General features: G+C 37.3%; 2 protein-coding genes across 2 annotated transcripts in view; one reads left to right on the forward strand and one right to left on the reverse strand.

Moving 5' to 3' along the window:
* Window positions 1-29,679, reverse strand: part of HACD1 (3-hydroxyacyl-CoA dehydratase 1) — a 36,760-nt gene extending 7,081 nt beyond the window's left edge. Inside the window, exons 1-6 of the mRNA XM_027847916.1 lie at window positions 29,420-29,679; window positions 14,907-15,024; window positions 14,688-14,706; window positions 14,347-14,435; window positions 9,253-9,374; window positions 4,033-4,211 (exon numbers count right to left, since the gene is read on the reverse strand). Coding sequence (XP_027703717.1) covers window positions 4,033-4,211; window positions 9,253-9,374; window positions 14,347-14,435; window positions 14,688-14,706; window positions 14,907-15,024; window positions 29,420-29,556 — 664 coding nt within the window. The 5' untranslated portion in view covers window positions 29,557-29,679. The remainder of the gene's footprint in view (window positions 1-4,032; window positions 4,212-9,252; window positions 9,375-14,346; window positions 14,436-14,687; window positions 14,707-14,906; window positions 15,025-29,419) is intronic.
* A 9,929-nt stretch (window positions 29,680-39,608) lies between these two features.
* Window positions 39,609-96,091, forward strand: STAM (signal transducing adaptor molecule). The gene is made up of 14 exons (XM_027847981.1): window positions 39,609-39,718; window positions 49,971-50,055; window positions 68,682-68,757; window positions 68,841-68,936; window positions 71,307-71,453; window positions 77,107-77,197; window positions 81,755-81,947; window positions 83,064-83,158; window positions 85,635-85,723; window positions 88,335-88,422; window positions 89,000-89,054; window positions 89,867-90,020; window positions 91,569-91,744; window positions 94,885-96,091. Exons 1-14 carry the CDS (start codon window positions 39,679-39,681, stop codon window positions 95,111-95,113), a joined length of 1,614 nt encoding a protein of 537 aa, XP_027703782.1. The 5' UTR covers window positions 39,609-39,678; the 3' UTR covers window positions 95,114-96,091.
* The last annotated feature ends 21,705 nt before the right edge of the window (window positions 96,092-117,796 follow it).

The following is a 117,796-nucleotide window of genomic DNA, read 5'->3' on the forward strand; positions in this document are numbered from 1 at the left end:
TAAAGGCCAGGAAATAAGCAAACACCATGAGCAAAAAGAAACGTACAATAGATTCTTATTATGGGAAGAGTGAAGATCAAGACAGAAATTCTGAAAAGGACAACATTGTCAACAAACCCACATCTAGAACCTCAAAAGGGAATATGAACTGGTATGAAGCCCAAAAAGCCTTCTTAGAAGAGGTCAAGAAGGATTTTAAAAGTCAAATGAGAGAGGTAGAACTAAAAATGGGAAAAGAAATGAGAGGTATGCAAGAGAGAGTCAATAGCTTGGAAAAAGAAGGACAAAAATTAACTGTAGAAAGCAAGTCCTTAAAAAATACAATAGACCAACTGGAAAAAAAGTACACTGAAGAAAACAAGTCCCTAAAAAATACAATAGGCCAATGGGAAAAAAAGTACACTGAAGAAAACAAGTCCCTAAAAAATACAATTGGCCAAATGGGGAAGGAGGTACAAAATCTAATAGAAGAAAACAATTTGTTAAAAATTAGAATTGAGCAAATGGAAGCTAATGACTCTATCAGAGAGCAAGAATTAGTCAAACAAAAACAAAAGATGAAAGAATGGATGAAAACATAAAATACCTCATTGGTAAAACAACTGATCTAGAAAATAGATCCAGGAAAGACAATTTAAAAATTATTGGTCTACCTGAAAATCATGATGAAAAAAAGAGCCTGGACAGTATCTTTCGGGAAATCATAAAGAAAAACTGCCCTGAGGTCCTAGAACCAGAGGGTAAAATAGCCATAGAAAGAATTCACCAATCACCTCCTGAAAGAAATCCTAAATTGAAAATACCAAGGAATATAGTAGCCAAATTCCAAAATTACCAGGTTAAAGAGAAAATACTGCAAGCAGCCAGAAAGAAATAATTTAAATATCATGGAACCATAGTCAGAATTACACAGGACCCAACAGCTTCTACATTAAAAGAACATAGGGCATGGAATATGATATTCTGTAAGGCAAAGGAGTTTGGATTACAACCAAGGATCAACTAACCAGAGAAAATGAGCATGATCTTTCGGGGGAGGAGATGGATATTCAGTGAAATAGGGGACTTCCATACCTTCCTGATAAAAAGACCAGAGCTCAACAGAAAATTTGATCTTCAAATATAAGACTCAAGAGAGACATAAAAAGGTGAACAGGACAGAAAGAAACAACATGTTATTAATAAGGGCAAACTGTTTACATACCTACAAGGGAAGATGACACTTGTAAATCTTGAGAACTGCATTGTTATTGCACCATGTTAAAAGGGTATACATAAAGGGGTGGGTATAAATTGACTTTGATGTAATGATGAAAAAAATCTAATCAAGTGGGTTAAATGGATCTAAGTAAGTGAATTAATCTGATCTAACTAAGAAAATGAACTGATAAAAGGAAAGGAGGAGGCAGACAAGGGTAAATTACATCACAGGAAAAGGCACAAAAACCTATTGCAGCAGAGGGAAAGAAGGGAGGGAGATGAGCATTGTTTGAACCTTACTCTCATTAGATTTGTCTCAAGAAGGGAATAACATAATTAATTAGGTATAGAAATCTAACATGCCCTACAGGCAGTAGGAGGGAAAAGGGGAAAGAAAAGGGATGTGGCTAATAGAAGGGAGGTGGGACTGAGGGAGGTGGTGGTCAAAAGCAAAACATTAGTGAGGAGGGAAAAGGAGAAAGGAGAAAGAAAAGCATAAACAGTGGGGGAAGAAGATGGAGAGAAAGACACAGATAGTAATCATAATTGTGAATGTGATATATGAATGTAATGGAATACTATTGTGCTATAAGAAATGATGAACAGGCAGACTTCAGATAAACCTGGAAAGACATGTATGGTTTTATGCTGAGTGAAGTGAGCAGAACCAGGAGAATGTTGTACACAGTAACAGCCACATTGAATGATGACTGACTTTGATAGACTTAACCCCTCTCAGCAATACAAGGATCTAAGACATCTCTAAAAGCCTCATGATGGAAAATGCTATCCACATCCAAAGAAAGAACTATGGAGTTTGAATGCAGATTGAAGCATACTACTTGCTATTTTTTTCTTCTGTTGTATTTTGTTTCCTCTTTCTGGTGATTCCTCCTATTAGTTCTAATTCTTACTTACAACATCACTAATGTGAAAATATGTTTAATAGGAATGTATATGTATAGCCTATATTAGATTGTGTGCTGTCTTGGGAAGAGAGGTAGGCAGGGAGAAGGAGAAAAATTTAAAACTCAAAAGCTTATGGAAATGATTGTTGATAAATTAAAATAAATTAATAATAAAATGAGGGGGTTGGACTAGATCATCTTCGACATTCCTTCCAGCTCTAGTTTCTCTGACCTTAAACATCATCAAGAACACATACGAAGAGAGAAATAAAGTGGATAAGCAAGTTATTCAGTTGTTTCAGTCATGTCTAATTCTTCACAACCCCATTTGGTGTTTCCTTGGCAGAGATACTAGAGTGGTTTGCCATTTCCTTCTCTGGTGCATTTACAGATGAGGAAACTGAGACAAACAGGGTTAAGTGACTTGCCCAGAGTCACACAGCTAGTAAGTATCTACTATGTGCCAGGCAGGAGGCAGCTAGATGGCATAGTGAATAGAGCACTGGACTTGGAATCAGGAAGGCTTATCTTCCCGACTTCAGATCTGGCCTCAGAGGTTTACTACCTGTGTGACCCTGGGCAAATCACTTAACCCTGCTTGCTTCGATTTCCTTACCTGTAAATTGAGCTGGATAAGGAAATGAATGGCAAACCACTCCAGTATCTTTGCCAAGAAAAAACCCCAAATGGGGTCATGAAGAGTTGGACACGACTAAAATGACTGAACAGCAAACAACAACGAATATACTGGTTGGTGGTTCTGACAGTCTGAATTCTCCATAAATTAAGATTGTTTAGGGGTATTTCAAAAATCTCAAGTACTTAATAAATGTTTATTGGATTATTTGGGTAAACTGACCCCAACCTATGGGCAGCTAGGTGGCACAGTGGATAGAGTGCCAGGCCTGAAGTCAGGAAGACTCATCTTCCTGAGTTCAAATCTGGCCTCAGATACTTGTGTGACCCTGAGCAAGTCACTTAACCCTATTTGCCTCAGTTTCCTCATCTGTAAAGTGAGCTGGAGAAGGAAAAGGCAAATCACTCCAATATGTTTTCCAAGAAAACCCCAAATGGGGTCACAAAGAGTTGGACCTGACTAAAAAACAACATGTGCCAGGCACTGTGCTAAACTTTACAAATAAAGGCCAAAAACAAAAATAAAAACAAAATCCCAGTCTCCACCCTCAGGGAGCTCACAGTTTAATGGAGGAAGTAACATATGAACAACAATGTACAAACATGCAGATGGGATTGGGATCTGGACCCCAGCAAGAAAAAACCCTGGACTTGGCCTGAGGCTATAACCCCATCAAATGGCCTTTCATTGTGGCTACACCCAATCTCCCCTCCATTGTTTTACCTCCTAATGGCCCCTGGCCATTTCTCACCCTTAATCCTAGCTAGGCTCCATTCTCCCCAGGCCAAGTGGTCCAGGTCCCTGGAATTCTGTTCACCCTAGTTTACTGGCCGCTCCCATCCAGATCTCCTCAGACCCCTCCTCCAGTCACCCCAAACTAGCCACTCCTAGATCCCTCCCACAGTTTTCTGTATATAAGGTCCATCTTGTCTCCATTAAGGTTCTTAGATTCTTAAAATCTAGCCACTGCTTACTAATGTTCAGACTCCTTAAGAGTCTTCCCAATGTGACGGATGTTCTAATAAACCTTGTCTTTGGCTGAAAGAAGGCTTGGGTTGAATTCTTTCGGGCAGGACCAGTGTGTTTTGATTTTGGGGTCCCGGCACCCCTAAACCTCATCAATGCCACATACACCATTTAAAAAGAGAGTTTTACTGTAGTTAGCTGTAAATATCTATTTCATTCCTTCACCTATTGAACTAGATTATTGTAACAATGCCAAAAATTAAACTATTATAGAAAAAAATCCCCAATTCTAAATCAAAGTAGTAGAGAACACATACTTACATGGTATGTAGGAGGCCATAGTTATAAGAAGAAAGTAATAATAGTCAAAGGAAACATTGTACTTGTTAGGAAGTCTTAGTGAAAACATTCCTGTCTTCTTTACGTAGGGTAAGGCTGCATAAATAGTCAGAAGTTCACCAACAACTCCAACAGGATACAAGATGATAAAAAAATTATATCTGCAGGAAAAAAAAAAGACCAGAGAATTATTCTCTAACAAATCACTCAAATCTAATTTCTTTGATTTCTTGTAGTTGCGGAGCTACTTAAAACATTTCTCCCTCTGCCAATACTTATAAATTACAAACATCTTAGAACAGATTTCCAGCTAGTAAATTAAGGTCTCTTAATAGGATAATAACAATTCAAATTTACATAGTGTTTTTAGGTTTGCAATGCTCTTTTCTAACAACAACTCTGTGAGCTAGGTAATTCAAGTATTCCTATCACTATTTTCCTAATGAGAAAACTTAAGGTTTAGAGAATTAAGTAACTTACATGTCCTCACATTATAAGCAAGTGTAGGGAGAAGTGGGGAGGAGGAGGAGAAGGATTTGATCTAGTGATTCCAAATCTGTCTAGTACTTTTCCCTCTGGCTCTTGCATAATGAGTACTATTAGTGTATAATTGGTTCTTCTACATTTACATTATTCAAATGATTTAAAAAAACAAAAAACCACCCCCACATTGGAACAGCACCTGTCAGAGGTTCTAACATGTAATGGAGAGACAGTCTTTGAACTTGGTGCTATGTGAAAGTCTTACTCATAACTGAAGATAAGTTTTTATGACTCCACGCTTGGAACTTTATCCACCATGTCACCTCGCTGCCCATATACAAACCTAGAAATTACCAAAATTATGAAGCTTTTATTTAAAAAGAGAATTTTTAAACATAAATCTTTGTTACTTATACATTTATATGCTAACTTGTTTTTGCAAAAACTTATTTTACTACTTAAAGGAACAGCAATGGGAGTTATTAAATTGAAATCAGAAAATTAATCTATGTGACATTTCCAGCTACTTAGTTGTGCTACAGTAATGTCGCAGCCAAAGTGTGGTGCAAATTAAACTAGGGTAAGGAAAAAGGGTTACTTATGACAATTTCATTTCCTTCCTGGTGCCTATTAGGTGTCTCTCCCCTTGCTACTAAAGCCTAGAGAAAAATTTTTAAATGATCTAACTCTTTAGCAGGAATATCTTTAAAGGCCACAAGATGGAGTGAAAACCATTTTTCCATGATACAACCCCTATTTGATACTGACTGTAACAGAATTAAGTTTAACATCCTGGTGGAAGAGACAACAAATACATTCATCTCTTATTTTATTCAGTTTTAGAAAGGAAAACGTCCTAAATCAGGGAAAAGTTGAAAAGGTAAAAGTTTAAAGGATTTCCTGGCTTCCTGTAAGTTCCTGACTTTTTAAAAAACACTTTATCTGAAACTTAAGTGAATGTGTGCCTAGAAAGAAAAAAAAATGTGCTAGAGATGAAAATACCCCTCTTCCCCACAATTAGCATAGCTGGCTGACTGGCAAAGTAAAAAAAAAAAAAATTGCAGAGAAAAAAAGAATTATTCAAAAAATAGAAAGCCCAAATGGAATGAATTTGGAAGTTCAGAAAGCACGTGAAGGTCAGATAAAAACTAGAAATTAGGTGGACACTTTGAAAGCATTTGAATTGATCAAATTAGGATTATGGGGAACAAGGCTAAGATTGGATGGAAGATTTTGGCCTTGATATCTACTTCCCCCTTCTCTCCTCTGAACCTAAGCTCATAAGTCTGGAAAAGATATTTTCCTAGATGACTTTTCCTTTTTTTTGTCTTAAAAGTCTCTTTCCTCTTTAAAATGCTGTAATACAAAATGGAAATATACATTTCCCTAAATGAGATGCATGTCTCTAAAATGAGATCTGTTCAAAAGGAATCTATATGTATGATAATACTTATATACATATATATTGTTATTTTTACCTGTGCTTTAGTTCAGATATGATTTTTATTTATCATTGATCTTTACTAGAATAAAGTTCCCTACCCTTTGTTGTTCAATAATTTCAGATCTGTTCAACCCTTGGTAACCCCATTTGGTGGTTTGCCATTTTCTTCAGCAGTAGATTTAGTGGATCCATTTTGTCAGGCAGTCAGAGGTTAAATGACTTGCCCCGGGGTCACAGAGATAGGAAGTGCCTGAGGCTGGATTTGAACTCAGGTCTTCCCTACTAGACTCCTAGCCCAGTGTGATAACCACTGAACCATCAGCTATCTCCCTACCCTTAGAAATATATTAAATCCTTGGAGTCAGTAAGCATTCCAAACGAAATGAGAATAAACTGTGTGACTTATTTTTAAGTACACATTTTTAATAGAATGTGTAGAAGGACTATTCATTAAATAAACTTCTTACAGGGCCTCAATAGCAAAATTAACTGATCACCACCTACACTTGCACTGAAAAAGGCATAATGTTTCCTGACAGGATGTGAGAATTCTTAAGTGTGATTGCTATTATGTGTTGAGATCAAAAGGTTTTTTTTAGAGGAAACACATATTTGAAAATAAAATGGAAGCCAGAGAAAAAATGTGATTCATTATACAAACATTTATTTTACTTACTTATTCATAACAGTAACTAATAGGCAAAATTAAGTTATGCAAGTATAATATCACAGCAGTCCTTATGTTTTATGCATAAGAAATATTTTTCATGAATTTAGGAGATTCCAAAGCAAATTATCGCTAAAAGGAAGGTCCAATATTTTGAATAGATATAGACTTGTAAATATAATCTCAGGTTATTTATAGGATTGACAGATGTATTTAGAAATGAATGCGAATCTTAATGCCCACCAACAACCAATGCATGCAACATCTTCATGCAGCACTCGCAGGCTTTATTAAACACAGACCTGAATAACATAAATAGATGAAATGAACATATGGGATTTGAAATAGTATAAACCCAGAATATATCATTTAATAGTAAGGCAAGCAATGCAAAATGTTTTTAAAATATCACATCCAACATGGAAATTAAGTAATGGCAGTATTTTGAAAATGTTTTCAAAAACTTAGTCAAGGCATGCAGAAGCAATTAATTACTCACTAAAAGGCAGCATGGCAAAGCATTGAAAGCTAGATCAAGAGCCTGAAAGAAATGTACAATGAACATTCCTTAACCTAGCTAGATATTTGGTTTTTGGTTTTAAGCACTGAAATAGAAAACTTTTTTTATGAACAGATAGGTAAATGAAGGTGTAAAAGTTGAGATCAAACTTGAAAAACAATTGATAACATAAATGATATTCATAAATGATGAAAATATCCAAAAAAGAATTGATCACATAACTTACTAATGAAACCTAATTGCATTTTTAAAAAACAGCCCACTGTAAAGAAACAGGTTGATTATTTAAAAGGCCCCAAAGCTGCAAATGAATGCAAAACATGTGTGGGGAAAGAAAATGCCACCTCCAACATACATATAAGATGGTAGTGGTCTTCAAATGAAAGATATTAGAACTTCAGGATCAAAGTATAAAATTTCAGAAGTACATCTGCACACAAGCTGCGAATATCTAATATTTTCTTCTACAATTCAACTAGCTGTATTTTTCCCTTGTACATAGCGGGCATTTAACAAATATTTGTTCAATTGAATTTATTACTATCTTAGATGGGCTAATTCAATATTTAAATGTCAATACTTTTAAGATATTTAATTATTTAGAAGGATAAGCTCTTAAAGTACATTTGGCTCTAAAACATGCCCAATTCAATCAAAGAATGATCCCAAGACCAAAGTTTAGGAACATCATGTGAGTTTGAAATTTGAAACATCATAAGAGGAGATCATAAACATCTCATTTTATTTTGGAAATAATGTAAGAACCAGGGAGAAATGTATAAAGTAAAAACCCATCTCAGCTATTTGACTCTATTATCCTTTAATAGTGGAATGAATAAATCTCTGGATATGATTTACTCTCAAAAGTGCAATAAGACATATAGCTTATTTACCCTTTGTTTTACATGGTAAATTTATGATGTATTAAGTCAGCAAAAGAATTTAGCTAGAACAGCTCAGTCTCGTATCTTAAAAAATTATATACAGTTATCCCTTCCACATTGTGGGAATTAAGGGCATGGCATCCCCATGATGTGGAAAATCTGTGTAAAATTTTTTGGTCTTCCCTTTGTATTAGAGAAAAAGTAAGAATTTTTTTCTTTTTCTTCTATGGGGTGTTTATAGTACATTATTGTAAAATTTGAGTTGATATTATACAATACTATACATATATTTTATGCATTTTTGAGTTTCTAAACTTTTTCTGTGTCACCTGTTGGCCTTTGCCTGTTGTCTGTGGCTTCCGCAAAACTTCCAAAAAAATTCCCATTTAATTTCTTATACTAACCTATGACATATCAAAACCATGACGGGAAAGGTCACAATGTGAAAGGGAAAACTATATAGTATGACTATACCTAACTAGACAAAATCCTATTTAAAGAACCACTTAAGTGGTGATTTACTGTGATGGATTTCTTAAGTAATTATGGTTTACCTACAGATAGAACAAATAACACACAAATAGATTTTGACTTTTTAAATGGCTCTAGTATCTTACTAATAGTAAATAACACTATTATTGTGAATAAAGGATAAAAGATATTGAACAGATTTATGCGAATGCCAATTTTTCAAGTAAAAGATATTCTATACACTACTAGAATTTAAGCTGTGAATTTTATGCCATTTCATACAAAATTCTTTGTATTTCTGAAATAGTTTTGATGGACTTAAAAATTTTATATTGGGCTTTAACATAAAAAGGAGAGACTGAAGTTTTATTTTGGGTCAGTAAAACACAAATTCAAAACATGCTGGAAATATAAAGGAGCTTAGAGATAATTTAGTCTGACTTCCTCATTTTATAGATGAGGAATTTCTTAAATCCAGAAGAGATGAAATGTCTTGTCCAAGGTTATATAATGTTTTTAATATTCCTAGTCTGAACAATTTGAATTTCGAAATGTTAAAATAATTTACACTATTAATTTAAGTTGCACAGTTTTTAGAATGCAAATTGTAACATTTCTAAAATCTAGAATGACAGTATCCTATTGACATGTGGCCAAAACTTAAAATCTGTTCTTTAATGTTAAGCTCAGCATTCATGAAATAAACATGCACAAAACTACAAGACATCTCCACCTGGCCCATTTAATGAAGTATGGCAAGTGGTTCAGAAGATTGAATGTGTAGAAGGAATATCGAGTGATCTCTGTCACAGTCCACGCCACCAGAAAAAGTACCACACTGTCCTCATTCTGGATCTGCAGAATTATAAAGAATCAATAGCATCTTCGGTGGAAAAACTGCATTTTTAGTTTCAAATTATTCATTTACAGAAACTTTGAGGACACAGATTTAATGCCTTATTAGAAAAAGTGTACTTTATACAAATCAATATTGGGTTATAAACATCTTACCTACACACTCGCCAATTGCAGTCTCCTATTCCATTTAACCCCATCACATTTACCAAATCATTCTAGACAACAACCAAGCTGTCATGGAACAATGGCGCCACCTTTTGGTCAGCATAGAAAGGTCTGAACCTCTGACATAATGTCTTTCATATACTACTTCTTTTCTCCACTCTCATGAAAACTATACTTAAGAAAATTAAGTAACAAAAAGATTGTTATCTAGGGCAAAACATGTGCAGGATTGTTTTTGTTTTATTATTGCCCATTATTTGCTCCCAGTTTTCTTCTTTCACCATTCATATCTATTAATTTCACCTCAGTAAAAGATTTTTTGTATGTATTCCTTTTAACCATCTTATTCTCTCTTTCATCTCTCACCTGGTTCTTTCAGGAAAATCTCTCTCCTTTTCCCAAGCTTAATTTATTCTGGTAGTTAAATGATAACCTGAATCATGACTAAGTGTAACAGGAATGTTACTGATACACCTGAATTAAGGGAAAAGAAACCAGAAGTTTTGAATTGAAATTAAGACATAATATCAGTGCCGCCAAAAAAAAATTAAAAGTGTTCAGAAATTCCACTTAGAATTTCTACAAAAATCTTGAACTCGTCTCCTTTTCCTCTAAAGCATTGGTTTTGAAGATTTTTCTTTTCAAAGAGAGAGGATTTGTTTCTTATTTAATTGATGGCAGGGGGATTTAAGGAAGAAGGAGCTAATAGTAATAGAAGTTCCTGATAGTAATGGAATGAAAGTCTTTGAGAGCAGGGATTTTTTTTTTTGTCTTTATATTTCCAGTGCCTGGCACAGTAAATATTTAATAAATTCTTATTAACTCATTGATACAACAGAATTGTTCTTTTTACTTTTTCAATGTTAACATATACTATTTCTACTATATTGTAAGCTAAATAGACTTTGTGGCCCAATCTAGAAAGCAAACAAAAAGGTATATAATTTTTTTTCTTCTTTTAAAAAAAAAAAAAGAAAAGTATTCTGAATTCCAAGCAAACAGGCTTCATATTAATTTTTGGAAAAATAATCTATTCATAAGGTACTAAGATCTATTTTGAGGAAAACATTAGGTGATGAAATACAAAGTACACTTAAAGCCTCATTTCACTAATTGAGCATTTGAAATTAACTAAATAGGTACAAATTTACTTTTAGAAAGCACTTTCTTCATAAATAATGCAGGCAAAGAAGAAGTGTATAACTTTAAGAGAACAAATTTTTAAAGAACTTTAGCACATTATTTGTAGGAAAGCTAATATTAATAACAAATAAGTATCAACTATTCATTAAAAACTATCCTTCACCTTATTCCTGGTCTTAGAACTGCTGAGGTTCCAAGGATTATTTTTAGTTATTCCAGCCACTGGTCAATTTTCAGTGATTCCGTGATGGCAAATGGCCAGGCTGGCAATAGGCTGAGTCACTTCAAGTGGATAATAAATGGTTTCTTCCTAAATCTATTCCTTTAAGTAGACTTTTAAAATAGGTTTTAACAATGGCATTAAAAAATGGGGAAATAGGTATTCCAAATGAGTAGGGCTATTTTTTGTATTAAAAGTCAACAAGCACTTATTAAGCACACACTAAGTGCCAGGTGCTATGTAAGGCACTGGAGATACAAAGAAAGGTAAAATATGGTCCCTGCCCTCAAGGAGCTTACATTCTAATAGGATAAACAATATGCAATCAACTATGTCCATATAAGATACACACACATACAGACACATGGGTATATATGTGTGTGTATATAGGTATATATGTATGTATGTATTGGAAGTAATTTCAGAGGGAAGGCTCTCCATTTATGGAGAAGAGGAAAGGACTCCTGTAGAAGGTGAGATCTGAGTGGAGATTTAAAGGAAGCCATTGAAACTAGAAAGCAAAGACAAAGAGGGAGAGCATTCCAGACCTGGGGGACAGTTAATGAAAATGCAAGGAATCAGGAAGGAGGAGAACAAGGAAGTTGGACCCATTTGGACTAGTTGGAGCCTGGAAGGAAGTAAAGTACTTGGCCCTATTGATCAATTTGAAGCCCAGTGGGAAGAGTTAGGAGAAGATGAGACACTAGGGCATTGAGCCAAGTTTGCCCTCCTCTGGGTGTTTCTGTGAGGGAAGAGGAGTGAGGTCACAACTTTTGGGAACAAAGTTATATAGGAATATATGAAGTCATTAGTTGGGAAGAATTCGTAATATTATGGTAATACTCCTCAAGAGGATAAAAGGAGATGATAGGTAGGAATCAATGCTTTTGCCTCTTTGTCACTAAATGATGAGGATGGGGTCTGAACCCCTAAAAGGAAGGGAAACATGTCTTTGGGATCTGGACCCTCAGGAGGAGAGGCCCTGGACTTCTGGTCTCTGGCATTTGCCTGAGTCTATGGTCCTATCGACTGGCCTTTCCTTATTGCCTACACACAATCTCCCAATTCTTTGTTACCCTTAATTGAGTCTAGCCCTCTATTACCTCCCCACGGCTCCCCACCTTGACCCTATCTAGACCTCATTCTTGACCTCTCAGTCACTCCCATCAAGATCCTCCCTAGATCCTTCTTCCAATCACCCCAGCCTACTGGCCACACCCATCAATATCCTACCTAGATCCCTCCCACCGTCTTTTTGTATATAAGGTCCATCTTGTCTCCATTAAGGTGCTCAGATTCTTTAAGAGTGTAGTCAAGGGCTCAGATACTTATAATCTAGCCAATAGCTCACAAATGTTCAAATTCCTTAGAGTCTGGCCACTATGGCGGATCTTTAATAAACCTTGTCTTTGGCTGAAAGAAGGCTTGGGTCAAATTCATTTGGGCAGGGCCCGCGTGTCATGATTTTGGAGTCCCAGCACCCCTGAACCTCTAAACCTCAACATATGGTTCTCTTACCTGGAAACACTGCCTAATCCCAAATTCTTCTCCAGCCAAGACTGGAAGGTACATAAACCTCCCCCCTCCCTAATCCCTTTCTTGCCCTGCAGGTGGGGTAGATTTCCAAGCACCTAGGAAGGCTTGGCTTGAAAGTGCTTTAAAGGTTTGCTTGTATTGCACCCCCAGGGCTTAGCACAAGGCCTGACCCATAGTTAGCAGATGATAAATGCTTTATTTATATATCTTTTATTAGAAAAACTGAGTTAAGGAAAGGTTTACCCCCACACCCAGTATGTACAAGATGTTACCTATGTGGTGGTGACTGGTCAAAGAACTAAATCAGTCAGGCTGACCAAAAGACACCAGTAGACCAGTTGAAGGTATTGAATGATAGAAAGGTCTACAAGGAATAGATCCAATGGACCTCTTCCAAAGTAGACTAGAAGTCAGGGTCTCTTCCCAGTGACAAAGAAAAAAAAAACACAACAGTTCATCTTCTGGCCGAGAACTTGTTAAAATTCGAAAGAATGGATGAAAAGTCAGAGAGGTATATCCCCATGTGGACAGGAGATCAGGGATCTGTGTGGAGTGGAAAGAGAACCAGAGATCTGTTTCCAAGTACTTGGGAGGCCTGGAAGTCTGCCCAGAAGGTCAGGAGTGAGCTGTACTGGGAATGGGTGGGTAGAGAGGACAAAAAATGTTCCTATTCTTGGCCAAAGCAAGCTCTTGGCACAGTAAATCAAGAATTGGCCATAGCAGTGTGCTTAGGCCACCAAGTTCAGTTCTGTCCTCAAGCCCATGAATATTTTGTTCCAACTGAGGATATTCTCCTAGTTTTTTTGTTTCTGTTTTTCAAATAAAGCCAAGTTAACAAACATTTATTAAGCACCTACTATGTGCCAAGCATTGTGCTAAGCTCTGAGGATACAAAGAAAGTAAAAAAACAGCACCCCACCCCCTTCCCAAAGTGCTCACAGTTTAAGAGAATCTTCTCATTTTCACTCCCTCCCTTTTTTTCTTGTTTCCTGATCCCAAATCTTTCTCCTTTTTAGTTAAATCTCTTCTAACAGCTCAGTCCTTTGACTGGTCAATCACATTTTCTTTTTATGTCGAGAAATACTGTGTGCTAAATTACTAAAAGTGAAAGCGCTTTAATCTAAGTTACAAATTCAAAGACACTATAATTTCTTAACCATTCTTATTAGTCCTGGGCATCACACTGTAGAAAGGACTTTGTTATGTTGGGTGGTGTCCCAGAGAAGAGCAGCCAAAATGGAGAAAGAGCCTAGAACCCATGCCATTTTGGGATCAACCAACACAACTGGGAATGTTTGACCTAGAGGAGGAAAGACTCCTATAAGACTTTATGGCTGTCTTTAAGAGCTTGAGAATCTGGCAGAGGGATTAGACTAGAGTCCTAGGGGTGGGGAACCCTTTGAGGGCCGCACTTGAGGACCTAGAGGGCCACATGTGGCCTTCTGGCTGAAGGTTCCCCACCCCTAGTTCACTAGACTCACTGTGTTTGGCCCATGAACAAAGAGCTAAAACCAATGGGTAGAAATAGCAAAGAGGTCTTTTTTTTGTTTTTTAAAACAATTAACACCATACGAAGGTGGAATTTGTCTTGGGAGGTGGCATGTTGCCCCTTACTAGAGATATTCAAGCAAAGGATAGAGGACCAGTTCTAGGATTTATAATCATATGGATTATTTTATAGAGATGGTTTGGACTACGTAGCTGCTGAGGTCTCTTCCAACTTTGTAACTTGGTGAACGTTGTTACGTAATATTAAATCAATATTCAGGAGTTCAGTTACAGTCTCTAACAGCACCTAAAATCCTGATTCAGTCTGTGTCAAGCAATAGTATTTTTGAAAATATACTAACATTTCCTATCATAAATCCTCCTATAGATTACTACAGAACAAATTCACACACTTACTGGTTTTATACTGTGGGTGATGAGCCACACCATAAAGATTCTTGAACTCACTTGGACCCCAGTCACGATTACAGATGTAGGTACAATTCCTGCAAGAGAAAAAAGAAGTCAACAATGTCCCTTAATGAAACATTTAATTGACCAGTGCTGGCTCCAGCAGCAGAGGGCCTAAGCTCAAATCCTAGTTTTAGCACTTACTGCCTGACTGATTGTGGGCAAGGCATTTAACCTCTCTAGGTTTCCATTTTCTCATGGATGAAATAAAGGGATAGGATAGGATGACCTTTAAGGGCCCTTCTGACTCTAAGTCTAAGAAAGTACAAATAAAAGCAGAAACTCACCAATTATACAGTGGACTATCTGTAAAGACATGGAGAAAAAATGCAATTACATAAGTTGAAATTTGTTTTGAATCTGCAACATAAAAAGTAAAGAAAGCTACACTAAAAATGATAGGCTGGGTTTTAACAGCATAATAAGATCTGGTTTTCTAATCAAACAAATTTTCATATAAATAAAACAAAGAGAAATCAAGCAAGATGTAGAGATGAAAAGTTTACCTCCAGCAATGCAAATGTCTGGAAAAATTTCAGCGTCTTCTGAATACTTTTGTATAAACCCTTGTGTGTTCCTTTCTCCATATAAAATCGCACCATGGCAACAGCTAGTACCAGCCACCTAGATTAAGTAAAATGTATTATGAGGAATAGTAAAATTGACACAACTAAATTTTCTCTAGCAATGACAACACATGAATGTCTAAATGCTTAATGCTTATGTGGCCGCAAACATGAGACAACCTGATTTGTGCAGTCAAAGGAATATCAGTATGTAGTCAGGCAAAATCTGAATCCCACTTTTGGCACTTTACTTTTATGGGCCTCAGTTTCTTTATCTGTAAAATGGGGATAATATCAGGGAAAGTATTTTGGGAAAACTTTAAAAGTTCTATAACAACTCACTTTTCTTTTATTATTTAGAGTTAGAGCATTTTGTTCAAATGAAATGACATGCAAAGTACTTAATTCATTTTTAAAAATTATTTTAAAAAAATTTAAAAATTATTTAGAGTTGGAGCATTTTGTTCAAATGAGATGACATGTTAAGCACTTAAAAATTATTTAGAGCTGGAGCATTTTGTTCAAATGAAATAAGACATGCGAAATACTTTGCAAAACCTTAGAGATCTAGGAACGCGAATTACCATCATTGGTTATTTTTGCTATGCTTTTGGTCCTCTTTAAAAACTTCTGCTGGGAATATGGATTGTTGGTACATTTTTCAGACTCTCAGTGAGTTGAATAGAATACATAAAAGAACAATCAATAAGCATTGATTACATACCTACTGCCTATATACTAGGCACTGCTGGGAATACAAAGACAGGCTAATGACATGTAAATAATTTATTAGATAACTTATTTACATAAGATAATTCAAACTATATACAAAGTAAAAATCATGTAATTGGGGGGAGAGAGACATGGGCAGCTGCAGGGAATCAAGAGAGATCTGATGGAGAAGTGGCAGCTGAATTGAGCTTTCAGGGAAGCTAGAGATTCTGTCAGGTAGTGATGAAGAGAAAGTGCTTTCTGTGCATGGGGGCTGGGGGGAAGAGGGGGTTTGAGATGGGGGAAGGGGAGGAGAGGGAAGTTATGGAGATATAGAGGAAGATATTAGACATAAAAGGAAGAACAAGTATGCCAGTTTGGTTGAAGCAAAATAATGTATAATAAGCTCTGAATAATGTAGTTTGGAGCTGATTGTGAAGGACTTTAAATGCTAAAGAAACAGAAGAGTTTGCATTTCAGCCTAGAGACAATAAGAAGATCTTGATGCTTTTTGAGCCCGGGACTAACAAGGGCCAAGGCTGGATGTATAGAGCTTGGAGTCATGTGCATCGTGAAATGATAACTGAACTCATGGTAACCGATAAGATTTCCAAAAGAAAGTGCAGCTCTCTCTTTCACATTGCAATTTCCCCCATGGAGGTTTTGATATATTTCAGGTCCGCATAAGAAATTAAATAGGAATTTTGTAGGGAGCTTTGGGGAAGCTGCAGATGACACAGAAAAAAGTTTAGAAACTAAGAAATGCAAAAAATATATGTATAGTATTGTATAATAAAGTCTATGACCAAATACTTAATCCAAATTTTATAATATAAGGTACTGTAAACACTCCATAAAAGAAAAAGAAAAAAATTCAAACTTCTTCTCTGGTAAGAAGATTGGGCCAAAAAAATTTATGTGGATTCTCCAGCTTTCGAGGGCACAGTGTCCCTAACCCCTGAGGTGTGGAATGGATAACTATAGCACAGAGGGCCCTGGACAAGGCCTTGGAGTACACACACATTTAGGAAGCTAAGACATGCATGATGCTACAAAGGAAATCTGAGAAGGAGTGGTCAGAGAGGTAGGAGGAGACCCAAGAAAGAACAGTATCATGAAAACCCATAAAGGACTAACTATTTGGGAGAAGATTGTGATTAACGATGTTAAATACTACATAGAGGTAAAGAATGAGGACAGAGAAAAGGTCGATGGATTTGGCAATTAAGGGTCCCCTGGTGACTTCAGAGAAAGCAGTTTCAGTTGAATAATGTATCTGGAGTCAGAGAGCAGGGAATAAAGAAGTGAATGAGGAGAAGGATAGCCTTTCCTTTATCTTTGTTTTCTTTGGCTCTGTTGCTTTATTACTTGTAAGACCTTGGGTAAGCAATCAATCAATAAACACTTATTAAGTGCCTACTATGTGCCAGGTACTGGGCTGTGCTAGAGACATAATGACAAAAATTCTTTGCATTCAAGAAGTTCATAGGCAATGAAATAGGCAGCTATTCCTCTGGCTGTGAAAAGCAAAGGGCATAGATCATAGCTGGTGAATAGGGCAGAGCTAAACGAAGTTGTTTTGAGAACCTAGGAGACCAGAGGATGTTTTTTGGCAGCAGGGAGAGAGAAAGTAGATCAACTACACCAAAATCAGGTCTATTATTTGATAAACTCAGGAAATAAATTGAGACAACAGGCCTTTAACACATGCATATGATCATTATGTACAAAAACTGTAATGATGAAGAAAAAAGACATGATGATATTGGAAATATGTACAAATACAGTACAAAAGGTAAGGTATTGAATGAAAATAATTAGTTTATATTTTAGTGCTCATTAAAAATCAAATGCTATGCCATGCCTCAGGAAATCTTATCGGCCTTTGCTTTCAAGGACTTCTATTTTAGGAAAAGATAAATTCTTAGAGCAATTTGGAAGGGGCATTTATATTTTTACCATTAAATCAGTTTGTTAATCAGAAAGTTAATTGTCTTTGGAATAAAATTCATAGGCTTATGGCATATTGGGTAGAGAGCCTCAATCCCTGAGCTAAGAAGATCTGGATCCCCCGATACATCCTGGATATGTGACTCAAGGTAAGTTACTTAAATTATCTTGTGCTAGAGTAACTCTAATTGCAAAGGAGGTGCTGATCTGCTTTGGTAAGGGTAGCTAGCTAATGAAATTATAGTTCTAGTTGTAGAAAACCAATTTCTTTCTCTCCCTTCCTTTGTGTCTCCCCACTAGGTGCGTGCCTGGAGTAATTAAGCTCTTAAATGTTCATGAAGAAGGAATGGATTCATTCAGGGGTAATATTAAACTGAAATTGAAACTGTCTTTAATACAATTTCCCTGGTAGCTATATAGTCCTCTCACATTTTCCCAATCGCCTTTGCATCTTCTATCACTCTTCAGCCATATAACATCCAAACGAAGCAGAGAGGAGAATATGAGGCCTGAGGAGATTGTGACTTTCCCACTGCCTCACAGAGCTGGGGTTAGAATTCAGCTATCACTTCCAGTACCCCCTAAGCCTAGTTCTAGGGGAAACCCATGTTTCTTTCAGAAAGTAAGAATTATATTCCAGTAGAACACCCTCCTTGAGGGCAGGGACTGGTATCTCAGGTACCTATCACAGTACCTGACACACATAGATGTTTAAGTAAATGCATATTGAATTGACTTAGCAGTTGGCCACACCTACCACCAATTTCTCATGGTAAGTTTTTTTTGTTAAGTCACCTTTCAGTTTGATTCTATAAGGGATTATCCTATCCTGTGAAACACATTCTTAAAACCATCTTTCTTCACAGGAAAAAAAAAATTTAAAAATTAGGCCAAGGACCTCACAAGTTTTAGCTCAAGAATGGGAATGCTTTTTACTTAGAACAATTATACAAATAATACCCTCCTTTAGGGAGGGTATTAACTTGAACAGGAATCTGAAATTATATTTGCTGTTGCTTTCAGAAAACCAAAAGTAGCAACTGATATTACATTAGGCATAGCCCCAGAATCTAACCTAAATTTAACCAAAGTGTGTTTTTCTGGTGTGATGTTCCAATTACCTCACAGAGGAATGTTATTTACAACCCTAATGAAAGCTTTTGTGCTAGAAGGGCTGAGAATTGGATAACCCACTTGCCCTCAGTGTCTTAAAATGCAATTCTCTATCTTATCCTGCATGCTAACCATTGATGTTGCATTCTTTTATGCGGCACAGGACACAATTTCTGCATTTGCTTTCTTTTTAAGATCTTCTTTGGGCTTGTTGCTTCCTTCCTTAAGCCTCTGTTTCTTCAACTGTAAAATGAAGGCATTGGGGAACAGCTAAGCAAATTACAGCATATGAATGCAATGGCGTAAAAGGATTGATGAATGTGAATTCAGAGAAAATGGGAAAACTCTTCTAAGTGCCAGAAGAAGAAACCAGGGAGGAAAAACCAAATACACTGTGGCTATGTTATAACAATGTAAATAAAGACACTAAAAAGCAGCAAATCTCAGGTCAGATACACTGGGAGATTATCAGAATTAAAGCACACTTCCTTCCCACTGCAAAAGTGGTTTATTGTCATAACTGCAGTATTAAGTGGTTTTTATCTACTTAGAGTGAGCTTTTAGGTGAGTTTTTTGGTGTTTGCTGGACATTTTTGTCAAAACAAAAAATGTATCAATATAAAGAAAAAAAATGAAGGGATTGGGTCAGATTTCCAAAGTCCTTTCCAGCTCTAACATTTTCTGATCTAACCATCTGCTGTCTCCTCTGGTTAATCCACACCTCCCTCCCTCCCCCCACCCCAATCACCAATCTTTTCTTTCTTCTTATTGGTGGCAGCAGAATCTTCTGCACACTCATTTACTTGCTTTCTAGATTAAATTACTTTACTCCCTGTAAGATATCTATTAAGATATCTATTCCCAGACTGCATGCTTCTTATTCCTTTCCCAATTCAGTCTTTGATCCAGAATCGTCCAGCATCCTTAGGTGGCTCAAGAGCTTCAGGTCAATTAAATGTTTCACTTTCCCCCTTCCCTTGGTGTCCTCTGGTTGAGGACTTATCTTTCAAAAATCTTATTCTTTTCCCTGACCCTCACCCCCTTACACACTTTATAATTCTGCAGGTCTAGTTTGGAATTAGGATGCTTAAGTGAGCAGTAAATTGTCATCAATATCCAAAGCTTCAGGCTCTACAACTGTGAGAAATAATGCTCCTTTCTTTCTGTCTTCTTTGCTAGGAGATCTGATGCCTGGCAGATAAAGAATGAAACATTACTTGCATCTTCTCTCTTTTTTTCCCTCCTCACTGCTTGATAGCAATGGTGCTTCATAATTAATCTTTCATGTCTGGCAGCCTATAATGTTTGTGTAGAAATTCACCCACATCTCAGGCATTTACTCAAAGCAGTTATTTATGAAGTCACATGGGATGGCTCCTGAGTCTAAACAGAAAAATGACCTTATCTTAAACGGTGAGATCTCCACCACAGATCACTTGAAAGCTCTCATTCTTGCTGTTCTGCTTCTTAAGGATAGACCATATCTGCTCTCAAATCAGTACAAACTTTTATCTTTTAAATAGAACGTCTCAATTTTTCCTGACAAAGAGGTGATGGAGTAAAAGTACAGAAGAAGATAGACATTTCCATATAGGTCTTTGAAATTACTTGTTTTGCTTGACTATGCAGATCTGTTAGGTAATTTCCCCACCAAGGTGAAGTGTATAGTTTTCCACAGGGACAGTTCAGTTTCTGTGCTATGCATGTGGAAAGCCTCTTGACTGCCCCAGAGAATGCTATCCAGGTGTTGCCAATTACCCCAGTAAACAAGATTGCTAGAGGACCCGTAGATGTAGGATTTGGATTAGGGGCAGTTGAAGACACAAGCCTAAACTTTTGAATGGCCTGTGTGCCCCACTGTCACTCAGCTTCCAGCATTTGCAACCAAAAAGACTGATGAGAATGGAACCCCTCCTGGTAAGATCATTCCCCCTCTTCTGGGCTAAACTAAGGCATTTTATCTCTCTGGGCTGAAACGTTCCTTACTATTGTACTTCTCTGACTTATTATAATTTGTACAACTTCCCTGACTTCTATTAATGGTTTAGTCTGAATAAATGGGTGCAGAGGGGGTAAGCAAATGAGGGTTAGCTTAGACCCTTAAGAACCATCAGGGACAGAGCTTTTCAAGCTGAACCCATTGTACTCCAAGAGTAGAGATATTTGATGAGTGAGAGAAGAATATATTTCTATCCCAATATTCTTCTTAAGAGACTAAAAGAAAGAATGCTCAGCCTCAGTGGTCCTGGAAGGAGCAGCTACTGAGCCCTTCAGCTCACTTAAAATGGTTGGCCAAACTTCAGATAATATCTATGTGTGTTCATATATTTAGACAGACGCAGAATATATATTATCTTATAGTTAAGGGCTTCGTTTTTCTTTCTTTTTTTTTCCTCAGTGGAATGTGGGTGGGAGGAAGAGAGGGACTAGAGAGGGACATTAGCTAAGCAAAAATTAAAAGAAAAAAAGGCTCACAGAACCAGTTTTTTTTTTAAAATAGCACAGAAGAGAACAGAAAGGCCAAAGAAAGAACAACAGAGCAGGACAGATTTAGAAGTTACATATATATTAGAAGTTATTATATATTTAAAAAGAAAAGCATGCTGTATATATTAGACCCTCAGTTTCATGCACAATCCTAACTTTCTGTTCTACAATTTTATATGGAAACGCTGATTTATTTATTAAATTCAGAATTTTTTAAGTGAAAAAATGAGATCTTTAATAACTAGAATGATATACTGTACTTGATATATCTCACAGTGGGACAGCTAGGTGGTACAGTAGATGGAGCGCCAGACATGGAGTCAGGAAGACTCATCTTCCTGAGTTCAAATCCATCCTCAGATGCTTACTAGCTGTGTGACCCTGGGCAAGTCACTTCAACCTGTTTGCTTGTTTCCTCATCTGTAAAATGAGCTGGAGGAGGAAATGGCAAACCACTCCAGTATCTTTGCCAAGAAAACCCCAAATGAGGTCACAGAGTCTGAGGCAACTGAACAACCACAAAGACCAAAAAAAGGTGGGAGGGAAGGAACAGTCCCTGACCTCAGGGAACTTACAGTCTATCCAGAAAAACCACAAGTTCAAATAAATAACTACAAGGTATATAAAAGGCAAATGCAAAGTAATGGGGGGGGGGAGTACCCATAGCTGGGACTATCAAAAAAAGACAACGTATAGGAAGATTGCATTTTAGTTTTGCTTTTCAGGTTCAGGTTGAACCACTCAAGGTCTCCATTTACTCTTTTACTCTACAAACAATTTTAAATTTTGATACCTATTTAGCCAAATGATAGCAGATTATAAGTAGCAAGTTAGAAAGCTTAGAGAGGAGGATGCAGGCATACAATAGCAGCAGAAAGTAACAGTTGACCATTAATCCCGAGGAAGAAGGTAGAAAAAAGAGCAGTTGCTCTAGTGGGTTGCTATAGATCAGCAGTGGGGGACCTGTGGCCTCAAAGCCATATGTGGCCCTCTAGGTCTGCAGGTGCAACAGCTCTTTAACTAAATTCAAACTTCACAGAACAAATCCCCTTAATAAAAGGATTTGTTCTGTAAAACTTGGACTCAGTCACAGTTCTAAGATCCCATATTCATATAAGAAGAAACAAGGTGGGGTGGTGAAGAGAAGGTAGAGAAATGGAGGAAAAGAAAAGCACATATGTAAATCAAGAGAGAACCAAGAGCGTGAAGACAAAGAAACAGAGGTTAAAAATGAGATCATTCAGATAAAAAAAAGGATGGAAAATGAATTTAAGAGAAAAACAAATGCTTTTTCACTAGCATCAGTCTGCACAAAATGTAGAAAACATTTCTCTAGCATGACCACACAAACCTCATCAGTTTTCTAGGCTAGTGAAACTTCCCCTTGCAGAAGAGAATTAGGATGATGTGTAAGGAAGTGAATTGGAGAGACTGGAGGACAGATTAACATTCTGAACCTCGTTCTGATGTTCCCACCAGTGATTGAGAGGAGGTTGGTTTGATTGGCTGTGTAGCTAGAAGAGAAAGTGGCAGCTTCAAAAAGTCTTTTAATGCCACTTCAACTCCTCACCCCGCTTCTCTCTTTGCTCACTCCTTCATTTACCCCATCTGGTGAGAGACCAAGCTACAGGGAGCTACATTTGTTCTTTTTTGTTCTAGGTAAAGGGAATAGAGTCTTCAACCTTATGAGTCTAGAAAGTTCTACAGGTAGCCTCAGTATCTCAGAACTAGAGAAGTCGTAATCTGATCTTTTGAAAGTACTAGTTCAGAGACTCCAATCTCCTTCCCATAAAGGGAAAAGAAAAAAAGCAGAGGGTATGGAACAAGGCCACATAACCTCAGAGGGAAGGAGGCTGTAAGGACTCTTCCCTTCCAGCATGGTCTTTCACCGGACTGGTATTTGAGCAAATGAAGCAAAGAGGTAGTTGAAGCTGAATCAGGTCTTTTGGAAGATTCTTCTCCCTCTTGGTGTCAGCTACACAACCATACACAATGAATCCAAAAAGGCTCCTTGCAAGCAGGTGGTTAAAAGACCAGAACTAGGTATAGAATGTCTATACATGCCCTATAATCTCTCCAAGGCATTTCCCTCACTCTCCCAGAAAAAGATTTCCCAGCTTCTCAGCATAGGAAAGTTGTATCAGCCTAAAGCAGACCCTGGTTAAACTGGTATACAAATGGGAAACAGGTTTACTAATGGCTGTCTTTTTCATGGGCATATTTTATTTCTTTTCAAATTGAATCTTTCATTTAACATATAAAGATTCAACAATAATTAAAAAATATACAAATATATTTTGAGTCATTAATAAATACTTTTAGGATTTTTAGCTGAGTCCAGTCATTATTTTTGATTTAAGAGATCTAAATAAGAATTAACAGATTGAGATAATGTTATTTTTCCTGTTTTATAGATAGTTAACAAGAGGTTAAATAATGCTTCTGGTCAGGTAGTTAATAACTGTCAGAGCCAAACTTTGAACCTTACATAGTCTTCTGAACCCTTCCTAGGTTGGGACATATTCTTTCCACTACACAATGATGCCTTTCAGTATCAATATGCATTAAGCTTTCTTTATACTTTGACCTCAAATAGGAATGAAAAAAAAATCTTGATGGGTAAACATTTAAGTTTTTAAATGGAAAAATGGTATTGGTTTATTATATATACTCTGGCGTAGTGACAAAGTAAACAATGTTAAGCCTTGGAACAAGAAGCTTAAATCTCACTGGATATTGGTCTTAGACTGTTGGTAGAAAGAAATTTATTAATACCTTAAGTTAGCTAGAAAAAACCCATAAGTTACATATATCTTTATTTGAGTCATCTTTAAGTTTTTTTTCTTTTAAAATTTGGCAAAAGTATTCAGTTCAGTCCATCTTTAATGAAAAAAACAAACACATCACCTGATCCACTAATATTTTCTGTCCAAACTCTCTACTAAGGAGCACAGAGTAGAAAGACACAATAGAAGTCACATAGACCAACCTGAAACAATACAAGGAATCTCTTCTATAACATCTTCGCATTATGGTGATTGATTTATGTTGGATGATTTTCCTCAGGAAATGCTAATAGTCTTTGTCAATGTCTATTTTTTTATCCATTTCCCATTTTCCTAAGCTAACTGGTTTAATAGGTTACATTGGAGTTGCCATGGATGCATCCATGCAATATTTTCTCATTTTTATTCTTTTCATTTGTTCATTTTTTATTTTTGTTCTAACAAGTCAGTAGTCTAACTGTATAAATATGACTGATTTTGAAATTATTCTCACATTATTAATCATTAATTTCCTGCCTATTAAAATAAAGTTCACCTGGGGAGTAAGTATATTGTTCATTGTCAAGTCTGGCATCTCCCAGCTCTCTTTTTAAAGAAAGTGATCATTATATGCAGGCACAAAGCTTCTTTATAGTCTATAAGATTAGGTCTCTTTTACTTATTAATCCTGAGGTTTATTTTCCAACATGTTTTTCACCATCCTTCCCTAATGTATTTCACTATATCAAAACAATGGAGGATTTGAGAATGTTTTGATTTAAAATGGGGGTCATTATTGTGTTTTTTTTAAACTAGATTTTCTGTATTTTTTCACCTGTATGCAACAGATATTAGCGATAAAGTGAAAGCATCCCCAACACTATCATTGCACAAGCAGGACGGAGCTCCTGGGCCACAGGGCTATTTTGTAGTGTTGTTTTACGGACAGCTATGACCAAAACATTCATCCCTAAGAGGCAGGTCTACTGGTAATGAGCTTCTCTGTATTTAGCCTCTTTGATCCTTAAGAAGCAAACTGAGGCTTCTGCCAGGACTGTCCTCAAAGCTCGGCAAGCATGATAGAAATTGCCACACCTTGGGCTTTATTGCTATAGCTTTTGAGAACCTAGGGAGCCTTGACTTCACAATGAGGCACCAGTGCAGTGTGGTATTTTTCGTTTTTAGGTTTTATCTTTTTAGATTCAATCCATCATCCTGGATGTCAAGACCTGTTCATGATCTTCCTTTTGCTGCCACTTCCCTTGAACATGAAATCGAACACAGTGATTCAATGAATGAATAAATGGATTAAAATGCATTTATGGAGCTCCTACGATGTGCCAGGCACTGTATTAAGCGCTGGGGATGCAAAAACAAACAAGTAAGGTAATCCGTGCCTTCAAGGAACTAAGATTCTAATGGGGGAAGACAACATGTAATAAGGATGGAAAGGAAGAGGTTAAGGTACGTGTGTAGTGGCATGATTTAAAAACAGTGTGGCGGCCCGGTTCTAGGAAAGATAAGGTTAGAGCTCTTTTTATCAAAGCTCTGGGCTCTAGAGGAAGTTTTCCAAGTTGGAGATGGGAGGAGAAAGACGGCCAGAGTGTCAGCAGAATAGTCGGGAAATGCGTTAAAGTTGAAAGCACACCCTGTGTTCCATTCCTACAGTGTATCCTTGGGCTTCTCATTTTAATTTCTCAAGGGCTTCATTTTCCTCATCTATAAAATGAAGGGTTGGACTAGATGACCTTTTAAGGTCCCTTCCACCTCCAAATGGAATTATTCCTATTGTTTCTAGATGGTGCAATGGATATAGCACTAGACCTGGAGTCAGAAAGACCTGAGTTCAAATTCAGACTCAGAAACTTATTAGACTATGTGACCCTGCCGAGTCACTTAACCTTTTTGCCTTAGTTTCTTCCTCTACTGTAAAATGTGGATAATAATAATATCACCACCCACCTTGAAGGGTTGTTGTGAGGATTGAATGAGATAATATTTGTAAAGAATTTAACATAGTGCCTGACATATAATAGGTTTTATATATATAATGTATATATATATATATATACACACACATATACATGATTACTCCTTTCTCTTTACACTTTCCCTTCCATCCTCCTACAACTGGGCTTCTACTACTATTCTACTGAAAACTTTCTCAAAAGTTAAATTAACTCTACGTCTTGCCAAATCCAATTTTTTTTTCTTTTTTCTCCTCCACCATTCTTTTGTATTACTGGTCTTCCATGTCTTCAAACTGTCTCTCTCCTTCCTTTTTTTTTTTTAAATGATATTGTATTTTCTGGTTCTCCTCTTGCCTTTTTCAACCACTCCTTTTGTTTTTTCTGCTTTCTATTTTTCTCTTTACCCACATTCCCTTACCTACTTTTATGGTTCTACCACCTGTGTTGGACAACTTTTAAATATTTGAAGGCGCTGTTTTATAGAAACAACAGCAGATGTGAGGTCAGAAGATTTGGATTCAAATGCCAACTATGTAATTTACTAGCTGTGACACCAAGTAGATAACATAACCTCCTAAGGCCTCAGTTTCCTTACTTGGAAAATGAGGAGGTTAGACTGCTTCATTTCTAAGGTCACAGAAATGAAGCTTTAGATCTGGAAGGGATCTATAGTTCAAACTTCCTCATTTTACAAATGAAGAAACTGAGGCTTAGGTAGGTTGTAATTGGTTCAAAGTCACAAAGGTTATAAATGGCAGAGCCAGGATTCCAATCCAGGTCCCTTGTCTGCACATTTCCTATTGTTATCCAGCACAGTCACACAGTTAAGTGTCAGGACTGGGATTTGAATTCAGGTCTCTGACTCCAAGTCTCCTGTAGAATTAGAAGATCCAACTAGACGTTGCCTGAAGCTATAGATCTATAATTCTATACAAATATTTTAAAAACTGATATTACCGATTTAAGCTAAATCAATAATCTGAAAAGATTTCTAGAATACTGGTTCGGATTTGCTACCCAAAATTCTCACCTTAGATTTTTTTCTGGTTCTAACATTCTATGATACTATCATGCAATATAATTTTAAACACTGTTAAGTGCCTGTATGACATTTTCACTATGGCCTCCTTCTATCACCATGAATTCAATGCTTGCATAGTAGAAAGAACACTAGACTAGGAGTCAGAAGCCCTGGATTCTGGTCCTAGTCAGCCAGTAACCACTGTCATAACTTTGTACAAGTTACTTAAGCACTTTTGGTGCTCGCTCTCCTCATCTGTAAAATGAGGGAGCTGAATTATAAAGGATATCCCAAAAGTCTTTTAATTTTACCTTATTTAAGACTTAAAACCACATAAGCCTTTTGGGACCCCCTATATAATTTAGATTTTTTTCAATTCAATTTTTAAAGATTATTTGACTTTATGTTGTCTAGTCTACTAGGGTAAGAAGCCTACATTTAAAAATATTTCCTTTTCTTCTTTCTGAAAAGTCAACCTGTCAACAAGTTTCATTTTGTTTCTCATTTTGAAAACGCTTCTCTGATGTCATTTTTCTCACTTACCTCGGCTAACACCTCAGTTCAGGCTCTAATCACTTCACACTTAGATTACACCAGCCTCTCAGCTGTTTTCCTGATTTCTGTCCTCCTGCTCTCTTAATTAATACCACTAATCTTTCTAAAATACAGCTTTAGCTCCTATGGCCTACTACAATAAGTCCAAATTCCTTTGCCTGACATTCAAGACAATTCTAGAACAAGGTCCCCCAACCTCAACTCATCCAAACTTACTTCCCACTATTCTCGGACATACACTGTCCAGTCTAGTCAAGTTGGTTTTTTCACTGCCCCCTAATACATACCATGGTCATTTCCACTTTGAGTCTTTTTCACAAGCTATTCTTCCCACATAGAATGTCATCCTTTCTCGGTTCTTCGTATCTACATCCTACCTTCAAGGTCCAGCTTAAGTCCTATTTCTACCCCTTCCCCATTATTTTAGCCCACACTAACCTCTCGCCTACAGTTCAAGTACGTACCATACAATTTAGCACTTAATTGCTGCAGAACAGTTTCTTTTATTTGTTTTGTTATCCGGTAAATTACCCCAGGGTAGGACACGTCTTTTGTATTCCCTCTGTAAGCGCTCTGGCCCCCAGCAGTCTAGAGCACTATAAACGCTTTTGCTTTGGTTAAATTTTTGCAAATAGTATTTTCTGTAGAGGGCTTAGTAAACTGAATAGTAATAAAATATATAATAAGTATATTACTAATCGTTCACCGATATCACATGCTATACAGAAAGAAACACTGCTGGCTGACAATAATTAAAATAAGCTAAAAAGGCAATGCAGTATGGAAATGGGACAGTATTTCCCTAAATTTTGAAAAGTTCTTTAGTAGGGAAGACTTAAAATTCTGTGAAGAAGGAGCCCTAGTATAAGCTTAAGTAGTAAGACATACCTAACGCCAGAAATAAAAGTCGATGTATTAGTTACAAAGGGAGTGCCCAGAATGCTAGACTAATTAAATGCTCAGAAAACACTGGTCCTAAGTAACCGTGCTTGAATAAACTTTGGGATTGGAAAGAGAATTATTTCTAACACTCGTGAGATAAAAGCAGGTTTTCATTGATTCTTCCCATTTCCAGGTTTTCTGCACTGGATAAGTCAGGGAGGGCTTCTTTTTTCCTTCTGGCTGCTAGAACAAGAATGGACCAGACCGTCTCGGGAGCCAAACGTGGGAAGGAGGATATGGAGGTGACCGGGCAGCAGCAAGAGCCTGCGAGTATTTCTTCAACAGCGGCAGCAGTAAACTGAGCCTCGAGAAGCTGCAGTCCGTCGGTGTGTGTGTGTGTGTGTGTGAGTGAGTGTGAGTGCGTGAGAGTGTCTCACTCCCCCAGTCCCCCTAGGCCGTCCCCCGCATTCCTAACTCAGTCTATACTTAACCTCACCGTCCGCCCGGCAGAGCGCACTGACGCGCCCGCGGCTCCAATGCCCGGCACCGTATTAGGCAATGCCCCGCGAGTCCAGGGACCTTATCTCCCCCCTCCTCGCTTTCATTCAACCGGTCGGCGGCTCCCTCCAGCTCACAGCTCCCCCCCCCCCGGGTCCCCCCCCCCCCCTTGGGCCCCCCCCCCCCGGGGGCCCCCCCCCCCCCCCCGCGGTCCCAGCTGCCACCAGCCTGTTCCCCAGGGGCAGAGGGCCCTCACCCCAGTTGCTCCCTCTGGCCCGCAAGGGCAGCTGCCAGAAGAGGGGCCACCATTCCGCCCCCTGCCCCCCGTCGCCGCCCCATTCAGCCCCTTCTCCGCCCCTCACCCCAGGCGGCCCAGCGCCGAAGTGCCACCGGCCTTGACCTCTCCACTGCCCTCCTCCAGGCTCCTGCAAGGGCTACGGGGAGCTGTCCCGGGAGAGCGCCGGGAGCGCGAGGATGTCTGTCTGCCCGGCCACCACTTACCCGGCGGTCATGGCGATGTTGTAGAACGTGAGCCAGGCGGTGGCCAGGAAGCCCCGTCTCCTCTTCTTGACCGTCTCTTTCTCCTCGCCCGCCTCGGAGGGACCCCCGTTGCCGCCTTCGTCCTCGCTGGACGCCATGGTGGCCGCACACGCCTGCGGGGAAGAGGAAAAGAGGAAGAGGAGGAGGAAGAAGAGAAGAAACGGGGCGGGCAGGGGAGAGCAGAATGGAAGCGGCGCTGACAGCTGGGAAAGCGACCCGGACTCTAGCCCCACGTGTCTGGACAAGGGGGCTCAGCGGCCAGCGGCCAGCGCCTCTCACATGGCGGGGAGGAGGAGCGGAGCTGACGCCCCCAGCTCTGTCTCCTCCCCCCTCGGGAATCTGGCCGCTGCTGCTGGGGCCACAGCTCCGCACCCTTCGGGGGCACACCCCCACCCAGGCCAGCCGCGCTAATGGTGGAGTTGGAGGGCTGAGGGGACGCCGCGCGCTTCGTTTTCTTTGGATTGTGGAATCCAATAGGTTACAGATCTGAGGAAAAAACTTGGCTAGCCAAGGCACAGCTCCCTGGTAATTTATATGGGCACCTTTTGTCCCACCAAAAGATGCTGAGGCTCACCTGTATGGTGCCCTTCATAGGGCAACTTACATTCTCTTGGGGAAGAGGAGATTAATGGTTTGGAATCTTCGTGCCGAATGTCCAGTGGACCATGTGGGTGGATATCTACTTTCAGTAGACTCGAAGCCCCTCGCAGGCTGGGCCTTCTTTTTGCTTTGGAAGTCTGTACCCTTATTACCCAGCACAGTGCCTGATACACAATAGGTATTTTATAAATATTTGATGCTTATCATTACTTAGACTAAAGGTACCAAATCCACCTGAGACCTAGCAAAAGTTGTGTGAAATGAAACTGGTGGGAGTAAATATTCATCCCCGGTTTTTGCTCATTGTCCTGCCCCCCCTTGCCAGAATTTTAACCAAACTGGTTGAAGTATGGAGTGTAGGAGGGAAGGTGGAAAAGAGAGACTGAGAACCCTGGTTTCAGAGATAGAAGTTGACACAGAGATCACCAAGTCAAGGGACAGAATGATTGGAGCGGACTGGCAACCTACAGAATTGATGTAAATACTGGAAACAAAAGAGAAAGGCCAAAAATAACCGCAGGTGTTGAAGAAGCCATTACTGTTAAGAACAGGATTTCAACTAGTTCTCTAAGACACTGCCAACGCCTAGGTTCTGTGCAGCATTTGAGTGGCAAAGGGGGAAGGAAAGACTAAACAGCTGTCTGTGTGAGGATTTAGGAATGCCTACTGCCTGATATTTCTCAGTCAATAAGGCACACTTTGCTTGGGCTTCTGCTTTGCAAAACTATTTTGTGAAATCACCTGAAGGGAGAGAGAGGCCACTTCAAATTAGTCTCCAATTTAGAGCATTACTCTAAGTCCCCTCCTTGCCCACTGGCTGACTCAGCTGTCTTATCAACATCACTCACAACTCAGCCAGACAGTGACATTAGAGGGGAGGTGGGGGTGGGAACAGAGAGAGAGAGGGTAAGGTTTCCTCCTACACTTGTTCCTCAAAATTTTGAGCATAAATTGTTCCGACAAGCCTCATACAAGACAGCTGACAATGGCATTCCACTGTTCTTCACCACACACGCTTTCTCAATTTTTCTTTTAATTCCTATTCCATTTCTGTGGTAGTGTATATCACTTTCATTTCCCTACCCTGGCCTCTCTCTCCTCACCCCAGTGTCTTCCTATGCTAGTGGCAATTTTGTGCACTGTTTGCACCCACATCTGGCACTCAGGGCTAAAGTACCTCCTGTCCTGGTTAGTGAAAGGTCAGTCAAGCCTTCTTTGGGACAATTTTTACGATATAAGATCTTTAAATAGAGCAGCAAGTGCAGAAAGGATTTTTCCACAATAGTATAAGAATGTAAAATCTTCAGAGCAAACTTTCCAAGACACATAGCATTTCCTAAATTATTATTTGACTGCTTATTTTTAGTGAGGCAATTGTGGTTAAGTGACTTGCCCAGAGTCACACAGGTAGTGAGTGTTTTGTGTCTGAGGCCGCTTCTGAACTCAGGTCCTCCTGATTTCAGGGTCAATGGGCTATCCACTGCACCACCTAGCTGCCCCTATTTGACTATTTAGAAAGCTATCTTCATCATCTCTTGCCCTGACTAGTATAATAGCCTTCTAACTGGTCTCCTAGCCTTAAGTTTTTCCTCACTATAATCCATCTTTCAGTCACTTGCCAGTTTGATTTTTCTTAAGCATAGGTCTGTTCATGTCACCTTTCCCTGCTTTTTGATTGAGCTCAAGGATTCCTCTCCAGGATCAAATTTAAATTCTTTTCTTTGGGATTTAAAGCTCTTTATAACCTAACCCATCCCTAACTTTCTAGTCTTCTTATACTTTACTCTCCTCTGTGCATTCTGTAATCCAGCTAAAGCAGAATATTTAATGCTCCTTGCACAGGACACTGTATCTCCTCACTCTATGTTTCTGCACTGGCTTCCTCCCTGTTCCCGGAATGCTCTGCCCTCTTACCTCTGTCTCTTAGTCATGTTGGCTTCCTTCAAGACAAACTCAAATCCCACCTTCCACAGGAGATGGCCTTTCTATTTTCCCCTAGCTGCTAGTGACGTTCCCTTTCAGACTATATTCCCTTTTTTCTGTGTATATATCCTATATATACCTAATTTCTTGTTGTTCAGTTGTGTCTGACTCTTTGTGACCCCATTTGGATTTTCTTGGCAAAGATACTCTAGTGGTTTGTCATTTCCTTCTACAGCTCATTTTACTGATGAGGAACTGAGGCAAGTGGGGTTGTGACTTGCCCAGGGTAATACAGCTAGTAAGTGTCTGAGACCACATTTTAACTCAGGAAGATGAGTCTTCCTGACTCCAGGCCTAGCACTCTATCCACTTGCCATCTAGTTGCCCCATATACCTAATCATTTACATGTAATTTTCCCCCTAGAACATCAACTTCTCGACAGCAGGGCCTATTTTCCCCCCTTTCCTTCCATTCCCAGTGCTTAGCACAATGCTGAGTGCTTGCTGACTACTACTGTTCCTCTTGTTCCATCAGTTATCTTCCACTTTCTCTGCATTTCCATGATATCCATATTTTGCACCATATTTTCTTTTCTGCTTTGCCTATGTTTCCTTTCCCAAACATTCTCCTATCCTACTGATTAATTCTCATCAAGCAAGCAAGGTAACTTCTTTGACTAATTCTTCAAAAACTCATTATTTCTGTGGCAAACTCTCCATTAATGCAGACATTGTCTATTTTAGGCACATTTTCAAAGCTTTGTAGGATGTGTTAGAGCTTATGTTGGGTCTGAGCTCATCATCTTCCTCAGACCCATTCCTCTTCCTGACTTCTCTGTTTCTGTTGAGAGTACTATCAGTCACCCAGGTTTGAAGCCTTAGTTATTCTCCTCACTCTCTTAACTCATATCCAATTGGTTGCCAAATCTCATCCTTTGTAGCTCTTATCTCTTTCTTTCCACTCATAGGCCCACCCCCACCATTTTAGGCCATCAGTTATGTCTACCTAGTACTACACTGGAATTTGCAAAATATGATTTAAGCCTCTTGAGGATAGGGATGGTCTTGCTTTTAAATCCCTATACTAGAATAGTATATATAGATCGAGTAAGTCCTCAATACTTATTGATTGGCATTTAAAGTTCTTTACAATCTCATTCCAATTCACCTTTCCTGGATTATTACATATTTTCCGTTTCAAATACTCATCGTTCTAGTCAAACTGACCTGTTTTTCCTCATAAAAATTACTTCTGCTAAACTTTTTAACAGCACAGACTGTCATGCCTGGAAAACAATTCTTCTGCCACTTATCCCTTTAAAACTCAGTTTAAGTGCCACCCTACACGAAGCCTTTCCTAATCCCCTTAGCTACTGATGTTCCTCCATCCACAATTTAAAATACATACACACGTATATATACATATTACCCACACACAACTTTATATGCACATTTGATACATAGGTACCAACATACTTTGTATCTATGTGTATGTACTGCTTCCTCTGATAGAATATTCATCCTTTGAAATTTAGGAGTTTTATTTTTAACTTTGCATGCCTAGAGTTTAGTACAACGGATGACATACAGTACATACAAAGTAAGTACTTGCTTATTTGTTGTCAAAGTCTTTGAAAACCCAGGTTCACCTATACAATATGATAAAATAGTGGAACATAACTTCAGTGGAAGAAGACAGGTTATATGTCAGCGATATAATGGAATTTTTAAAATGCTATTATAATAAAATCAATACATACAACTTCCCGAGTTCATTCTGAAATGTTAGCATTTATTTTTATGATTAGTTTTGTTCATATTAAAATGAACACTACTTCCCATAAGGTAACTTTTAAAAACACATAAAAATGTAAACATTTATTCAAACACAACATATAAAAATCCTCGTTTCATTCATTCAGTTATTTACTGAGTACTTACTGTGTACATAACACTGCACTAGGCACAAAGGCAGATACAAAGGAGTATAAGTCAAGGTACTCGTTCTCCATGAACTTGCAGTCTAATGAAGAGTTAAATACTGAAACAAAATAAATATATAATTAAGTCCCAAGATGAATGGCATAGAATTAGACAATGAGTGCCGTAGGTCAGAAAACAGAGACATCCATTGTAGTCAGGAAAATACTTTTGAAGGAAGTAAAACCTGTGTGAGGCATTGATAATTGGTAAGATTTAGACAGGCAGAGAAGACAGTGAGAGGTATTCCAGGTCAGAAGGAAAGGAATGAACAAAAGCTTGGAAAAAAGATTGAGTATGTGGTGTTGAGGGTCAGTGAGGAATTCTTGGCTGGTTGGAACAGAGAGCTGGTGTTAAGGAAAAGTAAGATAAAATTGGAGGGGTAAACTAGGGCCAGAGCATGGAGAGTATTTCATCCTAGACTCTGGAGACTGAGCTTTATTTTATCTTAGTTTTTTGAGTAGGAAAATGGTGTAACAAAATCCATATTTTAGAAATTTAATCTAGCATGTAAATGACAGATTTGATTCCATTAAAAAATACAGGATCTACCATAGTATTTTAAATAGTAAATTATCTTGATGCATTTACAAGTTTCACTCATTTAAAAATGAACTTTTACAAACTGTTCTTGAGTACCTCAGGTAAAATGAGGAATGCTTGTATTTTGTAACATAAGGGAAACTTATTACTGCAGTATTTTGCATTTCATATTAAACCTATTTATGTTCACTATGTATTTCATACTTATCAATTTTTATGCTTATAACCCATATTTATATAGCATCTTAATATTTACAAAGCAATTACCTCCCAACAACCCTAAGAAATAGGAAGAACAAACATTTTGTTGTTGGTGCTCCGTCATTTGTTTGAATTTAACTTGTGACCCCCTTTGGAGTTTTCCTGGCAAAGATACTGGAGTGGTTTGTCATTTCCTTCTCCAGCTCATTTTACAGATGAAAAACTAAGGCAAACAGCGTCAAGTGACTTGCCCAGGGTCACACAACTAGTACGTGTCTGAGGCCAGATTTGGACTCAAGAAGATGAGTCTTCCTGATGTCAGGTACTCTATCCATTTCATCACCTAGGATCATTAGCATCATAAACACCTTTTCTCTGTTTCTCCCCTGGGATGGATGTATGGGGTGTTCAGGGAGTACTAGCACCTCTGGTTCCAGGGCTTGCCAGCCCTTTTCAGCACTGCTCATACATCTTTGGTGTCTACCTGTTACTCAGCTCTGCAGACAGGTTAAATCAGGTTGAGGGTATCGGAAGGAACTCTAACCTGTCAGTGAATTAGGGGGGTGTCTACCCCAAGCTTGAGAGACTTCCTCCAAGAGAATGGGCAGATGAGAACAATTTGTTCCAATGGCTACGAAGAGGGTTGAAGCAGGTACTGTACATTGCTTAGAGCTTGGTCAGACATTGAGAATGCCAAGGTCATACACTGCATCCTGGGCCACTGCCAGCTGTCTTGACTTTTGTCTTGCACACTCGATTTCAATGACTCTGGAAGAGAGAGTGAAGTTGAGGACTTTGTGCAACTCTGCCTCACTTAAATCCAATTCACGAGCAAGTCAAGACATAATCCTATGATGTTATTGGTCCTCTTCCTAAACCGAAGGAATAACAACATTTCTCTCCTGAAAGGGCAAGTAGCATTCTTATCTAAAAGAGAAATAATAAACTCTTAATAACCTTAAAGCTTTTCTATATTTATGTTCCTGAACCTTAAAATAACAAAGTATTGTGATACAAGTGTATTTATATGCCTGGTTCTGATTTTCTTAGGGTGGAAAAACCTTTTCTCACTCAGATACAATATAAGGGTAATACATTTTAAATATACAATCTTTTTTTTTTTTTTTTGGTGAGGCAATTGGGGTTAAGTGACTTGTCCACAGAAAACTGAGGCCCAAAGTGGGGATCTGCCCAAAATTATACCAGTAGTTAAGTGACAGTTGAAATTTCCAATATTAGAAAGTGGTTCAAGTACTACAATGAATGTTTATGACAGGTATTGCACATTTTCAGGTTTTGATGTCATTAATATTTTAAGCAAGAACACCTAGGTCATTTTCTGCTTGTTTCCTTTGGTAGAGGTTATTTTAATTTGCGCTATTTCTAAGCAAAATCTCTCAGCTAGTATTATGAGAATGTGGATTTTCACTCTGGTTATGCCTACTCACACAAATTTGAAGCCAGTACAATACTCACATGATACTTTCACATACTCACATATATTCCATGTAGTATTAAAAGGCAATATACTTTTGACTATTGAGAAGGTAGTTAACATGTAACAATAATACATACCACATAGATTTTATCAAATTACCTTTTGGAAATTTAGATGACAAGAATGTTATAATTATTTGTAATTCTCTAGATTTTTGTTCAAATAATTCTGAACTTTATGTGTAGTTCAAAATTATTAATAATAAAATAAATGGTATGTTAACTTTTATAAATAAAATAACCTTCTAGGAAATAGACAATGTTAACAAGATGAATATTCCTTACTGCTTGATTTACACAGCTACCATGTCATACTTAACATATACCCATGATGATCAAGGCTTAAACAATCTGGTCACCAGAACCCTGCTGGCAACTGAAGAGTTTTATCTCATTATTTTGGTATGAAACTCAACCAGATCCTTTTTCCTAAGTGCTTGGCTCTTTCATCAGGCCATTTTGAGAATGTGCTTCAGGCACTGCCCAGGAGCTGGAGCTGGATATACAGCAATTACCTGAGCAATTATAGTAGGTTTCTTTGGAAAGAACTCCCTAATCAGCTTTCAACCCTATTAACTGTAACACTTGTGGAGAATTTTGTGGCTTAGAAAACATGTATGAGACTATGACAGGCAGGGCTGTCATGGTAAGAGGAGCCAGACATTTGTGCTGAATACCCTACATTTTTTCAAGCACTGATAATAGCTGGCTATGTTTCTCTTGCTAAGCTTTATAATGTTTGTGAGCTAAATTTAAAAAAATAATCTTCATTAAATATTTAAGAACCTGGGTAAACAGAATCTGAAATACACAAGGGAGGCAAGAGACAGAAAGCAAAGATAGCTACAGAATGTAAATTTCTTGAGCATGGACTGTTTCATGTTTCTGTGGATACCCCCAGTACCTAGCAGGATACCTAGCACACAGTAAATACTTAATACATATTTGTTGATTAAGAGGTCTTTCACCTCAGAGAATTTACAGTAAAGTGATATATCCTTTTACATATCCTTTGTATTCCTCCAAGAGAATCTAAGTTTCACTACAGCAGACAATTTCAATTTTGATTTTCCATCCCCAATGCTTAATACAGTGCCTTGTCTAAGGGTTCAGTGTTTATTGAAATAAATTAAATAAAACAATCAGATCAGTGTAAAGCACAATATTACATGGAATCAAGGGTCCTGGGTTCAAAATTTCAGTCTCTGCCACTTTACCATCATGACCAACTTAAAGTCACTTAAGCTGTTTAGACTGGTTTCTTATATTTTAATTGAATAAAATTTAAAATAAATTATGGTATATTAATGTATACTACTGTGTTATACTATTGCGTTATATATACTAGCTATACTATTGTGCTACAAGAAATAAAGAGATAGTTTTAAAGAAACCTATGAAGACTGGTATAAACTGATGCTGAGTGAAGCAAGCAGAACCAGAAAAGTTTAAAAAAAAATGAACTCCAAGGCTTCAGAATTCTGATCAATGCAATGGCCAACCATGATTCCAGAGTAATGATGATGGATGAATGCTGCCCATCTCATGACAGCGAGATGAATTAATAGGCAAAATGAGAAACATTTTAAGAACTGGACAGCTTATCTGTGCTTATATAACAAGGGCTCTTTTTTTTTTCTTCCCTCCACTAGGTGAGGGAAGAAATATAACTGATTGCATAATTTGTTTTAAAAATGAGATAAGGTTGGAGTAGATGATTTCTGAGTTATCTCCCAATTCTAAATCTATGCCCCTGTGCACTGAAGAGTCATAAAACAAAGTGATTTGTGAGCTAATGGAGGAAGGGTGTGAGGGAATGTTTTTCATCCATTGAGTGGAGATTTTTCTAGAAGTATGTGAAACTGCATTTTATACTGCTTTTTTCTTTGCTCAAGAACTTCACTGGCTCAATACTAGTTCTACTGTGTGGTGGCATTTTCTTCTGAGGATAACTTTGGTAACTGCCATGGAGTGAAAACTGTGTTTTGTATTGTTCCATTCATTCTAAGGACATTTCGGTGACTTAATTACCAACCCTCCAGATGGGAGCAGTTAACTTCAGATAACAAAAGTGGAGGACATTATCTAGAACTAAGTGACACAGTATTATGCATTTTTCCCTCCCCTGAAAGCCATACCTCCAAACACTGTCTTTTCTGAGATGTGGGGGTGAGGTTTTTCAAGAGCATGGCAGCAAAAACTCCTGTTGTTCTAAGAAATGATTCCCCCCCCAACTCCCTCTAAAAACCACACTGTGTGTGTGTGTGCGTGTGTGTCAAGGGTTCCTTTGGCAGTCTTGTGTGTGTGTGTCATGGGTTCCTTTGGCAGTCTTCTGGAATCTTTGTCAGAATGTTTTTAAACGAATGAAGTACGAAGCCAGGACTACAAAGCCGGTGACTCAGCTGACAAATCATGAGGCTTGGAAGTCAGGAAGTCCTACAACCAGTCCAGTTTTGCCTCTTGGGCACTTCTAATTCCCTCTGGGCAGATCTCTCTCAGCCTCAGTTTCCTCTTTTCTAAAATGGGAATAAAAGCACCTAACTCACAAGGTTTTGAGGATCAACTGAAAGCAACATGCAAAGGGTTTAGCAAGTATCAAAGAGCTACATAAATGCTAATACTCTATTACAATAATACTCTAATAATAATAGCCTTCACAAAGAGCTCCGGTGGGAGGTAGGTGCTATTCTGAGCCCCATTTCACAGATAAGGAAACTGAGGCAGGCAGCGGTAACGTGACGCGCCTAAGGTCACACTGCCAGGAAGTGTCTGGAGCTGGATTTGAATTCTGGTAACTCATTTTCGACGGGTGACAAGCACTTAAAAACCGCGTTGGTGCAGGGGCAGGGCTCCGGGACGAGCCCGCTCTGCCTCCCTCCGGCCCACGGGAACTTGCGCACGCTCCCCGGGCTTGGCAGCGAGGGAACGGGGCTTTTGTCGCCCGGCCGTGCCGTTCCTTCCCAAGCGGGCCGAGAGCTCCCGCACGTGTCCCGGCAAAGGACGCAGGCCCTGAAGCCTGCCCCCTGCCCCGGCCGCCGCGCCGCCGCTTCTCCCGAGCCTCCTCAGCGGGGCCGGGATCTTAACCGAGCGGGCCTGCTGGCCGCAGCGCGCCTGAAGGACCTCGCCCTCCTGGGAGCCGGGTCGCGCCAAGTGCGAGCCGAGACCGAAGAAGAAAATACCAGTTGCGTTCACGGCCAAGGGCGAGTGTTTACAAACAGGCTGAGAACGTGGTCCGGTTGGAATTTTTTCCCGCTGGGGCTGGGAGCAGGCAGTGCGGAGGCAGCCCCGCTTCCCGGCATGCCCCGCAGCCGAGGACCCCTGCTCCTTCCTCCCCTCCTCGCTGGTCCCCGCCCCGCACCTCCCCTCAGGGCCGTCGCTGCCGCCGCCGCGGTCGCCGTCGCCGGGGGAGAGCCGAGGAGGCACTCGCCGTTTCCAGGCGTCTCCGAGGAGACGCCGCCGCCGCCGCCGCCGCGGAGATGCCTCTCTTTGCCACCAACCCCTTCGACCAGGATGTGGGTAAGTGTACCCCAGGCCGCTCCCGGTGGGCCCCGGCCTCCGGCCCCAGCAGCTGTCAGCGGGCCCCGGGCGGGGCGGGGGGCGGCGGCCCATCCTCAGCGCCCCGGGCCTGGCGCGCCCCGGAGCTGCTCCGGGCTGTGGGAAGAACCGCTTCGAGGGTGCCAATGTAGACGGCCCGGGCCCAGGAACAGAGCTAGCGGCTTGGAAGTTGTAATCTGGGGATGGGACGGTGTCCCCGGAAGGTCTGTCCTTTATCGATTATCTCCCTTGGTACTTAGTTTTATCCTGGAGAGCAGGAACTATATCGCTGCCTTTCTTGATATCCTCTATGCTTAGTACAGCGACTGGCATATCATAGGCGCCTAATAAATGCTTATCGACCAGACGTGTTGGGCTCATGGTGCTTCTCAGGCTTGGGAAATCCAATTGGGAAGAGGGGTTGAGGATCCTGACGATATCTATTTAGTATAATCAATCAGTTATTTATTAAGCGCCTACTAGGTGCCCGGCATTGTGCTAAGCACTGGGAATACAAAAGAAGGCAAAAGATAGTCCCCGACTTCGAGGAGCTTATAGTCGATCGGGGGAGACAACATGCAAACAAAGATGTACAAAGCAAACCACGTACAGGATAAATCAGTCAACACACATTTTATTAAACACCTGCTGTATGTTAAGCTCTTTGCTCATCAGTGGAGGGTTCAGAAAGAGGCAGAAGACGGTCCCTGCTCCTAAGGAGCTTGCAGTCTAATGGGGTAGACAACATGCAAACAAATATATGCAAAGTAAGCTATATACAGAATAAATAGGAAATAATTAAAAGAGGGAAGGCACTAGAACTGGAGTTAGGGAAGGTTTCCAGTAGAAGGTGAGATTTTAGTTGGGATTTAAAGGGAGCCAGGGTAGTGAGTAGTCTTAGCAGAGGAAGGGCAGCATTCCAGGCCTGGGGGACAGCCAGAGAAAATATAAACAATATTTAGATGAAAAGCCAGATTAGAGGAAGGAAGATTGGATTTGGGAGTCAGGAATTAGATTGAAAGCTTATTGGGGTAGGGACTATTTTTTGCCTCTTTTTGTATCCCTAGTGCTTTAGCACAGTGCCTGGCACATAGTGGTTGATTAATATGGTTGTAACCTGTCCCAATCACTGTATGTTCCACCGTGGTTAATCACTTAACTTTGCCCGTTTCCTTACCTATCAAATGGAGATACTCTTACAGAGGGTAAGAATTAACATTAAAAAAATGCTTCTTGCAGAAGGTGGGATTTTAACTGGAGCTTCAGGGAAGCCAGAAGGCAGAGAAGAGGAAGAGAGCATTCTTAGCATGGGGAGCCAACTTGTGGAAGGGGTCCTGGAGATAATAATACCTAGCGTTTATATGATGCTCTAAGGTCACAAAACACTTTACAAAAATTATTTCATTTTATCCTCATGACAACTCTAAGCAGGGTAGGGGTTATTACTACCCCCATTTTACAGATGACAAAACTGAGGCATTGAGAGGTTAAATTACTTGGCCTGTGGTCACATAGCTAAGGAATGTCTGAAGAAAGATTAAAACTTAGCATTGTTTTAGGAACAGCGGGGAAATCTGAGTCACTGGATTGTAGAACATGTGGATAGGAGTAAGGTGTAAGAAAACTGGAAAGGTAGGACAGGCCTACGGGATAAAGAGCTTTAAAAGCCAAAGGGAGGATTTTATACGTCACCCTGAAGGCAATAGGGAGGCCACTGGAGTCTTATAAAACAGGGGTGTGATGTCATTAGACCAAGCAAGCACTTTGCAGACTTCAAGTGCCATATAAATGTCAGTTAATTTGTTGTTTTTTTTTTTACCACACAAGATTCCAAATCTGATAGAGAGCCTTTGGAACAAACATAGCAGGAAAAAGGGAGGATAGCTATCAGTTTTGCATTTCAAGCCCAAACCCTGGAAGGAACATGGAAAGATTGCATCTTCTGTAGGGGACCAGATACCTTTGTATTCTTGCCCTTCTAAGGATAGAGACTGAGAAGATCAACAGAGAAGATCTTTATGTTGAGAAGTCTGAAAGGTGCTCTTTTTTGTGTTACTGTGTTGATTGATGTTTCACTGTTAATAGCATCTGAGAGTTCTGCCTAGTTCAGCAAGTTGTTTTTCTGGCCTGAGGGAGGTGGTAATTAAGGGACTTAGGGGCTCTTGGGATGAGAGTTTGGAGTCTGGTATGGGAATGCCTTTGGTAACTGTACTTTGTGAGTAATTTCTCTGAAGGCACAGAAACTATACTAATATAATGACAGCAACTGCATAAGATAGAGTTGGGTATTGTAATACAAAAAGCAGGATGTAAGTGGGAAGTTTGTGGTTCTTTTTTTTTTGTTTGTTTGTTTTGGTTTTTGTTGTATTGGTTAGTCAATGGGGTTAAGTGACTTGCCCAGTGTCACACAGCTAGTAAGTGTCAAGTGTCTAAAGCCTGATTTGAACTCTTCAGTCTCCAGGGCTGGTGCTGTAAGTTTGTGGTTTTTTGATGAAGCTATAAAGTACAGTTATTTTATAAAGGCCTTTGATGTTACTGTACCTCTTTTACCTCTGTAGCTTCCAGGTGTTGAATTTTGTTATTTTAAGTTCCTTATAGCCTTCCATAAAAGGAGGGTCCTATTTTAGATTTTGAAGTAATTTTCTACTCATCTTGATTTTAAAGCAGCTACTTGACTATGTTTAATATTTTCTAGGGGACTGCTTGAGTGCTATTGGTGTGAAAAATACATGACCTAAATTAATAACTTCAAGCTTAATTCTTTAGAGTTGCCAGTACTAGCCTTTGGTGAAAAGTACCTTGAAAGCCTTACCTTTGAAGAGGTTACCAGTCAGTCAAAAAGCATTTATACTATGGTCCAGGCACTGTGCTACACTTTGGAGATATAAAGAAAGGAAAAGACAGTCCCTGCCCTCAAGGAGCTCACCATCTAATGAGTAAAGACCACACCTACAAAGAAGCTGAAAAGCAAAGGGCTGGTGGTGGGCTTGGAGGGCAGCCGGGTGGGAAATGTCTGCCCCCTCTTATGTAGAAGATTTGGGTGAAGCTCTCTATTGTCCACTCTCCAGTCAGAAAGAGAAAAGGGGTATGTACTGAAGAGGTGTAAATTTCTGAGTTGATTTGACTTTGGAGGAGGATGAGTTAATAGACAATTGGAGATGCCTGGAGTTTATTGAGTAGTGAAAGTGTCATGGTCAGGCCCGAGCTTTAGGAAGATTACTGTAATAGTTGAGTGGAGGATTGACTGAGGTGAAGAGAGACATGTGGCAGGGAGACCAACCAGCAGGCTGTTTCAGTGGTCCATGTGGGAAGTAGAAGGCCTGCTTCAGGGTGGTAGCAGTATTGGAGGAGAGAAGGGGGCCTATGGGAAAGATCTTAGGAAGTTAAAATTAACAGGCCTTGGCAACATATTGGATTGGGATTGGGGTGGGGAAGGAGGTGAGGTCTGAAAAGGAGTGAGGAGTCAGAAATAATACCAAGGTTGCCCCTTGCAAGCCTCGGAGAATGGAAGGATGGTGTTCTCAGCAGTAATAGGAAGTTAAGAAGAACAGGGTGGGATTGGAGGAAAAGATAATAGGTTCCATTTTGGATGCATTGAGTTTAAGATGTCCACTGGACAATCTAGTTCTAAATGCCTAATAGGCGGTTGGAGATGTGAGACTGGAGGTCAGGGAAATTGGGGAGATTAGATGAGTAGATTTCATCTGCATAGAGATAATAATTAAATTGATGGGAGCTGATAAGATCACCTAGTGAGATAGAGAAGAGGGCCTGTGGAAAATCCAGGCTTAGCAGGCATGACTTGAATGAAGATCTCAGAGACTGAGAACGAGCTATCAGATCAGTTGGAGGAGGAGAACTAGGAGGGAATAGTGTTAGAAAACTAAGAGAAGAGAGTATCAAGGAAAAGAGGTTGGTCAACAGAATTTAAGTAACCCAGTAAAGGTCCTATAGGCAGAAAGCCTACCTAAGTAGCAGAAGACCCAGGTTCTCTGACTCCGGAAGTAGTAAGTACTTTCTGCTACATCACAAACCATGGTTAATCAACAAGTATTTATTTAATATTTCTCCTTTGTATAGCACTGTTCCAGGTACTGTAGAGTACAACTGAAGTATGAAATACAGTCCCATCTTGTAAAGATTTTATAATATGATAAAAGCTTTTCAGGTAAGTGCTAGGTCATTACTATAGCATAGCCTGATAGATAATAAGGCCCCTTTTTCATAACTGAGTCTCTTTTTTTCTTATTCTCAAAGTGACAATTAATCTCCATGAGAACAGTTTGTAAATTGGGCTGGCCCACAACCCGGTGTCTTCTCCCTGAAGTAAAAAGACAACACAACTTTTTTTATCCATTTGTAATTTTATAGAAGTGTTTTTTACTGTCATGTGGTGACTCTAGTTTTGTTTCAGTTGATACAATTTATTAAAGATATGAAGTTCTTTATAAAATGTTTAAATTTATTAAAGTTGTAAAATTATTTTCTAAATACTAACCTTTGGCTTATATTATTCTTTTCTGGGCCTGTTTTTTTTATCTGTGTAGGGATTTAGTGAAACTCCTGCCAGTGGTGCAAATCTTCATGGAGAACTGAGACATTTAGTGACTTGTTCTTGGTCACATACATAGCTAATATGTGTCTAACTTGACACTGTTCCTGACTCCATGGATAGCATAGGTTAACATGCTGGAAGAGATCATGAGATTAGAGTTCATGCAGAGGTTGGAAACTATAGCACCCCTTCAGGAGCTAAGAATGGTTTTTACATGTTTAAATGCAACAAAGCTTTTTTAAATACGTAAAAGCCATTCTTTGGTTGTCCTCAGGTTGTTTGCTGATCCCTGCATCTAATCTATTTATTCTGCAGCTAGGTACTTGAGTTCTAGGAACGTTAAGAGCCTTTCCAAAGTTATACAAGTAGAAAGTGGCAAAGCGGGTTTCTGAGCCCTGGTCTTCTCCAGATCCAGTACTTTTTACTACACTGTGCCGTTCATACTTTTATGACATTTTTCGTAAATTGAAAGATGTTTTTAAGTTTTGTTGGGATGAAGTTATATTGTGACATTTACTTTCAAGAAGCAATCAAATGGGGGCAGCTAGGTGGTGCAGTGGATACAGCTCCTGCCTTGGAGTCAGGAGGACCTGAGTTCAAATGCGACCTCAGACACTTGACACTTACTAGCTGTGTGACCCTTGGCAAGTCGTTTAACCCCAATTGCCTCAACACCCCCAACCCCCACCAAAAAAAAAGGAAGCAATCAAATGTTTTAGTTTAAGAAAAGTAACATTTTCTAAAACTTCTGTTAAGTTTTTACTGTTTTAATCAAAATATCAAAGGATAGTTTAGACATACTTTAGAATACATATCCAAATAGAACTTAATATTTCGTAGCACATAAGCCAAGTGACCAGCAGCAAGTCATTTGAACTCTGTGTCAGGCAACTCTCTAAGACTCATAAGTTGTGAAACAGTGGCCTTTGTTCTTCTAGATTGCTAGTAGGCATTTCCCGAGAGTTGCCTGCAGTGATGAAGTCACAGGCTAAGAAAGAATTTTGTTTTTGGTTACAGGGCTGCCTTCTCTCCCCTTTCTAACCCAAGAAAGAAAATTGTATCCAATTTAACATTTATTGAATGCCTACTATGTCTCAGGCACTGGGGATTAAAAAAAAAATTAAACATCCCTTGCCCTCAGGGAGCTTGCATACTATTGGGGAGGAACAACAGGCATTTGGAAAATTAATTACATATGTGTGTACAGGTTGTTTTTGGGGGAGGGCAATAGCAACTGTAGAAATTGGCCTCATGTAGAAGGTAGCACTTGAGCTGAGCTTTGAAGGATGCTACAAATTTTCTGAGATTTGAGGAGAGATCAGAGATGGAACGTCATGTCCAGGCGACAGCAGTCAGGCTAGTGTGGCTGTATTGTGGAGCATGTATAGGAGAGGAATGTGGAGCCAGGTTGGGAAGGGCCTTCAGAGTGAGGTTGAAGTGTTGGCCATTCAGCCACCAAAATGGCATTCACACATAGGTAAATCTGCTAAAGAAGCTACATTGATCCCCACCTGCTCCCAGAATAAAATATAAGCACTTCAACCTTGCTTTCATTCAGTTTCTTCTATTGTGGTTGAGAAGGTATCTTAATTTATTTTGATAAAAAAAATCAAGATTTTAGGGTACAATACACGGGTTGGAGTATCACCAGACATAACAGCACAAGACAGAAGCTAGTATAGAGAAGGTAAAGTAAAGCAAAACAAGCAAGCTTTACTGAGAGGAGATATACTCATGATACAAGGGGGAGGAGGAGCAGTCAGGGATGATGGAAACAGGTGAGGTCTGCTGGGAGTCAGTGGAAGGGGATCACCAAAGCCAGTGAATCTTGATGAGTTTTCATAGGGTTCTTATTTGGGTTAAGTAGAACTGGACATTTGGTGGCAAGGAGCCCGGACCATGGGCCTGGCATGCTGGTCAAAGATCTGAGAGTGATGCTGATTCATGCTGATTCACATGGGGAGGAGAGGGGGGAGGGCAGGGGATAACCTGGGGAATTGGCTGTTGATTTTTAGATTCCCTGAAAGGGAGCTTTCAGCCTTACTATAGGTCTTACTCTGGTAGGATGACTTAGGATATTTGGGATTTCCTGGTTTTAGCACTACTGAGGTCCTTCCAGGAGAGTTTAGGCTAGATAACCTCTAAAGGACTGGCTATTTCTAAATCTATGATCTTATGATTCTCTGAGCCAGGTTTTCCAAATATATTATATACATATATCCAGGGATATGAGAAGCTTGTCAAAAGGGATACAGGAAATATCTGGCCAATATTTTATTGTTCTATTGAAATGTTTCAATAAAGTGCCTAGTGTGTGCCAGGTATGTTGCTAAGTGCCTGCTACTCAAAAGTAGCAGTGTAAGTGAAAGCTAATAACTTCTCTGTGAATCAGGATTTGCTGATACTATACAAAGAATTAAATGTATTGAGTTGACAAGAAATAAAATCAAGGGTCTCATTCATTAATTTATTTGACTTTGTTTTGATAAACATTTAACAACTATATGGTACTAGAACATTACGTGTTGAAGTTTTTTTAATTAAAAATTATTATTTTTATTTTGTTTCTGATGTGGATGTGCATGGTAAACTTTAGAACTTATTTCCTTTCATTTTGAATAAAGAACATAGGGAAGGTTTACTGAAAGCCAAGTCAGAAAAAAGTGGAATGAGCAGTTAATGAGTAGTTAGTCAATGGAATATTGCTTACCATGTGCAATATGCTGTTGTATTTTTGACATATTCAAGTCAACATGTTAAGTTCCTGTTGTGTGTATATGTCTTTATTGAGAATGTGAAGTTCATATGAATTGACTGTCCATTAAGATGAACTTTTTCATCTTCCATTTACGTTGACAAAGAATGCTTCTTGAAATGAAGGAATAAATTCAGTTATGTATGGGATATGGTTTTTTTTAATGATAGGAATATATCTCTGAAACAGCACCATAACCTAATGGGAAAATATAGTTTTACATATAAATTTTTGTTTACATGGAGAACATTTAATATGTAAAATTAGGTATGTTGTTTAAACTTTTATGTATGTAGTCAGGGAATTAGAAAAAAATGAAGATTTACTAGGATGTTTAGAATAATTGAAACCATTTCTACTTATCTAGGAACTTTTAATTCAGGACGTTGGTTTTAAACAATTTGAAGGTAGGTTTTTATGGAAAGAAAAGGCTCAATGTTAGAATGGTTGGAGGCACCTCAGAAAATGGTGACCCTTTGTCATCTTTGTATCCTTCGCCTAGCACAATTTTTCCATATAGGTGAGTAATAAATTTTATTGAATTGAATGCTGACATGTTGTGTAGGATGACAGGTTAACTTGATTGAAGTGGAATGTACCACCCAGAGATAGCTAAATATCAAGAGTATTTAGATAAGAAAGTATATTAAAAGCTATAAAAATTGAAAAGTGGAGTAAATTGGGAGTTGCTGGAAGGGTCTGAAAATTCAAAGTGATATGATCAAAATAATTCATGAGAAAAGAGAGGAGAGAATTGAGACAGGGAGTAGTCAGAAGGCTATTATAGTTATGTGGGTACTAGTTAGGGCTCATGTTTGAAAGTGAGCTTGGTAAAATTACAAAGAATCAGAGTTTGGTCGAAGAATGGATTTATGAAGCAAAGAGAAGAGTAGACTTACATGCCTCTGAGGCTGCAAGATGTGGCATTAGGAATATTGTTACTATTGAAAAATGAGCAAATCGAAGAGGGATCTGGTGAAAAAAGATGAACGTTACTCTGCCTTCAACATTGAATGTGAAGAGAGGAATAGAATTGTTAGTTATTAAGCTGATAAATTTGTAATGAAAATAGTCTCATTTTGTTGATAAAAAAGGCACACCCCCAGGTATGGTATTCTGAAATTATAAATTATAATGAGGTGGCCCTTCTCCTTGCTGAGGCAAACCCCTCTCTGTGAACAAATGATCCCACTCCATCCCATCTTCTACAGCAGATTGTACCCTCTAACATCTCCATTCTGTCACATATCTTCAGTCTATTTCAGTCTTCAATTTATCCAAAACTGAACCTATACCTTTTCCTCCAAATCCTCCTCTTCCAAAATTCCCTGTTATTGCTGAGAGGACCACCATCCTTCCAAGGGGCAACCTAGGTGTCATTCTTGACTCTTTGCTGTCCTTTACACAGTTGCCCCCTCCACTCTTCCACCAGCCCCAGTACAGTCTGTTGCCAAGGCCTGTCAGTTTTACCTTCCTAAGATTTCTCTAGTAGGTCCCCTTTTCTTCGATGCTGCCACCACCTTGGAGCAGGTCTTCAACTTTTCCTACCTGGACTATTGCAGTAGCCCGCTGGTTGGTCTCCCTGTCACAGGTCTCTACCTGCCCCAGTTCATCTTCCACTCAGCTATCAGAGTGTTTTCTCAAAGCATAGGCCTGACCGTGGTGTTGTTGTTGTCGTTGTTGTCGTGTGTCTGATTGTTCCATGACCCAGTGGACCCTAACACATGTTGACAAGATACTGCAGTGGTTTGCCATTCCTTCTCCAGTGCCTGACCGTGATATCTGCCTTCAATAAACCCCAGTGGCTATCACTAATTGGATCAAATACAAGACCCTCAGTTTGGCATTAAGAGCCCTTTTTAACTCCCTCCACCTCAACCTTCTTATTCTTTATACCTCCCCATATAATTCTGCATCACATGATGCTGGCCTCCCTGCTGTTCCCCCAACAAAACGCTTCTGACTCCAGGCTTTTTTACTGTCTGTACTTTTTGCCTGGAATGCCCTCATTTCCAACTCCTGGCTTCCTTCAAGTCTCAGCTAAAATTTCATCTTCTATAAGAAGCCTTTATTGATCCCCCTTAATATTAGTGCCTTCCCTCTGTTTATTATCTCCAGTTTATTCTGTACATAGCTTATTTATGTGGTTATTTTTATATTATCTCCCTCATTAGACTTGTAAACTCCTTGCTCAAGTATCCAGGGGTGGGGAACCTGAGGCCTCAAGGCCACAAGGGGCCCTCTAGGTTCTCAAGTGCTGCCCTTTGATTGAATCCAAACTTCACAGAACAAATCCCCTTAATAAAAGGATTTGTTCTGAAAAAGTTGGACTCAGTAAAAAGGTCTCAACCAACGACCTAGAGGGCCACATGGGACTTATAGGCTGCCGGTTTCCCACCCCGGTGTAGACTGTCTTTAGCCTTGTATCCTCAGTCACTTAGTACATAGTAGGCACTCAATAAATGTTTATTGACTGACTCACTTTAACTTTTATTCATTGCTGCTGTTAAACATATTTGAAACATGAAAGGAGTCAAAGAATTATAATCAACAGTAAATTGTGGGCTTCACTATTTAAATAGATGAGGATTTCTAGTCACTTCTTAATTTAGTGAGGATAAGTAAACTGGTATTGCCTGTTCCATTTTGGTAGTAATATTTTTATTTTTTATTTTTTTGTTTTTGTTTTTTTGGCTAAGCAATGGGGTTAAATGACTTGCCCAGGATCACACAGCTAGTGAGTGTCATGTGTCTGAGGCGGCATTTGAACTCAGGTCCTCCTGAATCCAGGGCCAGTACTCTATCCACTGCGCCACCTAGCTGCCCCTGGTAGTAATATTTTTATAACGTGCTTTATGTATTTAACTTGATTACAAAATATTAACTACTAATACATTTATTCTATACTGTTTTTAAATCAACAGAGAAAGCAACCAGTGAGATGAATACTGCTGAAGATTGGGGTCTTATCTTGGATATTTGTGATAAAGTAGGCCAGTCTCGTACTGGGTAAGTATAAACTTTCTGAGAATTTCCATTTTGTTTCCTTCCTACTTAAATATGATTAGATACCATAATATAGCTAGATTAGACACTGTCATTCAATTTTTAAAAAGTCTACTAGGAATTTTTAAAATGTCTGCAAGAAGACTGAAGGATTCCGATTCTAGTCTTTATAAGGGTAGGGATTATTCACCTTTCACCTTGCTTTGCATGGCACCATGATTGTTTTAGTAAATAATATTTGTTGATAATAGGAACACTGGACTAAATGTACAAAGAAGTAATTTTTTTTTTTGAAGCAAGCATTGCTTTCTGGGTTTGCAAGTTAATGTAATCATTTCGTTAACCCCCCTCCCCAATAATTCTTGGGAGACTGTTACTAGTAGAATATTACCAAAAGAATATTAATATTTTAAAAAACATGGGCTTCTGTTTGAGAGTAGAGCTCGAGATCCTTAAAAGCACCATATGGTTCTTCAAATGCAAATAAATTCCTCCACTTCATGCTGTCTTCCTCAACCTATTCATGATCCATCTAAAGTGCCTGTCCGGTAAATTTGTCCTGATGTCAGGTTTATAGGTTGTCTATTCTACTAAATATTATAATCAGGAAAATATGCACTCTTTGTTCCTTTGGTTTTCCTTGTATGGACTCCTTTGTCAGATTCTGGGTCTTATTTAGGAGATCTACAGTGTTCTGGAACTTGATGCACTTAACACAATGACATCCATAAATAGGAGCATCTGGAGGACCTCTCATCATCTTTGAATCCCTCTTCCATTTGGACTCAAAGCTTGGGCATGCTCCACGTCAGCAGTGAACACTTTGTGATGAACATCAGTCTCTCTGCTTAATTTGATATTAATGATCGGAGCGTTGTTGAACAGTGTGCTCTTTGTTGTGACATCATCCAAAGAATGATAGAAAGGGAGACACCTTTTTGGAGGACATCCTTTTGGGTGGTATTTTGTTTTACTGAATCAGATGCTTTTTTTATAGTTGGTAAACAGTAAGTGAGGCAGCTTGGTGGCACAGTGGATAGATTGCCAGGCCTGGAGTCAGCAAGACTCATCTTCCTGAGTTCAGATGTGTCAAAAACTAGCTTTGTGACTCTAGGTAAGTCCCTTAATCCTATGTACCTCAGTTTCCTCCTCTGTAAAATGGGTCAGAGAAGGAAATGGCAAGCCACTCCAATATCTTTGCTAAGAAAACCCCAAATGGGGTCACGAAGAGTCAGACATAACTGAAAAATTACTGAACAACAATAAACAATACACACAGCAGAATCTTGTATTCTTGGCACCTTTCAATTTTTAAAAGAGATTTTTAATTTTAATTTTTTATTACTTTGAACTTCACAAATATCAACAAATAGCATTTCCAGATTTAAAAAAAAACACAGAAAAGATGATTATATATGAAACTGAATCCATTATATTCAACTTGGTTTTAAGTATATATTTAATTCAATATATTCATATTGAACTTCCTTTTCTGTTCTGTCCATATTAAAGAGTGTTTCATTGAAGGTTTTTTCTTCACTCTTCTTGAAGAAAGTATTCATGATATTTGTATGAGGCTTCTGGAAGCCTTTGGCCTCTCTCATTTCTTATTCTTGTACCATGTTTTCTGTCATATTATTTTGCCATCTTCCACTATGCCTATCTTTTGCATTCAAAGTACTGAATAATAGGTTATATACTGAACTAATTTGGAGGATCTTACTAAGTTTATATTTATCTAGTACGCATTTATTAAGCACCTTCCATGGGCCAGGCTTGTGCTTAAGCCCTAAAAAGGTAAGACTTTCAAGTTTATATCCTTCTGGGTGTGTGGTCAAAGCAATATCCTGTCCCCTCACCCCATGCAAGTTAAGCTAGTTTTTCCTCAGTGGGTATTGTGGCTTTCCTTGAGACTTGATTCACAGAGAGACCAAAGGTTCAGACTATTGATGTCACTTCTTCCTTCACTGAGCACAAAGCAGTTCAGAAGAGCTCTAGGGGCCCTCTGATGCTTGACTGGGGGGGGGTGCCTTGGATCAAAATTGGTAACGGAGGCAAGGAAGCTTCTTTACCTAGCTGAATCAGCTTGAAGTGTCTTCAATGCCTGTCTTTGCTGAGTTTCTTTCTGCTATGGCTATGTAAATCTCTTAGTGTTAACTGCCGATTGACCCATAAGTATCTCATTTTAGTCCAGTGCCAAACCTAAACTACCAGGGGACTAGTGTCACTCAGGTCCATCCCAGAACAAGGGGAACAGCATGTATACAGACAAAGAAAAAGAAATAATTTCTTGAGGGAGGAGAAGATCAGGAATTGGAGGGATCAGAATTAGCTTGATGGATATAACACTTAAACCAAGACTTAAAGGAAGCTAGGTATTTTCAGAGGTGAAGGTGAAGGTGAAGTGGCAATACGTTCCAGATGTTTTGTGCAAAGACTTGGAGACAGGTGACCACTAGCACATGTGTAGAACAGCGAGTGGGTTGTACCTATACTAGGCTGAGGTTATCTTCATTGTATTCCATTTATAGGTGTTTAATTTTTATTGAGAGCTTTGTGATATGAATGTCTCTACAAATCTTTTCTGTTGCCTTTGGACACAAGATAAAACCAGATCTTCATTTGCCTCTGCAAGGGAAAAGCTGTGAACTATCTTATTTGGTTGCTGCTTCCTTTTGTCTTCTGGTTTGTCTTATTTATAGCGAGAATGTTCAAATTGATACAATTTAATTCCTTTTGTATTAGCCACTCAGTGGCTACTTAACAAAGATCTCCCACAGTTAAGAGTACCTGCAGCTAATTTAATATTACTAGGTGGTCTAAACCGTGATTCTTAGCAGTTTCTGCCCTTTTTTGTGATCATCTCTGTAAATATGAAAGCCCTTCCCTTTTTGAGAGCCACATTGTATTTTTCTGTTTCCTGGGTTGCCATAACCAAAGAATTTATCACCAAGTGGACAGGTGATGGCTCTTTCTGAACTTAGCTGGGTTAGTTTAAATCTTAAGAAATAGGAAAGAGAGAACGGGGGGAAGGAATAGTTTTTTCTAGTTCCTACTGTGTGGCAGGTGCTGTGCTAAGCTCTTTTATAAATTTGAAATAGATAAGGTCTGTAGCTAGGATCACACTCAAAGTTTTTCCAGTCTGGTAGAACCTGCCAAATATTCAAAAAGACTTAAAAATTCTTTCCCATTTGTAAGATGTACTTTGGTCAGAACCATCTGAATGTTTAACCCTCTTCTGGGATAATAATTGTTAGAGTCTTGTTAAGCTTAGTAAATATATATTCTTTTTGATTTAGGTAGATTACAGATGAATACTCATTTTTCTGTTTTGTCTTAAGTTAACTTTTAAAAGGTTTTTAAGTTAATTTTTTAAGCTTTTAGTATCTGAAATATCCAGTAGTTGTTGGATTTGGGTTTTTTTTTAGGGCCTCAAAGTATTCATGTGATTTTTCATATGTAATTACAGCATATGATAAAAGTTCTCAAAAATGTACAGCTAGTTAAGTCACATGATGGGTTTAAAATTTCAGTTTGCTTCATTGAATTGTAGAACTCAAGAAAACTTCAAAGTGACAGTAACTAATTTAATGTGCATTCATATGCTTTAATGACTGAATGGATCTGTGATCTCATTGATATGGACGTCTTCCTACAGGACAGGCGAGCCAGCTTAGCTGAAGTATCAAGACACCTGAGGGAGCCAGTCAGATCTAAGTAGAGATAGACTAGTAACTCAAGAGCCTTGGGAATAGAAAGGCCCTCTGAACCACCAAAACTGCTTTTGGAGTGGGCTCTATCATTATTGAGGGGAACAGTCACTTTGGAGAAGGGGTCCATTGTCTGCCTTTTCACTCCAAATCCCAATTGCTGACCAACTGCCACTGATGGGTGAGTAAGCCCAAGAGCCCCAGAAACAGCCGCACTTCCAGATCGCCCGTATCTGGCACAGCCCTTGTAGCCATCATCTAAGGAACCAAACCCTGTAGAAATGTGGCCTGGAAACTGCATTTGCAGATGCTATATCTAATATCTACTGACTACTCGGAAAAGAAAGTTCTTGACACTAAAGCTATTGGTGTTTTCAAATATTTTAACATCAGAAAGTGCCATGATTTTATCAGTGAAAGTGACATTAAATAAAATGCATTACTTGTTCTTGCTTTGCTCCTGCACTGTAAGGAATATACAGCCTTTCATCTGACTTACCGCTCAACTCTCCTGTATGGTTTGCCTCCCCCATTAGAATATGACCTCCTTGAGAGCAGAGACTGTTTATCTTTTCTTTTCTATTTGTGTCCCCAGGGCTTTGCACATGATAAGTGCTTAATACATGCTTGCTCAGTCTCTCTCTTTTTTTCCTTTTCCTCTTTTCCCCTCCTCTTTCCCCCTCTCCACTTTTGTAGATGACATCTCATCCTGTGTGACTTTGTCTCTTTTTATAAATCCTATGTATAGGATCCACCCAATTGACTAAAGGCTTTTCTTTTAGATTATTATTTTGTGGATGCCAGCACAACATATGGGCTATCCTTACCTCCCATATACCTAGCTTACACCCTTTTATTCTCATATGTTGTTGATACTGCAGCCTATTTAAACCTACCACTGAAGCTGCTTGGGTTACCTGACATAGAGCTGGGGAGGAGGAGGTCTGCAGGATGGTCAGCTTAAAGTGAGAACTGTCTGTATCTAGAAAGACATGACCTTATGGCTAAAATACATCAACTTACTTTCTGTCATGGGCTGACAGATCCCCATATTTACAAATACATATCCCAAAATAAACAATATAGAAACTGCTACATTATCACAAGCTGAATTGTTTTCCAGAATTGCCAGGCTATAACATTGAACCCTAAAAATTTAAGCACACTTTAAGCTGATGTTGCCCTACTTACTAATCATTCAAAATATAGACATGTAGTGAAAGACATGGGCAGCTAGGTGGTACAGTTTGAGTATGGGGCCTGGAGTCAGGAAGACTCCTCTTCCTGAGTTCAAATCTGACCTCACACTTACTAGCTGTGTGATGCTGGGAAAGTCACATAACCTTGTTTGCCACGGTTTTCTCATCTGTAAAATGAGCTAGCAAAGGAAATGGCAAATCTCTCCAGTATCTCTGCTGAGAAAACCCCCAAATGGGGTCTTGAAGAGTCGGACACAATTAAAAATGACTGAATTTCTTCTAACAATATCTAATATTTAGATAGTTCTTTGTTTTACAAAATCACAATCTCACTTAGTCCTGACAATAACCATGTGACATAGGTGCTTTATCCCCTAACAGATTAGGAAACTGACACTTAGAGAGGTTAAGTGATTTACGTGAAATCACACAGTTAGTAAATGGTCTAAGATGGAATACAAAAACAATCCTTTCTTACTCTGAGTCCAGAAATCTATCCACTATGCCAAATTGCTTTTAAAATCTAGAATTCCTTAGTGTTCTTTCCATTATACCAATTTACCTCCTAAAGTGCTAGTTTGTTTGAACAGCACTTGAAAGTTTGATATGGCGTGAGACTAAGATTTCCGTCTTTCATTATCAGGGCTTATGGTGCTCTCTCACAATTCATTATGTTGTAATGTGTTTTCCGTGACTAAAATATACTTTCATACTTCTGTGCTCCAGGAAACTTAATTTAAGTACTCAGGGGTCATTATTATATATCTTGTCTATTAAACACTCATGTTTAGGTTCATTTTGTCACCAAGCAATAAATTCTATTCATCCCTTCAAATGAATTCTCTCTGGATCATGAACTTGTCCTCTGTATCTTTGCTGTGTATTTGCCTCTATTCATAGTTCATTGATTTCCTGAATACAAAAGTTCAACATTAAATAGTTCGATAGTATTGAACTTCATTCACAGTAACTTATAATATTTCATGTCTTTTTATTTCAGGTATTGATTATAACATATGGTACATGTTCTGTTACATTTGCATTGAGAATGTAGGTGTAAATCAGGATTTTATTACAGAATTTCTTTCCTGTGTTCCATTGTTACTGCTTGAAACTCCAGTCAATGGACCTGAACATTTGAAAGGCATTTGTAATTTATTTAAAATAAATTCTTCTTAGTAAGTATTCTTGAAGTGTTTATATCAGCAATCAGTTTTTAAAAGTCTTAATTTTTTCCTGTTTTTAAGCCCGTGATATATGTTGATTTGATACATACATCTTTAGAATGTCTTTAAAATATACATTATATATATATATTTCTTTGAAATATGGTAGGTAATTGGTTCTAGCCCAATGGCAATACACAGTGCAAATTTGAATAATGTGATGATTTTAGGGATCCATTATTCCCTAGCTGTATATCTGGCTCTTCTGACATTGTCAGATAAAGGTTTCTTTTTTGATTATTTTCAGTAATAACATAATTCTCATTGGCTGGATAGGTCCTGAACACCAAACAAAATAGTGTTGTACATGATGGTGTGTAGGTTCCTCTGCTTTATAGATAGGCGTTTCTCTGTTAACAGGAAGATAAACCCTAGCCAAATTATAGAATCATTTTAGTACCATTCAAATAAAATTAAAGTGTTAGAAAGTCTGAGTCAATCAACAAATATTCATTAAGTGTTTCCTACATGCCAGGTACTGTGCTAAGTGCTAGGGACACACCGGTGAAAATGAAACAGTCACTCCTCTAAAGAAGCATACATTGTTTTGGGAAGGAAATGAGTACTTATCAGAACTTGATAAAAGCACAAGAATTAGGACAGTGAAACCATTAGAAAGTTCTCGTGAGATATGTAGTGTTTGAAAACTTCACTTTGAAAATATTGATAAAATGAGGTATTTATAAAGCTTTGTAAACCTTAAAGCACTATATAATGCTAGCTATTGTATTTGTTACTTAAGGGCTTCCTTTGACAAACTGTGGCAGCTGGATAGAGTACTGGGCCTGTAGTGATGGGCCATTTGAGTTCATATCTGGCCTCAGACACTTGCTGATTATGTGATCCTGGGCAGGTCATTTCACCTTTGCTGTCTCAATTTCCTCAACTATGTAATGGGGATAATAATAGTATCCATCTCCCAGTTTGTTTTGAGGATCAAATGAGGTAATATTTTTTAAGTATTTTGCTAATTTTTTTTTTTTGGCTAACTTTTGCTGTGTGTGGGCCACAGAATTCCAGTCTAACAAAAATCAGAGCTCTGAGTATATTCATTTTATTTGGGATTCCATTAGTCCCTAGTTAATTGGATACAAGACCTTCCTCACTGTCAGAGACCCCTCCCCTTGGGTGCTGGCTATTTTTATATGCTTGGGAGAGCACCAAAAATAGAAGGAGGCATTACAATTTACTGATTGATCAATTCCAGAAGTAGGGAAGTCTTATGGTTGGCTAAAGAAATGTCCATCAATCATAATCACTTTGTCAAGAGGTCTTTCACAGGTCATGACACCTTCCACAGGTCATCAACTCCAGGTCATCTCAGCAAAGGTTTTCCAAAGGTCATAGGACCCTTTCAACAAAATCTCAAGGCCTTCTACAAATCATAAGACCCTAGTGTTTAACTGTCTTAGAGTTCAAGGAAGTTGTGGGTTTGAAGCAAAGGTCACAAGGGCGTGGACAGTAGTGATTCACCAACTACTGTAGTAGTGGACATGCATTCACCAACTACTGAACCTTATTACAACACCATTACTGGGGGTTGAGGGTGTGGGGGTGGTGGTGGTGGTAGTGTAGGAATTACCATTCTTATTACATTTCTGACTAATAACATAAATTTGGCTGATAAATAGAAGTAATATAATCAATAAATGGTAGATTAATCATTCATACCTCTTATACTATTAGATAACTAACCAAAAATTAATTCTATTCTGCTTAATTCACTAATACAATCACTGGTAACCATCAAATCACAATGAACTGAGTAAAAACTGATTAATTTGAGGGTTATCAACATTATCAACACATATAAATGATATAATAATAATAATTATTATATGCAAAGTGCTGAGAAAGTTAACACTAATATCTAAATGTGGTTTGACTGAGATTTAGTAATGTTTTGTTTTTAGTAAATGCTTATCACAGGTGACATTAGCTGCTCATCAGTATAAGTAAAATTCTTTATTTTCATGGTGTTGCAACTAAGTGAAATGAATACATAATATTTTATAAATCATAATAATAACAGCTCACCTTCTATTCAGCTAAGGTTTGCAGAGGATTTTAGCATACATTTTTCATTTGATCCTCAGAAACAGGAAGGTGCTGTTATCATCCTTGTTGGAAGGCAACTACAATTTCCAGCTCCTTACCAGGGCCATAGAGCCTGCAGGGGGCTAAGGCAGAATTGGAACCCAGGGCTCTCTGACTTCAGTTCCAGCACTTGAATGTTATGATGAGACTTCCAGCAAACCTTATTACAGATGCAAAAATGTTTATTTGGAAACTTTAACACATTAGTCTTTTTTTTTAGTTTGTCAAGTATGTGATATATAAAACATTTTGATTTTTTTGTTGTTAAAAAGTATGATGGTTTTAAAAATCAGTTGTTGATTGAATGATTTTTTTTTTAGCAGCATTATAATTTGTAGAAAATATTGTTGAATGCCATACATTGCTTAGGTTTTGAATTGTGCTAATTACATAATGCTTATCTATGCTGGTAATATGGAGTTTATACTGGCAGAAATTTTTACTGGTAGATTTGCATATTTAAAACTCCATTTGTGTACTTCTTTCTGGATGCCATTGAAAAGAAAGTTATTGAATGATTAATTTTCTTCCTTAAAAAGCTGGGATCTTTCAGGGGAAAGCTGCCATTGATCCTACCAAATGTTGTTCTCCCTCTTCTGTGGAATTACTCTGCTGCTTTCCTTTTTTTTTTTCTTCTACTTTTTTTTTTAGTGTCAACTTCTTCGGGCTTGAAAATTAGTGATATGCTTTTATTTTTGCTTTTTATCTCAGGATCAAAGGGTGACTAAAGGCAAATTTTCACTACCTTTCAAGTAAGAATTAGAGGAAAGATTTATCTCATCACCACCTGTAGTTTGAGGGATAGGATTGAGGGAAGAAAGTTGGACCAGGATAGAGAACTAGGAAGAGAAGAGAGACCTCCTTTAAAGCTTTGCATCTTTGAAGCTGATGGCACACACTATAGGAGTAAGGTAAGGTAAAGAGATTAGTTAGTGGCTGAGGAAATTGTGCTGAAGTTTTAATTTAGAAGACAGTCACAGTTGATTCATTAAATCAATAAAATATTTTTTTTTTAAGAAAGGAAATATTTTTATTTTGTAGTTTATTTTTCCTGTTATGTGTAAAAATAATTTTAAACATTTATTTTTAAAACTTTCAGTTCCAAATTCTCTCCCTTCCTCCCTACCCACGTCATTGAGAAGGCAAGCAATTTGATATAGGTTATACATGTATAGTTATGCAAAATATTTTCGTAATAGTCATGTTGTGAAAGAAAACATAGACCAAAAAAAAACCCAAACAGAACCCAAACTCAAGAAAAATAAAGAATGCTTCAATCTGTATTCAGACACCATCAGTTCTTTTTTTGGGGATGGATAACATTTTTCATCAACAGTCCTTCTGAATTGTCTTGGATCATTGTGTTGCTGAGAATGGCTAAGCCATTCACAGCTGATCATCTTACAATATTGCTGTTACTTTGTACACAGTACATTTCACTTTGCATCAGCTCATGTAAGTCTTTTCAGGTTTTTCTGAGAGTATCCTGCTCATCATCTCTTATAGCATAATAGTATTTTGTCATAATCACATACCATGGTTTGTTCAACCGTTCCTCAGTTACTGAGCATCCTCTTAATTTTGAATTCTTTGCCATAAGAAAAGAGCTGCTATAGATGTTTTTGTTCATATAGGTCCTTTTGCTTTTTGTTTTTTATCTCTTTTGGGATACAATCCTAGTAGTAGTATTGCTAGGTCAAAGGGTAGATACATGGTTTTATAGCTCTTTGGCCATAGTTCCAAATTGCTCTATGGAATGGTTGAATCAGTTCACAACTCCACCAACAGTGCATTAATGTCTCATTTTTCCCACTTCCCCTCCACCATTTGTCATTTTTCTTCTCTGTCTTATTAGCTAGTCTAATAGGTGTGAGGTAGCATCTGAGAATTGTTTTAATTTGCATTTTTCCAATCAGTAGTGAATATTTTTTCATATGGTTATAGATAACTGTGATTACTTCATCTGAAAATTTTTTATCTTTTGATCATTTATCAGTTGGGGAGTGGTTCTTATTTTTATAAATTTGACCCCATTCTTTATATGTTTGAGAAATGAAGCCTTTATTAGAGAAACTTGCTTCAAAATTTTTTTCCACAGTTATTGCTGACTGTATTTCCCTCCATCCTATTTCCCTCCTTACCCCTCCATTTATTCTATTCTCTCTCAACTTTCACCCTGTCCCTCTTCAAAAGTATTTTGCTTCTAACCACCCCCTCCCCCAATCTACCCTCCCTTCTATCACCGCCCCTCTGTTTCCCCTTTTCTCTTATCCCCTTTCCCTTCTACTTTCCTATATGGTAAGATAGATTTCTATACCCAATTGTGTGTTATTCCCTCTTTGAACCAATTCTCATGAGAATAAGTTTCACTCGCTCACTCTCCCTCACCTCCCTCCTCTTCCCCTCCATTGTAAAAGGTTTTTCTTGCCCCTTTTCTGTGAGATAATTTATTTGTTCTATCTCTCCCTTTCTTTTTCCCAGTACATTCCTCTCACCCCTTAATTTTATTTTTTTTAGATATCATCGCTTCATATTCAACTCATACCTATGCCCTCTGTCTATATATACTCCTTCTACCTGCCTTAATAATGAGAAAGTTCTTATGAGTTATAAATATCATCTTCTTATGTAGGAATGTAAACAGTTTAACCTTAAGTCCCTTATGATATCCCTTTCCAGTTTACCTTTTTAATGCCTCTCTTGAGTCTTGTATTTGAAAGTCAGATTTTCTGTTCAGCTCTGGTGTTTTCATCAAGAATGCTTGAAAGTTCTCTATTTCATTGAATGTCTGTTTTTTTCCCCCTTAAAGGATTATACCAGTTTTGCTGGATAGGTGATTCTTGGTTGTAATCCTAACTCTTTGGTTCTCCAGAATATCATATTCTAAGCCCTCTGATCCTTTAATGTAGAAGCTGCTAAATCTTGTGTTATCTTGGCTGTGGCTCCACGATCCTTGAATTGTTTCTTTCTAGCTGCTTGCAATATTTTCACCTTGACCTGGGGGCTCTGGAATTTAGCTATTATAATCCTGGGAATTTTCATTCATTTTGGGATCTCTTTCAGGAGGTGATCGGTGGATTCTTTCAATTTCTATTTCACCTGCTGGTTCTAGAATATCAGGACAGTTTTCCTTGATAATTTCTTGAAAGATGTGTAGGCTCTTTTTTTTGATCATGGCTTTCAGGTAGTCCAGTTTTAAATGATCTTTCCTGGATTTATTTTCCAGGTCAGTTGTTTTTCCAATGTGAAATATCTCCTATTTTTTTTTTATTCTTTTGGTTTTGTTTTATTGTTTCTTGATTTCTCATAAAGTCATTAGCTTCCATTTGCTCCATTCTAATTTTTAAGGACTTATTTTTTCCAATGAGCTTTTTTTACCTCCTTTTCCATTTGGCCAGTTCTATTTTTTAAGGAGTTTTTTTACTTCAATGAATTTTTGTGCCTCTTTTTCCATTTGGCCAGTTCTGCTTCTTAAGGCATTCTTCTCCTCATTGGCTTTTTGGGCCTCTTTTACTGTTTGGGCTAGTCTGTTTTTTTTTGGCAATTGGGGTTAAGTGACTTGCCCAGGGTCACACAGCTAGTAAGTGACAGGTGTTTGGTCTGAGGCTGGATTTGAACTCAGGTCCTCCTGACTTCAGGGCTGGTGCTCTATCTACTGTGCCACCTAGCTGCCCCCAGTCTGTTTTCTAAGGTGTTATTTTCCTCAGCATTTTTTTGTGTCTCCTATACCAAGCTATTGACTCATTTTTCATGTTTTCTTGTAACACTCTCATTTCTCTTTCCAGTTGTTCCTGTACCTCTTTCTTGATTTTCAAAATCCTTTTTGAGCTCTTCCATGGCCTGAGACCAATTCGTATTTTCCTTGGAGGCTTTGGACGTAGGAGCTTTTACTTTGTTACCTTCTTCTGAGTGTTCCCTGTCACCACAGTAACTTTCTATAGTCAGAATTTTTCTCTGTTGTTTGCTCATTTTCCCAGCCTATTACTTGATTTTTAACTCGTTGTTAAAGTAGGGCTATGCTTCCAGGGTGAAGGGTGCCCTGTCCTAAGCTTCACGGGTTTTGTGCAGCTGTTTTCAGAGATAATTTTAGGGACCTGTAAGTTTTCAGTTCTTCCAAGATAGTATAATCTAAGGAGAGGTATGTTTACTACTCTCCTGACCCGTGCTGTGGTCTGTGAGTGACCACAAGCTCTCTTTTCTGCCCTGGAACTGTGAAGAGGGTCCCCCCTCCACTGTGGCCTCAAGCTCTGGTGTGCTGGTGTTCTTCTTCGCTGTGGGACTGCCACCCAGGAGTGGGACTTAGATTCGAGTATGGACAAAGCAACAGAGTCCTGCCTCAGTGCTAGCAAAGAGACCCCTGTAATCTCCTTCTGACCAGTTGTTTGACTCCCTTACCGACTGTGGGATGAGACCTCCAGAAGCAACTGCTGCAACTACTGATTCAGTGGCCCTTATGGCTCGCTCCTGGTTTGCTGGGGTTGGATCTGTGCTGGTGTGGCCTGCTCTGGGCTGTGCTCTACTCTCACCCAGGTGCAACAGACCTTTCGTGCCAACCTTCTAGGTTGGTTTTGGTGTCTCTGGGCTGAGAGGTCTGGAAACCACTACTGCTGCCAGTGATTCAGTCGCCCCGAGGCTTGCTCTGGATTTGCTGGGTCCCGGTCTGCGTTGGCTTGGATTGCGTTGGATTGGGCTCCTCTCTCACCTTGGTGCAGCAGACCTTTCCTGCCAAACTTCCAAGTTGTTTTGGCTGGAAAATTGTTTTACTCCACCTTTTTTTAAGTTCTGCTGCTCTAAAATTTGTTTAGAGTCATTATTTAAAGATATTTGAAGGGGTTTGGGGGAGAGCTCAGGCAAGTCCCTGCCTTTACTCTGCCATCTTGGCTATGCTTCTAACAATCCAAATTTCTGAAAATCATGCCCACTAATTGTATTCTTCTACTTAAGACTGTCGAAGTTCAAAGTAGTATCTGAACAACTTAATGTTCATTAAATTGAATTTGCTAAATTGAAAACATGTAGGATGTGCAGGAGGTGCATATTAGCCCCCCTAGTTTCTTCCTTTCTGCATGAATAGTGACTTGCTTATATAGTTATTTAAGATTCACAAAGCACTTTCTCCACAAATGATAATCCTATGAGATAAGTATAGCATCATAGATCTAGAACTGGTAGGTAACTTTAGAGCCTTCTTGTTTATTTGCTCATTGTTGCAAATGAAGATTCTCAGGGCCATAGAGGTAAATTACTGCGCGAGGTCACATAGGTGGTAAGGAACCTGAGAGGACATTTGAAGTAGGTTCTCTGATTCCAGAGCCAGTGTACTTTCCCATGCTTCAAACTGATAAGTCGTGAAGTATCATCCCATTTTTCACAAATGAGGTGAGTGAATGATAGAGAGATTAGGTGACTTGCCCTGGAAGCTAGTGAGTATCAGTGTGATGATGTTAACTAGGTTTTCTTAATCTTGGAGCCAGTATGTCTCCATTATAACATACTTATCCATGCAGTGGTTTTGAGTATGTCCTTGGAATCATTAGGGATAATAGTAGTAAGTCAAATTCATGAAATACCCACCAATTTGATTTTAAGCAAGTCAAATTTATGAGGTATAGTGTGGTCAGGTGGAAAAATAATAGTTTTGGCATCAAAAAGACCTGGGTTCAAATCCCAGATCTGTTACTTACTACCAGAATGACTTGGGGGCAAATCACTTAACCTGCCTGGATTTCAGTTTCTTCACATCTGTCAAATGAAAGGGTTGGACAACTGTTGGAGAGAGAAATCATATCAATGAGAATGTATCCGTTGAAGTATAATCTAAGTCTAATTTTTGGCTCATCATCTATAATAGTGACTGCCCCATGTAACCAGATGTTTTCCCCAAATCAATTTATGAGGTTAGATTGACTTTACCTAACTTCAGGTTCAATTATTCTTCTATCCTGTTCACTTTCTTGTAAAGAAGAATTGAGAAAAACCATGAAATGGCAAAAATGTATGCCTTAGAGAAGAAATAGGATGAGGTAATGTGATAAGCCAACTAATGGCATTTTTGCATAATTGAGGATCAGTGTTTTGGCAAATATAAGTACCAACAGTTTATATACAACTTTCAAAAGAATATTTCAAGTGTATATATGTATATTGCCTTAAAAACTAAATTTAGATTTTTTAGTATGCCATGCTGGGACATAGAATGTTTCCATTCTTACATTTTGGAGCATTCTGATTTGATAAGGACTATTAGGAAGAAAATCATTGTTTTTCAATGCCAAAGTCAACTTCATTTTTATGCCATGCCTTTTGTAGACCAAAGTTCCATCACTGACTAATAAATTGACTAGTAGTCACCACAAGATATTAGTCTCTAAAATATTTTTTCTATAGAATTGAGTCAATTCTAGTTTATTCTTTTTCTTGATTTATATTTTAGTATCTAATTCTGTATAAATTTTTCTTTGACATGAGCATTTTATAATTTTTCTAGGGATACAAATGATTTATTTAATTTTGTTAATAACTTGTTTTTACTTAATTCATTTTCTAATATCCCCCCCAAAAGAAAAAACAATTCAGTAAATTCTGCTGACAACTGTAGTCTGAAAGGGTGTGCAACATTTCAAACCCATAGGCCTCTTTCCATCTCTTTACAGAGAGTAAGGAAAGGGAGTTTTATTTTCTGTTCTCCTAAAGAAAGATAATAAAAAAACATCTTAACAGCTGTAGAAATTAGGATGAGACCACAAGGTCTTTATTCAAAAATAATTTTTTTGTGTAAAAAATAGATAATTTAAATGAAAAATAGAAAATAATGGTAATTATTACCAAGTTACTTATTCAGGCTGTTAATACTTAGAGACATTAGTCACATCTCTGTTGTGATATGTGTGGTGTACACATTTTTTACAAACTAAATGAAATATTTTTTACATGCTAATTTTAAAGCAGGCTAGTCTTATAGATAGTTTTAAAATGGACTATATTATCCTTTTCAGTAAGCTCATTGACTTTTTTAGATAGAAATCATATTTGTCTTTTTGTTTCCTACAAACAGATTTGCTTATGTAGTGCTATGATATTTTACCAGTCTCTCTAGATTGAAAATAATTGTTGGGAGCAGCTAGGTGGCGCAGTGGATAGAGCATTGTCCCTGGAGGCAGGAGGACCTGAGTTTAAATCCAGCCTCAGATACACAACGCTCACTAGCTGTGTGACCCTGGGCAAGTCACTTAGCCCCAATTACCTTGCAAAAAAAAAGAAAGAAAGAAAGAAAATAAGTGTATAATAATTGTACACTTTTGAAAGAATTATCCTCAATTACTTTTCCCCTTGGCATCGGCCAAAATATAATCAGAATGCTCACTTTGTTATTAGATATAATTGGATTGATACAGAGAAAAAATAATGTAGCCCCAATATGAGAATGACATGCAAATTTATGAAACATTCCATATTCCTAATATATATACAATCTGTATTCTGTAGTATATATCCATATGAAATATGTTAACATTCCTTTCAACATGCATATTTATTGTATTCATAGTACAATAACTATCTGATGCATATAAGGAAAATTTTCAGTTTTTATGGTGGTTTCTTGTGGATACTAGTTTTCAATGATTCCTCATCTCTGGATTCTTTTTAATTCTTCCCCTTTCCCTCCTTTGGAGGCAGTAGTGGTTAAGAGACTTGCCCAAGGTCACACAGCTAGTAAGTGTCTGAGGCCAGATTTGAACTCAGGTCTTCTTGACTCCAGGGCTGGTGTGCCACTATGCCACTTAGCTACCCCATTCTTTCTAATTCTTACCTTTTATTCCCCCTTTTAAAAAAATCCGTTTCAGTTTTTTCTTTTCCAGTACCATAGTGATATGTTTTACAGTGGACTTTGTATTCATTCTCATTTGATTCGTGTAGCAGCCCTATGAGAATTTTATTCAAATCATTGAACTTTTTAAAATTTGTTTTAGGTTCATGGATTTAGAACTAAAAGGGACTTCAGAAACCATCCATTCTGATTTCTCTATTTATCTTTTTTTTTTAATGTTATAAGATATCTCCCAACAAATAAGTAAACTATACCTTCAACATAAGAAATATATTCCTTAAAAGGTATGCAAAGCTATTTAAAAATGATTGTGATTAATGCTATGATTCTTAACAGAATGGAGGAATCTATCCTGTGGCTTTAATAATTGGGTACCAGTGTTTTCTATTGAATTTGATAAATTGCTGAGTTTTAAATAATTCAGACATTTTAATGGGATTCACTCTTGTATAGGGATTCTTAATTTTTTTGTGTGTAATGGGCCACTTTGACAGTCTTGTGAAGAAGATAGATCCCTTTTCAGAATGATTTAAGATGTAGTTATCAAAATACTTTTTAAAAACAAGTCCACACACACCTCTTTAAGAATACCTGCCCTACTAGTGCCTCTCATTATTTATCAGTGTATAGAATGGCCTGGAGTGATAAGAGTGTTGAGACAGGGAGACTAGTTAGGCTGTTGTAATAATCTTGGTGAGAAGTGATGAGGAACTGAAATAAGGTGGTGTCTATGTAAGTAGAGAGAAGAGTTTGGATACAAGAGAAGTTGTGAAAGTAGAAATGGCAAGATTTGGCAACTGGTTAGATGTATGGGGTGAGGGAGAGGGAGGAGTTGAGGATAATGCAGAGATTCTGAATCTGAACCTCCAGAAGGATGGTGGATGCTTTCAACAGAAAGAGGAAAGTTTGGAAGAGGAGAGAGTTTAGGAGGGAAATAATGAGGTCATCTGTAGATATGGTGAATTTGAGATATCTCCAGGACTTCCAGTTTGAAATGCTCTCTAGGCTGTTGGCGATATTAAAGTGAAGTTCATGGAAAAGACTAGAGCTGGCAATACAGATCTGGAAGTCATCAATTTTTAGATGCATAGAAGCTGAGGAGAGAGAAGAGAAAGAGGAGAAAGAAGAGGTGTTGAAAAGAGACAGATGAGAGAAGGGGGAAGAAGAGAGAAAGAGAGACTTATGAAGGATTGGTTGGATAGGTAGGAGGCCAAGCAGAAGAGGATAGAGGAGGAAGAGCCGTAGAGGAGAGAGTACCCTGGAGGAGAATGTGATCAGCAGTGTCAAATGGAGCAGTATAGTCCAAGAAGAATTAATATTGAGAAAAGATCATCTTTGCTATTAAGAGGTCATTGCTAACTTTAGAGAGAAGTTTGAGTGATTAAGTCAAAGGGTAAAGGGTTGAAATGTAAGTGTCAGGATAGAAAGTAGGAGGAGGAAGTGACTATAGACAACGTTTTTAAGGAGTTTACCTCAGAATGAGAGAAGTATTGAATGAAAGATAGGTGGAGGTGATGGTAGCGGTGTAGTGAATTTTTTTTTTTTTAAGGATGAAGGATACTTGAGCATGCTTAAAAGACAGTTGGAAAGAACCAGTTTGTTCAGGAGAGAATGAAGATTTGGAAAGGGATGATTGAGGAAGCAATCTGCTGAAGGAAAAAGATTATTGCATATCTGACATTTCAGAGGAGAATTAAATTGCCTTTAGGACTTCATTGGGATTTAGGTCCACTCCTAAGAAGAAAAGGGGCTGGTAGGAGGGAGTGCAAAGGATTACTAATGGACTATTCATGTATTATATTAACACTAATATCTTCAAAATGGTAGAAGAAATTGAGAAAGGCCTCTAGTATATTGGATGGACTCCCTTTATTGAACTTATTGGATAGGCATGAATGGTTTGTAGTCAGCATCATTAGAAGGGAGTACCTACTTCGATGATGTCAGAGAACCATTGGCATATTGAGATTGTGATATTTTATGTTTTTTAGCCATATAGTATTACTGGGAGAATCCTGTTAAATAAGTTTTGGGGGGATGGCAGTGAGGTTTGGTCTCTAAGAATTACACAGTTAATAAACATTTTATAAACATTAACTGTGGGCAATTTAAATGTGAAATCCTTGTCCAGTGTCCAGTGTGTGTTGATAATATTGCTAGAGGGGACATGAACTGCATACATATTGATATTCTTACTATAAATGGAACCAGATGACAAGTTATAACTAAATGGAAGGATAGTTCACAGTTTCTCTTTAAAATAGTAGACTATACTCTACAAAATTCAAAGTTGAACTGATTGCTTGATTAAATCACACATTAAACTGAGGTCTTTAAATAACAATTTGCCCCAAAGCCTGAAAGTACCCAACTTGTCTCTCTTGTTAGCTAAGAGATCCTGACGGTTTTGTTAAACTATTTTAAAGGATTTCTAAAAAAGAGGCTTAAAGTTGAGCATCTCAGATACATCAAATACTAGCTTTTGTGTGGCAAGTTATTGTGTCCTTCTATACTTTAAGAAAGAAAAAGTAAATTAGGGTAACTGAGTGCTACTTCTCTCAATTTTTAGGCCTAAAGACTGTCTTCGGTCTATTATGAAGAGAGTGAATCATAAAGATCCTCATGTAGCAATGCAAGCACTGACTGTGAGTATTTTCTTTCATATCTGTACTACAGATCTGCCTACTAAGATGAAACCTCTTTAAGCTTATGGCTTTTTCTTAATTAGCTTCTAGGAGCATGTGTATCGAATTGTGGCAAAATTTTTCATTTAGAAGTATGTTCAAGAGACTTCGCTAGTGAAGTGAGCAACGTATTAAATAAGGTAAGTACTTATTTCAGTAAAGAAAGTTCTTTTCCATCTTTATTTTTCATATGTGTATTTTATTAATGCTCAGTTTAAAAAACTTTTTTCATGGCATTTTAGATAAATCCTCTTTCCACTAAAAAGTAATTGCTTCATTTTGCTGAAGAAATAGGGTATTATAAATCTTAGTACCAGAGATGTTGCTTTTCTAACTCTTTGTTTTCATTGTTCCTCATCTCAATGGGAAAGAGTGGGGAATTCTATTCATTTTTTACTTAATCAAATAATATTAACTATACAATTCTCATATCTGTAGGAGCAAAAATATTTTCTTAACAAAGAAACTTTTATCTTAAACAGTGCATATTGACAGTACCCATCCATCTTCCTTGTGACTAACAACAACATTTACCTTACTGTACATATTATAGGATATGAATCCTCACAGTGCAGGGCACATTTTTGTTTTTAATGCAGTAAATACAAATAAAAGAACTGAATAGTACTCATCATCTCACTAGATGACATTTTAGATGATGAGTTTTTGTGCATTAGTTTTTAAAGGGATCCTTGAACTGACCTTTTGGAGGGGATTAGTGAATGACAATATTGTGGGACTATCAGTAGGTCCTGTGGGATGGAGTTTGTTTTATGCATTACAAATTATAAATGTGATGATATTTTATATTCAGTGGCAAGAACAGCATAAATAAAGAGTTAGGGTATATATAAAAGTGATAAGGAGACCAGGTTGGTTGTGTGTGTGTGAGTGTGAGTGTGAGTGTGACAGAGACATACACATACACAGTCAAAGACAGACAGAGGGGAAGAGAGGGAAAGATTTGGGAGAGTTCTGTTGGAGAATGATGAGGGAAAATTGGAACCAGTTAATAGAATGCTCCGTTCAAGAATAGAGTGAAGAATTTGGGTAGCTCAGTGGATAGTGTGTTGGACCTGGAGTCAGATAGACTCATCTTCTTGAGTTCAAATCTGGCCTCAGACACTTACTAGCTGTGTGACCCTGGGAAGTCACTTAACCTGGTTTGCCTGAGTTTCCTCATCTGTAAAATGAACTGGAGAAGGAAATGGCAAACCACTCCAGTGTCTGCCAAAAAAACCCTACAGTCTTGAAGAGTAGAACATGACTGAAACGACTGAACAACAACAATAGACGGTATAATCCCAGAAGTTCTTAAACAGTGTAGCGACTTGAAAATTGCATTTTAGGAAGAATAATGTGGCAGCATTGTGCAGGATATATTAAGTTACTGGGAGTGTAAAGGCAGAGATGCTAGCCAAGGGGCTGTTAAAAGTAGTTTTGAGGTAATGAAAGAAAGGTTGGATTACACAATGACTATGGAAACAGGAAGAAAGGGTCAAATTTCAAAAATTCTGGGGAGAATCTGCAGAATAAAGTGATTAACTGAATATGTAGAAGGAAAGGAAAGTGTTTGCACCACAATTTTATACCTGAGCTTCTGGAAGAATGGTGATATTATTGACAGCAATGGAGAAGATTAGAAAGGATGCCATGGAGGGGGGGCGGGGGTGGAAACATGGTAAATCAAGGTTTATATAAATTGAGTTTTAAGTGATAGGACATCTATGTGGAGATATTCTTTAAGTAACTGGAGATGCAAATTTGGTAATTATGGAATAGAGCCCAGTACTTGGAATCATGTAAGAAGATGGAAGAATGACAAAAGAAGACTGGACTAGGGCCCAAAAGAGAAGAATCATCAAAGGAGTCAGAGAAAGTGCCTTCAGAGGGCTAGGAGGCAAGCTAGTAGGATAAAGTGGCATGGAAGTCAAAGGTCCAGAGAGGTATTTTAGGGGGCGGGGCAGGGTGGGGAGAGGAGGGGTAAAGGTGGGATGTTAGTAGTGCCTGATGTACTAGGAAGCCTGAAGAAGAAATCTGAGAACGGATTGAGTTGAAGAGTTCTGTTCAGTTTTAGTTTTAAAGTTTAAATCCATTTCATCATAGTAACTAAAATTTACTAGTTACTAAGAATTAGGTTGCAACTTCAACTTTTTTCATACCCAGTTTATTGTTTCCCTAATAGATTTAATAATAATACCTAGCATTTATATAATCCTTTAAGATTTACAAAGTACCTCACAAATATTATCTCATCTTCATAACCCTAGGAATTAGGTACTCTATTTTATCTCTCTTTTACTGATGAGGAAACTGAGGCAAACAAGGGTTAAGTAACACAGCAAGTAAGTATTTGAGACTGGATGTGAATTTTGGTCTTCTTGATGCCAAGTCTGCCTTGTTGGTCAAAAGAAGTTATAGCTCTCCTTATTGTCTTTACGATGGAAAGCATTTGTATGGAACATCAGTGAGTATTGCTTTTTCATTAAAATGTCTTTTTTCTTTTTTAGGGTCATCCAAAAGTTTGTGAAAAGTTAAAAGCTCTTATGGTGGAATGGACAGATGAATTCAAGAATGATCCACAACTTAGTCTAATATCTGCCATGATAAAAAATCTTAAGGAACAAGGAGTTACATTTCCAGCGATTGGCTCACAGGTATATTAAAAAGCATTGTTTTTGTGTACAGCTCTTTGATTACAACAAATAGCATTTATTTGTTAGCTTAATTTTAATTATGTAGTTAAAACAAAAATAAAATTTCCAGTACTGTTAACAATTTAACATGTGAAAGTGAGTCAAAAGATAATTTGCATTAGAATATCAACCTACTCTTGCCCTCTTCAAAAAAAGTTATTGTAGACATCTGTTCAGGGATAAATAAATTTCAAAGTCTGAAAAATCTTAGTTTTATTATTGTAATTTCTGTCTATATTGCTATATAACAATGGTTTCCATTTAGTGGTTCATAAGTTCTTGGAGTTCCCAATAGTGGTACCCAATAATGGGGCCATTAACAGTAAATAGGCAATCCTCAACATTCATATGTTTAGCTTTTGCAACTCCATTCATTCTTGTGATTTTATTAGCAACCTCATTTTTCACTTTGACATTGGCAACCACTTGCATTTGCAACTGTGTGCAGTAGAGAAAGAAATGAGAAGTGCAGTGTGTGCGAGTTTGCGGAGGGGCTGGTCTCCCTCTGTGTGCTTCACTGGTCTTGTTCATCTTACCATTGTAAAGAGCTCCTTGTGCATTCAGTGTTAGAGGGAGTGTTGGAGGTGATGTTGAGACCACTTTACCCATCTCAGCATCTTCCAACAGCAGCGACCAAAGTAGAGAAGTTTGCAGTAGAATAGTATTGTCTGAAATAATTTTTTTTTTTTTTTTGTAACTGAGATTTTAGCACAAAAGGCCACAGAATTCTAAGGAATTACTAGTGAAAAAATGTTTTGCATGTTGCCAATTTTGTTTTTTATTTTGTGTACTACCTTTTATGGGTTATTTCATGGTTATGGTGTTAGGAAATGCATATTATCAGAATTAATGTTTTGTTATAAAGAATGTATGCAGAAAAATGTATTTTCAACAATCTCTAGCAAAAGATTACAGTTTTGGTGGTTGCAGGGACCTAACCCTCTCTTTCCCATAGGTTCAACATATCAACATTCACATTTTTAACTTTCACTCTGTTTTCTAGGAAATTTACTCCCCATGAAAGTTGAGGATTGACTTCAACTATACATTTTTTGTTGTTTTGGAAACACTGATAGAAAGCAGAAAAAGGGGAAAAAATCTTATATTCCTCTCTTCAGTTTCTCCCACCGTGGCTGTTCTAGGTTTTCTAGAACTCTTATTAGATGCCTATCTCTCCCATTTACTGAGCTTGAGACCATCTGATGTGAGCTCATTTGTTCTTTGATCTCTATAAAACTCTATTGTCATTGATCCTCTCCTCTTTCCCTTTAATTAAATTATTTTTTCCTGAGCTTAAACACACACACCTGATCATTTCTTTATACATAGCAGAATGCAAAAAGACCATCTATGAGCCTCCATTTCATATTTTTTAGAGTATATAATAAATTCCAAACATTACTTTCAAAATTTTCCTTCTTGTCTGTGCTTTCTTCTGAACTTCTGTTCTCTCCTGTCTATATTTTCCTTTGTTTTTCAGTGTCACTATTGCTAATATTCCCTTCTCTCCCCCATTAAAGAACACCTTTGTAACAAAAAGAAAGAAAAAAGTGTTAAACACACGGTTGATTGTCCAAAAGGGTATGTCTTTTTCTGCACTGTGAATCTCTAATCTCTCTTAGGAGATGGGTCATTGCTTCACTCCGGTCTTCTGGAGATGTGGTTAGTCATTGTTTTAATTAGTTTTTGACTTGTGTTTTCTTTACAGTGTTATTGTCATTATATAAATTTCTGTTCTGGTTCTGTTTATTTCACTCTGCATCATCAATTCATACTTCCTAAGATTCTCTAAAATCATCTTCTTCATCATGTCTTACTGGGAAGTAATATTCTATTGTATTAATATTTCATTATTTGTTCAACTGTTACTCAATTGGTAGACATTTCCTTAGATTCCAGTTCTACAACCCTTTGACCTCTTTGATTTATTAATACTGAATCATACATTTTACCATTCTTCCTTTCATTTACTGGAGCACTGAAATCTCTGGTATTGGCATGTTTTGACTTAAAGTCGGAGAATCTTGTCAAGTTCTTCAATCTTTGTAAAAGATGGTGCATAAACTGTAGTTATTGTTATAGTAGTTCCTTTTTCTAGTACAAACACTGAAGTGAGATGACCAAATATCGCATGAAATGATATTTCTGGTTACACAATGAAAAATCCATTTGGAAATCATCCTTATGGAAATCATTATTTAAGATAAAATTAAGGGTTTTGTGTAATCTAAATGCATTCGAAATAAAAATTAAGTAAAATGGAAAATCACTAGCTGGAGTGTTGGTGGAAGGTTGAGGCTAAACAGCTGGAAGTAAGATTTTTATGCGATCCTTTCGAAGTACCGAGTAAATCACAGAGGTAAAACCACTTGGAAACAATGAATGAGCACTGATTCAGTATGTGTAAATTGTTGCCAGCTGGAAGGCTTGTGTATGTTTCTCTGTTACATTTAGCAAAAGATAGATTAAGGGAACTGTACGTGTGGCTGTGTTAGGGAAACTAATTTGATGGGGTTCATAGTGAGGGCAGATAGGGAAGTGGAGAGGAGTTATTTTAATGTATGTATCATAAATAAAGGACAAGATAGAGCAGAATTCCCACTCAGTACTCATCCCTGGTTCTGAAAGGGCAGGATTGTGAGAAATAATGATAAATAATTCAGAGAATCTGATGTTAGTAATATAAAGAATTCAGGGACTGGGATTTAGTTTTGTAATAGGAGATGGCTATATGTAGATATAATCACTTTTCTAAGTTTTAGGGTATAGTTTCGAATTGCTTTCCAGATTTGGCTGGATCAATTAAGAAATCCATCAACAGTGAGTAACATCAGCTTGTTTTCCTGTAGTCTCTCCAACACTTGACATTTTTCAGTCTGAGGGGTGTGAAAGGAAAACTTGCTTGGAGTTATTTGAATGCATTTCTCTAATTACTAGTGATTTGAAGGATTTTTTTATATGGCTTCTGATAGCTTGGTTTTCTTCTTTAGGAAACTGCTGGTTCAAATTGTTTGACCATTTATCAATTGAGAAATAACTGTTATTCTTGTAAGTTTGAATCAGGTACTTATATATAGGACATCAAACCATTATCAGAGAAACTTTGTGTAAAGTTGTTTTTTTTTTCAGTTATGTTTCTCTTTTAATTTTGGCTGCATTGGTTTTGTTCTTGCAAAATCCTTTCAACTTTATGTGATCAAAACCATCCATTTTAGCTTCTGTGATCTCTTCTATCTCTTGATTGATCATGACCTCTTCCCCTATCCAGAAGTCTTAAAGGTAACTTTTTTCTCATTCCTCTTCTATATGATGTCATCCTTTATGTCTAAGCCTTGTAGCCATTTGAATCTTATATACACTATGTAAGATGTTGGCCTATACCTTGTTTATTTAAGGCATACTTTTAAAAGTTAGTGTGTGTTAAAAATGGATATATTGCTGGATTTTGGGTCCAGAAAGACCTGGGTTCAGATCCCTCTTGACATTTACCAGCTTTGTGACCATGTAATACTAAGTAAGTTATTTAGGAAGATGTGTCAGTGGAGGGAATTCCCATACTTAGGATATCACAAGCCCTCACCTATTGACATATAGGTTATTTTTATTAAGCAGTCTTAGGGTATGGTAGTAACGAGGGCCAAATGCTGGGCATTTCACTGGCAGTTTTCACAAGGTGTTCTTTGTTCTTCTCGACAGTGGAGCAATCCTTTGTAACTCTGGTGTGCACTTGGAACCTGATTCCCCAAGTTAGTAGTAATTAACCAGCCAGCTGCACTTACATCCTGCTTCACATGAACTGACAAAATCTAAGAAACCCTAGATTCTGTAGTTTAGCAACTTGCATCTCCATTTGTAATGAAAATTCTAAAAATTTCCAAGTAAATTTAATAGCAAATTTATAGTTATTTTCTGAAGAAATTATGTTAAATTTAATGTGCCAAATAATTTGATGTGCAAATGTTGTAAGTGGTGTTTAAAAAGTTTTTTATGATGAACTTGATAAGCATCAATAAACATAAACATTTTTATGTGCAAAGAACAGAAAACAAGGACTATGTACAAAACTGTGACTTTCATTGTGTATAACTTATTTTTAAAAAGTATACCTGATATTTAACACAAAAGTACCAGAACCACCTTACTTGTCTTTGTCCCCTTTTGAATGTCTTTCTGTGTAATTTTCATGTTTCATTGATACTTTGCTCTGCACTCTCCTCCCCTGCTGCCTCTTCCCTTTGCTTCCCTCTACTTCCCTCACCTCTCCTTCTCTTTTTCTGTGTCCTCTCTTCCCTTTCCTCTCCTCTTTTACTTTTGCATCGCTGTTATTCCCTTCCCACCCCCAATAAAAGTCCTTTCTCGTAACAAAAAACTATGGTAAAACAAAACAAATTCATATACCAGCCATGTCTCTTGCTTTATCTATAGACTACTACCTCTCTTCCCAGATATGGGAAACATAATTCATCATCAGTCTTCTGGAGTCCAGATTGGTTATTACATTTATTGGAGTTCTTGTCTTTCAAAATTATTTTACTTTAGAATGTTGTAGTCATTTTATAAGTGGTTCTTCTGGTTCTACTGTCTTTACTCTGCATTAATTCTTATCAGTTTTTCCAGATTTTTCTGAATCCATTCCTTTCGTAATTTTTTCCTTATTTTTAAAAAGTTTACTTATTTATTTATTATTAGTTTTCAGCATTCACTTTTATAAGATTTTGAGTTCTAAAATTTCCCCTTTTCCCCCTCCCCACGATGGCATGCAATCTAATATAGGCTGTATGTATACAATCATATTAAACATATTTCCATCTTAGTCATGTTGTGATGACTAATGTGATGCTGTGATGACAAAGAAGAATCAGAACAAAAAGGAGAAACTGTCAGAAATAAAAAACAAAAAACAAAAAAAAAGAGAAAATAGTATGCTTCAATCTACATTCAGACTCCATAGTTCTTTCTCTGGATGTGAGTAGCATTTTCCATCTCCTTTTATCATTTTTAAAAATCGTGCAATAATATTCCATTGTACTCCTATTCCAAAATTTGTTCAAACGTTCCTTAGTTGATGGGTATTCCTTGTTATGACAAAAAGTACACATTGATTTATTTGTATGCATATGGGTCTTTTCCTTCTTTCTTTGATCTCTTTAGGTCAAAGAGTTCTTTTTTTTTTTTTTTGGTCAAAGAATTCTATATGGAATATTTTTTTATGCATCTAGTATATCAGAATGACTTGAGATGTGTAATGAGCCCCCAAAATTCTGTTAGGTGTAAAATTTCCATCAGCTTTGTAATATGTGAAAACTAGACTGCAAACTCTTTTCCATCTGAGATGAATGTAAACCAGTTTTAGGTGGCGCTTTTGGCTCAAATCTTCCTCATTCGTGAAGTGTTAGAGAGGCTTCTTCCAGTCTGGAGAGTTATTTCTAGTCTGTTGCCCCCAGCCTTGATCTCCATTTCCTTGCAATGTGGATGTCAGTCATCCTTGGTTTGCCTTTTTGGGAGTATTTTGTTAAGGGTAAGTAGGAAAATCCTGGCAGTCATGAGGGCACTTGAGTATATGAAAAATGTCTTAGAACAATTGTGAAGTATTTTGTTTGTTTCTTTGGATTAGGCTGCAGAACAAGCGAAAGCAAGCCCAGCTCTTGTCGCCAAGGATCCTGGTACTGTGGCTACCAAAAAGGAAGAAGAAGATCTAGCAAAAGGTGAGTGCACTAAGCACCTGCTGGCGGAGAGAGAATGTCATTGTTTCAGAGCGGGACCTTGCATGGTCATGTGAAACTTCAGGGTCAGTGATTACAGTTTAACTTTAAAATCATTAAGCTTTTTGTGGAATTAATGAATACATTTATCTTTTTAAAAATAAACACCACTGCCCCAGATATTACTGGCCATAGAAATACAGTATAATTGCATTATAAGCACATCTGACTTTTATGACTTTAACCACATGTGCTGTGCAGGGAGCAGATGTGCAGACAGACATCAATTTAAGAAGCGTAGACTATTCCTAACCTTTCCCAACCTTTCCACTTGCTGAGAATATACCCTGGAGTGAGCTCAACTATGATAGGTAAATCTACTTTTCTCTCAGTCTGCCTTAGTTTTCACATGCCCCTTGAAGTATGAAGATCTCACTTAAATGAGTGAAATTCTTGAATCTCTCATTCATCTTATCCACAGGCAATCTATTTATTGTGCCTAAACTGGTAGAGCTAATGAGTGTGACAGCTTTAGTTGACTTTCCTAGCATTCTTAGTCATCTAGAACACCCCTGCCATGTTCCCTATAATTCCTTTTATCTGTCTCATGGCAAAGCTGGGGGAAGAAACCGTTATATGCGATACCTTCTACTCTAATTAAGCTGGAGTGTGAAGCACTTTCAAGACTGTTTTTCCCCTGATTTTCAGTTTACCTATTTTTTTTCCTTCTGCCTGAATAGAAACCCTGGTTCCTACCTCCTTTATCATCAGTAACTTAACTGGGTGTCGCAAAAAAAAAATATTTATTGTTTTTGGCTAGGCATTGGGGTTAAGTGACTTGCCTAGGGTCACACAGCTAGTAGGTATCAAGTATCTGAGGTCGAATTTGAACTCAGGTCCTCCTGACTCCAGGGCCGGTTCTCTATCCACTATGCCACCTATCTGCCCCCAAAAAAGAAATTTGCATGCATTCCTTTCCATGGTAACAATCCCAGATCCATCTTCTTCTTCTTCTTCTTCTTCTTCTTCTTTTTTTTTTGGTAAGGCAGTTGGGGTTAAGTGACTTGCCCAAGGTCACACAGCTAGTATGTGTCAAGTGTTTGGTCTGAGGTCGGATTTGAACTCAGGTCCTCCTGACAGTGTATAGTGCTCCATACACTGTGTCACCTAGCTGCCCCCCCTCAGATCCATCTTCTCTTGACTATTAGCTGCTTTCTCTTAAAGAAACCCTTTACCGGTACATCTGTTTAGAAATATACTGATTTAAAGGCTTTTTAAGGGCGATTGTGACCATACTGGTTTTTCCATTACAGGCTGACTTTAGAACCTAACTTCTGAATAGCTTCAACCAACCATGATTGGGGGGGAGGAGGCATGAGGAATATGGGTGTGTGTGTTTGTATGTATGTATATAAATACATACATACACACATACATATATACATATTATATATATGTAATTCTTTGATCTTTAAATTATGTTATTTGGTCAAGGTTCGTGATGTCATGCTGATTATATGCAATGGCCTCGGTGCATGAAATGTGATAGTGGAATCGTCAATTGGAAACAACTGTTTTTTGTTTCTTGATTTGGAATGCTTGGGAAATTATTGAATAGTACTTTTTCTTATGGAGTTGTGGAGGTTTAGAAACTTATTAAGGTATCTCTCTGATCACTACTTGACCACCTACCTCCTCCAAAGTCAGGGGAGGAGAGAGTATATTTTTGACCTACTGAGCTGTAATATATCATTCCTAAAAAACAACATTTTAACTAGTTGTTAAAAGTAGCTAAACTAATACTATTGTTACTGTGCTTTAGGTACATTATGGATTAAATAGGATTCATTGGCTGGCCTGAGAACTCACCACTAAAATGTGTCCCCTTGGGCTACAGGAACTCACTTAGAATATTTGAAACATGGGTCACTTATGTATTGGTGACTCACCTGTATAGTCTAACATTTGGGGGGGGGTGTATCTGTAGTTTTACTTCTTGAAAGAGTATTGTAGAGAACTATTAAGAAAATGGCTTTCCACATTTCTTCACTTTAATTTGCAGTGGTTCTCTTTGATATCCTAAAATTTGTGTAGAAATATAAGATAATACTTGTTATAGTATAATATGCAAGTAAGAACTTTGGTTAACTATGTGATAAGGGAAGAGCTTACTGCTTTGGACATCAGGGAGAACTGGGGCCAAGACATGCCTCTGGTACTTCACCTGAGTTACTTAACCTTTTCACCTTCAATGAGAAAATATATAGATATTGTAGAAATCATGTTGTAGAAAATACATTTCTACAATTTGATTGCCTTTCTGCATTGAAGTTTAAAGCATTGGATTAATTTCAAGAATTAGGGGAAATGTTTACCACATCAGCAAAGACCCAAAATTTACCTTTTCTTTTTCTGTTTAAACTTTTGTCTATGACAAATTTGTAAGCCACAGGTGGGCTTCAAAGGCTTCAAAGGTTTCAGTGAGAGAGCAGCTCCTACCCCAGAAAGGTATGTGGGCAACACAAATTCTTTCCAGATTACACCTTCTCTCACCAGGTTGCTCTGTATCTTAGTGGCCAGAAGTACTACTAAGAAGGCCTCTCTAGACCACCTCACTCTTGCTACTCATGATTCTGTGACTCAGGAGTGTATGGTCCTGAGTCATATACTTCATCTGTCTCTGCTTTTGAGAATCTTATAAGGGTTATCATAAAATCAAAACCATAATATTTCCTCTTTCACTCAGGCACAGCCCCAAGCCAGAAGTGGGAAAGGAAAGAATTCCTTGTCTTCCTTCTGGACAGCCCAGACAGAGAAGTTTCATTCTCTCTCCATCTTTATTTCCATACTTCATGCTATTTACAGGTTTCCTCCATTTTAGTGCCACTGTACACAGTTGAGCAATAGATGAATAGCGTAGGAGTGATGGTTGATCAGTTTTGATGAAAAAATTCAGTAATTACAAATAGCTTGAACTAAAGAAAATCATGTAAGGAATTAACTGCAAATGCAGACACAGAGAAAGAGGAAAGGGGATAGCCTTTCTCAGCTCTCAGAGCTGAGGTCACCACAACTGGTTTTGGTCCTTCTCTCCCCTTGCTAACTATCTTGTGAAGGCAATGCCAAAACAAGCAGCATGGTATAGATTGATAGAATGCTGGACTTCATCCCATTAAATGGATTCGAATTCACATCCCACCTTAGACACTTGCTAGGTGATAATCAGCAGACACTTAACCTCTCAGGTTCAGTTTAGTCATCTCTAAGGTGGAGATCACAATAATTTTATTGTTATAAGGAAAGTATTTTCTAGTCTTTTGTGTAGTCAAAATTACCCTTGAAGGTTCCTGAAATTGACTGGCTTTGAATTCCTTCTCATCAGAAAGTGGTTCATCTTCGTAAAGAGGTTATAGTTCATTGCAGAAACTAAGCACTTTTTCTTGCAAAGTTTATAGTTTGTGTCTTCCTGACAAAAATTTGCTATCTTTTTTGTCTTCACTCTTGCCTTCATCACTGTTAATTAGCCAGAAATACCATTACTTTATTACCCTAGTGGAACCTAACTTAAAGGTAAAATTTCTCTCCTAACACCCAGTGGTCATACTGTGGAGGATGAAGAACTGAGTGAGCAGTTAAACTGTGAGAAAGATTTACTTTCCAATGCTGATTTTTAAATCAATCAGCCTTTGGCCTTTTTGTCCCTTCCCCAGGTATCGCATCACTCCAGGTACATAGTTGAATTTAGTACAATGTGCATATGATTCAGCTCTACTGTAAATGTGAATGTTACGGCAAGGGTATGAGTCCTGTCCCTTAATACCAGTTATCTAGGTGTAGTATTGTTTGTTACAAACTTAAAATACTTTAAATTGCGTCGTCATCATCACTTTAGTTTTGTAGATAGTATTAAAAACTTAGAAGAACTTATTCTTGCAAATAGAGTCTTCTTTTACAAAATGGATCATGTGACTACAGTTTAGATTTCTGAAGCTTGTATTTGTTGAGTAATCCTTCATTACCTGGTCTAGAAAAAATACAAGAAAGAGAGAGTGCTAGGAGAATATTTTTAAATTAAACAATGAGATCAAAAGTTTGATAAGAGAGTTTGACTTTTGATTATGCAAGGTAACTTAATTTATATACTTTTGTAAGCATTAAAAATTGTGTGCCTTTTGTGGATGGCGGTGATTTCTTAGTTATGTAAGTTAAGTAAAATCATGTAACATTGTAAGAACTGATCATGAGGTAATTTAAGCATTGTAGTTGGCTAAGCTTTTTGCTTTTCCTAAAGGGAATAGCCTCATATTGCAAAATTCTTTGTTTTGTATTGAATAGTAGTCCTTATTCTCTTTCTTATTACCTATGTGACACTGGGCAAGTCAAATAACCCCTTTATGTCTTAGTTTATTCTTCTTTGAAAGGAGGAGGCTGGAACTTAGTGATTTACAAGAGTCCTTCAAGCTCTAGATCCCATGTTAACCGTCAAATTCAAATGACCTAGTATGCTTAGGAGTGGAGACTATATAAGCCAAATATTTTTAAAATTTAACTATTTTTCAGCCATTGAGTTGTCATTGAAAGAACAAAGGCAGCAGCCAACCACACTTTCCAATTTGTATCCAAGCACATCAAGCCTCTTAACTAACCACCAACATGAGGGTAGGAAAGTTCGTGCTATCTATGATTTTGAAGCTGCGGAAGATAATGAACTAACATTTAAAGCTGGAGAAATCATTACAGTTCTTGATGACAGGTAACTATCATTTAAGTTTTTATATATACAAAAGAGTGTTTTGGACTTAAATACATTGCATCTTTGTATTGAGAGGCAGAATGGCATGTTAGAACGAGAATAGACATCGGAGTTGAGAAGACGTGGCTTCAAGTCCTGTCTCTGCTGCGCTGGCTGTGTTTCTCTGGGCACTTAATTCACTTAATCTCTCAGTGTCCCTTGGCAGTTATCTCATTCTATAAATTCATCTTCCTCAACCCCTACACTCCGTTTTCTTCCTTTACTCCTTTCTCCATGCTGGAGCCACTCAGAATCATCCATTGATGTAGCATACTTGAATGTTCACGTGGCTTGGGGGAGATGGAAGTCACCACTTTATTCATAAAATGGAGGACCCCTAGGCACAGCTGCCTTTCTTCTGCCATTTAAGGTCCTTCAGACCTTACCACCTGCCCTGCCTCTATGATCTGCAGAATTCCTCTCTCCCTGCACTGTCATCTAAATACTATTGTAACCCAAGGACCCCTCTTAACACCCTTAAACTTTAACTGGATTTTCTAAACACCCTGCAACCCAACTTCCTTTTATCTGTTGTCTGCCCTAATTAGAATGTGAACTCCTTGAGAACAGGGACTGCATAGCCTTTTTTATTTTTATCACTAATGCTTGGCACATAATAACTGCTTTTCATTTGTGTTCATTTTCATACATTTGTTCATTCATACATTTATGTCTTATCCAGTGAAATCATAGGTCTTGACAAATACAAACTTATGTGTACATTTTGTGTGTGTGTATACACACACACATAATCTAATTGAATGTAATTGTCAAACACTACATTTAACGATTTTCATTACTAACTAAATTATTTAACAACAACAGTTTTATCTTAATAGCATCTCACACATAGCCTTGTTCTGCAGTTGGATTTGCTTCTACTGATGGAACATGTTGACCTTTAATGAAAGACTTTTCTATGTTGTGTATTTTTTTTGTTACACTTTTATTTTCTGTTTCCTTCTATCTGTAATTTGTTTATTTCAAACACATTTATTTCACATAGAGCTGATGACATTCTGCCACAATGTTTAATGTTTTAATATAAGCTTAAAAGGATGTTTCCATTAATTTTAGTGATCCCAACTGGTGGAAAGGTGAAACTCATCAGGGCATAGGGTTGTTTCCCTCTAATTTTGTGACAGCTGACCTCAGTGCTGAACCTGAAATGAGTGAGTATTATGCAAACTTTGTATTAAGAATGCTGTTGTACATAGAATAATCTTGTACCTAGTGAGGAACTCATCAATTATTTCTTTAAATGTTAGAACTTTTCTCTTTCAAAGAAATTCTAAGTGCCTACTAACCAACCAGAAGTAGCCATATCATGTTTGAATTTACAGGGATAGAGACTTGTACTGGGTCAGCTATTACCACATAAAGCCTGAACCATCTTCTCTTTTAGGCAGACATCCAGTGCATTGCTGTCCCAATTTTGTACTTATTAATATCCCATAAATGTCTGCTAATGTCTTTTTCAGGTCCTACTTCCTTTAAAATTTCTGTTCATTAGCCAGATATTTTAGTAATATTTGGGCCACACAATCATTACAAACAAATCCAGGGTAGAAAAACCACATACTTTTTCAGTCTCCAGGTTAATTTTTTTTTTCCCTCTGGGGGTGGAGGGGTGGGGTGGAGTAGATTGGACCACAAGCTGGCTTTTCATCATTGTTTTTCTTCTAAAACTTATTGATACATTTTATTTTTACCTCACTGTCTTATATGAATGTATTCTTCCTCTCCAAACCATAGTTATATTCCTTGTAACAAAACATAACAAAATAAGGAGCTTAGCAAAACTAACTTAACACATCAACTGAGTTTGACAGTGTATGCAATGGTCGAACACTCATAATTTCCACTTTTGCTAGGAAGGGAGAGGACTGTATTTTCTCACCTTTTTGGGGCTAAGTTTGGTTATTATAATTTTAGAACATTCAGTGGATTTTTTTCTTTCTAATTACATTGTTCCTGCAAAGTGCTTGTGCTAGGCTGGATGTCACAGCCCTGAGCTGATAAACATGTTATTTTGTGGTCAGGAATTCCAGAAAGTGTTTCTTACTTTCCATGTGCTTAACAACCTAATGCAGGGAGCAGCATATTCTGGACATCCCTGTTTTCCCAGTGGCCCATTTTAGTGCAAGGGAATTCCTGTGGGCTGCCCGAAATACAACTTAGGTTTATAGGATTTTGCTTTATAATCAGCTTAAGGGGGGGGGGGGGGGGGGGGGGGGGGAGGAAACAAGCATTTATTAAACACCTGTTGTGTGCCCAGAACTGCACTGTTTTCCCTGTTTCACAAAGAAGAAAACTAAACAAAGAAGATATGTGACTGTGCATGCAGAAAAGAAAAAATAACTGGCAGAAGTTCTCTTAATAATTTCCTTTTGGATGCTGGCATTTTTGTAATAGGAATAAAAATTCAGTTCATCAAGGCTTTATTGATTCCTTACTTGGTGTAAGGCATTGAGAATCTAGAGAGCAGCTTTCTTTCCTCAAGGAGCTTACCTTCTAGGGGACAGCAACAGCACATGTGTGCACACACACATGTATGTATGTATATGTACACATGTGTGTATGTATACATATGTATGTGTATGAGACAGAGAGAGACAGAAAGACAGAGAAAGAGAGGAGGTAAAAACAAAAAGGATTTCACTGAGGAGGTAGGGATTGATCTGATCCTTGAGACCAGTTGTTGGAGTAGTCCAAGTAAAATATATGTTACTACTGACAATTGCATTTTTAGTACTTTACACACCAATAAGGGAAGTACCCTTGTATGTATCATTTACCAGTGAATGTAGACAGAATATTAGGGTGGTAGGAAAGAGCACGATGAGCTTCCTACTTCCAGGAAGTGCTAAATGGCTTTTAGGCGGTTTAACCAAGTTACTTTTTCATTGCAAAATGTGGTTTGTCTGAAAAATATAGGCAGATAGATTAGGACACTATTACCAATCCTGCCAGAAACACTCATTATCTAGATGGAGTTTTCATGTACTCTTCATCCATTTTGGTTGTTAGGTAGGAGTTTTATTTGGCTCTTTTTCTTCTTGGCAGGTTTCATGCATTTACTTGGTACCCTATAGCATATGAGTATAGTATATTTTGATTCCTTAAATAGCATTTTTGTCAGTTTAATTGTTAATGGTATATTTCCATGAAATGACGAGCATTTAAAAGACCATTATGATTTGATATTGCTTTTTCCTCATTAAATTTGATCTTAGTATATTATAAATCCTTTAATTTCATGATTTTTAAAAAAATATAATATGGAAAAAGAGACACAAAATAAAATGAAAAAACTTTGAAAGTCATCACTTTTAGTATGTGTTTATCATTTTGCCTTACTGCTTAATACAGATTTGGAAGTAAGGGAGCTATCTATGCCTCTTCAAGGACTATAAGGAAAATTGCAGATATTTTCTGGGTTAAACGCTTTTGAAAATGGAATTTTAAGATTATTAGTAAGAAAAAGTGAACTGTCATCATTCATCAGATTATACTCTAAAGAATTAGAGCCTCGCCTCAATCCAGCTGCCTTTTGGGGTGGAATTTCAATTTGAACAGTTAGTACTTTGGGTATAACTGAAAATATTTAGTAATTCATACATTTTAAACAATGTTTATGCATTACAGTTAAAACAGAGAAGAAGACGGTACAATTCAGTGATGATGTTCAGGTGGAAACTATAGAGCCTGAGCCTGAACCAGTATATATTGATGAAGTAAGTACACTATCATCTTTCTAACTGTTTTCATTTTAAAATGGAATTGTTCAATAAGGTGATTATGTATAACTAAACCTTGTCTTAAAAGTAACATCTATTTGCTAAATATGATTTAAAAAATTTATATTTCTGCCATAGGAACTTAGCATCCACTGGTAGATTATTGTGAAAATTAGAGTAAGGTATTAGTAGAAATGGAAAACTTATGCTGAGAGAATATTTTGTTAGAACACACACACACACACACACACACAATATGTGTTGGTTTATACCCAGAAACAATGTGTACTTTGCATTTAAAAGCATGTCTGCTGTAATAGGAATGCAAATTTTAATTCTCTAGAATTAAAAGCTTAATTTTATGTGCCTCAGGCATTCTTTTTCTTTTTTTTTCTTTTTTTTTTTTGGTGAGGCATCTGGGGTTAAGTGACTTGCCCGGGGTAATACAGCTAGCAAGTATCAAGTGTCTGAGGTCGGATTTGAACTCAGGTCCTCCTGACTCCAAGGCTGGAGCTCCTATCCACTGCACCACCTAGCTGCCCCTGTGCTTCAGGCATTCTTGAAACACATTCTTGTAATTTCTTGTCATAAATAAAACAAGATTAGCATTGTAATACGGTTTTATCATTTAACACTTTCCCCTTTGATTTGTCCTTCTTAACTCTTCCATAACCTGCATAAAACTTTTTAATTTCAAGATCCGTGCAGCCTGCACCCTGGGTTTAGGCAATCAGTTCAGAGACTTAGGGATTTTGTGGACTAATCTCAGGACACTATGGGAATAGTAATTTCTGGCATTATTTATTTACAAAATGACTTACATACGTTATCATATTTGAGTGTCATGACACTCCCAATGAGTGCCAATGTGATGTAGGTACTACAGATATTATCCCTATCTTACAAATGACAAAATTAGGGTTAGAGAAGTTAAACAATTTGGCCCTGATCACATAACTACTAAGTGTCAAAGGAACGATTCATATATAGTTTTCTGCTCACTCTAATTCCAACACACTTTCCACTGTATCACACTGCCCTCAGAGGAGCAACCTAGGCTGATGTCTCTACAAGAATCAGAAAAATTGTGCTATGTCAGCAAAAGCCCAAGCTCATTGTATTAAAATGCAGGCCGATCGGGTCAGTGATCCATTCATCCTAACCGAATGGTACTCTAACAGCGTATCAGTGCAAATTCTTTGATAGAGAATTGTGCATTCATGCAGTGTGTCTCAGGTACCAGACTATTTGTTGAACTCTTAACTAGGAGAATATGCTCTAACATGGAACTTTGCTTCTTAAACTCATTTGAAAAGTAAAATGGGTGGTGAATCTTTATCCTTTGTGTTGTTCTGGTGGTAATAACAGAGATTTTTTAAGATACCTTGATTCTTTTGAGTTTCAAAACTTTGACTGTCAGACATGAGAGCTACCAGAATTAAAATTTGAAATCACTAAAATTTGAGGATACATATTCAGTGTTCCTAAGAACTAGGTTTTGGTCCTGCCACTAACTAGCTATGTATCTTTGGGCATGTCACTTAATTTCTTTGGGCTGATTTCCTCTTTGACAGAAGAAAGGGGTTGGACTAGATAATCTCTAAGATCTCTTCAGTTGTAAGATTCTGTGGTCCTATTAAAAGATTTATTTTATTTTATTTTATTTTATATTATTTTGGAGGCGATTGGAGTTAAGTGACTTGCTCAGGGTTACACAGCTAGTAAGTGTCTGAGGCCATATTTGAACTCAGGTCCTGACTCCAGGGCTGGTGCTTTGTCCACCAGGCCACATAGCTACCCCATTAAAAGGTATTTTTAAATAATTCTATTACTTAGATTTTGTTGACCCACTGAAGTGTCTTTATGACTTAAGACTGGCTCAATATACTGTTCTGGAATTCTTTTAAGCTGTGCACAGGGGAAGAAGAATATTCCATTTACAAAATTAAAAAGTTCTTCATAGGAAGTCTAAATTGTACATTCAAAATAATCTTTCTAACAACCTCTTAAATATAGGAGAGTGTATCAGAGATAGTTTTGATGATAGAAAGGCAGTGATCCTCTGATCACCCATTTGAACCTGCTGTGTTTAAAATCAGGCTGAGACAGGTAGTGAAACTACTCAGAATGCTCACGGGCAATTAAGACCCCACTTAAAACTAGAAAACAGCTGAAAATGTCTGGGTCAGTACTTGCTAAAGCAGGTGTCAAGACTCAGCTTCCTCCCAGCATGGTGGAAAAATGAACTAATGGTCAAGACAGTCGTCAGTAGAACTGCCGTCCTGATTCAGCAGTGTGTTTAGTAGGGTTCTGGGCTCAGCTGTTGTCATACAAAGAAGCTACTCAAGATCCCACCATCTGTACTGGGGGAATAGTGATTATATACACCTGCATCTAGTTATACTTCTTACAAGGAATCCCTTTTTTTAGCATTAAAAATAAGTGAGGATTTTAAATGACTTGGTAATCACATGACAACGCATTGAGTAGATACACGGGAGTTAAAGTGAAGGCTTCTTGGGCATTGTAAAGTTGACTGTCAAATAGTACTTAACTGCAGATAAGGAGAATCCATTGTTACTGTATGCTAACTACTTTATTACTAAAGGACAAAATGGACCAGCTTCTGCAGATGTTACAAAGTGCAGATCCAAATGATGACCAGCCAGATCTACCAGAACTGCTTCATTTGGAAGGTAAATGTTATTTTCCCATTAAAGCAATTATTTCTCATGAATGGGACTTGGTGGGGGAGGGGTATCATTAGGGTTATTACCTACTGGCCCACTACACTATATCCCACATGAAAATGAAACAGAGGGTAATTGATGAAAAAGGATCAGTGTTAGTTTAGGGTCTGTTTTGTCTTTATCTTGAGAGTATCCTTTCAGTCTTGCTTATGTGTAATTTGAGCCCATTACATTTTTTGTTCCTTTTTTTAGTTTAAGGAAAGTATACTATTTCATAAACAAATCTAAGAATCTTCATGGTTTTGTGCTTTGCCATTTTCTAGCTTTCACTTTTCTTCTGTGATTTAGATCTTATCCAGGCTGTTTTTAGTCTTTCTGCTGCTCAGAATCAGGCAATTTTAGTCAAGATTTTGGGGACCAATTATTCAACAAGCATTTATTAAGTACTTTCTTTGTGCCACCCACTATGCAGGGCACTGGGGATAGATAAAAAAGGTGAAAAATGACTTAGTCCTTGGGAGGGGAGGAGGGGCATAGCAAAACGTGGCTGTGTGATCATCTTTAATGAATCTTGTATTCTTAGCAATCTGTCACCAAATGGGACCACTTATTGATGAAAAACTGGAAGATATCGACAGGTAAAGAACATAAAGTCACTTTGTATCAACACTATGCTTCTTCTTTTTAACGCTGTCTCTAAATTGGGTAGTGTCATATCTGCTTGCATTATAAAATATGAAGTGACCAAATTTTTTATCTGAATCTACCAAATTTTTTACAAAATGTAGTGAATGAGACTCAATAATAGCTGACATCATAGAGGACTTTAACGTTTGTAGGGAATGTTACATCCTCACTTAACCTCATTTTCAATTCTGTAGGAATTATCCTCATCTTTCAGATGAGGAAATTGAGGTTCAGAGATATTAAGTGACGTACCCATTTTCATATTCTTATTATGTACTGGAGAAAGAATTTGAATCTAGCCCTCTGCTGATTCCAGGTCTGACACTGCCACACTGCTTGATCCATTTGGAACTTCAAGAAGAAAATCCACAAAACCCTTTTTCTTATTGAAATGAGGATTTAGTTGACTTTCAATAATCTTGGCTTTTCAGAAATAACTTAAGAATGCTGTTCTTGCTTATAAGAGACCATTTTACTATGGTCATTCCTTTCACAAGTGACTGAACCCCAAATAATTAGGGAAACCTTCAGTTGTGGTTGCATAAGCCCCATAAACTATGAGAATTTCCCAGTTTGTCTTCTATAGCTTCTGGGTAGCTCAGACCAGAAATGAGAACAGGGATTCTCTGCCACTTTGTAAGAACCGCAGGCTAACTTGTACCATGTAGTACCCTATTCACATTTTATTGTTTAGTTACAAAGGTTATCATTTAAGCAGTTTAGTTTTTTAAGCAACAACTTGGTTTATTGTGTGATATTGCAGAAAACATTCAGAACTTTCAGAACTCAATGTCAAAGTGATGGATGCTCTTTCATTATATAACAAATTGATGAATGAAGACCCAATGTATTCCATGTATGCAAAATTACAGAACCAACAGTATTATATGCAGTCACCTGGCGTGTCTGGTTCTCAGGTATGGTTGGATTTTTTAAAAGCCTGCTTTTTTATGTGTTGATTTTTAAAATTGCTTAATGAAATGATTCAAGGGTGTTTTCATCACTATCAGTTATTTAGGAGATTTCTCATTTGTCATCTTGTCTCTGTACTATAGAAATATTGAACAGATTAACATTTTAAGATGAAAAGGAATTGTTATGGTAAACTAAGAATACTTAGTAGTGCACATTGTTGCTTTTGAGTATCATAGTAGAAACATCGAATGTTAAATTTTTTAAAAAATTAGAGTTTTGATTGCCTAGAATGTTCTTGGTCCTAGCTACCTAGGTGCCTTGTTCTAAATTTACTTATTTTCTGTGATAATAAAAACACTGTGTAATAAAAGTACTGCTGTTGAATTTGTAAGATAAAACTCTTCTCTGATTTGACTACAGTTATCCTTATTAATGCAAATAATAAATTCCCTAAAGTGGTCATATTATTTGAATTTGCACTGCATATTTCCTTGGGCTGGAACCACTTTCTATATTTTACATAATTATGACTTTGAATTGTGTGAATTTGAGTACATTCAGCCATTTCATGGGATTAATCATATTGATCGAGACCTAGCTATATGCTGAGAATAAGGTTATATTTCACAGAAATATTTTCACCTATCAAAATTTGTTGTATAATGTTTATCTCATTTTAACCGACTAGTTTCTAACATTAATGTTGATCTAATATACCAGACAATTCTAATATATAGAATGTAAATATCTTAGGTATGTTCAAGAGAAGTTGAATATCATATGTGTTTAAGGGGAAGGATTTTTTAGATAAAAATATAATTTAAAAAAAAATCTGAAATCCTGCTTGTCTTGTAGAGTATCTTCTCAAATTGTGTCTGTTCTAGGAAGTGCTACCCAGAGAACATCTTGGTGACTTGAACAAATGAACACTATTAGTATAAAATAGGGAGCTCACATGTGATCTCTTAAAGATCTTCTAAAGGTCTCTCAGGAAGGGAGAATAAATAAATAAACTGTGAATTACTTAGATTTTCTAGGATACAGATTGGGATCATAGCTGTGGAGCTAGAAATGGTATCATGTCAGACATCCCTTAGACCTGCTCCTTTTATAGACAAGCAAACTCATGTGCAGAGAGGCCAGACTGGTTGGCCCGAGCTCATGCGAGTGACCCTGGAGTGGTGGACCTAGGGTTTGAGCCCAGGCCCTTGGGCTTCCCTCAGGATCTAGAGCTCTTCTCACTGCCTCCTTCAGTGAGAGAGGGTCTGGAAGAGATGTTTGTGTCTTCTTGTCATACAGGTAATCATGAATGTAGGTAAGAGACCTCAGCCTTGGCAGCCAGAAGTCCATCTCACTGCCGTGCATTGGATCATTGCCATGTGGAACCCAGGGTCAGTCACATGTCTGAGGCACATTGACTCCTTGGAAATAGTTTACCTCTTGGAAAGACTTTAATTTTTCTTTATATTTTAAAGGGACAATAGTTTATTAAGTTATAGTTAAAATGGACCTTTTTGATGTTTAATATTCATGATGTATGATTTTTCTAGGTATATCCAGGGCAGCCTCAAAGTGGTGCTTATTTGGTGGCAGGGAGTGCGCAAATGGGCCATCTTCAAAGCTACAGTCTTCCCCCGGAGCAAATATCTTCTCTCAGCCAAGGAGCTGTTCCACCGTCAGCAAACCCAGTACTTCCTAGTCAACAAGCTCAGACATCTTACCCTAAGTAATTTGAACATTTTGTTTTGAATGAATTCTAGGAAAACTTTATTTAAATTTTCCATTTACCATCCAGATGGATGTATTCAAATGATCAGATTAGATTTACCCTCTTGGATCAAAATCTCATTCTTAGAAATTTTCTCCATTGAGAAATATTTGGTTGCTCCCGTTGAGAAAATGCCTCAAAAAGGTCTTTCTGAAATTTAATCTGATAATTTTTATGGTTTGAATCACAATATTAATATAAAACTTCAAATTAACTAGTAATTTTTTTTGTACATAACAATTAAGGTTCATGGACTGTACATAAAGAAGCATGGTCAAAAGACATTAAAGTCACTGACACTATTTCCTGGTTTCTGGTTTGGAAATCATGTCATTATAAGGGAGGTTAGGTACCTGTGGACAAAAGACAGAGATGAGCTCCTTTCAACAAATTCCATTGGTATAAATGGCAAAACCGAGGTGCAGCTTTTCACCTGGATGATACTTTTATAGTTCTAACACCTTTACAATGTCCTGTACACAGAAGACATTAAGTAAATGTTTTTACATAGCTGCCTTTTCAAGATCTTGTCAGAATTTAAAAAGCAATTCAATTCAATATGCATTAATCAAACACTTTCTATTACTATGCCTTGTACAAAGACAAAATAGAAAGTTCCTGTTTTCTTGGAGCTTACACTCTACTAAGGTATAAACCATGTAAATAAATAGATAAAAGATAATTGGTGAAAGGAGAAGACACTGACGGCCTTGGGGAGGAGGGGTGGTTCAGGAGAGGACTCCCTTAGAAGGGGAAGCGAACTGAGGATAAAGATTCTGAGGAGCTCGAGTAAAGGGGGAATTTATCTCAGGCCTGTGCAATCACGCAGGAGGGCATTGGAGGGCTGCCAGAGGTCCTTTCGTTGGCCCTGTGGTATGTATAACATCTGAACACTCATACCACGTGGAAACATTCTTCTTGTGTCTGCTCTGGGATAGCCGCACGTACCTCTTATCTACCAATGTCATGGAGAGGTTGGCAGTTGAGATGCTGAGTAATGGCAAACTGTTTTTTCTACAAGTTCTCTTAGAATGACCTTTTGTGGTTCTAATGAGGATCATCTTTAGTATGATGGGCATGGGATATGCAAGATTCAGGTAGAAGCCCACCCTGGTGCTTCTCATTATTCGGTGAGTGTGAGGTGTGGTGTGCTGTGAGTGCTGGTGATGCTTGTGGTTATAAGACATTGACAGGTGGCTTCAGTTTTGTCCACCACTGCTGTCTTTCCAAATGATTGCAAAGCTCTAGGCATCAGATATCCCAAAGTGACTATGTCTGATGGGGGTCTTCATCATTAATTACAGAGGCATTCATTCTTTTGGCATTACAGATACTCAAGAGTTCATCAGCATTTTGGCGCTCAAGGAAGTTTATCCTCTGATGCTAGTTCTGCTGACAGTTGGCCTAGGACTAGGCCAAATTGTAAATTAATGAAAATTTATCCAATGCTGGACAATCACCAATTACCCCCACCTCTTGTCATTTGACATGGAGTACTCCCACGCTGTCCTTTGTTATCCCTGCTGACCATCACTGTTTTTCTTATGGGTGTCCCATATGTATGATTTAATTTGCTTATCCTTTATTCTCATAAAAATGTAAATATCTTCTCTTTATCTAGTCTCTAGGTATCCTGTTTTCTATTAATGTAAAAATTCATAAAATTATAATTTTTTTTCCCAAGTGACATACTTTTAATCTTGAGTCTTTTGGAGACCAATGTCTAAAATTCCAGAGGGTTACTGTAACACCTGGGATTTAGAACATAGTGGCAGACAGGTGGGAAAGTATTTCATTGTAATTAAACTTCAGCTCACATTAAATTGGCACATAAAGCTGGCCCTGCAGTTCACAACACGTCGACATGATCCCAAACTGACCTTAATCTAAATTACTATTATCTTAGGGCAATGTGTCTCAATCCTTGGCTTGTTAAGGGTTACGGAGAGAAGATGAAGCACAGACTGAGATTTCGTTTCCTGACCGCTAACCTTTAGGATATTGGGAATGAATTTGTTCCTCCACTATCAAATAGAAATAAAACACTTAAGGCCCAAACACTGAGGTCCCCCTGCAAAAGTGCTTAATTGCCTTAATAATTTGAACCCCTCTCAATTTAGGTAAATTCCTGAAAATGTACTTTGTGTTTTGTTAGGGTTTTTTCTCTTGTTTACGTGGTCTTTACTTGAATACTTTCTTTGAAATAAATAAATACAGTAATTTCCCTCTAAAGGTTTTTTTGTTTGTTTTTTGCTAAGCTGTGGGGTTAAGTGACTTGCCCAGGGTCACACAGCTAGTAAGTGTCATGTGTCTGAGGTCGGATTTGAACTCAGGTCCTCCTGACTCCAGGGCTGGTATTCTATCCACTATGCCACCTAGCAGCCCCTAAAAGTTTTTTTTTTAAAGCCAGTTGATATACACTATAATGGTTTCCCAACCCTACCATTAACATAAATTAACAACTTAGTGTTTTTTTTTCTGAAATGGATCTATTATAGAATACTAACGGAAAAATCAATCAAACTTGTTGATCAAATTGACATCAAGGTAAAACTTGGCTCTGCTTTTAATAATAATTACCTTAGAAAAGAGCCTATATTGTTTGAAGTTGAAATGGCTTGAAGAATACATCAGTCTCTTTGATGGATCTACATTATATGACTTACTGATACTTTATACAAACGTTAGAGATGGAAATGTCCTTAAAATATTTACTTAAATCTGTATAGTAGGTGTTGAAGGAAAATCTATAGTAAACCAAAATTTGTTTTAACTGCCACAACCTAGAAAGTGTATTGCATTTATTAAAAAAAAAAAATAGTTTTTTCATTCCTGTTTTTGGAGAGGGTTAATTTTAAAATTTATTAATAAAAAGTGGTTATAGAAAATAAGTTCAGGGCTAAATTGACAAGAAATTTTAAAGGTTTTTTTGACCATTGTTCAATTTGAATTTTTCGTAATTCATGAAATTTTGGAAAGGAAACTTTTTACCCAATCTTGTTTTTATCTAGCATTTTAGTCCTGTTTTATTATCTCTGTCTAAATGCTATGTAACTGAATATTTATGTAATTTAGGTTTTTTTTTTCCCCTTTTTCAGTGCAATGGTGAGTTCTGTACAAGGAAACACATACCCCAGCCCGGCTTCAGTATATAGTCCTCCTCCTGCCGCTGCTGCTGCTGCTGATGTCACAGTATACCAGAATGCTGGAACTAGTCTATCCCAGGTGCCAAACTATAATTTAGCATCGTCTACACTGCCTCAGCCACCCAGCAATCAACAGCCACCTCAACCACAACAAACATATCCTCAGAAGGCTCTTCTATAGGACCCGAACTTGAGATTCCTAATTGTGGCTAACCTCTGCTAAGTGCAGCTGACAATGTTATGAGTTCCTTCCTTTAAAATCCTAAGATTTGTTTATCCTCCACTTATAGGAATCTATCTTGACAAACAAGTGCAGTGATCGAAGAAGGTAGAACTATGTTCAATTTGCACTGACTTTTTAGGGAATTTTAATTTTTTGCAGAGGAATGAAATTACTTAGGACATTTAATTCCTTTCAAAATGCCTGAAAATTGGTACAAGATTATTTATGTCTGGTAAAATTGGCTGGTCTGTGAAAAACTCAAACTTGCAAAACTTGTGGCATATATGTTATGTACATATATTGTGTGTGACTTCATTAGTGGCCATTTTGAATTGCAATGGTGATCATGTGAATATATTTAACACTTAAATTAATTTTACATTACTATTTTATTTTAGTCATAAGCAGACTACCATGTTTCATAGAGTTTTATGTGGACTTACAGAGACTGCAATATCTTTTTAAAATGCAGGAGAATGAAATGTTCTAACATTAATATTTGAGAGGTTTATGTTGTCTATATTTTGTTTCACACTAATTGACCCTATGTTTCACTAATTGTAAACAGAGCATAAATGTATCATGGCTTTCTGCAGCCTTTGATTACTGTTAACTGTCATATGAAGATGAACTAGCCAAATTTTCAATGAGATCTTAGAAAATGATAACTTCCTTTTAACCAGCTATTCAGTTTCACCCTGATATTTTCAAAATACTTAACATATCATGGGACCATGAGATAAATTAAGTAGAATCTCATACCTTACATCTTATTGTTTAAAACACATGTTGTGGGGTTTTTTTCTTAGTGAAAATATGTAACTAGACTTCTGAACTGTTTTCTGTGTTTATTGGTGGCAATGACACCAAAGACAAAGGGGAATGAATGGAAATTTTTAAACTGGAAAGAAAACATAAAATACACTACATTTTCCATGTGTCTTGTAATTATTTAGAGTTTAAAGAACCTGGGAAGTTGAGAAATTATAAACAGCTTTGGAAATTAAGAAGTTGATTCATTTCTTTTATCCTCTTTGACTATTTTAAATCTACTTTAACAGTGTGTTCTTTAATTCATTAAAGAGAGAGGAAAACATAATTCAAAGTAATTTATATTCGTAACTTTGCTTAGCAGCTTACGTATTTACAGTTCTTACCTTTGATTTAATTGTAGTTCTTTTTAATTCTTTGACTTGATTCCTTTTGATCTCATTTTGTTTGTCTCCATTTTGAATAATGCCATTTTATTCATCTGATGATTTTATACTTTTGAATATTTTACTTTCAGACAGCTTGAAAAGTCTTGGCACTGATAACTTACTAGCTTTCCTTAAATATTTGTAGTTACTCTGGTTGTACTACATTCTATTACTGGGCACTAATATATCACTGACAATATTCAAGTGCATATATTGTTAAATGAGTTGTTAGCAGATTTTCATATCTATACGAACATCATTACATTTGCTTTGTATTCTTTGTAATATGTTTTCACCACTTGACAGATAGTTAACTAATATTTCAACAGATTTACTATTCTGTTCTTGGGATGTTGGAAATTCTTGATGGTCTTAAACTTAAATATTTTGTTGCACTGGTATGCTTTTGGTACATTGACCTCATCACAAATTTCATTTAAATTTATTCCTTGTTTATTTTTCACATATGGTTACCATTGTTCTTCTTGACAAGCATTGAAACCCAAGATGTATTTTCTTCTTTCTAACTTGAATAATTTAGCACCATTGATATAACATTCCCTAAGTTAGTACTTCTTTTTTACTGGTATATATCTGGTAAATTCCAGTTAGCTATGTGTGAAAATTGCCTTCCTTACTGGGTATGTCTTTCAGTTTTTATGTAGCCAGCCTTAATATCCCATAATCCTTAATGTCTGTATGGAAATATCCAGACTTATTATAGACTTATGCAGATTTCTGTGTCCTCATTAGAGTACTAGGATCCAATGATGATTGTACATCATAGGAAAGAAACATTTTTAAATGGTAAGTACTAAAAGCTAAAAATATGAATCTTTCTCTTGTTTATTGCATTTATTAAGAATCTAAGTGTGAAATCTATTTAATAACAAAATTTAGTTTCCCTTTTCTTCATCTTTAAAGTTTCATGGCCTGTCTTTGGTTTCCCTCTTGCCATTAACATTTCCAATATCAATTTCCAAAGAACTTGCATAAATTATTCGAGTAACTTAGTTTTTCAAGTGTCCTTGTACTTTTATTGTTGTTGTTGCTGTTGCTTCAGAAACCTCTGTGCATGAAACTTGGGTGTAAAACTATTTATAAATCCTTTATTTAGGATATCCCTTATCTGATAGACTAGTTTTGAAACAATGAGTGTAAATTGAATAGTCTTTTAAAAGGGATTTCTTTAAAACAAATTCTCTCTTTCCAAATTTATAAGAGTTGAGAGAGATTCATGTGGAAATAGCCTCTCTCCTAATTAAAACCTTTTGAGGAAGGTTACTAGACATAACTTGCTGGATTTACTAATACATCAAAAGCACTGTTGCCAGATGGGAGCATCTGTTTTGTAGCCCATATACATCTTTGCATCAGTTTCTAACTTTATGTGTCCCCTTCATTGTATCCTATCTGCCTTGGCAAAAACCTTTCTCCTATGTCTGTAATTCCCTTTTCCCCACATAATAACTTCGAAAATTTTGTTTTCTTCTTCTTTAGTATTTAAAATGCTAATAGTGCTTTGGTTATGATATTTGACATAAGCAACAGGTGCCATGTTTTGTACCTGATCTCTTTCAGCCTGAAAATATCTCCAAGTTTTAGATTGTGTCCTCCATGATTTTTATGTAAGTTCAAAATTTTATAAATCAAATTTACTTAAAAAACTGGGTTATTGATGGAAATTTGCATCTTTGTGTTTTAATCATGTTTAATGAAATACATGGAATTGCTGTCTATTTTTTTTCTTATTAATTTACTTAACAACCCTACCTAATATATGTGGTTTGTGATTGTTACACTTTATTTTTGATAAAAAGCAACCATTTTTGCACATTTGTCATAGGCTCTCATTCTTTACAATCTTCTTCATTGGACTATTCACTTACAGTCTTTAGTATGAAAATTCTTTTACTTTAGAAAAAAGAGAACTTTACTTAAGTATCTCCTGAAAGTAAGTAAAGTAAGATCCTCCGTTTTAGTGTTGTAATCCACTGGATCATAAGTTGTTTTTTTTTAAATTGGCATTTCTCGTCCATATATTACGTAAGTCGAATAATACTCAGATTTGGGTGTCTTATTTTTCGTTAGCATATTCTTCTTTTGAAATTATTAATAGCAGACCTCAGCAGTGCTCTCCCTAACTCCTGTCTCCGTTGTCCAGACTTCTTTTCTTCTTCCTGGATAGCCACCTTGCCACCCTGGAGGGCCTCTTGATTGATGACTACCTGCCTGATCCACTATTTAGGACGCTCCCCAGCAGCTCCTCTTCACCAGCTGTCTTTTCTTCTACCTTCCCCTTTCCAGGTCCAGCTCCCCTTTATGTTTTGATTTTCCCTGTTAGAATGTAAGCTCCTCAAGGGCAGGGACTGTTTGTGGCTTTCTTTGTATCTTTAGTACTTAGCTTATTGGCTGGCTCACAGTAAGCACATATTAAATGCTGTATCTGTTTTCTCTGAAATTTTCCCAGATTCATAAATAGTAGATTTATGGTAGTCTCTTGTGCATTCTAAATGTGATACTTTACTAGTAATAAGTATGTTAATATCTCACTTAGATGAAGTATTGAAGTCACTTGAACTGCATCATTAAGTTTCAGGTAAATTTAAAATGAGTGAATTTTCTAGATAACTGAAATAGGTTTTTTTAAACTTTGTTTGCTTTAACCAATGTTGGTAGAAAGCTTTCTAAACTGTATTTTATTCTCCTTCCTTCTTAGAGGGTTCTGATCATAATTTAACCAAGTCTTGATGATTCCAAGTGATCATTATAAACAGCCATTCCTTGTGTCTTTGCTGTAAAAACCAGCAAAATTCTTGATCAGTTTTTGAAATTTTATGTCTTTTTACGCAGTACTGTGGATCTCTGTTAATTAGTCCTTATTCCAACACTTTATATTGTGTTGCTCTTGATGTGCAGTCAGTTGAGAAACCAGGTAACTAAGCTTATTGTGGATTTTTAAGTAAAAACCTTGTTCTAAGTGAGAACTTGAGAGATTAATAACTTGGTAATGGCTGCTTAGGGGCTCAGAAGACCTTTTTCACTGCTAGGGTTGTATCTGGGAGAATTCAGGCTTTGAGTCTGATCCAGTTAGTTGTTTCTTAAACTTTTTTTGTGTATTAGATTTGTGACAAAAATCTAAAATAGTTTTTAAATGAGTTCTTCAGATTTTAAAAGTCTGTAATTGGATATAGCTATCATCTCACACAAACAGTGTGTAGTGGACAGACTTGTGGCTTGAGAATCAGAAAGATGTGGGTGCAAGTTCTGTCTCTGATATATACTAGTTCTCTGATGCAACACAAATTAGCAGCTATCCAACACAGATTCCAGGTGAGGTGTTGATCTACTTTCCCTATACTGATGAAATCACAGACTCAGTTGAGTAAAATATTTGGATAACTTCTCTTTAAGTAATCCTTAAGTCCATAATATTCTCCTTTAAGAGATATAGGATCTTGGATTTAGAGCTGGAAGGAAACTTATATCAAGTCCAGCATTCTCATTTAACTCATGAGGAAACTGAGGCACAGAGAAGTATAGTGAATTGCCCTGAGTCCATATCTGCTAGGCCACGCTGCCCAACTGGGTTTAAGAGATTTTGTTGGTTTGTTAATGCTTGTGTTGTAAAGGTGAAGATCCTTGATATGTTTATCCTTCATCCTTGATGTGTTTGCTCCCATGGATAATAGCCACATTATGTCTAGCATTTTTTCCTCATTTATTTTTTATTTTGAGTAGATATGTGTATATTTTTCTAATATAATTTGCTTTGCAAGTTTGTTTCCTAATCTCTTAGTGACTGTACCTTAATTACCCCAGTCTTCTCCATTGAAAAGGCTAATTCCTTAGAGATCCTTGGACTGATACATACTATTAAGGCCCTTTAATAGCTTTACCAGTTTGTTTTCTGTGTCCTGTGTTGTTCAATCACTTTTATTGATAGACTTTGCTGAGCTTTTCCCCATGTTTATTCCATAATGTCTTATTGTAATATATCATCCTTGAAGTAATTATTTGGCTTGTTCTTCAAGATGCTGTTGTAAATATCTTCATTTGTTGTTAGTGGACTCAAGATCAGCAAAGTGTAAGTTAAGTCTAAAGTAATTTTTTTTTTCACTTATGTGCCACAGAATCTAAGAATTGGAAGGGTCCTCAGAGATTATACAGAACAGACTTTATATAAGTAAATGCATCTTGTTTCCTTTAAAATAACCACCTAAGGAGTCTATACACATTTCAGCCACTTTGGTACTACCAAACTAGGCAGCCACACAAAGAAAACAAGTTTGGTAGCATTCAGCCTCTTAGATTTGATGCTACGTGACTTTTGACAATTTCAAGAAACCCACTGGCCATTTCTAATGTGGGGAATATTCAACAGAATGTTCCTGAAGGCAGTTTCAAAAGCAGGTTTTTTAAAAATGTTTTGAGCAGTGGCAGTTTGGTTGGAGTAATTGTACAAACTGTTTACTTTGAAAGGAGAAAATACATTTGCATATATAAGTTCTGCTGTGTTTAAAATAATTTTTGTTTCTTTGTAACTTCACATTATATTCCTGTGCTCTTGAAATAAGTCAGAAGGGGGAAATACTGTCTTTTACTTGCTAATAACTTAAATATGAATGTGTATGAATTAAAATGTAAAATCATCACACCTAATAAGTATTATTAGCATGAACATTGCCAAGTTATTGGGTATCTGTGAAGGTTTTTTAGTTATTATACTATCTTTTTTTGGAATCCTGAAAAGTTTATAATTCTTTCCTGTTATAAGCAGGGAATTAATAGATTTTCCACATAAAGTGACTAATAGCTCATATGTTAGTTAAAATAAAATGTATTTTAAGTGTTGGAAGTCTATAACTCTTAAATATTGAACTGGATCTATTTAAAGTATTTCTAGACAAGCTAATGCTTTTACTATTTATAGAGAGGAGACTGTATACTTAGGTAAATTTTATCCAAAATAATCTTATTGCACGAGGCCATATGTGATACATTATTCTGACCCATCTCTAATACCAAAGTATTAATAATTTGATATCTTTGTTAGTTGAGACAGAATACGTCTATCTTTAAAAGAAGAAGTGAATTATCAACACAGAAGCCACTTATATATTATCACTACTTAGTTGCCCCACTCACGTAATGTTCTTCCTACACCAATTTTAGAGAAGCAACTTGATTTTTACAGATTATTGCAAGACATAACTTTCTGATATCAGTTGGTGGAAGGCAATTTTAAAAGTTATAGTGACAAAGGAGAACTGCATTTATTAAATACGTTGAAAGATTAGAAATGTTTTGTGCTGTTGGTCAATTTATATCCATTATGTAAATGACATAATTTGCATTATATAACAAGGATATGTCCCTACTTGCCCATACTAGGCACTAGCATTATAATGGAGGTTTGCTATATTGGACATTAATATCAAACTTGAATGAAGGCAAGTAGTCATTTCTTCGTAGTCTGTATCCTTTTATAATTGTGCAAGGAACTTTCAATAATGTCTTCATTAATGGAGAGGAAAGAAGTGTGGTGATAGAATAATCCATAAAATAATTTCTACTTTATAATTTTTGGTTTATTACATTTTATTTTTTCTTTTTAAAAATAAAAATTTTATTATCTTTTTTTACATCAACTGAAGTTCTCCTATATCCTTGCCCACTACCTCTATGACAGCTATCCTTTATAGCAAAGAATGTTTGTTTTATTCTTTTTCAATATTAGTATCTGTTGTTCTGGAAAGCTTGTAATACTTCAAACAAAATAATGAAGCCACATTGTAATGAACTGTCTCTGAAAAACCTAGGAAGTTCTTCAGTTTTGGCTTCCTTTACTTTCCTCATAAGACCCTTTCCTATTTCTCTTTCTATGCTGAAAAGAGCAAGGCCTCAAAGATTTATACAAAATTGAAAACCAAGACGCATTTATTTTACTCCATTTAGTCCTTGGAGAAGGGAATTTTCATTTTTTCACTTTAAAAGACCCTCAGGCACGCAGGTTGAATGCTGAAGTAAAAGAGTACTAAAAAGCCTCTGTATCTAATGCTGCTAGAAGGAAACATTCCATATGACAAAGTTGTTTTCCTGCAGTTGTGGATGGCTCGTAATATCACATTCTTAATTTGTTACTTACATAAAACATGCCTGCATTCATTTTCTAGAACTTTTTCCATCTATAATAAAACACCTAATTATGTGTTTGCATTTTAGTCCAGGGGATAAGTAGCTACCAACTGAGCTCTTACTAGGTTATATTGATCCTTAAGGACCGGGACTGTTGTTATAGCTTAGTCAGTGCTAAGCACAGTGCTTGAAAATAGTCATTGTAGAAAAGTCTTACTGATTGATAAGTAGCAATTATTCTTAACTGAAAGTGGGAGAGAAGAATAAGCATCATAATCAGGGCTGTGCGGGAGCCAGCTCTCAGAGCTGTTGTTACATTTTTAGTGGGGAAGTCTGGGAATGGGATTTCTAGCAAATTGGGATTTTCTAGTTCTGCTTTTGGAGTCACTTTTTCTCAGTAAGCTCTCAATCATTTAGTTTGTTTCAATAACACTGACAAATATGGACCTCCTGGGGAAGAGATACTTTAATATCTCATACTCTTGGTGCTGATTTTTTTTTAAACAACTGTTTTTGCATGGGTGCTTTTGGCTTTAGTGACAGATAATGTTCTTTGTAATGCATATGACTTTAAACAAAAGGATATAAGTTTTCATCAAATGTGATTAGCTTCACTGAAATTGAATAGACTCTGGACAAAACAACACTTTAGTCTTCCTGTTCAATATGTGAGGCAACGGGTCACACTGCTGGTCTCCTGTTAATCATTAAGTAACTAAAATGCCTCTGAGTACTTTGGATTCTAGTTATTAGTTTCCTCCTTAGATACTGGTTGGTGAAATGAACTTAACATGTTTACATCATGAAATCCTAAGACTTGACCCCCCCCCAAAAAAAAGATTGAATGAGTACTAGTTAAAAACTGCAATGTAAAAACACCAGGATAAATATATTTTATTTGATATGTGCTCCCCAGAATTGCATCTAAATTATATTTTAAAAAACAATCCAATGTACTTTTTTTTTTCCAATAAAATTTTGTGAATTCAAAGTTAGGAGTCTTCTAGTAGCTGGATGAGGGTTATTTTAGGATAGTGGTCAATTGATAACTTTTTCATTTCCCTGTTGAAGGAATTGAAATAAGTTGTAATATAGTTTTTCTTGAGATTTACAGTATAGTGAAGTTTTTTCATTTCATACTACTTATACTTCATTATAGTACTTTGTTAATAAGGAAGTCTGTTTTATTTGGTCAAAGACACTTATTTGTAAAAACAAATGTTAATTTTTTGCTTTGAATGCAAAAATATTAAAATTGAATAAGCATTAAGTTTGTGCTATAATCTTATTTTATGCATTTCTTAAACCTAAATGATCATATGAGCAATTTGTATTGTATTTTCTAAAATATACATCAAGGATGGTCAGTGATATTTATAGCTAAAAGAATGTAGTTGGCTCTGTTTTTGCATGGAGCATAAGCAGGGAAAAAATAATCATTAGATATGAAATCGGAAAATATTTTCTCTATTTTTAAGTAATTGATGTCCATGCCAAAATTAAGATTGAGTGATAAGTGTTCTATGTTAGTATATTAAAAGTCACGATTTATATTTACTTCCTGTAAGAAATGCAATTTCCTTCCAAAGTGATGAAAGTAAAATGAACATGAATATATTTCTATATATTCTAATCATTCTTAAAAAAATGAAGTAATTGTATACCTTATGTAATTTGGTGATTTATCCTTAGTTGACACAAAATCTATTTTGAAGAACAATATTTAAGTTTTACTTTTATGTGTTCAGGGAGTGGCATGCCTATGTTTCACAAAGTAGATGAAAATATACTTTCATATTTATAGTTGTCATTTGAATGAATGCAATTCAGAGTGGTAAACCTGAAGTCTTTTTTTATCAGAAAGGAATAAACCTTTAATTTATAACTTGATAAAGGTATATATGTTTCTCAGTTATTTATAGGATTAATGACAGCAGCTAACAATGATGAATTTTACACATACTCCCCTCTGTCCACCATCCATCATAATTTGATGTTAAGGAGTCTTGATTCCTGGGATAATTATTCCAGTTTTTGCTTCATAATAGTTGCTTAGACACTGCCTAAAAAAAAAGGATGGTGAAATGAATATTGAATTACATTTTATTAGTTCTTATAACACATTTTCCCAGAACTTTGGGATTTATTCAATTCAAAGATGAGACCCACAACAGTGATTTCAGCCCACTTATCTGTCAACCATCAGCATAGACACGTACGTAGTTGTAGATACTGTCAGATTGGGGCAGCCAGAATATGCTGCCGTTATCTGCATAGGGTGGCCCATTGATGGGGAAGCTTGCAGAAAATATCAGCGTTAACAGCAATTTCCCAGACAATTAGATATGTGGCCAGTGAGAGTGGTCATTTTCATTTTTTGAAGTATGGGTATCTTTTTACTTGTTCCAACTAGATGAGTGAAGATAAAAGACTTTCAATTTGTATGAATGTCTTATACACATACATGATTTTAAAAAACATGTTATCATATATAAGTAAATGTACATTGAATTATGACATTCTTTTCATATTTAGAAGATAAAGTTGCTGAAGATGAACAGTAAGTGAACATAGTAAATGGTGCATTATGGTGGCCGAATTGTCATTATATGCCTATAATTTTTAATGTTATAAACAGTTTTACAAATCCGTCAGCCAGACATGTCTTAAGCACTTAATGTTTGTCATGTACTAGGGATACAAAGTCTAGAAGGGACTTTGGAGGTAATTTGATTTGACTTCATTTGCTATATAAGGAAACTGAGGTTCAGAGATATTTAATACCAGTATTTGCACCCAACTCTTTTGGCTCCAGATCTTGCACTTCCTTGCACTGTATTAGATGGAGATTTCTGCAGCCGTGTTCATTTGATTTGCAGATTAAATAGCCCCACCTCGATATACCCTGCACACACCAACTCAGCAGAGTTTCTTTCAATTCTGGAGTTAATACAGGTAATTCGGATGGTGGAAATGCAGAAAGATTTAATGGAATCTCAAAGATGCAAAATAAAAATGTTAATAAGAAATACCATCTCCTTGACCATCTGTCTTTCCTTTCTCCTTTGCCACTGCTGGGAAAAACCCTACCTTAGACCAGCACTGGAGCAAGATAAGAATCAGGATGCAGCTTAGAATGTGCCTTCCTGCAACATAAACTAAGAGGAAAGAAAACCCGAATTCCTGCAGCGGAGGAAGGAGATTCTCTGTAGCTCTAACATGGTGGTTACTCAGCAGCTACCTGTATTAATGTGTTAATGGCTATGCATCTCTCTCAGACCTCACTTGGTTTTCAGAGTCTCATTTATATGCTCCCCTCATCTATCCTCTTCGTGGAATACCAGTCATTAGTGCAAATGTCTAGAAAAGTTCATGTTAAACTTAGTTATAACAATTTGTTTCTCCTAAATGATGTCATACTGTGTTGTACTCCTGTTAAATGGGTTACATGAATGTAACTTAATAATGTATGACTTTGAAAAATACTTTGCACCCTAGTACATTATGTAAATAGTAGCTTTCTTTTTTTTTTTGGTATAAATTTTCATGCTTTTCTCACTAGGAAGAGTTTTTCTAACAGGTGTGTGTGTGTGTGTGTGTGTGTGTGTGTGTGTGTGTGTGTGTGTGTGTGTAAATTGAGATAGTTGATTTTAAAAGGACCCTTATTGAAACTGAAAATTTACTATCTATTCTGGCTTTAATTTGTAAGAACCATTCACTAAAGCCTATTCAATTCTATTGAAAATAAACCCTGGTTGTGGTTACATATTCACCATGTTATTTACATGTTCAGAGTTTTGGTTTATATTTAGAGATTGTGTGATAGATGTGACCAGAAAGATCATTAATCTGGCCTTCAGTTTCGTCATCTGTAAAATAAGGGTTTTGAATTAACTTCATCTCTTCTGAATCACTTATGACCTTTCCACGGTAGATCTACATCAAATACGACAATAGTAGGTTCATGTAAGGTGATTACCATTGTCACAAGGATGTCTTAAACAAAAGAATATTTCTAAACAAAATCATAAAAAATTCCTTTTTGGTGAGATATTCAGATTCTTTTCCTTGCAGATTAAACTAATTGTATTATACATCATACTAATTGTATCAAGCCCTAACACAAAAGATCTCCGTGAGATCAGCTTAATCACATGCACTTAAGAACAGTGAATGGAAAACTCATTGTCCAGATTTCTGTTTCAATTAGGGGGCAATCCACTGAATTAATCTCTAGGTTTTGGATGGGCTCTAAAGGTGGACAATTCCCTCAGACTAGAGTTGGAGTAATTAAATTTTAGTTCATTAAATGTATAGTTAGTGATCGCAAATATTTGTGTGTTGAAAAAGCCTGTCTTTAACAACAATATTTGTCTTAGATCCTCTATGGAGCTTTGTGCAAATAATAGAACAACCAGTCTCAAAGTACAGAATTACAGGTGACCCAAAGGGCAATGGAAGACTCATGCTGGCTACAGCATATTGCCAACTCTGACTCATGTATTAAAAGTGATGTTAGAAATCAAGGATGGACAGCATGTGCACAACATGTGGACAACCTGAATGCTGTACTCCAAAATATATTAAATGAGCAAGAAGAACTATACCAGCTCATTGGGTGGATCTGCTTTGAAGAATTAATGGGGGGGGGGGGCAGCTAGGTGGCGCAGTGGATAGAGCACCGGCCCTGAAGTCAGGAAGACCTGAGTTCAAATGCGGCCTCAGACCCAACACTTGACACTTACTAGCTGTGTGACCTTGGGCAAGTCACTTAACCCCAATTGCCTTAAAAAAAAAAAGAATTAATTGGAAAAACACATAGTGGAAGTGGAAGTGGTTACTTGTCCATGCAAATGGAGGGGAAATACCAAGATTAGATTCATAGAAATATATTTAGGGGAAATAAAGCCCTTAGAGAAGGTCTATTTATGAAAACTAAGAATGCCTTTGATGTGTTCTTTTAGTTTTATGATTTTATGTAGTTAATTAACATTTTACAACTAATGCTATTCTTATAGAATTATATATATACAGGGTGTCCCAAAAGACTTAGTATGGTTTTAAGCTTAAAGCTGTGTACTAACACTCTTGAGATGCCCTGTACTCGATTTTCAGTAGCCAAAGCAGATCAACGAAAATATCTGAATTCCTTCATTTGCAGAAAAGGGAGCCTTTCCCCATAGCCTTAGTCTTTGACTTATCACTTGATAATTTTGGAAGCTGAAATCGTATCTTGGCAATAAGCCACTAGTAGGATTTTATCCAAGAAAATTCAATTATCGAAGCATATGAGTATTTTGGTAATTATTTGTAATTTTCAAATTGCGAGATTTTGAAAGCACTCAGATTTCTAGTTTGTTTGGTAACCTTCATCCACTCCTGAATACTTTGCTGTGGCATTTTTTCTTCAGAAGATAGTCGGGGGTTTTGAAAACATACCCATTTTGTTCATTCTATTCTTATGTTAACATCTGTACATTAGGTGGGTACTTGGGGGCTCATGCTTGTGCTGGCACACACACGTGCTCAATAGCAAAGTGTTACACAAGATGCACATCTGCTGAGATCATAGATCCATTGGTGGAAGGAACTCTGGAGGCTGTCATGTCCAGCTCATGCCAATGAGTGAAAGTGGGGAGATGGGAAGGGAGTAGAAACCCAGTTGTGCAGGTGAGGAATTTGTTATGCCTCAGTTCCTGTGACTCCCAGGCATCTGCTCTCTGCTCTTCCTGTCTCCATTCCCCACTTCACTTCCCAGAGAAGTGGCACTAGGGGGCTGACAGAAAACGGCGTTTTACAGCCTAATGTTTTATGTGATGGGAGCTGAGGGAAGGGTCTTTTGGAGGCAAGACCGATGGTACAGCGGGGAGCTTGACGGGATGATGACACCACTGTGTAGAGCTAGACAAACCTGTGGAGGATGGCATGGGAGTGCGTATGGGTGAAGATCAAAGAAAAACAAATATGGTGAGAGAATGCTACAGACAGGTTGCCTGCTCAGATGGAAGAAACTGGGGATTCTTTCTTGATGAAGGCAACAAAGCCAAAACAGAGTTGTCATGGGGAATTTCTTGGAGGTCTTTTTGCTAAAAGTAGAGCCGGTGATGCTATGACATCATAGAGGGCTGGTTTCATGGCTAAGAAAACTGAGTTCAAACCTCACCTATCACAATAGCTGTGTGATCATGAACAAATCATTTAATTTCTTTGGGCCCTAATTTCCTGTGCTATTCTTTATTGGTAATATGTTGCAGCTTACCTCTTCTGTGTGGCTCTCCATTGATCTTTGAGTGACCAGCAACATTCTTTGGAGAATATAGTATGAAATGACTTACAACCGTGTAACACCACTGGAAAAATATTGTTGTTAAAGAGAGGGGCCTTTATTTCAGGAAGAAACCCAGGTTCATTAAAGTATTAGACCTGAGGGAAAACTAAAATTCAGGACTAAATATTTCTTTTGAATATGTGAGAAGTATTTCACATTTTTGCAGAGCTCTAATGAAAGATACTTGGTAAATCTTCCCTCTGGGGTGGATGTTTATGACTGTGAAAGTATTGAAGATCAGGAAGTTTTGTTAAATTGTATCCATTTTCATAAATCAATAGTAAATGTTTTCAGTTGAGTCCCTTATATGTGGGGACAGTGGGCTGGTATATGATTTAAGTAAAGCTGTCAGATTAATGAGCCAAGAAATGAGTTGTATTTTCATTAAATAGAAAATCTGCTAAGTTTTGTGTGAATGATATTGCTGGCCAATGTGCCTGAATAATTTATCCCTTAGAGAGGTTTGAAAATGTTTTAGGATTGTGTGGTAATAGCTTGTGTTTTACAAAGCGCTTCATACTTTCCAAAGTCATTTCAAACATACCATTTCGTTTGATTTAACAATCTTGGGAAATAAAATCAGCATTTTAGAGTAGGAAGTGATAACAGAGATTATCCTATCCTGGGGTTGGTATTATACCCATTTTATAGCTGAGGAAATTTTAGGTATGGAAAGAAGCAACTTGACTAGAGTCCATGTCTTAAGCCAAGAATGGAACCCAGGTCTCCTTGACTTATCTAATGGTTTTCCTTACCATATGTGTTGTTTATCTCTGTCTTTTTTGGCATAAATGATATCCCTCGAGATGTATGACCAGAAAGGGAGATGAGCTGGTCATATAGTGAGAGTGCTATGCTAGTACTCACATGATGTCAAAAGGCCTAAAGTAATTCTCACCTAGTATTTTGGTTGACTCTCCTAAGAAGGATTTAGGGAAGGAGACAGATAAGAATCATACAGGATGAGAATATGTAGTTAGGTTGTGGTCTGCACCATTGCATTGAAGGGGATATGTTATAACCCTGTTGAAATATCACAGTCTATATTTTGCATGCGTGAAAACAGACTACTGATCTGACCTTTGCATTGTTCTGCCAGTGATGGTGATAGGTTTGCTTCAGTCCCACTATGCTCTCACTTTCTGGCCAGTGGTACTCATTTAATACCAATGACATCACAGGACCCTATCCTTATCCCTCCTGAAATATCCTGGTGGCAATTTCCTTATCCAAAATGCTCTCCACCCCCCCCCCCACCTCCCTGACATGATTCTGAGTAGTCAGTTCTAAGATTTTAAGTTCTAAGCATTTAGAAATACTTAGATTTAGCATTTCTAAAATAACCTTCCTCTCTGATAATGAAATCCTTCTACATATTTTTCATAAAAATATATACTGGTACAAGCACATGAAATAGAGTTGCTTAATAACTGTCAGTTAAAAATGTATTGTGTACAAGAGATTCATATCAGTAGATGGTGCAGCAGAGATGGGATCTTGAAGAATCTAAACTGAAAATATACTTGAAGATCATAGAGCCGTTAGGCAGTCTGCTTGAGAAATGGCTTGTTTTCAAAACAATTAATTCCAGATCATTGCCTCCCTTGGCAACCTACATATTACAAGCTTTTCAGGATTTTTATTTAAGATTCCAAATATTCAGGATTTCAGCCTGGAATAGTGAAAAAATCACTGAATTTATGGTCAAAAGACAGGAATTCTAATCCAAGCTGTTACTTACTGTGTGACCTGAGACAAGTCATTTTACTTCTCTGTGCCTCAGTTTTCCCGTTTGCAAATTGAGGGTGTTGTACTCGCTGGCATCTGAGGTCCCTTCTAGCCTTAAATCAATGATCCAGTGCTCTGTTTCTTTAGGACCCGAAGCCTTGTTTAGATTCATGCTGAAATGCACTATGTTGAAAGCTAACCTCTAAATCAGGGGTGGGGAACCTGCTGCCTCCAAGCCATATGTGGCCTTTTGGTCCTTGGCTATGGCCTTTTGAATGAGATTAAAGGGATTTGTTCTGTGAAGTTTGGATTCAGTCAAAGTGCTACACTAGAGGGCCACGTGTGACCTCGAGGCTGCAGGTTCCCCACCCCTGGTCTGAATGGTTATGTGGCAAACTGCTGCTAGAGAAGGAATGTCTGTGTCACCAAAGCCACATAGAACTGAGGAGGAAAAGCACAAAGAACTTCCCATGACCTTTTGACACCTTGCAGGCAGCCTTCAGCATTGAGAGGGTTGTAAATCGTCCTCATTAGGAATGGACAGTTATAATTAAGGAGAAAGTGAACTGTATCTTCAAGTGTCTAATAGAAAAAGGAAAGAGAATATATATAAACGCCATGTATTAGCCCCCAACTTCCAAACTCCTCTATTACTCTATCTCATCTTCCCAGACAGTAAACTCCCAGTCAATTTATTTATAAAATGAACATTTATTAAGCACCTATTATTAAGCTGTTGGGGATCCAAAGAAAGGCAAATGGGGATAATCCTTGTACTCAAGGACCTCATAGTCTAATGGACTGTCACCCAGGCTCTATGTTGAAGTCATACTCAGCCAGCTCCCCACTCACCCATATATGTAATGTTGGCAGTTCTTGTCCTTTCTCCTTTCACTGCCTCTCATAAATACCTCCTTCTCTCTACTCACAGCCACCACCTCTCTTTTACAGGATTTCATCAACTCACACCTGGACTTTTTGCAAATGCCATCTGGTTGGACTCTACCTCAGATCCTTCCTGACTTCATGCCATCTGGCACTTAGCTACTAAAGTGACTTCCCTATGCGCTCTCTCTCTCTCTCTCTCTCTCTTTCTCTCTTTCTGTCTGTCTGTCTGTCTGTCTAACTTTGTCTCTCTGTCTCTGGGTGTATCTCTCTTCCCCTCCCTCTCTTTCTCTTTATGCCATGCATCTAAATATTTAGTTGCCAAGTAAAGAGAACCAAAAGAAGAGTGAACTTTTTCCAAGAGTGGGGTCTGGAGACAAGGCATAACCATAGCAAGTCATGTATTTTTATATTTTATCAACATCCTAAAATAGGACACAGGAATAGTGAGATGCCATTGTGGTGGCTGGGAAAACAGTTTAGGTTTACTCAGGCTGTGAGGATTATTGAAGCTTTGAGTTCCCTCTAGGAGCCAGAGGGGGTATTGCAGCCTGTAAAAAGTGAGGTCCAGCAAAGAGTGAGGAATAGCTGGAGTACACTACCTCCTGGTGGCTTACTCAGACATTGCGCTCTGAGTTAATCCATACTCCTTGACTGAAATTTTTATGTGATAGCTGAAACCAAGCTTCTGTACCCCTGTTAAATGCCACAGGTAGGTGAGTTAGGTGGGGATCTTGTTAGAATGTGAAATCTAGAATCAGGAAGACCTGAATTAAAGCCTGACTCACATGCCAACTACATGACCCTGGAAGGTCAACCTTTTTCAGTCTGTTTCTTCCCTTGTCTCTAAAATGGGTATAAGAGCACCTACCTCCCAAGGATTTTTGAGAAGATCAAATGAGACATGAAAGTTCTTTGGGATATGCTACAATCATTTCTTCAAGCAAAGAGGTAGGAAGATAAATCGATAGCCATCAAGTTTCTTACCCTCTTCTGTCCTCTTACATTGGCTACTTCACTATAGAATATGCAACTGAAGGCATAATAGACATGATACTTTCAGTGTTATACATAAAGTACACATAGGCAATGTTGGGTGGAGGATTGAAAGCCAACCTTGAAGCTGGAATACGTGGATTCAAATCCTCTCTCTGAGACACATAAGTTGTGCAACCATGAGCAAGTTATTTAACCTTTCAATGTCCTATTTGACTCTATAAGACTACAAGTCTTTAGATAGGTTGCTGGTCTATGTTTTCAGAGGGAAATTAATGATAGGATTGTAGATTTAGAGCTGGAAAAGACTTTAAAGGCCATCAAATCCAACTCCTTTGTTTTACAGTTGAGGAACCTGTGGTCCGATGGTTAAGTGACTTGCCCAGGGTTCCTTAGCTGGTAAGAGCATGAGGCGAGATTTGAATTGAGGTCTGTTTGATTCTAAGTCCAGTTCTCTATCTACTGTGCCACCCCACTGCCTCTAATTCTCACAATGGAATCATTGTGATTCCTCCCCAACAAAAAAAAAAAGTAAACTACATAAAACTTTCTTAGTATTTCTGTCCAGGCTTTCAGTATGGACAATAAACCTGGGCTATATTAGCTACTAGGTCTGTAATTCCCCCAAAGTTTATCAGAATCCACAGGTTTAAAGTTGGTGGTTCAGCATTCACCATTCATTCAATTTATTGATAGCACCAACTCTCAGAACTAACTGTAGCAAACTAGTAACCAGTTAGTCAAAGTGGGAGTATAGATACAAAGAAACTGCCATAGCCTAACCCTGATATAGGTACACAGAATCATGCATGCAGAGAAACATATATAAATTAAATGACATACTTAAGGTCAGTCAATGATCAGGAGTTACAAATAGAAACAGTATCTACCTAATATCTCTCTAAATGTGATCCTCTAACCAGTTCTTTTCAGGATTATTAGTCTGTTCTTCTAATTAGCTCGATTAAGTTTGTGTGACTTAAGAAAACAAACTATGGAGCACTTCAACTCAGATCTCAGAATCAGCAGAGACTAAAGGCATATTAATGCTGTCAGTTTTCTTAAATATAAATAATAACACCTCACATGGGTATGACACTTGCCAGGGGTTAGTTCCTATGTCTTTTCACTTTGTCACTTTGTCTTTACTTCAATAAGAAAATAGAGACTCTCCCTCCAAAAAAACAACATTTTTTTCTTTGCTCTAGTTGTTTCCTCTCTGTAACTTATGTGATAGCTGAAACCAAGCTTCTGTACCCCAGCTGAGTGCCACAGGTAGATGAGTTAGGTGTGGATCTTGTTAGAATGTGAGACAGGGAGTAAACTCCCTGACTACCACAACACACAACATTCACAGTGTGTGTGTGTGTGTGTGTGTGTGTGTGTGTGGTAGAACTGGGCAGGTATGGGTGTGCTGGTAAATGTTTAACAATCAGCTCTCCAAAAACCCCAACCAAATGCAGGAAGTACTTTAAATTTAATCCACATTATTATTTTCTCCATCCCTTTCTCAAGTCTAAACAACCAACAGAACAACAAATCAGGCCTGACTTTATAGTGTTTGTAGATTTCCGAGGTGTAAATGCTCACAATGAAAATTTAGCAGTTGGCTCTAGATGAGCTCGAGGTGTGCTAGCTATAGCACACGCTGGACTCTGATTCTATTCTTAAAGGAAAATAGCACTGATAATAGAAGAATTCGTTTTAAAGGAACTGACTTGTTTATTGAGCACCTCTTATGTAGAAGGCACCATGATAGTAGATACTGAGGGAGGATACAAAAATGAGTAAGACTACTATCCCTTTTCTCCAGGAGTTTGTAGTTTAATAGGGGAAATAATTAGATTATATGTAAGAAGTGATAATGCAAATTGAGCTTCCATTGTTCTTGTTCTCCAATTACATTTCATAAAGGGATCATACAATGCATAGGAAATAAAGATATTTTCCATATGGATACTGAATTGGGTTCAGTGGGTTTGTTTGTCAATATGTACTCACAAGTGTGAGCAAACTGACACTTGAAGATGCTAAAACAGGCCTTTGGATAGACCTCCCTTAACGTCTCCCCTCAGTTTTACAGGGATTTCAGCTGTGATTCTAAAAGCAAATTCTCAGTCACCAGTTCTACCAGCCCATCAACAATTATCATCACAGGAAATAAAACTACAGATGTGCCAGGACATTCCTGGCTGTTTGTACATTTTGTTTCATAGGGCTTGCTAAAAACAATGAGCAAGCATAGGAACATAAATGATATGACTAATCATTTAAGAGACTTTCAATTTTCAAACTCTTATATGCTGGAAGGAAATAGAAGTTGGAAATGTGAAGAATAGGCATTCCCTTTGAATTTTACAATATCTCTATTGGGGGGAAATGATTGCATGAATGATCTTAGTATAAAAGCAAATTCAGATCAGATCTGTCAGATTTTTCATCATAAATTAGATGTGGTTACTGTAAAGAATTGGTGGAACCTAGCATTAAAGACCATGTAGGATTTGAGTGATGAAAGAGAAATATTTCTCCTCTGATAAAAATGTCTCCACGCTTTTCCTGATAGTCTTTAGAACTGTCTATTCAGATCTACCATTGTGGGTTTCTCTTAAGAGGGATAGCTGCAGGAATGGAACCCTGGTATTGAGACTGGAGTTTGTGGAGCCTCAGAGAACATACTTTCTCCTTTTTCTAGAAATATGTGGCAAAAATGCGAAAGGGACCTTTTTATCTCTTCAGAGACAGTATGGCAGTGTGCTAAAGTTGGAGTCAGGAAGAGCTCCATTTGGATCCTACCTCAGACACTTACTATTTGTGGGATCCATCAGCAAATATTCCAGACTGGAAAAGAGAAGATTTGGTGTAGATGTGATGTCAATTTTCAAAATTTTGAAGGACCATCGGGGGGAGAGGGATTAACAAACATAAAGGGGGAAAATATTAGAAACACACACACACACATATAAATTATAGATAAGATGTACGAATTCATCCATTCTCAGATTTAACTACTGCTATTATTCAAGTGACTCCCAAGTTGACATTTGGAGCCCTGATCCCTTATCTGAATTCCAGATTTATATCTCTACCTATGTGGGGAATATCCCCATGGATGTCCTCTCAACATTTCAAAATCAACCTGTTCAAGTTAGAATTTATCAATTCCTTCCTAGCACAAATCTGTATCTCATTCTCCTGATTTCTCAATTGTGTTAATGGTTCCACCATTTCCCAAGTCGCTGAAGTTCAAAACCTTAGCATCATCTATGGCTCCTTCCCCTCACTTGTTCTCCACAAGCCAGTTAGCTGCTAAGCCCTATTAATTCTTTTTTTTTTTAAAGCAATTGGGGTTAAGTGACTTGTCCAGGGTCACACAGCTAGTAAGTGTCAAGTGTCTGGTCTGAGGCCAGATTTGAACTCAGGTCCTCCTGACTCCAGGGTCAGTGCCACCTAACTTCCTCCAATCCCTATTAATTCTACCTCCCTAGTACCATTTTCATCCATTTCCTCCACAGGAAATACTTGTTAAATATCTGTTGACTGATATTCATTTCCTTTGCTGCCAAACTATTTCAGGCCATTGTAACTGAAACAGCCCAAAAATGTAAGATTTAAAACTTATTAACAAAATCTCTGTGTTCTTTTTGGAACTTTTTATTTTCTTCTGTGCAGTTCTTCACCCTCTCTGCTTCAATCAAGTGCCACAGTTCACCATTTACCGAATATATATCTTGATTCATGTCCATTCCATTCATGTGCCTTGCCTGGAATGCTTACCTTCATTCTATCAAAGTCTTATCTTTAAGGTGCAGATCCAATGCTATTTCTTCTATGAAATCTTCACTGATCACAATGAATGAAAATCATTTCTCACTCTTTGGAAATCCAGTAACACTTTATCTGTACTATTCTTGTGGTACTTATCATCTATTGTCTTGTTATATGGTCTTTTGTTTATGTGTCTTATCTTTCCTAAGTCTCTTGGACAGATAACATAGTGCTCAGGACAACAGGTGGGTCAATAACTTTTTATGGGGAAAAAAAACAACCCAAACCTAAGTTATTAATGAATTAATGAAGATTCTGGTTTCTCTTTTCAGTTTTATTGATATATTTTGTTTTTATATTACAGATATTTATAGATTTTCCCCCAACCCCCACAACTTCCTGCCTCTACTTTGTGAGAGATCACTTGTAACAAAGTACCACTATCAAGATTTATTCATCTCTGGTCTTCTAGAATCATGAATCCTCATTACATTGATCCTAGTCCTTAGAGCTTTTAAAGGTATTTGTTTTGACAGTGTTATTGTATAAATTGTTCCCCACTTCTCCTAATTTCATTCTTCATCATTTTATAAAAGTCCTCACGATTGCTCATTTTTATAATATTGATACATAGTATAAATTGTTCTTCTGGTTCTGTTTATTTCATTTTGCATCAGTTCCTATGGGTCTTTTCCTATCTTTTGGAAATAATCTATTTGCTCATTTCTTACATCACAATAGTATTCCATCACCTTCAGATACCACAACTTATTCAGCTCTTCCTCAGTTCATGGGCATTCCCTTAGTTTTCAGGAAGAGATAAAAAGAGAAATTTCATTTAAAATTATTGGAGAATTTATAAAATATTTAGGAGTTTACTTTTCAAGATGCACCAAAGAACTATATAAATACGACTACAAACAACTATTTATAGAAATAAAGACAAGGTAATATTAAAAAAAAAAGGCAAGACTACTTACATCCATAAACTCATTCAATGTTATACCAATCAAAGTAGCACAGGATTACTTTATAGAACTAGAAAAAAAATAGTGAAATTCACATGGAGGGGGAAAAGGTCAAAAAAATCTAAAGAGAAATAATGAAAAGAAATGAAAAGGAAGGGAGCCACATCTCAAGCAATACTACAAAGCAATAATTTATTAAAAATCATGTAATACTCATTTAAAAATAGTAAGATCAATCAGTGGAACAGATGAGGTACACAAAATACATAAGGAAATGTATCTAATAACTTAATATTCAATAGACACAAAGACCCCAGCTACTGGGATAAGGACTTACTACTGGACAAAAACTGCTTGGAAAATTGGACAGCAGTAAGGAAGAAATTAGGTTTAGACCAACATCTCACAGCTTAGAGGTGTTGGCTTCTTTAAAATGCTGGATTGGGGCAGCTTGTGGCACCAGCCTTGGAATGAGGAGAACCTGAGTTTAAATCCGGCCTCAGATACATAACACTCACTAACTGTGTGACTCTGGGCAAGTCACTTATCCCCAATTGCCTCACCAAAAAAAAAAAAAAAATGCTGGATTTATTTGTTTATTTTTTTGCCCTAAACATAGTGTGGTTATACC

Source organism: Vombatus ursinus, unplaced genomic scaffold, assembly GCF_900497805.2.
Source record: "Vombatus ursinus unplaced genomic scaffold, bare-nosed wombat genome assembly UNPS02005459.1, whole genome shotgun sequence".
NCBI lineage: Eukaryota > Metazoa > Chordata > Mammalia > Diprotodontia > Vombatidae > Vombatus > Vombatus ursinus.

Excerpts from the sequence above, each read along its gene's own strand:
- STAM (XM_027847981.1), top strand. The coding sequence starts at position 39,679 with ATGCCTCTCTTTGCCACCAACCCCTTCGACCAGGATGTGG. Across the intron at positions 81,948-83,063 it reads ATTACAGTTCTTGATGACAG|TGATCCCAACTGGTGGAAAG; the intron begins GTAACTATCATT and ends CATTAATTTTAG. Across the intron at positions 85,724-88,334 it reads AACCAGTATATATTGATGAA|GACAAAATGGACCAGCTTCT; the intron begins GTAAGTACACTA and ends TTATTACTAAAG.